At 27.7% G+C, this 121896-nt stretch overlaps 12 protein-coding genes and 1 long non-coding RNA gene across 19 annotated transcripts; 7 read left to right on the top strand and 6 right to left on the bottom strand.

The window, feature by feature from the left end:
* Positions 1-1888: 1888 nt before the first annotated feature.
* On the top strand, positions 1889-26671 carry LOC107174049 (matrix metalloproteinase-20-like). Its single transcript, XM_015524850.2, has 11 exons — positions 1889-2123; positions 2191-2337; positions 15969-16084; positions 16660-16821; positions 17289-17416; positions 17513-17668; positions 20245-20507; positions 21962-22115; positions 24499-24640; positions 25194-25315; positions 26476-26671. The coding sequence occupies exons 1-11, from the start codon at positions 1998-2000 to the stop codon at positions 26598-26600; spliced, it is 1641 nt and encodes a 546-aa protein (XP_015380336.2). The 5' UTR covers positions 1889-1997; the 3' UTR covers positions 26601-26671.
* Positions 26672-28253: 1582 nt separating this feature from the next.
* Positions 28254-29228, bottom strand: LOC107174056 (Essential MCU regulator). The gene has a single exon (XM_015524857.2). The coding sequence runs from the start codon at positions 29044-29046 to the stop codon at positions 28795-28797; it is 252 nt and encodes an 83-aa protein (XP_015380343.1). The 5' UTR covers positions 29047-29228; the 3' UTR covers positions 28254-28794.
* Positions 29229-29519: 291 nt separating this feature from the next.
* Positions 29520-41009, top strand: clu (clustered mitochondria protein homolog). Its single transcript, XM_015524890.2, has 23 exons — positions 29520-29806; positions 32698-33056; positions 33120-33281; positions 34464-34605; positions 34676-34806; positions 35207-35343; positions 35402-35631; positions 35749-35885; positions 35953-36147; positions 36213-36425; positions 36495-36669; positions 36735-36840; positions 36915-37020; positions 37079-37235; positions 37296-37504; positions 37874-38080; positions 38136-38443; positions 38539-38668; positions 38726-38998; positions 39058-39183; positions 39272-39487; positions 39547-39755; positions 39970-41009. The coding sequence occupies exons 1-23, from the start codon at positions 29749-29751 to the stop codon at positions 40067-40069; spliced, it is 4086 nt and encodes a 1361-aa protein (XP_015380376.1). The 5' UTR covers positions 29520-29748; the 3' UTR covers positions 40070-41009.
* A 1264-nt stretch (positions 41010-42273) lies between these two features.
* Positions 42274-46785, bottom strand: LOC107174059 (uncharacterized). 3 transcript variants are annotated; one of them, XM_089222497.1, is made up of 5 exons: positions 46438-46785; positions 46200-46379; positions 44694-44910; positions 44163-44624; positions 42274-43188 (listed from the first exon to the last, which is right to left on the bottom strand). In XM_089222497.1, exons 2-5 carry the CDS (start codon positions 46344-46346, stop codon positions 43088-43090), a joined length of 927 nt encoding a protein of 308 aa, XP_089078623.1. In that variant the 5' UTR covers positions 46347-46379; positions 46438-46785; the 3' UTR covers positions 42274-43087. The 3 variants fall into 3 exon arrangements, with proteins under 3 accessions (XP_089078623.1, XP_015380350.1, XP_089078624.1); XM_015524864.2 differs by having other exon boundaries at positions 46200-46355; XM_089222498.1 differs by lacking the exons at positions 46200-46379; positions 46438-46785 and adding an exon at positions 45036-46174.
* LOC149057568 (uncharacterized) lies at positions 43120-43685 on the top strand. The gene is made up of 2 exons (XR_016190796.1): positions 43120-43217; positions 43409-43685. It is a non-coding gene; the product is annotated as an uncharacterized LOC149057568 (long non-coding RNA).
* Positions 46786-46947: 162 nt separating the features above from the next.
* On the top strand, positions 46948-67080 carry spin (lysolipid transporter protein spinster). Of its 2 annotated transcripts, none has more exons than XM_015524861.2 (9): positions 46948-47345; positions 59632-59828; positions 59896-60047; positions 60120-60323; positions 60395-60529; positions 60639-60900; positions 62499-62597; positions 63384-63630; positions 66260-67080. In XM_015524861.2, the coding sequence occupies exons 1-9, from the start codon at positions 47126-47128 to the stop codon at positions 66346-66348; spliced, it is 1605 nt and encodes a 534-aa protein (XP_015380347.1). In that variant the 5' UTR covers positions 46948-47125; the 3' UTR covers positions 66349-67080. The 2 variants fall into 2 exon arrangements, with proteins under 2 accessions (XP_015380347.1, XP_015380348.1); XM_015524862.2 differs by having other exon boundaries at positions 46949-47345; positions 66263-67080.
* LOC149057567 (uncharacterized) lies at positions 47206-57441 on the top strand. The gene is made up of 2 exons (XM_089222511.1): positions 47206-47345; positions 51468-57441. Exon 2 carries the CDS (start codon positions 52421-52423, stop codon positions 53027-53029), a length of 609 nt encoding a protein of 202 aa, XP_089078637.1. The 5' UTR covers positions 47206-47345; positions 51468-52420; the 3' UTR covers positions 53030-57441.
* A 1329-nt stretch (positions 67081-68409) lies between the features above and the next one.
* LOC149057566 (52 kDa repressor of the inhibitor of the protein kinase-like) lies at positions 68410-69990 on the top strand. Of its 2 annotated transcripts, none has more exons than XM_089222512.1 (2): positions 68410-68934; positions 69053-69990. In XM_089222512.1, exon 2 carries the CDS (start codon positions 69299-69301, stop codon positions 69797-69799), a length of 501 nt encoding a protein of 166 aa, XP_089078638.1. In that variant the 5' UTR covers positions 68410-68934; positions 69053-69298; the 3' UTR covers positions 69800-69990. The 2 variants fall into 2 exon arrangements, with proteins under 2 accessions (XP_089078638.1, XP_089078639.1); XM_089222513.1 differs by having other exon boundaries at positions 69004-69990.
* Positions 69991-74383: 4393 nt separating this feature from the next.
* On the bottom strand, positions 74384-76222 carry LOC107174040 (putative nuclear transport factor 2). The gene is made up of 4 exons (XM_015524838.2): positions 75985-76222; positions 75755-75826; positions 74653-74751; positions 74384-74594 (listed from the first exon to the last, which is right to left on the bottom strand). Exons 1-4 carry the CDS (start codon positions 76090-76092, stop codon positions 74481-74483), a joined length of 393 nt encoding a protein of 130 aa, XP_015380324.2. The 5' UTR covers positions 76093-76222; the 3' UTR covers positions 74384-74480.
* A 1666-nt stretch (positions 76223-77888) lies between these two features.
* On the top strand, positions 77889-83492 carry LOC107174036 (uroporphyrinogen-III synthase-like). Its single transcript, XM_015524834.2, has 4 exons — positions 77889-78330; positions 78613-78813; positions 81024-81271; positions 83264-83492. Exons 1-4 carry the CDS (start codon positions 78138-78140, stop codon positions 83384-83386), a joined length of 765 nt encoding a protein of 254 aa, XP_015380320.1. The 5' UTR covers positions 77889-78137; the 3' UTR covers positions 83387-83492.
* Positions 83219-95511, bottom strand: LOC107174029 (zinc finger MYND-type containing 10). 2 transcript variants are annotated; one of them, XM_089222495.1, is made up of 11 exons: positions 94255-95511; positions 94081-94189; positions 93894-94007; positions 91995-92128; positions 91789-91932; positions 91523-91644; positions 91295-91443; positions 84928-85065; positions 84235-84338; positions 83602-83709; positions 83219-83527 (listed from the first exon to the last, which is right to left on the bottom strand). In XM_089222495.1, the coding sequence occupies exons 1-11, from the start codon at positions 94338-94340 to the stop codon at positions 83479-83481; spliced, it is 1257 nt and encodes a 418-aa protein (XP_089078621.1). In that variant the 5' UTR covers positions 94341-95511; the 3' UTR covers positions 83219-83478. The 2 variants fall into 2 exon arrangements, with proteins under 2 accessions (XP_089078621.1, XP_015380313.1); XM_015524827.2 differs by having other exon boundaries at positions 83590-83709; positions 94255-95209.
* A 2915-nt stretch (positions 95512-98426) lies between these two features.
* On the bottom strand, positions 98427-117377 carry LOC107174071 (AH receptor-interacting protein). The gene is made up of 6 exons (XM_015524882.2): positions 117104-117377; positions 116848-117024; positions 101402-101567; positions 99975-100161; positions 99696-99838; positions 98427-99600 (listed from the first exon to the last, which is right to left on the bottom strand). The coding sequence occupies exons 1-6, from the start codon at positions 117188-117190 to the stop codon at positions 99398-99400; spliced, it is 963 nt and encodes a 320-aa protein (XP_015380368.1). The 5' UTR covers positions 117191-117377; the 3' UTR covers positions 98427-99397.
* LOC107174068 (hydroxymethylglutaryl-CoA synthase 2-like) lies at positions 105144-116986 on the bottom strand. 2 transcript variants are annotated; one of them, XM_089222492.1, is made up of 2 exons: positions 116848-116986; positions 105144-106912 (listed from the first exon to the last, which is right to left on the bottom strand). In XM_089222492.1, exon 2 carries the CDS (start codon positions 106876-106878, stop codon positions 105532-105534), a length of 1347 nt encoding a protein of 448 aa, XP_089078618.1. In that variant the 5' UTR covers positions 106879-106912; positions 116848-116986; the 3' UTR covers positions 105144-105531. The 2 variants fall into 2 exon arrangements, with proteins under 2 accessions (XP_089078618.1, XP_015380367.2); XM_015524881.2 differs by lacking the exon at positions 116848-116986 and adding an exon at positions 108939-109078.
* Positions 117378-121896: the final 4519 nt, after the last annotated feature.

The following is a 121896-nucleotide window of genomic DNA, read 5'->3' as shown; positions in this document are numbered from 1 at the left end:
TTGTAATGGATGGTATAAATTTGAATTCAATGATATTATAATAATTTGATATCATTTGTATATACGAAATAAGATTCTGAGTGGAGACTATTTATCAATCTAGGATATGTTATAGGTACTATATGTATTTATTAAATTGTTACTATTTATATAAAAAAAATGTAGATACATCTAAAATAAATCAAATCAAATTCATTATGCACACAACTCAGTGCATCTGTAGTTGTTTTTAGTAGGTATACACCCAATTTAAAGTACCCACGAATAATATTTTAAAACTGCAATAATAATATAATTAAAATTGTAATTAAGTATTAATATAAGTCATTATAATGAAATTAAATATTAATATTAGAATATAAATTAGTATACTCTAGAAATTTAAGAACCGTCTACTAATATTTTTAAATTATAACAATATGTCTAAAATTGTTATTCTTGTTTATTAATATGTAATTTCATCAAAATTTGAACTTAAACTATAAAAAAACTGTGTTTGTATAGTTTTTAGATTTTTTTTTACACCAGAATTAACTACTTACGTTAACTTCTTACATTGTTTTAAATTTTCAATCCTCGGCTATACAATTTAAAAATTTAATACATTTTTTAGAATTAAATCATTTGTAAATTTTTAATTAAATAAATTTTATCAACATTTTAATTTTAAATGGTTATTAAAAAAAATGTGCCTTTGTATTTTTAATATTTTCCATGTGCTATTATATCAAATTACGTGGAACCTTGTATATTACATTTTCACATTTTTCAACCAGACGGATAAAATTTTATTGACAGTTATAGAATAAAAACTAAAAAAAATGTAAATTTTCAAAAGTCTTTAAATAACATAAAAATTGTTGAAATTTTTTGAAAATTTCATGTGTCCAAGGAAATTTGTTTTAGAGTTTAGAGTTATAACAATATCTAAAATTCTTGGTCAAAAACATTAAAAATTTAATACAAGGTTCAGTATAATGTATAATTTATAAGTAGTTTATACTGGAATAAAATAAAATTTAAAAAATATGTCAGCACTCATCATTCACTATTTTTTTGCACGTGCTGTTTCTGAAATTAATAAGGTCAATATTATAGTTAATATGCGTATACTTACTGTAATAGCCAAAATTATGATTTTTTCTTTTTAATTTTCCAACCTTCAAAATCTGGGTTTATCCAAATTACTTTTAGAATATTATCTTAAATGTAAAAATATACATTAAGTTTTATATTTTGCAAAAGTATCTCACTTATCGAGGCGTTGCATTTTGTTTTGCATTTGTATTTTTTAGAGACATTTGCGGGCGTGACTTTCTTTTTTATTTTTTTTACATCCTTTATTCAATGACAAACCACAAATGAAAATTTTTTTAATCATGGATTCAAAATATTTTGTTTTCTTTATGATTCAACATTCAACACATTGCAGTGGTATACAAACTCAGTGGAGGAATATATTATAGTGAACTGCATTTTGTCGTAGATTAACAATGAAAAATCTAAGAGCTACAAGAGCCTACACTTATCTCCTTTCAAAATATAAAAAAATTGGTCTTATGCAGTTATGCCTACGAGTTAAATACCAGGTAAATATGTGTAAATAAAATATTAAACTTTATTTATAAGTCTGTAAAATAAAAAAAATTTCTCGAATTTTATAGTTATATAATTATATTGTCTTTATATATAATATAGTTACCAATATTTTCATTTAATTAGTTGGTTATGTGTTATATTATCAAACCCAAACTTATCGGTTTGACCCAAATATATTCTATTATTTATTATATAGATTTGTATATTGATTGTAATATGGATATAGTGAACTAACCTATAATCTATAGGTATTTACGTTTTAATATTATTTCTTATTATTACTTGCAATCAAATTATAATAATTCAACTAGTTTATTTTGTAATTTTATTTGTTTAAGTACCAAAATATTATTTATAAGAGGTTACTTGATAGTAAGTATAACTATTTTTAATTAATAATGAATTATAAACTATTATGTACGTGTATTTGGTGGTTTACCGTAACAATTACTTGTTCACCTTTATCACAAAATCGAACAATTAGAGAGAACAATAGTGAAAAAATATATCAAAATCAAGATATGGTAAATTACTTTGTTGTAAAAATAAAAAGATTTATATTTATAATTTATTCCTTATACCAATTAATAGATTAAATTTATGCAAAAATTTGGATATTTGGATCAAGATGGTCCCCAAGCATTAACTGCCAAAGATGAATTGGTAACTGCTTTGAAATTAGTACAAAAGTTCGGTGGATTAGAACAGACAGGAGTAATTGATAATGATACATTAAAGGTTTGTACATTAATTGTATTATATAAATTGAGTTGGATATTTTTAAATGTTAGATATTTTTTCTCGCTTTTCTGAAGTAGTAATATTATATAATTTAATTATACCCATCTACGCATCTACCCTTACTAATCTTTATTATTGTTAAATTACTTATGAAAAATGGTATATAAAATTAAAAATTAAGGTACGTTAATATTACTGCAAATACTCGTAATAACTCGAGTATAACCTTTATGGCTTTATATAATAATACAACTACACAAGATCTGAATGATGTTTGATAGTACTAAGCCAATATTAATTTTAAGCACCCGTATAGACATACGATTTATTTATTTATTTATTTATCGTATTTCCAGAGAGAGAGTCGCATAATTATTGAATGGCGGTGGGAAGGATAATATAACCTTTTACAATTGGGTGGTTCCATTTTCCTCCAAAAACGAAATACCGTTTCCTTCACATTAAATTGTCTATTATCCTCCAATATTTTAACCAGTGATGAAGTATTAGTACTTAGTAGTACCTATATTACGTTCCGCACGTATTTTAAAGATGGAATAAAGCTAAATAGGAATAATATAGCCATATAGGTAATCGGTCAAAAAGTCCGAGGACAAAAAGTCCGGTATGGAAATAGTTGGACAAAAAGTCCGAACACATTTTTAATGTCGGACAAAAAGTCCGAAAATACAAAATTGTCCAATTTGTCATAATTGTTTAATTATAATATTTTATACATATATATTTTATTTTTATTTTTTATTCTTATTATTTCTTATACTTAATATAAATACAACAGAAATCCACTGGATTATGATTTTTAAGAAACATATTGCAAATATATTAACATATTATAAAACATCGATAATAATTATAATGAAAATAATAATTTAAAATGAGTTATATGTTTTAAAAAATTGTCAATACAAAAATTGATCCAAATATAATAATAATAATATTTAAAAAAAAAGTTATAGGTATGTCTAAAAAAAATCTAGTCTACAGTAATAATAATATAATAATAATATTTTTAAAAAAAGGTACCTATACGATAGGCTGCAACTTGTTTGCGCACATATTCTACAATTTTTACCTGAAAAATCGGAACTCGTTTGCGCACGCAGTTATATTAAATGTACAACAGGTTTGCGCACACGAAAATAAGGAGTAAGGAGTCAATAGAATCAGTCGAACATCGCATAAACTTATGGACAAGATATAGATCTGGCGAAATATACCAAATGATGAAATACCTACATAAAAATAATGGAAAACTGTTTATAAGGAAAATAATAGACACGTTTACCAATCATATTATATTAAAATTAAAATTTACACAAACAAGTATTGCATTTTTAACATAATATTATAAATTAACAATTATTATTAAAAAGCTAGTATTAACATGCATTTTTAACCATATCTATGAATATATTCATAAACAGTCCTAAGTCTGTTAAGTGAGAAGGAAAATGTATGTAAGTACTTTAATAATTTACTTATAAATAAACAAATATTAATATGCTAGGTATTAAACTATTAAGGTCTAAAAGGTTAGGCTAAAAGGTAACTGTGCCTGTGCGCAAACCATGTGCTTGGTTACGGTTCAACTGTTCCCAAACGAGTGATAGTTTTGTGCCCAAACAAGTTGTCTTTTCGGTATTTGTGCGCAAACCAGTACCGCCCATACGATATATTTACAGATATCTTCGCATTATGTTTGCCAATACAATAATAATTTAATATACTTTACGTTTTCTTAAGAAATGACCTATCTTATTTAAAAATTCTGCTATTGTTAACTCGTTATTAACAATCATTGTACATAAATATATTTTAATTTAAATAAAAATAATAATTATATATGAACTGACTATATATATAATATTACATGTGTATACTATATATATACCTTCATAATAATATTATATAATATAAGGTACATTATAATTATAAATGAAAATTGAATAGACAATTTTGAATTTTTGGACTTTTTATCCGACACTAAAAATGTGTTCCGACTTTTTGTCCGGCAATCAAAAAATTAATCCGGACTTTTTGTCAAATAACACACGTAAAATTAAATAAATAATTAACCAATGAGTCAAGTTAAGTGTTATACCATATCAAATGTTGCAAAAAATTATAAATTATAATGTATTGTATAAAACGCGTCAAATGTGCCAATCTTGTTCAAACTTCACCACGTTTCAATGAGATACCTGTAATAGTTATTACTATTATTATATTTATTTATATAATTTATTATATTATTATATTATACCTTGGAAGTAATTCTGGAGTTGTACCACACATATTTTTTACAAATTCTTTGCCTCAATGGGTGCCACAAACTTTCTATTCTTTGGGTATGTGCTTTTGATATTGGATCTACAAAATTTTCGCTATGATTTACAACATTGTGACTTTACCCGAGATCCGAAAGTCCATTATAACCTGACCAGCCATCGGAATGTATTGTAGACCCAGAAATGACCTCTCTTTGTATAATATTGTGTAATGTAACCATAGGCGTAATCTGGGGGGGGCAAGAGGGGGCAACTGCCACTCCAGATATTTTATTGAGGGGGCAATAGTATCGTTTTGCCCCCCTTTAAAAGTTATAACTTATAATTCAATTTATATTTTATCATATCAAAATTAAACAGCATAATGGTTTGTTTAGTAATTAATAATAATAGATTTATCTTTTCGACTTTTTGAGTGCCTTTTGAGATTATTATTTATTAATAGTATCATTATAAACCGAGGGTCTTCATATCGTAATACAAGGAATTGCAGATAGATGACAGTGATGGCATGGCGGGTTATTAGTTATTACCACAATAGCACAATGCGAACTAAGATTAGTTATATATATGCATTTTTAGTTTAACTACTGCTTGCCCCCCCCCCCTAGAATTGACTCCAAGTTACGCCACTGAATGTAACCTTGTCTCTTTTTTAGATTACAAAAAATCTTCCTTCGTTATTGTCGCACAAACCAAATACCCATGGTCCATCGGCTTGTCTTCCATAATTTCTTGCTCCATTTTCTAGAGAATCAACATTTTCCGAGTCATCATCGACGTTAAGATTTTCAGATGGGAAATCTCCAAGTCGAAATCGTCCTTTATTATTTTTCCTTGATCCTCGTAACAAACATTCGTCTATACTAGGATAACTATTCCGGGTACTCCTAATTTATTGCAGTTTTCAAATATTCTGACGGGTACATCACGGCACAAGTTCATCCAGTCACACAGTGTATGAGCTGATCTACCGGTTAAAGTTATAATTGTGGACTGTTTTAAATCTTGACACCAATAATAAACTAATTCTATTTGTGCTCCAATGCTAAATCCACTATTATTACGCCCATTTTTATCCAAGTATGTCCAACAACTATTGTTCTTTCTAAATATATAGGTAATTAATATTATATATATATGAAATATTAAATAATACCTTACCTTATACTTTAAGTGGTTTGACACTCTTTCCTTTTACATGTACACCTCAAAAATTTCCATTCTTTTCCGCGTTCTTTTTTTATGTAATACTTCATTTTACTATACTGCATTTATCGCACAATATATTTTCTACATTAACTAAAAGATTTTTAGAAATTAAAAAATTAGTAGCTGATTCTTTGTTTTGAATTAAGGTGTAAAATTCTTTTGCAAGCATATTTAAAAGTGAAAATAAAAACCGTGTCAACCCAAGAACTGTCGGTCAATGACTAAATGCACGATCAAAAATGATATGCAGTAAAAGATAGTAATAATCTTTATTAGCATTTATTGCCATTTAAGTCACGATAGTAAAGATAAATTAGGTAATAGAGCGCATATACGACAAGCGTGCCGTAATTTCAGGTAGACCGCAATCTATGATGGTAGCAGAGTGTATACGACAAGATAGCCTCTGATATCGTCTATCCAAAAAACGATAGTTCAAGTAATAATTACAAAAAGTAAAATAATTATTCATATTTTGTCTAATTATTTTTTCATTAAACAGGTATTCATTAGTTGCTAAAATGTCCTATAATCTTTAAAAAAATATATAATTTTATAATCAATTTATTATTTATTTTTTGATATGCATAAATAATTATTTATATTAACTATTTTATTATTTTATTTATTATTTACTAGAGAAAAATGGAAAGTGGAGGAAAACAATTAAGAATTATTTATTTTTTTTTTTTTGAGGAAAATGGCTACGGCTTTAAAATTTACCGAAATTAATAGAAAACCATAGTTATCAACAAAATTATTTTGATTTATTAGTGTAACTATAGAGAAAAAAAACAGATTGCTTTAAATTTTAACCAGTTGTTTATACATATATATTGCCATTTTATATTCATCATATACAATTTTTGTTCAGTCTATAAACTTGAAAATTGAATAGATACATAAAGTACCTCATAAGTAATTCAAGTAATTGTTATTAATGATTTTAAAAAATAAGTTAAATGTAAATGAACAATAATTTTCCATTAGCGTTTAAAGTTAGAACTTTAACAGATTTACCTTATGGAAAAAATAAAATCTTTAAAGTTCAAATTTTGGAAGAAATTAGAAATTTAAATGAAGGATAATAATTTTGAGTTATTGCAGTAATTTAAATTATTATTCCTGCTTATTTGATAATTTTAAAGTATACCTATTATTACAATATGGTATTTATATATATATATAATACAATAATAATAAAAAGTAATGTTTTCGGCAAAAATTAATTCAGCTTACTGTATTATTAGATACATTAGTGAAATAAATTACTTTACAGTTCTCACTATTTAATAGCAATAATATCATAAAATATAATTAGTACTTATTTAGTATTAAGACTGTAGGTATTATACTTACATCTGCACTAATACTATAAAGATGAAAGATTTGATTGTTTATTTGTATTGAATAGGCTCCGAAACTACTGGAGCAATTTGAACAATTGTTTTACCAATGATTGAATATATAGGCTTTTTTACCGCGGGAAAATGCTTCATTCCTACAGGAAAATGGGTAATAGGACAGCGGGTAGTATGAATTATCGTTACATAATTATATCTTTTTGACAGCGGATAGTATGAATTATCGTTACATACTTATATCTTTTTCACATAACTTCTGAACTGATTGAGTTGAAATTTCGTATGTATATACTATATATCCATGGTTTCACAGACACGAATATATCAAGCCTACTTAATCTATCTTGCTATGCATTATTTAAGCAATATATTTTAATTTTTCTATCTTTGTAATTCAGTAACTATAAGTATAGCAATTATCCGTCGTCGTCGTATCTCTCTTTACGCTCACGTTCCCACCACCATCACTTTCATATAAAGGCTAATTCCTGTTCAACTTGTTTGCAAGTAATTTAGTATTATAGTTGAAGTAGTATTTAGTTTTTTCATTTTTTAGAATGCCCAAAAGATCAATATCTCAAATTTCTAGAGATATAGTTAACAGGCTAGAGCAATAAAAATATTTCGTGATGGAGAATCTCCATCAGAAATCTAATATATAAAAATGTCGTGGCACAGTGTTTGTTATTGAACTCCTTCAAAACGGCTTTACCAATTTTCATAAAATTTTCTGTGTGTTGTTGGTAGGTCTGAGAATACGTTTTAGACTAATTTAAAAAGGGAATTGATCACCCGCGGGAGGTGCTCAAATATGAATTTTGAGATTTACGATAGAAATTTTTGTTTATAAATTATGGTTGCCATGAGTTTTAATAAGCTATTATAATAATAATTATTGATTGCCGTTGGTTGAACATGGTGGCTATTGATTATAGGAGAAATAATTAGTAGAAAATAGTATTTTAAACTACTTTGAGTTGTACTAATGTAATAGATATACTATATTAATATACTAGCTACTTGATATACTATCGCACATTTCCGCAATCCGATGTAGGTAGTCGAATTGCCTACCAGGGTGGCTGAATTGCACTTACTGTTGCAAGTTACATCCAAAAATGATTTGAACAATCACAATTTTTAAAGAGTTGTCATTTTTTAAGGGCAACGTAGTACACGGGGTCAGCTAGTATTATAATATAGACTGACAAATCGTCGTAATCGGAATCATTTTTCGTATGTAATGATAATTGAATTAAAATTTAACACATCTCCATTATATAGTTACATACACATTACCTATTTTGTATAGTAGAGCGGGACGAATGGCGGACAATTTCCCCGGACGACATTTTCCCCCCGACTGTTTTTGGCGTAGTAGGACATTTTCCCCCTAATATATTTTCGATGCCGACATTTTCCTCCCAATTTTTTTTTTAAGTTTATTATTTAATTAAAAATTATTTTTTTCATAAATATAATCATTTATACTATAATTAATTTTATAAATTTATACTATAAATCTTTTTTTTTTTTTAACGTAATACACAATCTGTATCGACTAGACACAATCGATGGCACTTTCTATAGATTTTTCTTTATTTTTCTTTTAATTTTTAATTATATTTAATTTTTTATTTTTTAAGCTTATCTTGAGAGGTCACGATACTACTTACGCTTCAGGCGTCTAGGGGGATTACCAGGTATGGAAGGAGTAGATAAGTTTTTTATGAGTTCGTTAGGGTGGTTAATTAGTTTGGAGTAGAATCTTTTATAATATATTTTGGCTTCATCGTTAATTGTTTTGAGTTTGGTGTCAGTATGAAGGGTATGATTAGATACGTAGGGTGATGTGTTCATTATTTTTCGGAGAGCGATATTTTGAAATGTTTGAATTTTCAGTATGTTAGACTTTTTAGCGTTTTCCCAAAGTTGGAGTCCGTATGTCCAAATGGGTTTGAGAAGTGTTTTGTAAGTAGTATGTATTTGTATGTTCTGAGCACCTTTTTTACAGGGAGATTTCATTAGTTCAAGGGGGCATTTCTACATGCTTCACCGTGTAACACAAATTCTCAAAAACCCTAATGTATGTTCTGAGCACCTTTTTTACAAAGAGATTTCTACACACGTTCACTGTGTAACACAAAATCTCAACAAGTATAACACATTATAAAACTGTGTACCTATATCGTCTGTTACACAAAAATAAAGAAAATTTTTTTTAGATTTTTCAAAATCTAAATTTAAATTATCATACGGATATGCAATAGAGTTTAAAAATACTTCAACGTTCGTTAGATATTATTTATTTATAATAATAAAAAAAGTTTATTAAATAATTTATATTCTTTACTTGAAATAATTATTTCAGTTTACAATTAATTTTGGTAAAAAAAAAAATTTGGTTTGTACACAGTAAATACTTTAATGTGAGGGGTTACCATAGGTGAACAATATATGTGTTAACACCGTATTGTGTTACACGGAAAATCATGTGAAGACATTGTGAAGACATTTTAAAAATTTCATGGGATTTCGGTGTTGGTTCGAGATCAACGAAAAATAAGGGGAGGGGTTTTTTATTGACTTTACATAGGTAACTTGTCTTACCTCGTAGAGATGCACTTCCAACTCTTCTTTTATTAGACTTAGAGGCGTGGATGGGTGGAGCCTCATCCACCCATCACCGTGGAGGTTACGTATAACTATCCGAAGTGGTTTATCTTCTTTGAGCTGATAAGTATGATACTCGGCTTTTTCAGATTTAAGGTAATGTACTAATACTCTGTAAGCATTAGGGTCCGTAGTTTGAATTTTCAGAGAATTTGTTGAAGATTTACATATAAAATTGTCAACGCCTATAAGCTCTATTAAGTCTGTACACAGTGCGGGAAAATCTTCGACACCTTTAACAAATATAGGTAGAGGAGGTTTAATTGGTGTGTTTTCATTTTCCGTTATATCGTTTTCGGCATCATTTTGCTGAGAGTTTGTAGAAATAGTAGTGGTCGGGTCAAATGGATCTTCTTGGGCAAGTAGTTCGAACTTGTTGCGTGAAGCAAAGATTTTTTTTGTTTGTTTTTTTTTAGCATTTATATCCATATTTGCATTCGGAGATGAGGATTCGGATAGTGAGTTTGAGGAGTTGGAGTGTAGACGTTTATTTGATTGTGTTGACCATCCGGTATCTAAAGTGTTAGCTTTTGTATTAGCTTTTGAATTCGTTGTTGTAATTGTTTTTAAGATAGTAATCGGCGGAGTGGTTTTTTTCGTTTTGTTTATAATTATATTATTCGGATTGTTTGGTTGATTATTATTCATGGTGGTGATCTCGATAGAGAGTTAATGATGTTATTATACTTTGGATGTACGATAAGTTAAACATTACCGTCAGCTTGATAACGCAATGAGTGCAGGGCGCGATGGCCACCACTAACGATTATGCTATCGGAACAGATAAGCGGTGTGCGAGACAATATACGTGCGGACTGTACGGTGTCTGATGAGCACTAACTGATAAATCTTTTAAATATATAGTATTAGTATTATTTTATTGTTTCAAGTAGTTGAATTGATCAAAAATATACATCTACTATAATAGGTAATTATAGTATAATTGATTATATTTATGTAAAAAAATAATTTCTTATTAAATAATAAATAATATTATATTATTCAATAATAAACTTTTTTTTAAAAATGGGGGGGGGGAAATTCCCGCATCGAAAATACATTGGGGGGGAAAATGTCCTACTACGCCAAAAACAGTCGGGAGGGGGAAATGTCCGGGGGGGAAATTGTCCGGATACCGAGCGTGACCCAGCGGTCAGCGGTAGAACGAGAGGCTTTTTTCAATATGTTTCTGGTGTTTCTACCGCCTCGCCTATGAAAACAAACCTATTGGTTGTATATTCTAACCTAACCTTGCCCTTATGGTTATATTTAGTAAATTAATGTTGTTCTTGGTACTATTAGAATCGTCAAACTATTTCATATAGAACAACACGAGAGTAAATCATCTTTTAGTAATTATTTGGTACATTAGACTATATTAGACGAAATTCATCATCAATATGACAATACGATATTTATGTGTACCTATCAGTATGATTTGGACAGTTAAATATTTTTGACTGCTGTAGAATAGGCACTAGGTATTCAACAGTTTTGTGTTACTAAAACTATTAATGCGTATGATACTCCTTTTTCACCGAGCTGGGTAACAATGGTAAAAACCTATAATCATTAATAAAACAATATTGTTCTCGCTTCATTGGAAATTATTATTTTCCTTCAGTTCTTATATAGGCCTGTGCCCTGTATGTATTTTGTACATTTTCATAATCAATAGCTACAGCCCTAATTGAGATACACGTCATGTCAAATTCTGAAACTATTGATAAATTGTGGCAGTCTTCTGGGTGGTACATGATAATTATCTACAGAGATTTTAGTTTATCAAATGTTAGTAGGCTCAATAGCAGTTCGGGATTGTCATTATTGGGTATTCAAAACTATAAAACCAAGTCAATGGGTTATGAATATTGTTTCTTAAACTTTTGTTAAAACAATACAATTATAGGAACCATGAAGTTCCAGTTTGGACTAGGCCCTACACTCCGTAAGAAAGGTATATGAGCGTAAGCTCGTCCCCTTTCAGACGGAGGCACCTATCTTTCCTTGCGGTCCGATAGGCATCGCTAAGTGAGACAGACCAGGAAGAACCTGTCGCTGCCACCGTCCGTGGAGTTCTTACGCCCCTCGAGCGGGAGAAGTTTTTCACTCGCTACCAGTTTAACTTCGAGATTTTGTCATTTCTCATCGTCGACCACTGGTGAGGCCGCGACACTATCCAACCCGCTGCTTAATATGGTTTAAGCAACCGCCAGGTGATATACTCCCATCGGCAGAGTGGCTAGATTCCCGGGAGAATACTCACCGTTAATTTTTGCCTGATCAGCATGCGATCAACAACCACTTTCGTCATATAAATGACTGCCACTATGGACCGATCCAAGACGTCGGCACCGATTTTACTCGGCCCTTGGGCCCAGACGTCGTTCCCGTAGTACTCATCCCCGGTTTTTAATAACCAAGCGTCCAGAGTGCGAAGTTTCGGCCAGAGGGCCATCATTGCTACCATGTAGCTTGGTCTTTGCCTCCCGACTATTTACTTTTTACAGACATCAGAGGGCTAGTGGTTGGCCCATGACGCCGCGCTCGCAGGTCAAGCGGCAGTCGCGGCCTCTCATTTAATGTTTATAATGGAGTGAGTACTCCATTCTCCTCGCTCCGACTAGCGCCTACAGACCTTTCGGTCGTATCAACAACGCGCCCCAGGCGCACCTAGTGTAAACACGTAGGCCACTGGTTGAGTAGCCGCAGTGCTTATCCCGTAGAACAGTTCACCACGACTCTCTCACCATCACTCCCACTTACGCTGCACCCCGCATCCCAGATGCTTACTCGTACCTCAGGTACGAGTGACGTCCGCCAGTCCCCGTGTACACGACCACTCGGGTCGCTACTTTCGGTTTCCCGTTATACCGTCCTATCGCTACCACTCCGCGTCCCAGACGCTACCATCCTATTGACCCACAACATGACAGCTAGAAACCACAGCCACCCGCATGAACGACCTGAACTCTTTCCAAAGTTCAGGCGAACTCACAAGCGACCGCAGCTCACACGGCCACTGTAGGCCAATTCTCTCCACTAGGTCTCTTAGTGCCCTTCTAGCGCCCGCCAGTGCTTCACAGTGGAATACGACATGTTCCGTATCCAAAGATCCACATGACTGACATTCGTCGGTCTCTGATTTAGAGAAGCGGTGGAGATAAGCCATTAAACCCACGTGTCCCGTGAGGAACTGGGAGGATTTGTGATCCACCACCAACCATTTACACTTCAACCTTTCTTTCACTGATGAGAAATAGCTATATGTGAGTCTACCCTTCTCACTAGCCTCCCACCGTGCTTGCAATACCCCCGCTAGCACAGGCAGGGCCTCCGTACTTGTGGTACGGTAGGCCCCGGTTACTGACAGGAGAGCACCTCTCTCAGCCCCGAGAAGTAGGCGTTTCATCATCCGATCGTTAGCGATTTCACCCCACACTGCTGCACCGTAAACCATTCTCGGCACAAATACACCTAAGTATAATTTGCGCGTCTGGCCACTAAGACCCCAGGTAGAGGCTACAATCCGCCTGATCCTCTGAAACATTGGAGCCGCCTTTCCCGCTACTTTCTTCACCTGATTTCTAAAACTCCACCTATCGTCCAATGTAACTCCGAGATATTCCATCTCTGTTACCTCCGTTAACCGCCGCCCGTCCATCCTAACTGTGTAAGGTGGTGTCAGCTTTCCTTTCAGACACACGACTTTCGTCTTTGTGCCCGAGAAGGTCAGCTTCATACCGCTCGCCCAGGACCCTGCACTTTTCAGTTTCTCCTCTGTCCTTCGAATCACCTCGGCTCGAGTCCGGCCGGCTATCATTAGCAACGCGTCATCCGCGTAACCAATGGATAGTTCTTCTTCCGACCCATCAAGACTCAATAAAGAGTCCCTTAAGATCTTCCAAAGTTCCGGACCAAACTGCGAACCCTGAGGACAACCCTTGGACAGCCTCCGCTCACTCCTCCCCGCCGGCACAGTGATGCTGGCGTATCGACCCCCTAGATAATTTCGGGTCAGCTCACACATCCTCCTCGTCACGCCCAATCTGGTCATGTGATGCAATATAGCTGGCCACCAGGCGTTGTCGAACGCTCCCGAGATGACTAAGAACATCCCGAGAACGTACTTCTCAACCCGGCTTTCAGCCCATTCTCTCATTCTCAATATTGCATCATTGGTACTCTTATTCCTCGTAATTCCAAATTGTTTATCGGTTATCCTCGGTTCGATCATCTCCCGAAGCCTCACGCAGACAAGGTACTCCAGTGCCTTTGACAGCACCGGGAGCAGACTTGTCGGCCTATAAGACTTGGGGTCCGACTTATCCTTGTCACGATTTTTCAATAGTCGTACCTCCACAGCTTTCTTCCATGACCTCGGAAATTTTTTTTGTTTTGATTATGATTCCGAATATAATCCTCTTCTACATTCTTGAGCTTTAAGTAAAAACATTTGTGGTAGCCATGGTTTTAATCTTAGTTTGTTGGGTCTTTTGCCAATTTTATAGTGGAGTGCTCCTCCGACTTTTTGGAGTTTTTTGAAGAAACGTTTTTAGGTTTTTGACATTGATAGGCCCGCAGTCATGAACTGAATATCCATTTTTCATTATGATAAGTCTTGTGAAGACGAGATATTACAGTGAATAAATAACGTTAAAGATTTAGGTTTTATTTTTACTTTAACACTATCCTTTATACTACATATGTTGTATGTATAATATAGGTAAATCGTTGCGAGAGTTGGGTTTTGTTAGGCTGTACAGGGTTAATTATGAATTGAACATATCAGTGGATATTATACAATTCCTTATATAGATGTCAATTGACATTATACAATTCCATATTAGATCAATTGTAGAGTGTGTGTCTGTAATATAGGCGATTACATTTTTAAACGGTAAAATAGCCTGGCTTCCTAATTGTAGTCTAGAATAGGTTTACACTTGACAAATAAGATCGTTTTTGTCATGGGGCTTTGCATCTCGAGGATAACCCGATCCCGATACCCTACTACTTAGGTTTAATCAGAACTAATTATTTAAAAGATATAGTCCAAAGAAAGCTATCCGTATGTGTTGTCTCCGTCTTACAAGTGCGTAACATAGCAAAAACTGTTTCTTGCGGGAAAGAACCAAGAAAGCTACAGTTATAACTAAGAAACGACATTTTTACCATTTCAAAACGAGAATTTTGTCTGTGCATTATCGTTTTTATTTTTTTGATATCGCTTACACAAACAAAGTTCTTATTGATTCATATAATAGGTACATTATTTTTGTGTTTTTTAAACATGAATAACTTTTTTTGTAGTTCTGATATCAAAAAAAAAAAAAAAATCAAAAATGAAAAAAAGTGAAAACGATATTGCACAGACAAAATTCTCCTTTTATATGGTGAGAAATTCGTTTCTTAGTAAATTATAACTGTAGATTTCACGGTTCTTTCCCGCGCGGAACAGTTTTTGCTATGTTACGCACTTTTAAGACGGAGACAACACGTCATACGGGTGTGTCGTACTGTTAACAGTCAATCAAGTTATCATGACTCTTTATACATTTTTTTGTTTTGTTATATTTATTATTTTCTCCTAATTGTCATGACTAATATTATAATAGACATGGGAAAACTTGTTATCTATTATGAATTATTATAAGATTTAATGTATTCATATTTTACTTTTATTATAATATATATATATATTATATATTATATATTAATTATTTATATATATATATATAATATGCTGCCTATGGTGAAATTATAATAAGGGATCGTGACTTCCAAAAGTTGAGAACTGCTGCCATATGTCCATCTTGTTTTATGAATAATAATTCTCACAGGTATTTGGACTTCGAAGGTTTAATATCTTCTCCTAAAATATTTTCAAAAAATATTTTTTATCAATGAACTCACCATGACATTTTTTTCTAATACGCGCAGTTATACATACGTGCCTGCAGTGTTAATATAAATAAACATTGGGAGGGAAGGTCTTTTTCTTTATACTGATTAACAAAATTTTATTGGGAAGCTACCTATAATACATAAAGATATTAAAATGTTTTAGTTAGTGAAGTCAAAACGTTGCGGTGTACCTGACATATCGCTAAAACAAAAGAATACCAAGAATAAAAGATTTGTTACACCTTCGAATGGTTGGAACAAACGAACTATTACTTATTTGTAAGTACCTATATTTTAAAAGAAACATAATTAGGAGGAGCGATTGCGCTATATTGCGGACTGTGGTAATATTACCTACAATTTTTATGTCATAACTTATTATTATTATAGTAGATGAGTTTAATTCTCAGTTTATTATACATCTATAGTGTTATGTGTTATGAATTAGTATATATAATATCAATATGTTTACGTAATTTGAACTTTAAGAAGAATAAACACTATTAATTGATATTTCTCTCTAAGTCACTATAAAATTTGCATTTAGCATTACCAATCTTGAGATATTAACTTAAGAATTAATCAATCATCAAACTGAATACTGAAAGATAAGAACATTTGCTCTTGTTTGTATGTTGACTTATTTTACTATTTCAATTAATTAATATTATGAATTTAAAACTCAATATAGATATGTATATCAAAACAAAAGTATATCAACAAAAAGATTAATACTATATTATTATTTATTATACATATTATTAGAATTAATTCTGCTATAATCTTGTTGTGACAAGTTTTAGCAAGATTTAATTTTTATTGCATTGTATTCATGTATATTATTTTTAATCTAGTATATCTAATTTTACCCCAAAATTATCACGTGCTGGTATAACGAATGAAATTCAAAGAGCATTTACAAAGTGGAGTCGGTATAGTCGAATCACTTTTTCAGAAGTATATAATGCTAATGCTGACATTTTCATTTCATTTGGCATTTCCAATCATGGAGATCAGTAAGTGCGAAGTACTAAAAGTAAGGTACCTACTATCAGTGGCGTATTTTTTTTTTTTTTTGGGTGGGGGGGGTGTCCTCCATGTCTTGACACCCCCCGACATTTAAAAAAAAGTCCTAATATATTGGACATTAGTGTTGTCACTTATTTTATAGTATACTATTTTTATCAAATGTAAAACTTCTTGTCAATTCCTTACATATTAATTTGTTAAAAAATTAATTCAATGTCTTTTTACATTAGTAAATAATACTAAAAATTTTGTTTGTGAGGTTCAATAAATGTTGACACCCCCCGAGAAATCACCCAAAATACGCCACTGCCTACTATAATATAGTATCTGTATATAGTAAATATATAGTTAACAAACAATTTTGTATATTATTTAAAAGAAATATAAATTAATTAACAATTATTATAAGAAGGGAAAGATTTTTTTTAAATTTTAAAACTAAAAAATATATTAGATTTCCGTTTGATGGGCCTGGTAATGTCCTTGCACATGCGTTTTATCCAACAGAACTTGGATCTTTAGGCGGAGATATACATTTTGACGATAGCGAAGACTGGACATTGGATAAATCTTATAAAAATGGTAGGTACCTACATACTATATAAGTAAATTATTGTATCTTATTGACTTTTTTAAAGTAAACTAACCACTTGAACAGGTGTGTATATTAAATTATAGGTGTCGATTTCTATTCTGTGGCTATTCATGAAATAGGCCACAGTTTAGGATTGGGACATTCGTCAGAACCCAATTCTATTATGAATCCCTATTATACGGGTCCACAACCTCAAGATATTGGATATGATGATATATTAGGAATGCATTCTTTATATAGTAAGTATATTACAAAAAAATATATACCTATCTGCAATAAAGTGAAATGATAAGTGATCATCATAGTGAGAGTACCGGTGCTTTTATATAAAATTTTCATTTTCATTTTCAGTATATTTTCCGTTAGGAAATTGAATCTATTTGGTACATACAATCAGGTCAAATTTAAAAATCTCAGTTATTTTTAAAGAACCGGGGAAAAAATATAGGAATAATTACTAGAAACTATACTCAAAATCGATTTTTGATTTTTGATGTAACCCTATAAATATTTACCGTGGATGGATGCAATAATTTTTAATGAACGTTTATATTAACAATTTTCAATTCTAATCGAATTTTTTTAATTGAGTATTAAAAATTGAAGCTTTTTACCAAATAAAATTTAACTGTCATTTATAAAAAAAAACTTGAAACTTCGAAAATTTCAAATGTCTATAAATAACTTCAAAGATTTGAAATATTATGAAAGTTTTATCATGTATAGATATTAATATTCACTGAAAAATGCATGAGCATGCGGTAATTTGTTTTAGAGTTACACCAATATAAAAATTCAATTTTCTCAAAAATTGATTTTCTGTAAAAATGTCCGTGTTTCCTTAACTTTAGATATTGTGGAGAGCAATGAATGTATTCATTTTACAATTTTTATTTTTTTGTGTGTGTACACATGATAAGTTGTTGAAATAATTCATTGATTTTTAATTTCAGTAGCTTTTTTGGTTGGAAAGTGAATCTAGTTGGTGCGTTGGGAAGATCAATTTTTGGGGTAGAGCACGATTGCGTATGTTTGTAGATGGGTTAAAAGTAACTTTGAGAAAAAATAAAAATAAACAGGATTGCGTATGAAATTGTATGCAACGTTGTCATTTCATCGGAGTTCACTAAAAAATAGGGCCTGAATAAAAAGTAATCAATAAATAAATAAAATCGTCAATTATTATTTTATAAAATGATCATACATTTTTTGAAAATGCTTAAAATAGATTCCTTGACATCTATAACCTATTACTTTTAAATATTGAATTACATTTTTATGGATTTTTTACTCATCATAATTCTTTATTATATTTTGAATTCTGTTTAAGTCTTTTTTTGCGAATCTCTTTATTTTCCCACTATTAACCGATTGTATAATCCATCTGGTTTGCATTTGAGTTTCATTCAATATTTGAATATAATAATATGTGTTGGAGGATGAGCAATTTGAAATTGTCCATTATTAGTCCTATGAAAGTTTTTATGTCCATTTGTGGTATTAAAAATACTTAACAATTCGATTGACAAAAAAATATAAGTCATGAAATAAGACCGATTTTGATTCAAAAACAGTAAAATTGCCAAAAAGTCCAAAATAAGCACTAAAAATTAAAAATTACAAAATATGCAATAAGCAAATAAACATTTTTAATTTGAGTTCTCTGTATCATGAAATACATTTTTAACTTACTTTATTATTTTTTAAGAATCTCGTAAGAAATATGCGAACACTATAAAATCTCAACCCTGGTCATATATGTGTGGTATATATATATCGGTATGAAAATTGGCAATAACTTCAGGTAAAATCGTATGGAATCGTGTAGCTTAAAAATGTATCGTCGATAACGAACGTATCCAATCGTGTTTTACCCAATTTTTGAATTTGTTTTCAAAAGCACTGGGGAAAAAAAAAAAATAAGGAATACCCAGAATTTTTACGCAAAATCAATTGTTGAGAAAATTGAAATTTGAAATTGGTGTAACTCTCAAACAAATTACGGTAGGTAGATACATGAAAGTTTCACAGAATGAATTTACAGGCATTTTCTTTAATTGATAAAATTTTTAATACATTTCAACAATTTTTAAGTTTTTTATAGACATTTGAAATTTGAAATTTTATAACCTTTTAATTAAAGTTCAAATATTGTGTTTGTACTAGTGTCAAGATTTATGTAATAGAAAATGTACAGATTTTTTATTAGTTGTTAAAAATTGATGTCATTGAATTCAAATGTGACTATAATTTTTTTTCTTCAAAGTGTAAATTTTAATAAGAAAACTATAATTTCGCGTGGAATAATAATTTTCTAATTAAAAAAAACATTAATAAAAAATGACAACAGAAAAACGCAGATAATATATTAAACATAATAGACTTCTAAAAATCTATAGATGACTATAGGTTTTAGTGTTTTACAGTATATAATATAAAATATGTAGGATTTCTACAGTAGGAATACTGATAAATGTATAGGTACCTGGTACAGTATGATTCAATGATTGTGATGTGATCAATAAATACCTACCACAAGTCGACGTCTTATACTTAACCGCTTTTTTTTGTTTTGTTTTTCCCGGTGCTTTTGAAAACTACTGGGAATTTCAAAATTTGACCTCCCCAATATGCACCAACTAGATATATTTTCCTACCGGAAAAGCTACTGAAGTTAAAAATCAAAGCATTATTTCGACAACTTATCGTGTACACAGACACACATTAAAAAAAAAAAAAAAAATACAACATTGTAAAATCAATATACATTTATGGCTCCGCTCAGAATCTACAATAAATAATAATTTAATTTAAGTTTCTAGAACTTTGCCCGAAGATCATGTGACTTTTGTACCAAGTACTATTCAACCACAGCCGAATGTACCTCACAAACCACATGTACATTGGTCTTTATTTAGCCATGAAACATGTACAGATGATAACATAATAACACTAGAATCAGTGACTACTTATAAGCCCGAAGTCTCTACTCGTAAAAATGATAATATTGATGAATGCAAAGGTAATTTTGATGCTATATCATGTTTCCGTGGAGAAATTTTCGTGTTTAAAAACAGCGTAAGTTTACATTGTCATTAATTTAATAACAGCTAGATAATATAATACAAATTAATATTTTATACGTTGTGATTTAATATAATATCAAGTTTCAAGTAGTATAATTAACTCATCATTATCTCTTATTTATGGTACACAAATTGATACAGTACCTATTACAGTTGTTAATTGTAATAATAATTGCAGTTACTATGTGGGGAGGACCTACGAATAAAATAGGATAGGAATAGGACCTATATATTATTGAAAAATATATCCATATAATAATAAATAATAATCATTTAAATAAATATTCATAGTTTTAAAAAGTGATTGACCATAAACATCGTATTAGGTAATAAAAAGTTAATAAAATAAAATAAGGACCTATACTTAAATTAGAAATAAAAGCCGTATTTAGGGGAGGACAAACAGCGGGCCATTGCCACAGTTTGCAATTTTTTTTTAAGTTGCCATTGTTTTAATTATCTTATATAACTTAATTGACTTATATTTAATTTGCCTTTATAGTATATTATTATATTTTATATTTTTTCCTTGTAAACCTTTGTATACAAATACTATAAATTCATCAGGATATCAGAATTTTTAGCATAAATGCCATACCTATATTGAATATCAAAGTGATTTAATCCTCTATAAATTCTGATACAGTAATTAAAGAGATATATGTATTACATAATAATACATAAAGAAAATTTAAATATTTTACTCGTCAATTTATTTAACATTTTAAGTTAATTTTTAATTCATAGAATTACTAACGAGTAAAATAATATAATTTATACTACCTGCTATGTTATGTTTTTATATAACTCTTTTACAAACTTATTATAAGGCAAGAGATCTTTATTGTTACCATAAAGTTGAACCGTCATTGAATTCAAATTTAACACAGCCATGCTACTGCCAATAGCGGTAGTCTACTATGCCCAACTCTATTTTTTGTCAAAATTGAGATTTTGCAGTTGTCTACCGATAGATATTTTAATTCTCTATCGATTTTCGTATCTAAAAATAAATTACGAATTTTCTCATTAAAAATTATTAATATTATGGTCGTTGTCGACAATACTTTTAATGATCAAATGTCATTCTCTGTCGACCACCGGTAATTTGCTTGTTAGATTAACTTTCTTAGATACATAATAGTTACATATATATCAGTGTTAATTAATATAATATTATGTGTAATTTATATAAATTTATAAGTAAATGCAATACATACATACATATTCACTAAGAATAATTTGATGATACAATTAAATTATTGTGTAAGATTAGGTTCATTATAATTAAAATAAACATCTATATATTTATACACATGGTAAAATCAATACTAAAAATATAGTAAATATACAATTATATAAATCTATGATCTAATTTCTACGAATTTTACAAATAAGTAATTAATAATTAAAATTGTTTACATTGAATTTATTTATAAAATTAAGCTATTATGGAGATTAAACAACCCAGGATCCATACTACCGCGTTATCCGGTACAATTATTAAGGTTTTTTCAAGTACTGGCAGATTCCAACCAGACTATTGTCAAAATTGATGCAGCATACGAAAGACCGGACTCTAATATTGTTTTGTTTCATGGTAGGTAAGGATTAAGTAATATTATTAAAATCTTGAAGAAGTTTTCAATCAGTTATATCACATATTATAGTGGGACTATGTACATTATTCACATTAATGTCAGTAACACAATAGCGTATTTTTTATGGGTGATAGATTTGGGTGTCGCATCCTCTCCTCCGACATTTTATTTTTAAACTGGCAAACCATATTTATGTATTTGGATGCTTATAGATTTATAAGTAACCATTATTTATTTAAAAGCCCCTAAGCTAGTTGTACGCCTGTACATAATATTTTATAAGAGGTAATAATTAATAATATTATTTTGTAATAAACACCGTTCACCCAACAAAAACACTCAGTCAACTCCGTGTAAAAAAACGCGAAGTGAAAAAAATTTTAAGATGCCTAAATGTTATAAAATATGAGATACAAGATGTAATCTAAGTTTAATCCAAATTTATTTTACTTGGCTGGAAGATTCAGTCTTACAATGTATAGTCTACATGTGCACTTGCAAGTACTAAGTATTACATAATATATGTAAATACTGCACAGTACACAGACCCCATTAAAATAAATTAATTTGTTTCCAGGCAAGTAAATTAAATTTGGATTAATTTTATAGATAAATTAATTCATATAATAAATAAATGTAAATTGCCAATTTTTATTAAATTGTAATTAATTATTTATGCATACCTGACCATTTACTTAGATTCCCCTTTTTATCATACATTTTATAACATTTATTCTTAAGTTTTTTTTCACTTACATAGCGTTTTTTTTTACACGGAGTTGACGGAGTGTTTTTGTATTCAGATATTATTTTACGTATAAACGTTAGCATATTTATTTTGAACTGGGTAACAGAGTAGGTACCTATATTACTTAGTAAAATAGTAACCACTAACTACTGCTTAGAATTTTACTCAATTTTCTTAACAATCGCTCTCCTCCCAACTTCTATGTTTGTGATTCAATGATTTAAGCTTTATCCTAAATACGATACTGTAGATACTGTATATCAATGTATTCGAATTTCTTTACCATTTTAAACTAATTGGTAGATTCTGATCTATTTTTAGATCTCGTCACCTCAAAACCATATATTATGTTTACTACATTTTTTCTCACTTATATTATCTTTTAAATATTAATCCTGCTTTTATACCTGATTTATAAAGTCTACTGACTGTTTAAATAATATCTGCAATCTGTCTTGTAATACTTCCATCAATACTATTGTAGTGTATCATCAGCATGAGCTATAGTGAACTATTATAGGTTTGTTTCCTAATCAAATAGATATCTATTGGCTGTTATTGAATTCCAACTTTCATCTTTTTATAATGACATCTCCCATAGACCATAACAACATTGAGTATAATAAACGACAGTGAATCATCTTGATTTAACCCTAAGTTCAATGTGACTGGACGAGTTCTTATGTTTTTCACTTAAACCCTCACCTAAGCTCCATAACAATTGATGATATAGGTAAAATTTACTAGTTTTGTGGAAAATAAAATTCTTTTAAAATATTCAACAGACTCTTTTTATGAGTATTATATTATGTATTTATGTTGTATGCTTTTCTTAAATCCATGAAAAGTGTAAGAATTTCTTTATAAAACTTCCAATTTTTTTGAATCAATTGTCTAATTTAAAAAATTTAATATAGGTATTTTATCTAAAACATACTTTAAAAACCCTTTATATGCTTAAAAAAATTACTAACCTTCAGAAGGATATTCCATGGTAAATAGTTTTTTTTTTTTTAAATTTGCTTTTTATTAGAAAATTAAATAGTTGTTACAATCTATATAGTTCATCGCCTTTCTTGTGTATAAGGCATATTAGGTACAGCCTTTTTTTAATGTAGGTATATTCGTATATTATTATTAATCTATGATAATCCTAAATAGGTAATATGTACCTACCTAGTAAAATATTACTATTCTTAAATTGTAAAATTTAAATTCCTAAGCCTTTATTTCAATAAGGTAACAGTTAAACAAGAAATATGTTCATAGTTGACAACTTAACACATACACTTTGTTGTATTGCATCTATGTTAATACTTTAATAGTATTATGTAGTTGACATAGTTCATTTAATCATGTTAATATTTTATAACTTTTAATGTAATATAAGTTCCCTCAAGAATTTAAAATAACTACCCTTTGGGGAAGAATTTTATCTTATTATATTATCATTTATTTTTTGAAGATTAAAATTTATAATAATGACCTATACAATAAGTATCAAAGAGCATAATGCTGTATGACAATATTACGTACTCATACTTACCTTTTTATAGCCTTTTCTTGTTTAAAATTAAATTAATACAATTGTATATGTTGATTATTATATTTTAATAACTTTTATAATATTTTAGGCAATAGTTATTATGTATTCAATGGAAATCATTTGATAGAAAATAGTCCAAGATCTATCATGGATTATGGATTTCCACATTTTGTTAATAGAGTTGATGCAGTTATGATACATGGATTACCACCAACAACTTATCTTTTCAGGTATATGATCAAGTATAAATATATGTTTAGTAAAAAATGTGTCACAGTAAAATGTACTGTTTTGTATGATATTACTGAGCAACCATACAAAAAAATATGTGTGACAAATAATAGCAATTTTTTTTGTTTTAAAAAAAAGGTTAAATTTTCAAGATAACATTTGTTTTGTACTCATTATTAAAATCATATGTATTTAATATAAAATGTAATGGATATAAAGTTATTGATGAAAGTAAATTTTATATAATTTTCTCAAAATATTTTCATTGTAAATAAAATATGTATTCAGTAAAAACATATCAACAGAATTCCTAAATAGTACTTAAAAATATTTTGTTAGACATATTACATAAAAATGTAATTCCTTACAAATTCCTAAAAAAATTTAAGCTAAATTTTAGCTAATTTAATAAAAATTACTTATTAAAGTTTGCAAACCAATGTTAACGTAGAAAAACAATTTAAGGTATATTAATTTAGTTAACAACATTTTTCATATTATGACTCATGAAAAATTAATCATAAATTATTATTATATTCAATTTTTTTTAAGCGGGGAATATTTTTGGTCATATGATGATCAACATAAATTGTTATTACAAAGGCATAGATCAATTAAAGAACATTTCAAAGGCGTAAGAACTCCAATAGATGACATTCTCACATGGAAATCTGGTAAATATTTTAATATTATTAATATATAGACAAGTAGATCCTTGAAATATATCATTTTTATAGTCAACTGGTAGATGTCATTAGCAATTTTTACACCATGAAATACAATATGTAGTTAGTGCTAACATTTATAGGGCAGGAAATTATGTTCATGACTGACCAAACAACAATCACAACCCTGTTGGAAATTTGGAAAGAAATAAACTGTAATAAGAGAACTATAGTCTTATAAAAATGTAATGAACAACAATGTTCAAAAGTTGAATATCAAACAAGTGGTTTACTCTTAACTGTTGGCTGTTGCTACTGTTGCTCTACTAGAATGAATAGTAAAACAAATAAAAACTTAAATCTAGCTTGATAATTTTACTAAAATATTTTTAATTTTTTTACAAAAAAATTCATAATCCTCTTTAATTATGCTGTACAATTTAGAAAATTTGACTAATTATTTTTCATAATAATTTATAATTTTAATCTGTGAAAATTCTACTTATTTTTTTTAATGAAACTGAAGTGATTAGTGAAGACAATGTCTAATATAGTATAGTTTACAATACTAGCATAGGAAAAACTAGTCAGGCCACTAACTTTGGCGTACCCAGGATTTTCTAATTGGAGGTGGGGGTGGGGGCTAAATCTATATCAGAATTCAGTACAATAATAAACGTAATGTTTATGCTTTGCTTATACTAGGTCATTGTTAAGAAGATATTACGTTGTATTCAATACCGTTTTTTAGAAATATCATGGCTTGTACTTTGTCTTTTATAATATAAAATGTATTCCAAAATACTGCCAATGGGGGGGGGGGGGGCTGAAGCCTCTTAAGCCCCCCCCCGGGTACGCTACTGAGTACTAACATCTAACACTGTTTAGATAACATACTGAATTAATAGAATTTCAAAATAAAATTAAAAACTTATTATATAGGTAATTAGAATCTTTTTCATGTTTATCATTATTGGCCTGTCCTAATAAAATTTTCTAGTTTTGATTACTATAATATAGTATAACTATAATGCATATTATCATAATGGTCACTTAAAATTATCTTATTTCCACACTTCATCATATATGTATCCAATAATTATTTTTAAAAACAACATAACTTTTAAATGAATATGTATAAAATAACATAATACAAATAATTTTTTTAGGAGATACATATTTCTTTTCCGGAAATCAGTTTTGGAAGTATAATCATAGTCACAATAAGACGGAAGAAGGATACCCAAAAAATGCTGCAGAATTTTTGCTCGGATGTAATATTCTTAATTTATAGTTTTACTATTATTATTAACATTATAACTATTTATTTAACAAATATAAATAAATTGTACAGATTATATTAAAGAGCAATTTATTGTTTAAAAAATAAGTTAACTACCAATGTAAATTTTAATTTAATAACTTAGATACAGTAGAATTTTGATTATCCTTCCCCCGATTAACCATCAGGCGCTTCAATTGCACATACTACTTTCACATTGCAGTAAAATCTTATCGCCTTGTGTATGAATTGGTTTATCAGAAACATAAACAATAAAAAATGTTTAATAAATTTAAAAAAAATAATAATAATGTACCAATAATTAATAGTACCTAATTATATCAAATGCATTTCATAATTATTAAAAAAAAATAATAAATAATAAGTATGTATGTTTAACACGTTGACTGCCATGCGGCCTCGAGAATATTTATCATGGGTATGTCAAAGACATTTTTCAGTGTCATTATAAATTTGTATTTGTATATATACTATTGAATTTGAAAAAAAATTGTTAAAATTATGTTTATTACATAAAAAAAATTGAAATTATTCCAACTATGCCACAGCGTATTTTCAAGATCATTATTGTAGCACCACGGAAAAGTCAATAATATACATCCAAATTAATTTATGGCAGCCAGCAGTCTAAAAATTATCAATACATAATTATTTTTATAATTGCCGATAGCCGCATGGCAGTCAACATGTTAAAAAACTTTGTTCGCTCACTTAACCATCTCTTCGATTATCCATAAAATCTGGTCCAGATACTGATGGTTAACCTAGGTTCTACTGTATTTATAATTATTAGGTTGATACTTATACATAAATAATTTAACTAGTTCAACCTAGACATCTATGGTACTAAATATTAATGAAATTATGAAATTAATTGTATCAAATTTCATTATTCTCAAATAAAACTTAATAAGAATATTCTTAAACCACTACAGAAAAATTCGCAATTGCAAAAAAATTTGAACCCTAATAATGTATATAAATATATAACATATTTTTGTTACTACTCTGTGCTCTCAACCATATAGGGTCAGTTACTTAGTTCTAAGTAGAGCTTTGTCTCCGACATCTCAATTACTTACTCGTGCCACCTATTTTCATTTCATTCTCTATTCTATTGATTGATATCTTCTTCAGTATCACTTTCCTTCTCTTTCTTTCAACATTTATCTCCATAACTGTTCTTACTGTATCTAAGTGGCCTCCCCTCATAACATGACTAAATCATCTCAAACTTTTCTCTATGGTTTTTGTCGCACTGAAAATATTCTTAATGGATTGATTACTTATTCTATTCTCCCTAATCATTACATACATCTCATCTTTGAGTTACTCACTTACTGTCTATTATTACATAATTTACGCCCCATCTTCATTTATAAACTCTCCTTGAAAAGCAAGAAGATCATTACGAATCTTGATTTAATCAGAAAAATATAATAATACTTGTAAATTATAATATATTTTTATATATATACATTGTATCTCTTAAAGTTAAACCTATTCTGAATAGCTTAATTATAGGTTAAATATAACAACTTATCCAACCTTAAATATTATTTAGAGTAAGAATATGTAAACTATATTCAAGGACATTAAAATGTAATTGACATTATTCATTGGTGTTTAAATAATCAAATGCAATTGCATATTAATAGAAGCATGTATTTTATATCGCCATCATACAAGAAAATTGAGAATTTTATGAAGTTAGGTATAACAAAAGATTTATAACCATATAATTAAAACTCTAAAAATATTTTACACAAAGAAATGTATGCATATTTAAAAATACCTAATTTTGATTAGTGATAGATTATAATCTATATAAACTGATTAAAAATTATCTTAAATAGTATATTTTTTCTTTCATTTATTTTCATTAAGTAATGATAAGTATACTTAAGTGTAGGCACGCTAAAATAATAAAACACAAACATTTTTTTAATGTATAATTAATAATACAAATATTTAAATGACTAGAGATTTATAATAAAAAGTTATGGCTTATACTATTATACTATTATGTATACCTTTGATAAAAACAATAAATAATTAATTGGGGGTAGTTTTTAACACAATTAAATGGTTTAATAATATTAAGGTAGGGGAATATAAGAGCTAAGTAAAAATATGAATAACAATCATTTGGAGAAAAAATCCAGAGTAACAATATCAAATAGTTTTAATCGTCATCGTCGTCGTCATCTGATGGAACGAACAATTCATTTTCCTCTAGAAAATTAGCCATATACTTACTTATGGTAGCTCCAATTAATAACCCTGGAACAACTGTAAAAATTATACCCACTAGTCCAAATGGAATTTTTTGTGGTTCAGGCAATAAAGCACCAGTAGATGATGTAGTGGCTGTTCGAACATAACATGGTCGCATAATTCTTGCCATTTTCAAGAAACTTGATATCTTAGTTTTCATTTTTATTTTTGGTGTAACAATAAATACAATTTATAGGTGTAGTAATTTGGAAGTTTTTCGAGCAATATCAAAAAAAGTACATCCAAAGTTTAAAGTTTAAATTAAGAAATTGTCAAATTTAATATCAAATAATAAAAGTCATTTAACCCACAACTGTTATTACTTATCATTTATCAGTTAAATGTAGATTGTAGAAGAGCACTAAGAGCGGCAGGTTCAGAAGGTCCATACTCCAAAGTCAATATTATGGTGTTCTGTGGACTGTGTTATCACAGTAATAATATGGGAAATTTGAATACATGATAAAGCTTAGATAATGAAGAATAAAGCTAAATATATATATATAATTGTAATGGTATATAGGTATTGATAAGGATGACTTAACATCGGGGATAAAAAATATTTGTATTTGCCTACACTGATCCGGTTAAAAGTTACCATTTCTCTGACCACTTCTACAAATTAATTGCTCTTCATTTTCTTGATTCTTCTTGTAAAATATCATCACGATGTTTTTAATTTTTGTAGTCACGTTTTACAAAGTATTTATATTTTGAACCAAAATTATTAAAATTTTTGATTTATTTTAATTTATGTTATTGCCTATTATATTTTTTTGGTGTAAAAACCTATAGAGCTGGGTAAACTTTCCCGGCCGTGTAATTTTTTTTAATTTTTAAAGAAGATCAGAAGCCATTTGCAATGACACTGGAAGTCAAGGAGGGAAACTTGACTAATTCAAACAAACAGCAATTAAATGGTATGTATAATAATAAGTAGCTAATACATTATTACAATAATAATAAATACATCTACATTACAAAAGAGTATTATATCTGTGATGTAGTATTTTTAGCTTAAAATTTTGGGTAGATACCTTTATTATGGTTACTATTTAAATTTAAAAAAATATATATATTTTTTAATTGAACTGTAAGTACTTAATTGCCTTATCAATTAAGAATATTGTATTTTTAGTGTCTAACAAACAGTGGTGGAATTAAAATATTGTACCTAATCATGCTCATATATATATATATATATATATATATATATTACTGGAACTTAACTTTTTATATTTGATTTTACTTCAATATTTTATTAAATTGTTATTATTTAAGGTTACTAGTGGTACCCTTAAGTAATAAGATGTTTGATTTTTAAATTAATTAATCATTGAAATCCACACTTTTAATTACTATCAATCAATTTTATTCCAATGAATAGTAGGTAAGTACTAGTTAAATATTTTTAAATTTGTTTGTTAAACTGATAAAAAAAAAAGTACAGTTATGTATTTAGGGAGTGTGCCCAGTTCTCTAGTTTTTTTCTTTAGGCTATCCTCTAAATATACTATGATATGAGGATAAATATATATATATGTATAACTATTAAAATGTTCAGTGGCAAAAACAAAATATTCTGTTATTATTTGTAATCTTTATTTCTCAAAATAGTATTCAATAGATATTTAGGTAAAGGTGATCAAAAATACTTTTGAGTACCAATGATATTTTATCTATAATTTACTGTCAATGAATATATTACTAGGTAGCTAGGTACTTTGCTATTTTTTTATAATTTTTCTGAATTTAAGTTTCCAAAATTATAAAATGTCATCATAGTATGCTTCTTTCCTTTAATGTTTCACATGACTTTTGTTTGAATAATTTCTTCAAAATATGTCTATAAAAGACATTTTTTTTTTTAAATTATTAATCATTTGCATCTGTTTCTGATATTAAGGGATACAAGAAAATTATTATTTTATGTGAAGTGAAAACATTTTTCAAAATTTAATGATAAGGTTTCTACAGGAGTTTTTATCATTTTGAGAGTTATGGGAAAAATGTGTATATTTTTAGCAATACATTACTGCCTTGAAATATTTATTAAGGTCTAAGTTCCATAATAGTTATAAATTAATAACTGGGTTATATTTATGACAATTGATTCTATTTAATATTTTTAATTCTACCATAAAATTATAATGTGTGTTTTGACATTAAATTATAAAACAGTAATACATTTAATTAACCTTATTTTTATTATGTGCAGGTACCTGTGTCTATTCCAATTAACCTAATTGTGTATTATTTGTTACAATACTGACAGAATATAATTTGTTAACGATACTTATTTTATTTATTTTTAACATACTTTAACCATCCACGAAATATGATTAGTAAATACTAGACTCTATATATTTGAGTTTTCAAATATTTAGTATCAAAATAATAGTGGGTTAAATATATATTTTATTTTAATTATCTAAAAAAAGAAAACACATTAACTCTTTTCTTAACCTAACCAATATGAAATTGTTGAATTCATAACTACTTATTTTTTATTTTATAATTGATCAATTAATATTATTTGAATTACAGATACTAGTTACATAAAAAGAATTTAAACACAACTTATTAACTAAAATTTAATTTTATAATAATAACATTTGAAAACATATAATTAATACTGTTCTTCTGGTAGATAAAAAAAATCAGAAAATGTTCAAATCATCGCCTTAAAATAAAAGTTTCATTATTAAAAAAACATAGAAAAATATTAAGATTGCACTATGAATATATTATGTTTATACATAGAATTGTGTATTTGAGGTTGCAACATTGTGCAATATCTTCAGCAAATGGTACATTTGAATATTTTCAAAGGGTTAATTTGTTAATTCCTAATCTATTAAGAAACTGAATATAGCTGTAATATGAAATGTAATGCCACAAAAAGTGTCTTAAGACAATAAATAAGAAAATAAATAAAAACATCATTGTGTGAAAAGTGTTATAAATTATTATATTTGTTCAGTGATGATATACTTTTCTGTTCCTGGTATAATATTAATGGACTGATTTTATCAATCATCAATTTGAAATTGCCATATTGATTTTTTTAAATATAATGCTATACAATTACATTTGACTATAAGCAAAACTACTAGCAAAAAAGAAGCAGTAGGTATGCACTGAGATGGAAAACTTCTTCCTATATGTTACCCTTAGTACAGAAAATGTTGTAAGTCAAAAGTTATTAACTTAAATTTTGATTAATTGAATATTCATCAATATTTTAAATATCTGTTGAATAAAGGTAGACTAAGACGGTTTTCATTTGAACAACAGGAGGATCAACCTTAGTAGTATAAAAATTCTTTTTGTTGAATATATGCAGAGTTACAGTGACATGATAAAAATTAGTTCGTTAGGTTAGCAGTTTATGATCACCGCTTTAAAGTCTTTTAATTAGGCTACCTGGGATAGTAACCGGTGGCAGATCAGAGACTAAAGAATTTTTGACTAACCTAATATAAGAATAAATAAATACATTCAAAAAATATTAGTAGTCTTTAAATTTGAACTCTTTTTAGTATCTAATTAATGTCATTTTTATTTATTATGTATAACTGTATAGTAATGTCAATGGATATTTTCTCTCATCATGTGAACTCCATGTCAAAAACTTTTATAAATATCCAATTTAATTATTGTATTCATATTATAGATTTCTTATAAAAATATATATCAAAAAATGATTAAGTACAGTCTTGCACAGTATCTAAAATATGAAAATAAATAATAGTAATAAAATATTAACTTCATAGTATTTATTAACTTAATCATGTATTTTATATTGCAGGAAATATAGAAATGGCTTGTAGTGATCATAAAACACCAACTGTAGATCATGTTATTAATGGAATCAGTAGTCAAGAAATTAATTCTGAAAGTACTGCAACTGTTAATCATGTAGATGTTGTCAATAATAATGAATCCCTTAAAATTGAGAAAAAGCAATTAAAGAAAAATACCAAAAAAGAAAAAGATATGGACATAAAGGTTAAGGATGGAAACATTAATGATATTTCTCATAGTGATGATAGTTCTGAGGAAAGTACAGATAATAACAAAAAAACCGGTACTGAGATCATTTTCATTCAAGATCTTGGTTTTAACGTGAAAATAGTTTGTCCTGGAACTGAAGCTTTTGAAATTCAAGTAGGTTAAATAAAATTAAAACTATTCAATTTAATGTTGTATGACATGCTTAATGTAATTTAGGTATCTAGCATGGAATTGGTTCAAGAGATTCACCAGTTACTGATGGATAGAGAGGATACATGTCACCGTACTTGTTTTTCATTACAATTAAATGGAGTAACATTAGATAATTTTTCGGAATTAAAAACTATCGATGGCCTTAAGGAAGGTTCTATTATTAAGGTATGTTTCAGTGTTATATAGTTGTTGAAAATAGTGGTAGTTACAATAAATATGTTTATTTTATTTTCGAATGATATTTTTGTTCTGTGAATATCTTGCCCATTAATCTTTCAATCTTTCATATCACTCTTTGTAGTCGTATATGATTTATCAATATAATATATAAAATAAATTTTTCTAGTCTGACTTAAAGATCTCAAACTTTTTTTATTACCTACTTGTACTACTTTTATTAGTTAAAAAAAAATAAGTTGTTGCATTATTAAAATTATATATTAAGATATAATATATATTTAAATATATAAAAGCAAGTTTATTAAATAATATATTTTTTTAAGGTTAATAATTAAACACTGTCTACTTCAGTTTAAATGACCCATCATTCTCTGGCTCGTTCTTATTGCCTATGATAATTTTTTGAAAGGTTAAAAACAAATATGTATTAATAATTGTATTCGAAGAACATAGATATTATTGTAATAGTATTGGTACTCACTATTTACTTGTAGCAATCTTAATGTCTCATTTATAATTTTTGTCTTGTGTATTGTTATTATATAAATTGATGGGTACAGTAGAAATGTGTTATTTTATGAAAACAGCTTTATAAGTAAAATTATTTGGCCACTAATCAACTTGGGTTGAATGTTAGGAACATTATTATATCATTTTTTTTTTTTTAAGCTTTGGTAAATGAGGCTGTAGGTTGGTACTGTTGGGTTTTGGGACTGTACTTTTGGAACACTTGTATGTTTGGCAGAATTTCTAGTGGGCACTCATATGTTTCTGTTATGCTGAGGTGCGAGATGGTGACCTCTCTAGACACCATGACTGCCTGCTTGTAAAGAGGTATCGCTCTCATGACCAAGGTTTGAATCAGTGATGGTGTGATTCACAGCCGACTGCATAGAATGCTTGGCCACTCCGCCCCCTTATAATTAAAAATTGGTAGCAATACCATGTCTCAAAAATCTCTTAGGTACACGGAATATAACTTTTTGAACCAATAATTATCCAACAAATCTGAGACAATTGGTCACCACAAATTACCTTCAATTCAGTCTTAACTAATTATTTGCCAATAATAAATTGTTAACTAAAAGAACTTAAAATATTTTTGTTTCAAAATATATTTTCTAATGTTATAAAAACGCCTTGGTTTTTTTTTCTATATTATTTTAGGTTGTTGAAGAACCATACACAATGCGTGAAGCTAGAATTCATGTTCGTCATGTTAGAGACATATTAAAATCATTGGAAATGGCTGATGCTTATAATGGTGTTGATTGTAATTCATTATCATTTTTAAATGTTGTTACTCAAGGTAATAAGTTTGATATAATTTTTATTTCTCCAAATATTATTCTTATAAACTGGTGTATTTTCAAAAATAGAAAAGAAAAAAACCCGATCTGAAAGTGTTGACTGTACTCCTCCAGATTATATAATGCCCAACAATAAAGATCGACCTTTACTACCTCTGCATCCGACATCAAAAGACTTAAAGGGGCCTCTATGTATTAAGGTAACTATTATATTTCATATCTTAATTCCAGTATTTATGCTGTACTTTGAAGACATGTTTTGTTTTTGTTTATTGTAATGATATATTTTATTTTAGATTTTGTTTGAAGCAAAAACATTTTTAAGGTTTTTCAATGTTTGATTATTTCTGAATGGCTCCGATTGTTGTTAAGAATATATTTCTTTTTTTAGTAATTTCCCTATTTCTTTTCAATTTTAAAGTAAAATGTTTTATTAATATTAAATGTGGCTTTATTCAAGTTTTTATCAGAATTATTATTCATATTATTAATCCTTCCTTTCAACTTTAATATAATTACATAATGTACTGCCAATATATTTATACATATACATGTGTATTATTAACTTGTAAAAATATATGATACTATTTATGATCTTAGGTGCTTACTACTTCTGCGTGGAATCCTCCTCCCGGTTTTCGAAAAATGCATGGAGATTTGATGTATATGTACGTTATTACATTGGAGGATAAACATTTTCACATTACTGCTTGTACTAAAGGATTTTTCATTAACCAGTAATTATAACTTGTATTTATTATTTTTATTTTTTATTAAAATTGTTATTATGATCAGGTCTACAAATGAAGAATTTAATCCTAAACCTGCTGCTCCAAATCATTTATGTCATTCTTTAATTGAATTGCTAAGTCAAGTAAGTCCAGCTTTCAAACGAAATTTTGCAACATTGCAAAAAAAGAGAACTGCTCGTCATCCCTTTGAACGCGTTGCAACACCTTATCAAGTATATAGTTGGGCATCTCCCTTACTTGAACATACTTTAGATGCCATCAGAGCTGAAGACAGTTTGTATTATTTTTGTTGATCTTTTTTTTTTCTTGGTATTTCACTTCAAGCAAAAAAATTATATGTATACCATAAAAAAAAAATATGCATGTTTATAATTATTTTGTGTATTTTAGCTTTTTCATCAAAACTTGGATATGAAGAACATATCCCAGGTCAAACCAGAGATTGGAATGAAGAATTACAAACAACTAGAGAACTTCCTCGTAAGAATCTTCCAGAACGTTTATTAAGAGAAAGAGCCATTTTCAAAGTTTGTTATACAACATTTTAAATCATTTAAAAATTGTTAAGTTACTTAAAATACTTATTTTTTACAGGTACATGGTGATTTTGTAGCTGCTGCTACACGAGGTGCTATGGCAGTAATTGATGGTAATGTGATGGCTATTAATCCTGGCGAAGAAGCAAAAATGCAAATGTTTATATGGAATAATATTTTTTTCTCACTGGGTTTTGATGTTAGAGATCATTATAAAGAATTAGGTGGAGATGCTGCTGCTTTTGTTGCTCCTGTATGTAAAAATTTTATTTTTGTTCAAATTAAAGTTTCTAATTTTTAAATGGCATACTATTTTAGCGAAATGATTTGCAAGGAGTGCGAGTATACAGTGCAGTAGACTTACCTGGATTATACACATTGGGAACCGTAGTTGTTGATTATAGAGGGTACAGAGTCACAGCTCAATCTATCATTCCTGGTATTTTGGAAAGAGAACAAGAACAATCTGTTGTGTATGGATCTGTGGACTTTGGTAAAACTGTGACTACCAATCCAAAATATATTGAATTAGTATGTGTCTGTGCATTTTATTAAATATATTATAAATATATATTGAAGCCAACCATACACTTATTATAGCTTAGTCAAGCTGCGCAGCAGTTAAAAATAATGCCACATAAAGTAATAAGTGAAAAAAGTGAAGAAATTGAATTATGTTCCTCTGTCGAGTGTAAAGGTATCATCGGTAATGATAGCCGTTATTATATCTTGGATCTACTAAGAACTTTTCCTCCAGATGTCAATTTTTTGTTACGTAAGTTTTATACAAACATGATTTGAATTCAATTAATCAAATGATAATTAAATTGTTGGCTTTAGTTGATGAAGATATACTTAGCAAAGAAGTAAAATCTTTGGGATTTCCTATTCAGCACAGACATAAATTATGTTGTCTCAGACAAGAGTTGATTGATTCATTTATTGAGTAAGAATATTAAATAAAATTATATCTATTTTAAATCGATCTAATTAAATATTATAATTATAATTTTTTTAAAGAACACGTTATATGATGTTTATTAAGTATGCAGCATTCCATTTACAACATTTAAACTTATGGAAAAACCAAAAAAATTTAGGCAGCATAACTGACAATATTGCGCTGGTATGTTAGATTTTCTCTTAAATTGATTTAATCTTGTATTAATTTATTTTTTTAATAGAATAAGGAAAAAAAAGTCCAAAACATAGATGATAATAGTAAAAATGAAATGGCTGATGTTAAAATAAATGATAAAGTGAATGAAAATACATTAGAAGAATCATTAGAAACTAAAAAAAAAATTGTGGAAACAATTACTGAAAGCGCTGTAAAAGATAGTAAGCTATTATTTTTAAGTCTTAATTCCTAGTTTCTTTATTGTGTATGTTTTGTAATAGGTGATGATAATAGCACTAAAGAAGTTGTTAAAAAAGCTGCTCAAAAAGTTGGGTCACTGAAAGAGACTGAATTTGATATAAGATTCAACCCAGATGTGTTTTCACCAGGTGTAAAGCATTTTAACTCTGAATCTGATCAATTTAAATTAGAAAAACAATTGGTTGTAGATGCAGCTGAATATCTACTGTTATCACAAATTCCATTGTTTGTATGTTTATATGATTTCTTTATCTGATACTAATTAGTTTAAGATCTTCAATCATATTGTGAATAATTTTTGAAAGTTAAATTGATCTTAGTTAATAATGAAGTTTTTTTTATATAAAATATAATGAAAACTTATATTCTATATAAGATATTATATTATATTATAATGAAGCTAACATTTTAGTATTTAAACTCTCCATGTTTTTAGTTTTAATATTATGATTAGATATTATACATTTAACAAATTTGAAAAATTATTTTTGGGAGCAATTTCTATTTAGTATTTAATATTGTATTTAGAACAGTATTTGTAAATGAAAGGCATACTGTGCTGTTATATTTTGAAAAAGTATAAAATATATTCTTATAGATAAGAGATTGTATGGATCATTCTTCTGCACCAATGGATGGACAAATATTATCTGAAAATTTACATACCCGAGGTATCAATATTCGCTATTTGGGGAAAATAGCTGAAAAACTTTCAAAAATCAAACAACTTGAATATTTGTACAGTATAACTGTTGCAGAATTAATTACTAGAGCAGCAAAACACATTTTCAATACTTACATACAAGTAAGAAGAATTATAAATAGATTATTTTATATACTTAACATTTTTTTATTTTTAGTCTGCAGAGTTAATGAGTCTAGCAAATGCTGTTAGTCATTTTTTGAATTGTTTTTTGTCATCATGTTCAACACCACATCCTCAGAATACATTAGATGATGTAAAACCAATCAAAAAACGCAACAAACGTAAAGGTCGATTAAATAGATTACTTACTGTAGATAATAAAGATTGGGCTAATCTTACTCGGCATGGTCTATGGTCTCAAATTCGAGCAGAAGTAAAATCATATTATGCTTGGGAGTTGGTTTCTGAAACTATTGAATCTATTTGTGAACATTATGGTACTCAAAAAATATCATTATTGAGGTACACAATACTTACATAAAGCTTTTTATAGGAGGATATTATATTTGTATTTGTTATTTATAATATGATCAGCACATTTGCTTTCCTCTTGATAGGTCATTTTGCTTAAAAACTGGAATTCAGATACTGTTGAGGGAATATTCATTTGATTCTAAAAATCGGTTTACATTTTTTGAAGAAGATATTGTGAATATGTTTCCAGTTGTTAAACACATCAACCCTAGGGTAAAATAAAATAGAATTGTTTCTTTCACTTTTTAAAATGTATGTTGATAATTACAGGCAACTGATGCATTTAATTTTTATACCACTGGCCAAACAAAAATCCAACAAGGGCTTTTAAAAGAAGGATATGATTTAATTATGGAAGCTTTAACTCTATTAAATAATGTATATGGTGCAATGCATCCTGAAATCGCTCAATGTTTACGAATGCTTGCTAGGTTAAGTTATATAATGGGTGATTATGGTGAAGCCATGGCATATCAACAAAAAGCTGTGTTTATGTCAGAACGAGTTAATGGAATTGATCACCCTTATACCATAACAGAATATGTAATAGAAGAAAAATGTGTTTTTCTGGATATCATAAATATTATTTTATTTTATTTCAGATTCATTTAGCTTTGTATTGTTATGCAAATAATCAAATAACTACAGCTTTAAAGTTATTGTACCGAGCTCGTTATTTGGCCGTTTTGATTTGCGGAGAAAACCACCCTGAAATCGCTCTATTAGATGTATGTATATCTAAGATTATTTTAGTTAAAATTGTTTATTTGATTTTTATACCTATTGTCTCTATTATTGTTATATATGTATTTATAGAGTAATATTAGTCTGATATTACATGCAGTTCAAGAATATGATCTTTCATTAAGATTTTTAGAGAAAGCGTTAGCTTTAAATATTAAATTTTATGGTCCTAAATCATTAAAAGTAGCAGTGAGTTATCATTTAGTTGCCCGCACTCAAAGTTGTATGGGAGATTTCCGTTCAGCATTGAGCAATGAAAGAGAAACTTATGCAATTTATAAACAACAGGTATTTTATAGTAATGAAAAATTAACAATTAGTTTAAATTAATGTATTTTATTTTAAAGTTTGGAGAAAAACATGAAAAAACTCAGGAATCGTCGGATTGTTTGAAACATTTAACACACCAGGCTGTAGTATTACAAAAAAAAATGAATGAAATCTATACAGGAAAAACTGGTGCTACATTACCTCCTATACAAATTCACCCACCATCTATGGGCAGTGTATTAGATATGCTCAATGTCATCAATGGCATTCTGTATGTACAAATTAGGTACGTTGATAGATTTAAATTTATATACATATTTAAAAGTGCATTTCATTAATTTTTCTTACGTTATTTAGTAGATTTGATCAACTGAAACCTATATAAAACATAAACTTACTAAACTGATTAGATTTGAAAATTAAAATAATTGCTTTGTATAAATATTGTTTTCCCCAATAACTATATGAAAATTTAATACATTTTTATATTAACTGTTTAGTCAACAAGACTTAGAAAATTTCAAAGCAGAGGTTGAAAAACGTTCGGAAACATTAGACTTGGTGAAACCATCAACAGAGCAACAAGATTGCACCAGTTGAGAATTTTCGAATCGTGTAGTAAGTTTGTCTAATGCTTTCAGTGATTTAACGATTGCTGAGACAACTTAAGTAGTCATTTTGATGCTCATTTTTATTTTGTATTGTTTATTTAGTTAATAAGTTCTTCTGTTTTGTTACTGGATATGTACATCATTATACATTTTTAATTTATATATATACATACAAACATACACACACACACACACACACACACACACACACACACTGTAGTGCCATTTATCTAGTCTCTGTTAGTTCATATTTAGTTATTGTAATAATCATAAAAGTTTTTAAAGTTATAATTTACTTTATGTGTATTTACGAAATAATAGTTACTAATTAAGTATACACTCATTAATATACATAAAGAACTGAGAACGTGAGGTATTGGAATAAAATAAACTACTTATTTTTATTTCTTAATTAATGTAATAAAAGTTGAATTTTTAAACTACTTTATAATATTATTTGAAGTACCCAAAAGATAACAACAAAGCTCATGAAGCTCAAATTCCTTTTTCCTAGTAGTAGTTAAGTATAAAATGTAATATAATATTTGTGTTATTTGAACAATCCATACACACATTTTAGTTTAAAGGAATAAAATAGCAATAATTTTTATTTAATTGTTTCTTAATATGTTAAAACTAAATAGTTAAAAAATCAACATTTAATCTATATTTTTTGTTATATTTATATATATATATGTGTGTGTATGTGTGTGTGTGTGTGTGTGTGTGTATATATATATTCTGTTGTTGTTGTTATTATTATTACTCTATCATGTGCTTAGAATTTTAAAATCACTAAAAAACTTTTAGACTGCGATAATATTAGACTGGTAACAAGACAGTAGATTTATTTTAGAAAGTTTGTTGATTTTTTATACAAACCATTATTGTAGTTCAAAATTATACAAATAAAGTTTTTTACAAAACAATTGTTATTTATTGTTTAATTTTTAAAAATTTGTCTCTTAGAGAACGTAACTATTCTGACAATTATATTTATAAATCTAAGAATTCATTCTTCTAAAAGATTGAAAGATAATGTTATTTATAAATAATTGAATATTTTTTGTAAATAGCAACATCCTTTTTATCGCTAAGGGGACTGCTGTGCTGGTTTTACTACCAATACCAATTTCCTTCTCTTTTTCCCACCTATGGAATCTAGTCAAAGGCAATACTCAGCCTATGATAGCAAAGTGGGCCAAGCCAATTAGTCTGAAAATTAAATTTATTCTAGTGATAATATATGTATACTTTTATTCACTGTTCATTCTCTTCCTCACTATTTTAAGGCTAAACATCCACATGTGATGTCTAAGTCTTTAAAGCATATAACTTGTTAAATTTTAGATTTTTCGTAATGATAATGAATAATGATGTTAATCATTTCTACAAATAGAGTGAAGTGAGCTATTCAAAAATTTAAATGTAATATTACTATCAAGAGGGTCTTTTAGGTTTTTATTTTATTTATATTTTAAAACGAGTTATGAGTATTTTTAGATATAAAAACAATGAACATTTTTAAAATTCACATTACTCGTTTCAAAATTGAAATATAATAAAAAGTCTATGAGATGCCTAGATAACAATCTTACCTTTAAATTTAAAAAGTGGTAACTTAAGATTTACTTCAGAAATCAAAAAATAAAATGTATGTAATTTTGAACATACAATTTGCCATGTATGTTTTTAATCCACAACACATGCGGGTATGGTGTCATCTTAAGGCACAAATGTAATATAATAATTATTATTTACATAAAAAAAAAGATTTTAGCTGTGAGGTTAAAGAATAATAACAGTGAACATCATAAAATAACATAAAAGTATTAAACCAATTTTATCTAGACAATGGTTTTGACAGAAATTGCCATTCTTATTTTGTCATTCCCATATCATCACCCCGTTTAATTATGTTGATTCTGAGGCGGTAGAGTAATATTCTATTGTTCAGTTATGGTTTTTGCGATTAGTAACACACAATAATATAAATTATTTACATTTAGTTGTTAGGTGAATGCTAAATAATAATTTATTATACAATGACTCAACATATCATGTAATATAAATTTAAATAATATATGGCACATTATAATCAGTTATTTATTGTATAATAAATAACTTTTAATCACCCAACATAACGTAAATAGAAAAATAATTTTTTAAATATATACCAATAAATAGCCAAAATATTTTATGAAAAAAATGTATTTTATTAAAAACCGGTTTTACATAGAAGATAGTTTTTAAATACTGGACGATTTTGAATATTGACCAACTACTTCCCTAGTTACCTATTGATTATATTTGTTACAAGCATCCACTATCATATAAGGTCAACATTTTTTATACAATTAAGTGTCAGACAAATAATAATTTGATTTTATAGCTAATAGAAATAATTTTAAATATCATGTAATTCTGTTAAATATTAGTATGTATTTTGCATGCTAATATTATGCATTGGTGGATCGTTGAAACACATTATTTTGAGAATAGCTACCAAAAATTTTTGGTATTTTTCTAATTTGTCATATACTTGCACAGCTTCATTTATACACTAACCTGGATACTGGTATTTAAAATATATCGACTATTACTAGTTTTCAAAATGATGAGTATATTTTGATGGAAATATTGATGTTACTTATAGCTGTTCTATGATGTTATTTTAACTATATGGATGATAAGTAAATAACTTTATTTTCAGTTTGAAAATTACATAAAAATATAATTATTTCGTATACTTATAACAGTATTTAATAATAATAGTACAATTCAATATTAGTATTACATATAACTATATATCTTTGTAGTTTATGTGTATTAGAAAAAAATATTTTACTGAGAAGTATAAATTATACAGTGTTATTAATTTAATGATCTAATTGGAAAAATAATAATACAAATTACAATTTTAGTAACAAAAAAATAAAATTTAAAAACCTTTCAATATGCTAAAATATAAGTTATATAAAAAGAAAATTAAAATAGGTGTGTAGATTTATTTCAATTTTGTTTTTTGTTTTTTAGCATTGAGCATCATTACTTGAAAAGCATTGAGCTTCTTTTCTTCATGAGGTACTATTACATTACTGTCAGCATCTAAATATACACAAAAAAATTATTCAAATGTTAGTACATTTTGATTTTTATGTTAAACTAACTTAAAAATAAAAATTCCAGAAGGTTTATTATCTATTTAATTTAACTTGTATGTATTTATGTTTGATGTTACTATGTGTTAAAGTTAATTTCAGAAAAATAAGTATTTACATTTCTATATGTTAAAATTATTTTTCTATGTATACTCTATTCCATTTAGCCAACCAAAACTATACTAATTGTTCGTGCAACTCCAACAGAGTGAATATTGGCATCAGCCACCACAAAACTGAACGATGAAAACACCAGACTCATCGATCAACATCGGTTGTCAATGGCTATTAACCAATCACAGAATATAAAACGACCATCTGGGGTTCAAGCAGTGATCAGTAGCTTAGACTTTGTGTGCAAACGCAGTTGATTCATAACGTGAATAGAATATAGAGCATAGTACGAGATACAATAATAAATAAATATTATATTAAACACTCAAATTTATTATTTTCTAAACAACTTTTTATAAAGGTTGATATTTTTTTTATTACTTTATAGAATAACATAGAAATTGATTCAATATTAACTTAGATCACATTTAATCATCCAGGATGGAGATAGATTTATGAACAAATCATTATGTTTTTATAAAATATGTGAAGTATGTTTCTGATCAGATATATCATATTTTATCATAAATATAGCACTAATGTATTCAGGAGGGAGATTGAAGTATGTGCGCCCCGAGGAACACTTATCAGTTATCATAAATGTTTTGAAAGTTTATTAATGGGTAAGAAAAAATGGACATTATAATATAAGCCGGTAGGGAGATGAGGGCATTAAAAAAATGTGTAGCAAAATCCTAAGTAAACCACTGGAATATTGTTGTAAATTGTTATTTTTAAATAAGTTTGGCTAACTATAATACTGTCCAATTATAATTCAAATATCTGTATATAATATAAACAATATACCTGATGTGGTACTCCTATTTAGCACATCACTTGACATTAATTTTGGTTTCTTTGAAAAATGATGATCAACCAAAGTTTGAGAATTATGCTTTTGAAGATCTATACTTTTTTTTTGTGTTAGACTATTCAAAGTCATACATTCTATACTTTTATTCATGTGTTCTCTTTTTTGTTGATTTTGCTGGACATGATTTTTGATAGAATAATTCACTTCTGATTTAACTGATGTATTTGGAACTATGTTTTCAATGCCTATAACTTTATTCTTGTTACAGCTAAGTTGTTGCATACATGTATCAGTCTGTTGATCTAAAATATTTTGTTCATACTCTCTAATGCAATATTTAATTTTATCTATGACTATATTGCATTTAATTTTGATGTGATCGTCTGGCACTAAAATTGACATTTTAACAAAAATCCGTTCCAAGCCAGCCATCAAATTTTTAATAAAATCAATATCTAAAATTAATACATAAATATTATTTACAATACATAATGAATATAAAAATAGTTGTTCAAAACACATACTTGAAATTTTATAATTTTTGAATAAGCTATCCCAGAATCTTATTAAATCATTCAAAAGTTTTATCTTAGATGCTTCCGTGAAAAGGTTTTTGTGAAATATAGTATGAAATTCTGGAGAAGCTAATCCACAGCCTATGTAATCTGTTACTAAATAACATAGAAGCATTTTTTCCATAGATGATTCCTTAGGATCAGACCACTTATCCATTTCATATTTCTGAAAAAATACATAATTAAATATCAGGTTAAATATAAATATTCTAGGTAAGCATTTTACCTCACTTTAAACATATTTAAACATTTATAAATAAAAAGCCCTAAATAATAATCTTATTTAATTACCTTTAAATTTAATAAAGGGCCAATTCCCTCTTATATGAAAACTTATAAAACATTATTTGGTTTGACATTTTAATTAATTATATAATTTTAGTGGGGGTCATATTTAAAAATAATATTTTATGAATTACATACAAAGTGCCTATAATGCAATTAGTTATTTTAATCACTGCATTTTATAATATAATAACACAATTTATATCTAATACATCAATAACTGACTACAGCAGAGCCTTGATAGTCCGGACGAATTCAGACCGAACATCGTCCGGATTATAAATTTTTCCGGATTACTGGAGGTTTTTCAAAATTACCTACTCAAATTACTAAGATTTTATTTTGAATTTCACTATCTTTATATTTATTGCATTTTAAATTACAAGAATAATAATTAAATTAAATTAAAACTAAACTAATGAATTACAAAAAAAAATGTTTATAATAATATGTAGACCTTAAGTACCTACTGTAGTCGGTAATTTTTTTGTGAATAATACTTTTAATTTTAATTTCAAAAGTGAGTTCCCTTAATCAACGTACCAACAAAATATCAGTACTATACATGTTCTCATCTTCCGCCCATTGCAATACAGTATTCAGTGCATTCACAGCTTTTGAAGGAGAAACTTTGAAAGAAGCATTGATTTATTATGTACCTACATACATGTATTAGTCTTTACTAGGAACAGTAGGTAATAAAAATGACGAAATTGTATTTGTCGATAACAATATTTTATAGATTAATTGGGTTGCAAGAATTCTCGTGAAATTTATTTACGAACAAATGGAATTTTGCAGTCCGGATTACCGCGTTCACAGGATTATCGGGGGTCCAGACTATCAAGGCTCTACTGTAGTACTTTCAAACAATTATAACATATTAAGTATACTTATACTTTAAAGCAGATATGTTAATATTATATGAAAGTTGTAGAATAAAGAAAATGAAAGAAGTTTTTACAAATGAGTTTAACCATAGTAAATTATGTTCCCTACAGAAATCAATTGTTTAATCTACAAATGATTTTGATGGTGCATGTCATAGCACATGTAATTTAATTTAATCATAAGGCACTAGTACGAAATAAATAGTTGGAGAGTGTAAATGTATAAAAAATAGACTTCATCAGCGCTACCATTGTATAATGATTTAATTTAAATACTTGCCATTAACTTGAGACAATCTTTAGAGGTTAGTTGAGTGAGAGAATTGCAGACTGGTATTTGAATTTCACGCACACTTTTCAAAGCTAATACTTCGGCAAATCCGTAGATAGTGTCGAAATGTGTTATCAACTCAGATTCGTTAGACATTTTAAAAAACTGTATCAAATTACAACGTAAAAACTAAAAATCAATGACGACCTTTGAATATCAGCTTAGAAACCAAATCACAACGGCTTACATTTATTAATTTGTATATTATTATGTAGGCGGCTGAAATGTGTAATATTTATAAGTCGTACGAAAACGTAATTTCTCATCCGTTATAGTAGTGTATTTGTGTATTATGTAAATGCTTCAATGTCCGGTGCAGAGAAGAAAAAAATTGTACAAAAGCATACGGAAAGTGGTTACTGGTGAGAGAAAACAAAATTAACCCTTAATAACATTCATTAATGTACGTACTTCTAGTAATATATATTGATATTTGTGATTTATGGAGAAGCAAAGAATGAAGATATTAAAAAAGGCGCCAACAACCGATATCATATGCTTAGATTGATTATAAATGGACCAGAACTACCCAACATAACGATAACGATTAACAGTCATTGGTTCTAGGGTGGCTAGCCTGTTAGAATCGCAATCGGGTCACAGGTGACGTTGCACGTTTCACAACAAACAGGCATGGGTTATATTGGGTTGTCAAATCTAGTATCGTCACAATTATTTCCAGAGTCCGACTTATCGCCATTCGCCACCAGGCACCAGTTCGACGTCAGTCGTCATCCGCTATAGGTCTGTCGTCTGTGGACATTGGAAATTGGAAGCTGTTACTCCCTAGCGATGACTTTCCAACGGTATTGTGGATCTGTTGCCCGGCGACGACCATAGTTGCTCTGTAGGATTGGAGTAGTTCTGTCGATGTGATGCCGACTCAAGTGCTCCACAGCAAAAGCAACGTCAAAAACGTATTGCAGATAATGAATGCCGAACCGTCGTCGGCGCCTAACAACAATTCTCAACAGCATCTAATGAATGACGAGACGGCAGGTGGTGGTTTGCCGATCACCGGCAGACAGAAGATCACAGTCGTTATCCTGTGCTTCGTCAACTTGATAAATTACATGGACCGGTATACAATCGCAGGTAACGAAAATTATTTCTTATCAACTCGCTTTATCTACTTTCCTCTCGAGCTCATGTGGGTGACGAGTTTTCTAAGACTGAATCCGTGATAACTTGTCCCTTTTTATCTTTTGATAATATATTTGCGGGGAATCTGAAATCAATAGGACGTTTTAGTACCTAGTATATATTAGAATTTAACAACTGTCTAAAACCGTTTTTGTAGGGATACCGATAACTGATCACTCGGAGCTAACACCAATAGCTGTAGGTCATTATTTATCACATTCGTCTCTTACTTTATTAAAAGTATAAGAATTATTTCAAGCTATCGAAATTACAAGAAAAGAAAATTATTTTTATTACAGATTGACTAAATTGTAATGTTGTATATTGTATATACATTCTACATGAATACAAAATATAACTTTATAATAATTACAAAAATAGTTTTAAACAGCTATAAGAACTATTTATATTTTTACAACTGTGTGTGTGGCAGCACTAAAATTTGGTGTTAAATTCATAATAACTTAACAATCTAAAAACATTTTAACTTGTTTTATTGCTGTCATCTTTACTACCGCTCACTTTTTTCATAAATATTTAATGCATTTTATATCCATGTTTAAACATTTTATGTTTTAATAATTTAAACACAAAAACCGGTTTATAACAATACCATAAAACTACTTACTAAAAACTTTCCGACATTTAACATAATGTATTATAGGTAAGACACTAAGACGTAAGTAAAGAATTCTAAAAGTATAGAACTATTTAGTTTAACTAATGATAATGAAATAAGTATTAGGTATCTTGTTTACAATAAAAAAAATTAATCATAATTATAACCAATACTTGTATACATTTTACATTTTACTTGTAACCGAAATTTAAAAATATTTGCTTAACATTTACTGATTACTATTAGAAATTTAAATCATACAAAAAATGTATGAGTTTGTTACATCTATGTTTATTAATAAGGTACAGTGGCACTGAAGTGCTTAAAAAATACAATGATATTGTACACCGAGAGGCCCCCTCATCCCCCTATTTTTATAATTTAACCATTAAATGCAAATCAAAACATCTACAAATAAGTAATGCAATGTTTAATCATATAAGTTTAAACGCATATATTCTGAATGCAGTACACGGCAGTATCTTATGGTGGGCCTCCCATTTTAAATATTGACTATGGCATATTTTTTACATGAACTGGGTGATCGTGATCACTGCTACTCCAGTTGTATACACATTGAAAGGAGATATCCCCCTTTTATTAGTCCTTCTTATTTTACTACAGGTACCTAAAGTTAACTGGTAAATTGTAGTGCATTTCTCAATAACTCACATAGTATGAAATTATAAAAGTAATACCAATTTAAGAAAATATTATTACATCACCCGTCAGCTTTAATAAAGTCTAATTAAAACAGGTAACATATCTAGCCTGATATTATGCTGGGTACTTTAGTTTTAAATACCATGTTTTATAACTCCTGTGGATTTGATCAATAATACAGTTTAGAGAGTTAATAAAATTACTTGTTTCAATTACAATTAACTAGGTAAGTGAAAATTAAGTACACATAGAACCAATTATGAAGTTAGAATTTATGAAATAAATTAAGAATGTTTTGAACACCAAATAAATAAATCTTTTTTAGTCAACGCCTGATACCTATGTAATTTACATTAGGTTCGTGTTTATAAATATTAAAAAATTAATTTGTAATAAATGATGAAAGTTCAAATGTTCTGTATATAATGTAATTCATTAAATATGTTGATCACATTTTTTCTTCAATAATATAGTTATCCAAAATCTAATCGAATTTTGTAGTTAAAATGCATTCAGTTTCCAATTTTTACAGTACTGACCACTGAGTGTTGACTTAAAAATGGAATACAAGATTTATCATACTAGATTTAAGTTTAGTGAAAGCCACTTTCATATTTCGTGAACGTTTAAAAATGTAATTGAAATAAAAAATAATATTGTACTTTGAAACTTTATGCTATTAGACTTGTCTTACATTATATTCAACGTTCTTGGTACCTATAAAGTAAACTGTTTTACGGTGGGAAGATTCTTATCATAGACATGCCAGACATTTGTCGGGGAGTTGCCTTGGTATAACTTCTATATGGCCTTTCGTTTACAGCCAATGTAATATCGCATTGAAGTTTGACGCAATGATATGCTATTTGAGGTTTGTTTACATCTGTATTATTACATAATATTATAGCCATCAACACGATTTAAGATATGTCCGCTGCACTCTCAGCGTTAGAGTTCTAAATATTAAAATTAAAGTTTTTAACAGCCCACAACGGCCACTACTCCGTTTCTCCCATTAAAAATAATTTAAACATTATCTTATAATGACAATAATAACGGAAAAAGTTATTAATAAAAGTTAATTGGTCATCCAGTATATTTATATATCTATTTCGGGCACCTCCTGATATTTTATATTTGGGGTCTACTCTTACTTGATGTTACAAGATAAAAAAGTATTTTTTCTTAAATAAGTCATGTTTCGTGATAAAACATAATAATAAAACGTAAAATATTTTAAATGTGAGCAGAATAATTTGTTATGATTATAAAAGCTTGATGTTACAGATTACAAAAGTATAAATAATTAATAATAGAAATTATTATAACTATATTAGTATCTTATTAGTTATTATATTAGATACAATGAATAAATATATAATTTGGAAGTTGGTACTATACTAGTTTCTAGTTACCTATATCATTGATTAATGATATGTACAAGTCATGTAAAGAGAAGTCCCAAATTAAGAAAAAGTCCTAAAATATTGACACCCTAACCCAGAAATTCAGTGTTTTGCACGCCCATGTTCTTCTAGTACAACTTTTAAGAATTCTAGTCTTAAATGGTAAACTGGTAAAGTTTTTGAAATATATCTATCAATATTTGTTCTGATGTTTGTTGAATTAAAACTAAAATAATTCGAACATTTCTATAAATAGTGTGAAAATTCCAAAATAATTTATTATATTTAACAAGTTTAGACAATTCTAATTAAAAATATATTTGTGGAAAATTTGTTCTACAGTGTATACTAGTTCACTTTAAGTCGATTATTCCCAGAAATGTATATACTGAGCCGCTGAATTGTTCTGACAACTATTGGTGGGGTACTATTGATGCAATTTCTTAATGCAAGTCGGTGTTGAATGGAATAAAGTAACTTGTGTAAAACTGTACATTATTTAGTAATTATAGTATGGTGTACTCGTTATTGTTTAATCATATCTATAACAATAATTATAACTGCAACGAAAATCATGTTTAACATGTATTATAATTTTACCATACAAAAATAAAAAAATAGTTTATATGCCATAAGCCCATAAGTATAAGTACCTTAGATATCTAGATAAAATAATTTGAGTCAGCCAATTTTCCCGAAATCGATAATCAATGTTTGCATTTTCTTTATAGAAAAACACATTTTTCTGATAAATTCTAAATAAATTAAGAGGTACCTGACTGAATGACAAATAAATGTTAAAATTATTCTCCGAACTTGGTGACGAAAATATTATTGACAAATACGTTAGTTGTGTTCTAGTCCACCGCGAAATATTTGTTATTACTTAATGATTTAATTGTTTTTAATGTAATTTAATGATTTATTACCTTATGATTTAAAAATATAGAAATTCGCTAAACTAATTTGATTTAAAATTATCCCACTAATTCCCACAAGTACAAGGTTCAGAGTTCAAACATTCCAATGCAATTTTTTCACACCGATTTAGCCTAGCACATTTCTACAAAAAGTCGGGAGTGGTATTTGGGTATTGTATACTTCGACATTTTGAGCAATATAAATAATATCCTTCACCAATAAAAAGTTCTTTCTTAAATTTTATTATATACAATGTTGTTCCGAGAAAAAATGTTCCACCCTACCTATGAGGTATACTTGCCCTCTCTTATATTCGTGCTGGCTGACTATTATATATATTGTGTGATACCTGGGTCAGTCAAATATTTCTCGAGGGAACTGGAAAACAATTAATATATTTGTTAATTATATTGTCGTCACCAAGTTGGGAATGAAGTTTTAAAATTTAGTTCGTTATTTATTTAGGTACTATCCAACAAGAGAACTCACTATGCTGTGCTTCTCAGACAACACCCTGCCATTGGAGTTGTTCTTTTATGGAAGAGTGTCGAGTAGAACTGTTCAGAAGAATGATTTTACTATAAGAAGTAGAATGTTGCTTAAACATTTTGGAATTAATGCATAAATTTACTTCTCCCAAAGTGACGTCAAACACAAAATAATAAAAATGTTATGTATAAGTAGAATATATATATAGACATAAATACATTTTTTTTTTAAACCAATATTTTTTTATTCTTAAGTTGGTGGTAGCTTAAAACAGGTTTCATCTACAACTCTACTACATAGTATGTTATATTATGTATATTGGTATAAGCAGGATAATTTAATTAATATTTCATAGTCCTGACTCCTGAAGATAATACCTTATAGTTATAATATAATAAAAATGATAAGATTGATTTACAATTCGAATAAATAATAACAAACCTATTAAAAATTATTATGGGAAATAGTTTAGTTACCTAATATTTATTGTAGATCTTCATGTGTAATTACTTATTTATTAGTTATTAGGTTAATATAGTAGGTGAATCTTTAAAAAATTATTTTAATTATAATGTATTAATTTTTATAAAGTTCTTTATTTACTTATAAACAAATTGCTTGAAGTTTTTCAAGAAGTTTTACAATACGATGATAATTAAATACTTTTTATACTATTGAATTAAAACTGTATTTAATAATATATCGATTTCCAAATATGCAGTATCTTGAAACATAAACTTGTGCAAAACCAAATGTCCCTATAATTCATAAGTGTGTTTAATGGTACCCGCCGTTTTTCCCGAATGAATTTTTTTCCGAATAGTATTTTGCCCGAAAGTCCGAAAATCCGAAACCCGTTTTCCCGAACACCTTTTTCCCGAAATAAAAAATTTAGTTATACTAGTGTATTTTCTATGTAATATAAGATAATGATAGTGTTTACGAAAAAGTACGGGTATTTTACCTTTATCGCAATTTGTCTTCAAGCCGCATATAATGACCCAGACGATCGTTCATTGAAATATTTTACACACATGATGTTAGCGTTGGCATTCGTGCCGTTGACTCAAGTTTCTCGCATTTTTTCTCTATTGAACAATGATGCGCCTGAAGCTGTATCACCTATAATGGAATATTTCGAAAAAAATTATGTTCTTGGGGTAATAGCAGCTCGAGGAAGAAGACGAGGGATTCATCCACGTTATCCGCCAGTAATTTGGAATCAGCACCATGCAGCTCCGACTGGTTCGCATAACACCAACTACGTAAGCGAGGGGTGGCACAATCGCTTCAAGCTCGTCATTAGAAAACATCTTCCTGACCTTTACTCTACTCTCGGTGAATTCCAAAAAGAACAAGGTGATGTAGAGATAATGATCTCGGAGCTGAGTTTAGGGCGAAAAGTGAGAGCTCAGCCAAAAATAAAATGGCGAGACTTTCAGATGCGAATTATGGCCATAACTGCGGACTTTAATACATACCATAGGCGTGCGCAGACATTGCTTGCAGGTGGTGCATTTCATTTTTACTATTTATAGGTACCTCTATTATTTTTTCTATCATCTAAAATGTTTTAATAAACCTAAAATGTTAGAAATGTTTGGTGTGATTTCACTAGAAATAATTTTTTACTTTATTTTGTATATTTTTATAACAATAAGAACCTTAAAACATATACAAGATTATAATCATCATTATTCATCATAAAAAAAGAATAAAATAACCAATATAATTTTTTAATTATTTATTTATAGTTATAATAAAGGTCATTGGATAATACAATATAATAGGAACTAAAGTTCAAGACGACGTATGGCAGGAGTTAAGGTTTTAAATTCTTCGATGATTTCTTCATAATCTAAATTTGTATCCATTTCTTGTTCCACAAATATCATAAATAAACACTCAAGACGTTCTTGTAACATCTGATACCTCAATTTATTCTTGACTAATCTTAATTTTGAAAACGCTCTTTCACAGCTACAACTAGTAACCGGATTGTAACAAAAATTGATAGTTTTAAAAATGTTTGAGACACTTTTAGATAAGTCATTTTTATTTAACATGTCTAACCAATTATGAATTACCATAGTAGAAGACCCCTGGTTAAAATCTGGTAGCGATTTCAAAATATTATACTCTCCTTCAATATCTAAGTCACTCGTATCAAATGTAGTTGAGAGTATTGTTATATCTGATTTACTCAGTTCAAAATTTATAAGATGACCAACTGCGTTGATAAGAGTCAATGTTTCCTGACTGAAACGTTCTTGAATTCCATTAAACAAATTATCCAAAACTACAAAATAAACAAAGTGTTTCATTTCACTTTTTTGTCAGTGCTGATGCACTGTGTATTGCTGTCGTTAATTTTTTTGTTGATATTTTTCGTTTTTTTACACTTCGAATTTCTATATTGTGTTCATTACAGACTTCTAAAACTTTGTTATACAAACTCGTGAAATAATTGTCATCTGATCTAAACTTACAGAACAACATGTTCTATGAAATTACCACGGTCCGCAGTTATATAATCTGTGATACAACCGTGGTTACTATAAATAATGCAGATGTACGATAATTGATGAGAAAAAAATTCAAATGACATTTATACTTTTTCATTATTGGTTTATTCCAAAATCCAAAAGTATGAAAAATGTATAATTAGTTACATAATTGATTAAACAATTTGTTTCTGTAACAAACACCAGGCTATAAAGCCGCAGGTGCAATTTGCATACCCTGCACCACCCACGCGCACGCCAATGATACATACCAAGAATTACATTTTCTGAAGGCAATCGCGCATAATATTGTTTTGTGATATTATTTATCGATTTTAAAATATTAAACATTAGGTACATTACATGATTTATTATGTTATTATTAATTTTACTAATTCATTATTATATTTTATACGTATTATAAGATATTCGGGAAAAAGGTTTCGGGTTTTCGAATTTTCGAGTATAATACTATTCGGGGATTTTGATTCGGGCAAAATACCGGTAACCGTGTTTAATATTTCGTTGTCATGCCAACACATAATTTATTGGTACAACATAGCGGTTTTTCCTTGTGATATTATCTCATGGGGTGAACTGATTACATAATACTTACGTACCTATTTAGTAATATAATATGTACAGTAAAATCTGCTTATAACGATCTTCAAGGGACTTAGAGAATCAGATTATTATATCCAAACATCATTACATCCTGATGACAAATACATACCTACTGAATGTGTGAGGTATAAGACCAATCAAGTAGATGAGTGAGAATCGTTTTATCCAGAATATCGTTGTTTTACGGCATCGTAATGAGCAGATTAAACTGTACATTATAATATATTATAACAGTCGATGTGGAATATTTCACGATGAAAACTTTATAACCAAAACTTTGTACTATAAAATATATTATTGTACATGCGTATATTTTTCATAATTTGTTTTTGTAATTCGAAAATATTACACCCTTATTAATTTTGGTTACCTGAAAGTTAGAGTGAACCAAAGTAAACATATTACAGGCAAAAAAAAATTATAATTTATGTTACATGTATTTTGCTATACCTATTTATAAATTAAATGGCTCTTCGCTCTAATTAATGAACTTTTTTTTTCAAATTAATAATAATCGTCTGGGCAAAAATCACGGTAAATATACATTAGAGAGAGAAGGTTACAATCCAAAGGCATATTTTGTTTGAGTATCAGTGAAGGACTCGTTTGCCAGACGTATCAACTCAACTGGATGATTACAACTATAAATAATTATAGACTTATTGTCTATATAATTACATTGTTATATTATTAATAAATAATATTTATCTTATAATAATATAAATAAGCATACTAATAATTGTAATGAAAAATTAAATTAATAAACAAACAATCACAATGTAAATACAAAGAAGTAATAAAGACAATATAAGAAAATTATCATGAAACTTTAAAATTTAAATCAATTTTTGAACTAATACAATTCTAATTTTCCAAATTTGTATAGGTATTTAATGAGTAAAATGACGATTAAGGTTTTTTTTTATCATTAAAAAAAAAATTTATACATTCACAACCTGTATTTATATGTTACACAATTAGTAAATTTGATGATATTTGATTGATACGAGGGAAAAGTCGCTCAGTGGCAGCACCCCGTTATTACGGTTTTAAAATATATTTTGTAATTTTCTTCAACAGCTGTTAGAACATTTGAAACCATAAAAGAATACACCTCGAATGTATTTTTATATACGTGTATAAATGCCAAAGTTCATTAGTATTGTTGGAACGAGTACAATGTTCTTTTTAAAATAATCGTAACATTGAACACCTATTCAAGTCGACATGTCTGAATTGGTGCATGTTATATTATAAATTATAATATTTATATCTATTGTATAAGTACTCGCGTCGAAGTGACATTTAGTTTACAAAAATTGTTTTTTATTTATTCAACTATTAGCTAAAATTAATAGTTTATTTATTAATTGTTATGAAAAATATATATTTAATTTCTGTGGTCTTTAGTTTTATATTATACGTCCATGTGAATGTAACTTGCGCAAAATACACATTAAAATCATAATTTATAATTATTTATACTTTTGTATTACAAAATACACATTAAATCATTATTTTTATAAAAAGGTTTAGCACAATTTTATATAGTATAAAAAGGGTATCTACTCTGCTGTACAATGGAATACTAGTGCACATTTTAATTAAGTAGCTCAATTTATTAAATTTGCTTTCAATGATAAATAATTGGATATGTAAAACTTATCTGAGCAATGATGATCTGTCAGTCTATTATCATAAGAAATATATATTCTTATCAATTTATTATAGTAATTACTAATTACTAATTAATTTTACTATTAGTAGGTAGAATACTAGCGGTAGCGGTATAAAAAATGAATATTCAATGATATAAAATTAATCTAAATATTTTGAAAATGTAATCCTTTATACTAAACATAATATAATAATAATATATCGTTATAAGTCGTAAATCCTCACGAAAAAAAATGTTAAACTAAAACATAAATCGATTTTCTTCGTTTAAATATCAAATTCCGTCCAAATAATTACTTCAAATATCTCAATTAAGGAATTTAAGTTAATGTATTTTTTCAGCTTTTCTCGTTCCAATGTGAAAACTTGTCAGGAATCTTATATGAAATTTTTAAATTCTTCGACCCTATATTTGTAGAAAAATCGATAAGATGTCAACTGTCTAATAAAAGTAAACATAATTTAAAATTTTTATTATGTACCTATAGATAATGCTTATATAAACATTGTGCGAAAATTTCAAGCATCTGATTACCTACGGTTAGCTTAGGTTAGGTTACCTACGGTCATTCGTTTTTAAAGTAAACCAAAATATACATTTTATCGAAAACTGGTTTTGCATATTATTTGCTTTTTATTTTATGTTTTCCTTATTATTTTGAAAAATTCTGTGAATTTTTAATTTCAACTTTTCAATTGTTCTAACTAGATCCAATTTGTTATAAAAAACTATCTTCAAAGTTGAAAATGCTTCACTTTATACTTATCTACTATATATAACACATTTTAAAATCTACATATTCATTCTCTAATCAAAACCTAAAATATTTACTATTATACTTATATTGTAACTCTTAGGTTTTAAAAAAAAATATTTCTATGGTTAGGTAAAATATTTGGTTACCCAACAAGGGATACAATTTACACAACGTAGTTAACGTTTTAGTCGTTCCGCCACTATTTTTTTTATATCGTTATTCTAATTATAGAATTATGATAATTTTTTTGTTATTTCAATTATTAGCTATTAATATTTACATATGCAGTATGAAAAATAATATTATGTATAAGTTTTAATTTTAATTGAATTTTAAGTCTTGTTATTATTATTATAATTTATAATTCAGCCGTAATATATTGTTATTCATTTAAAACATGATAGAATAATACTAATAAGAACAAATATTGTAATTTCAAGTTCTTAAAAATGTCTATAAAATATGTTTCGCCTGGTATAGTAATTAATAATTAGTAATAATTTTACAATTAATAACGGCTTGTTGGTTCATTTGACGGGATTTGGGTCTAAGATAGATACCATTTTATGTTTTGTATGAAGAAATGCTAAAAATTTATATTTTACTTAAAGTTCGTAACTATAACAAACGTCGATACATAAAAAAAGTGCACTTTTCCTTCTCGGTTTTAATGGTGTATAGAATACTGTCATAATAATGACGTTTCGTCTTTGACGAATGATAAATACATATCTACCACCACTCGTCAAATATAAATATGTTGCATTCTTACAATATGTATATTTATAACTTGTAACTATTTACGCACTAGTCTACCGAATGGAATTATTTCTAAGGTCATACTATGGTTTTCATATTTGTATTTTGTATGTGATTCGTTTAACTTATTTCATCATTTATCCGTACTTAAATACCTATTTTTTCTTCTTTCCCGACAAAATATCCATGCTCCTTGTTTTATTTTATCATATTTATTTATCGTTTTGTATTACAAGTAAGTCAAGTTAAGTATACCTTTTAAGAACTGTAATTCAAGTAGGAATGTGGAAAAAAATTTCATAATATAATTTATCATAATATCATGTTTATGTAAACGTAACGGTAAAGGGAGGCGAGTAAGCTCTTAGCACCTTTGAGCGATAAATCATGAGAATGTTTATTGTAATAATGTAGGTATTTTGAAAGCCTTCTCAACCAACCACGACTAAATCTCGGAAAAGACGAATATATATATATATATTTAATATTTCACGACATAGAAATGTTGAATCATCACCATTATAGGATTATAATATTATTTGGTATTAGTTATTACTTATTAGTGACTTATTACATCACGCCAGAAGATAAATACCCCGTCGTCTATACACATACGGCATATCATATAAATTATAATTATAATATATAATGCTATAATAACAGTCGCCCTTATTGTATAGGCATTATCACGATGAGAATGGTTGGGCTTCATGCGTTCAAAAAAAAAAGTACATTACGCTTACTATACAAGTTTTCTCATTGTTAAATGTTAATGTAATAAACTAATAACGTATATAATAATATATCATAAATCACTATGCCTGCCGGGGCCATCTGTTCTTCTTCGCGACGTGCAACGCGAGGAAAATGTAATTGTATGTGCTGCGTCTATTGCTATTTGCTGGAGAATCCCCGGAAGTGTCCGACGGTTACTCAGCGTGTACCTATGTATATTATAAATTTACAGAAGACGTTAATAAATAAGATAACGCCACAGCCATATGCCACCAGTGTACAATATGTACAGGATGATAATATTGAGAGATCCCAAAATTCGAACATGCGAAGAAAACAGTAGCAGCGCTACTTTGTCCGTATTATTTATCTCTCTCTTTCTGATCGCCCTTTTAAAACAGTATAATTTATTTTATTAACCATGACTGCAGCCGTACAATATTATGTCTACAAACTGTGCTTAAGAGTTCGGGTCATGGAACTGCATTATTTCGTGGGTCCTGGTGTCTTGGTCGTATTGTTTAATTGTTCATCGCCGCATCCTTTTAGAAGTGTCCACCCATAGTATATTTATACAATGAAATACCATCTCGAAATAATATATATTTATATATTACGATCGTGTCTCGCGATTGTAGACGTATAGCATACGCATACGACATACCAATAGCAGTTGCAATTTTATAATTTATAGGTAATGATTAATTAATTGTGATATCCTAAATTGATATCCACATAATTGATTACTAATTACATCTACATGGGATAGTGTGTCATCTATATAAAACCATCCATACATCACGATTTCTCGAATCATAATGTATCGAATATTTTAAATATTTTGTATTTAAAACTCGATATGACTGTATAAAACATGTATAAGTCTACATTTTTTTTTAATAATAATAATATATTGTAAAATAATATTATATCGTGTATGAATGTATGATATTATAACTCATGTAGTCGTGTATTACACATAAGTAGAGTTTATAAAATTGTAGATCAAACCACAATGTACTGTTTACATTTAATCGCATAATTTCGAATGAATGATATATAACATCTTAATTATATTTTTAGGTATTCTAGTCGATATTCAACATCAATTTAAAATCGGAGATGACAAAGGTGGCCTATTGCAAACCGCATTCGTCATAAGTTACATGATATGTGCTCCAGTCTTTGGCTATCTAGGGGATAGATACAACAGAAAATACATAATGGCTTTTGGCGTATTTTTGTGGTCATTAACTACATTTGTCGGTTCTTATATGAACGTAAGTTTTATTAGATTAAAGTTTGTTTTTATTTTCAAATATTTTTTATAGCAAAATTTGTTCACAGGAATATTATTTATTTTTGTTTTTTCGGAGTTTGGTGGGTGTCGGTGAAGCTAGTTATTCAACTATTGCTCCTACTATTATAAGTGATATGTTCGTTAAGGACGTGAGGTCGAAAATGTTGGCTTTATTTTATTTTGCCATACCCGTGGGAAGGTAAAATATCTGACCTCACGGTGTTTTGATTCTGATCGCATAAAATTTGTTATTTCATGATTTTTATTTTAGTGGTTTGGGCTATATTGTCGGCTCTGAAACTGCTAGAATTCTCGGTTCTTGGCACTGGGGATTGCGTGTCACGCCGCTACTCGGTATGTTGGCTGTCCTCTTAATCATGTTTGTTATGGAGGAACCCGAACGAGGTCAGAGCGAAGGGTATTCTCACTTGACCACAACGTCTTGGTCGGAGGACATACAATTATTGTGTCGGAAGTAGGTGTTTCCATTTACGCTCGATTATTTATTTTTGTGTACCTATATACATTACTAAATCGTTTTCATAGTCGAAGTTTTATGTTATCCACTGCTGGATTCACTTGCGTGGCTTTTGTCACGGGATCTTTGGCCTGGTGGGGACCCCAAATTATGTGGTCTGGACTTAAAATGCAAGAAGGTTACGAAGACGTGACAATAAACAGGTAGAATTATTGTTGATTTGAGTAATGTTAATCATTTTACTGACGTATAAACTATAAATGTATAAAACCAGTGTGCTTTATCTAAATTATTTTGTCATTATATTTCTAGCGTATCGCTGAACTTTGGAATTATAGCTATGGCGGCAGGTCTTATCGGTGTACCTTTAGGATCATACATGGCCCAACGACTGAAAGTGCACTATCCTAAAGCAGACCCATTGATCTGCGCCGGTGGCCTTCTGATATCGGCTCCACTCCTGTTTCTGGGACTAGCACTTGCAAACAAGTACAATTATCTCGTGCTGGCTCTAATATTCTTTGGTCAAATATCACTGAATCTTAATTGGTCAATCGTAGCCGATATACTATTAGTAAGTGTTTTGAAATCACCAAATAAAATTATGGATAGGTACGAGAGTATCCGGTATATGTACACATAAAGGTCAAATAAGGTGAAGCTAAAAACCAAATAGTTCGCGACTATTAATCAGTGTATATTACTAACATAAATAGTGCGAGTATATGTATATACCTTTATACAGCGAGAGTTCAAGCTAGAACGAATACAATTCACTATACACTATTGTGCTAAAAATGGTATACTGTAGTATAATAACCAATGGGCCACTCTTTGCGTAGATAACGTATACTTAATGCAAAATTACATATATGAATATATGATATATCTCAGGTATTCGTTTCCAGGTTTTTATCGTCAATCGTCATATACGCATTAAAGTAAAAGCTTGTCATTATTTTAAATTTAAATTTAAAATAATAGGTACAGATTATAATATCTAATGATTAGGGATGGGTTCTTGAACACGTTCACCTCGAACTTTAAAAAATTCGAATAGTTCGAAGTCTCGAGAAAAATCCAAGTTCGAATTCGAACTTTATACATAAAGTTCGTCGAGCATAATATGTAAATGGTTTTATTTTATTTTTTATTCAAATTGTTTACTCAAAATGTCCACTTTACTTACTAGCTAGTACTTAGTAGTTATTTTTTTTGAATTTTAAACTTAATTTATTAATAAATTAATAACTAACAAGTTATATAGTAATTAGAAATAAGTTTTAAATAATAAAATTACTTAATAATTTATTTTATTATATCAAATGATCCATTTAAGTGTCTACGATCATTATTTAGTAAAGTTAACTTTAAAAAAAATACTATTTTAAAATTATATTATATTTACCTACTTAATTTATATTTTCTAAAAACATCGTTATATATATATATATATATAAAAGAAGTATGTTTACTATTTTATTTCGTTATAATTTTTTATCTTCTTTCCTTGTTGAAAGACGCATTATATTTTCAATTCCTTATTCCTAATCACAATGGCGTATTTTCAAATTTTTCAACAATTTGTTTAATTTCAACATTTTTTATATATATATATTCATATTGGAAAACATTTATTAATTATATATATATATATATATATATATATATATATATATATATATATATATATAGAAAATCGTTATTAATAGATATTAAAAATTAGTTTTGGTACAAAGTATAGTTATACATTTTTTTGGTCTTAAGGTTTTTTTTTGGAGGGAAGGGGGTCCTGGGGTACTACAGATATGCTACTGCCTTTAAGTGAAATATTATTTGGACTATTTCAGTCTATAATCATCAAATGTGAAACTAATAGTTTTAGTTATAGGCTATAGCTTATAACTTTAAATACTATATAATGGATTTTCTTGTACATGCCTAAATAATATTTATTTATATTGCACTCTTAAACTAACAGTAGAAATTCAATAACTCATAAATTGGAAGCTTAAACAGACAGAAAACAATACAAATGTAGATTATTAAAAACAACAAAAATGTATGAAAAATATATTCAATAAAAGTTATTAATAATTATCTATGCAAACTTAATATTTTAAAGTTCAAAATCATGAATTAATAACAATTTTGTTTTATTTTTAATTTTAGTATGTCGTCAGTCCTACTAGACGATCAACAGCTGAAGCTTTTCAAATTTTGTTTTCACATGCATTTGGTGATGCTGGTAGCCCATATCTCATTGGAGTGGTAAAATTTATATATCATTTTTGCTTACTTAAACTTTATTATTGTGCAATTCAAGTGTTAGTGCAATAATAAGCTACTACTTCATTTTCTAAAAAAATTCAAGAATCTAACTTAATTAGTAGGTGCTATCTTGTTATTGCACTTACACTTTAAATGGAGACTAAAAGGACAGTAATATTAAGTCACTTAAGAAATCATTGACAAACTTACTGATGAACATTTATAATTATATATGCTTTTTACTTTAGAGGACACTACACAGCTTTTTGTTTGTCTCTGTCTACAATTGCATTTAACGTAGCAAATTTATGCTCTACAGTAGATCACTTTTATCTCAGTTAGTTTAAAACTTAAAGTGAATCAACCTATTATGAAACTTGATTGTAAGAACATATGTGTTTGTTGTGGGTTTTTTTTATGATAATTCAGTTTAAAAGTGGGTTATGACGTTATGATCATTTTATTTACGCTTTATTATACACGCAACATTTGCTGGAAAATTTAAATATTGTGAAAACCCTCCTACAAACACAGGAAATATTCTTAGTGTCAAGTTCATGCTAGGTTGATTAACTCTAATTTTTAAGCTAATGGAGCTAAACAAATTCTACTAACTGTATATTTGCGAATTTGCGAATTTTCGATGTTATACGTACTTGTAAGACGGAGACAACAAATATCCATGTAGCGTCCTCTCAAAGAATCCGCCAAGTGCCGTTAAATAAAATTGTCTAACTCGTTGCTAATAATTCATCTAATGTTTAATAAATTACGTTTGATTATCAGATTTCAGAAATTTTAAAAAAATTCTTTGCAAAAGGGACCATACCAGTACTTATGGCTTCTATGACATTAGCCAGTAATAGTTTACAAGCCTCCAGTGGTGACAGGCAAGATAACATTAACAACTTCCATAGTCTTCAATATGCATTGTTCATAACAAGTTTTATTGAAGTATTAGGAGCAATGTTTTTCTTCTTTACTGCTTCCTATATTGTCAAGGACAAGGAATTAGCAGAAACAGAGACTCCAGGTTGGCCAAGCTACACTCCTATTGTAAATTAGTATATATACATGTATTTTAAGTCTCAAATATTTATAAGCAAAAATGGCCATTCAGCCTAATCACTAGTCTAAAAACATTCATGACACAATAATTTTTTAACATTTTTACAATGGCTACAATTATTGTGTTCTTTTAATTTATATATTTTTAATTGATTTTTTATGGATTTTGGCTAATTGTATGCATTATTATAATTTTTATTTATTTTTGGTTTGCATTAATGCTTGCTCACACATTTTTCCTATCCTTCTTGTGTTTTCTTTCTCTACAATTCAACATCATGAGCTTGATAATTTTATATTTGTATGTATGTACCTACTCTCATCTAATACAATACAAAATTATGTGGCTTTGGCATTTATGTTTTTGTGATATAATGTGTTATTGTGATATATTTTGATGCTGTGTTCTAATAATTATAATTATTAATACATTTTTTTTACCATCCAATAAAAACTAGGTAATATCAAACAGAATTGAACTATAATTTTAAGTGGCATAATGAAATAGCAAATAGGAAAATAATGAACTTTTTGTTAATTTGACTGAGTATTATATTAGATAATAGTAACTCAGTTTTCTAATAATAAAATAAAAATAAATTCAATACAATACAATACAAATAAAATTGTCTTATATTATTGATCTGATATATCAGAATAATCTGTTTTTGTTGTATGAAATAAGACTTGAAAATATAATTAATGAATATTATGTTTAATATTTTCATTTGTTTTTTTTTTTTATAATCCCGGCATTACATACATACTATTAATAATGTGATTCATGTAGTTGTGTTGCCTTAATATATTGATTTTTTTATTGGAAATTTGTCTCTTGAAATGAATCTTTGTCACATATTAATATTTTTCGAAAAAAACACTAATTTTCCATATGTTCTACAACATAAGCATACAAGAACAAATCAATATTTTGACTTGTAATTCTAGCTCTTAGCCTCGAGGCTCAGATTCCCATGTTCTCTAATGACGTGCTTAGAACAACGATAGAACCTTCAGTATCTTGGACTATATTTCAATTACTGAACATACTTGTGTATTGTCGTCTAGAAGTTCGTCGTGAATTGCCAAACAAAAGTCCAATAGAATAAAAGTTCCAAATTTAATAATTATTTTTGTTAGTACGTGACTTTATTTATTAAGTTAAGTCACTTAATCTCAACTTATTATCTTTCAGTATTAGAGATCCAGCCATTTTATACATTATAATATGTTAAAGATTATCACTTAAAATTGGAAAGTCGTAAACTTCAATTTAATTATATATTTTTATTTCTTTAATTTTTAAAAATAAATTCCCATCGGTCATATTTCGGTTACTCAGTCAAAAGCTCTGTCTGTGTCAATTATAAATGTCGTGATATCTTTAAATTAAAAACTATAAATAAAATAGTGTGTGGTGAAATCTAGTACTATAATATTGTGCAATCTAACATAAATACTAAGTAATAGTTGACGATGGAAATGTAGCATGAGGAATAAATGCAAGTGTGGTACAGTGTAGTAGTTATGTACTTCGATATTTTTATTGTATTTTTTGCTGTGTAGTATTTGGTGGGTAATATAATTAATATAAATTTTTACTGGACTTTTAATGCCCGGCGGTACTTACTACGACTTTTTAGGCCATGTGTGTCGCCACAATTAATACGTACGTATGTACACCCCGAGTCTTGCGGTTCTATTGTTTTTGCCATATATTTATGTGCCCAGTGGTGTATGGTGATGAGGATAATCGAGGATTAGTTTTTTTAAGGACAGCGGTTGGATAATTATTTAGTATTTATTACGAAGAATTGAGTGAAAATTATGACTAGTGCCTAAATGCCCTTGTTAGATAGGTGGATACCGAAATATTGTAATACTTGAAAATTACGAGTTAGGTTCACCACTGCCCTGTAGTTCCTCATTCTTCTACTACCAAATGCACTATGTAAATTAACTACTGTTAAACTGCATTGTGGACATCATCATAAACATAAACATTTATTTTTTTTTATGTCTATAATAGTTGATGTCGCATAATTTTTATTCTTATCTACCTACCAATCTATTGCACCATACGAACGCAGAAGCGTAGTTTTTTAACCATATATATCTATGCATGAAACACGTATACCTGTCTTAAATAATTAAATCTAATTGAAGAATTAAAATTAATATTGTTACTAATCACTACGAATAGTTTTAATATGTAAAACCGTAAATTCTTAACATAATTGTTTTTGTACCTATAGAATAATATTAAAATTGTCTTTGTTATCATAAACACGTCATCACGTGTATATATCATCTATTTTATCTTGTAAATACAAGTGAACACTAAAGAAGTAGTTAACTATTATACTAAAATCCAACACTAACGATATTGGTGATAGCTAATTTGTGGCGGTATGGATGACTTTTGTGGTTTTACATTTATTTTATATATTATTATCTAATATTATCTTCGCTTAACTACTGCAGGTTGTTTACAATACGCTTTGTTGGGTTTTCACTGTTTTCGGCACACATTTTTTTTTTCTCACGACATCATTGTCATTTTGTTTCTTTTAAACAACATGAATTAATTTCAGCAGATAATGGACCAGATACTGTTCAAAACAGGTATCCCGTGGACGAAACACGTTTGCACGGTCATTCCAATCCCCGTTTTGTAGCCTAAAATCAATGAAAAAATAAATACAATGACAATAAATTTCATTTTGTGTAAATTTAATTTGCGGAATGCTTGAGTTGTTACGTTAATATATTGCAATTTTACGTCTCACTGTATTACACTGTCGTTTGCTATCTGAAAAACGCATTCGTCTTTCATACATACCTAGTAATAATAATGTTCAAATTATATCCATCTGTGATACTTTAAATATCGTAAACTAACGCAAAATCATAATAATTATTTAATATACAACTGTTATTATGTACAGAAACTATAATATATGAATATAATATGATTATACCCACTATTATAAAATGTTTTTCTGAAAATAAAACTGCCCTTGTTAATAATATGTCATAATGGTAATGAATAGGTAATGATGTTGATGATTTTTTGTATTTATTGCCATAATTTTGTAATCGCGCATTGGCAAATTTGTATGAGTATTAATATTTATTATGTATCTAATTTATTTTGTGAAATAGTTGTAAGAAATTTTTCTTTGTAAGTTTGTACAGAAATTATGTTTTTTTTTTTTATACATAAATATTGAATAAATAACATGTCTGTGGAACATATAGACTTAATAGAGTAGTAGGTATTTATAATGTTTTGTACTATAATCATTCTTGCATTTTGTATCACAAAAATACTAAATTGGATTGTATAATGAACAGCATTTCTTCGTGTACATGTCAACATATTGGGATGATTAAATTTTAATAGTAAATTAAATATATAAATGTGTTTTATATGGGAGGCCTTCAAAACATTGAACAAAAAACAATTGAACGTCAATATATTGAGCGATAAAATCTTGAATATAATATTATATCAATATCTTAAACATTTAAAACCTTGAATATCAAAATGTTGAACATAAAAATTGTTTCCGTCAACATTTTGATATAAATCTAGTTTAGCACCCCCTCGAATTTCCGATTTTTTTTTTTTGAAACTTATGAAGTTCGACGATTTTAGAACGATGGTGTAAAAATAAATTTTCGGAAATGATTAGTTTTGAAGTTATAGACTTGCGAAGTTCACGATTTTCTATGTTTTAGTGTTTTACTCATGCGCGCAACGCTCTATTTTAACGCTCTTATAACAAATTATTTTTTTCGGAAACAGGTATTTCAACGAATTTAGAACGATAGTGCAAAAATAAATACAACATAACTTACCCTGTGTCCTGTGACCTACTTGAGGTGGTGTTGCATAGCAAGTCGAGGGATATTTTCGATTTGCGGAGCGCAGCGACGAGTGCCGCTAGCAAGGCATCACTGCCCACATTATAAGAGCGTTAAAATAGTGATTTAATAAAATATATTCTTAATCTAACAATATTATAAAATAATTTGTAACCATAATTTTAAATTATGCCCACGGTCAAATGTGAGTTGGTTGTCAGGTGCTATTAAATTCCACTGTTGTTTTCACGTTCAAAGTTTTGACGGAAACAATTTTTTTTTTTTTTTTCAAAGTTTATTGAGGCTTCAACAACACAGGTTTTTAGACTACTTTAGTTAAAATTTATACAAGAAAAAGAAAGGAAAGTATATATATGTATACATTAAATTTTGGAATACATTTTACTACATTATTATAGTTATTATTTACAATGGGTATTTAGTGTTTATATAATGGAAAAATGTACTGATTGCAACTGTGTTTTCATCTTTGAAGGCTGAAACAATTTTTATGTTTAAGGTTTTGAATGTTCTATGTTTTGACGTTCAAGGTTTTGAATGTTCAAAATACTGATATAATTTTAAATTCATGATTTTATCGTTCAACCATTTGAAATTCAACCGTAGGGCGTCCTTTTATATAACATAAATAAAGGTCACAAAAGTGATTCTTTGTTTTTAATAGTTCATTAGTTCAATCGAGTCATTATAGGTACCATTTCAGTTTTTTTTTTAATCATATTAAATAATTATCTTTTTCTGCAAAACTGAAAACTACATATATTATTAATAGTTCATTGTAGTTCAGGGGCGTATTTATGGGGGGGGGGCTGAATGGGCTGCAGCCCCCCCCCCCCCCCCCCCCCCCGAAATTTTAAGAAAATCTAAAAAATATTTTCATGGTCTATTAAAGTCAATGCAAAATTATTAAATTCTATTTTATAGATTTTAAATTCGTATTATTTTGTTAGCATATCTTATCACTCATGGACAAAAATACCACGGGTGATAATACTGGAAATCATAGATACTAATAAGTAATTATAAACCTTTCGATAATGATCGCCGATCACTATAATACTACTATAATAGAGCTGCACAATATAATATAAGTACACATTGTTTTTATAATTTTCATGGGCATAGTCACGCAGATTTAGATAATATTATACCTGTGTGTCGTGTGATATAAATACTGTTATCCTCTTATCAGTTTTGTTTGCGAGTTTTAAATTTCCAATCAATAAACCGGTAACCGTACAAATAATTTTGTCAATAATTAATATATTATTATTTAGCGTACTTGTAGTTTACTTGTACTTTGACTACTGACTACTGAGTTTGTAATTTGTATTATTATAATTTAAAAATGGACAAATTTATCATTCGAAAAGCGAAGGTAAGTCAATAAAATACACTCTATACCTAATATTAATATATATATTAATATTATATATTACATTTACAGAATTAGTTAGTATATTCACCAACTTAAACCAACTTATTTTAAAATATAGGATAAAATGCAACTCAGAGCCACTTCCAATTCTGATGATCCGGCTATCCGAATCTGATCCGGATGATCCAATTCTGAGTCCTTGCCTCCTGCTAAAAAAGTAAAATTGGTATGTTATAAATAAAGGTCTTAATTTTAATTTTACTCTGTATAATATTATTAATTCCATATTTTATAGTTATACTATTTATTCCTCCACTATATACTCATATAAATTATTATAATTTTATATTTTAAATAGCAGGTGATGACCAGTGGGTTAGATGATTTAATTTCATCTTTAAATGATCGTTTTATGACTCAAAAAGAAACTATTATTTCGTTACAGTATATTTTACCTTCTCTTTGTATTGATAAATCATTTTTATTTATTCGTGAAGCAGTTGATTTTTATATGGATGATTTGCCAGGATTTAAAGATACAGTTGAGGCTGAGTATGATTTATGGATATCTAAATGGACCTCGGTAGAACCATCATCAAGACCTTCCACCTCCACAGACGCTTTAATTTCTTGTGATAAATCTCTATATCCCAATTTCTACCAACTGCTGAAAATACTTGCTATACTTCCCGTGTCAACTCCATCAGCTGAACGCAGTTTTTCAACACTGCGAAGATTAAAAACATATTTGAGAAACTCAACTTCAGAGAATCGTCTTGTTGGTTTAGCATTACTAAATATTCATAGAAATATTTGTACAACGGACGATATGGTTTTAGACAAGTTTGCCAATAGTGTTATATAGTACCTACCTAATACCTACATTGTATTATTTGTATTTGTATACATTATGTTTTAAATCATTAAATATTATTTTTTTGTTTTACTGTATTACTATGTTTATAAATGTTCATCAGCCCCTCCCGAAATAAAATTCTGGATACGCGCCTGTTGTAGTTTATATAGATATAAAATAAAAACCCATTGTTAAAGATAGACATTAATTCACATTATTATATCTTACTGGACTACAATAAGGGTTTACTACTGGGTTTTAAAGTTTTAAGATCAATCAAAAATTTAAAAGTTAAATATATGGTACGATGAATTTTTTCCAGCAGAATTAAAAAATGTATAGTTTTGTGGAAAGCAAAATGGTAGTATAAAATATTAATACCAATAATGACAATTGACAATAGAATATAAATAATAATTGAAGTATCTATTGTTGTTGCATACTCGCATCATTAATTATAAATTATTTTAAAATAATATGAAAATGTAGGAGGAGGAGTTGTATTACGTAATCCAATAATCAATGAAAAATAAAAATGTTAACACGTAAATTCATTATAAAAATGGTTTTATTAATTCGTGATATTTTTATTATATTTTACCATTTGAAAATCAAAAGTTGATAGTGGTTTCACCAATAAATATTAAGGAGAAAATAATTAAAATAAACATATATCATACGGGTTTTAGAAAAACATAAACCTAGAAGATTAAAAAAAAAAAATCCAAAAAAAGTTAATACTTTTTAAGATAATTAATGCACACACCTAAATGGATCAACCTGTATAAGGTAGGTGCTACTGATTATATTACTACACTTAGCACTTATATCAACGTAGTACGTATAAAACCGCCGGAAAATGCTCTAAATAAAAATCATTATTTATAAATATCGAAATAACCACAAGAATGTTTTTAAGACTATATTTTAAAACACCAAAAACTAATTGATATTGCATCAAAATCCCAGTCCCAGACATTATAATACATTAAATAATTTTTTTTAAATAAAAATTTCTGGAAGGTCACTCTCACTAATTAATAATTGTACAATATTTCAACTTTCGGAAAATATATTGTCATTGAATAGCCAATAGGACAACAGCTGTAATGGATATGTAAATTTTAATTCATAAATAATCGTAAAAAATAAGAATTACGATTCTGAGAGTAGACGGTGTGTAATGTACTAATGTGTATAGAAGATAGAACCCGACTTATGTCCACCAAAAATTGAGCATAACATATCGTATACTCTTCCCCTTAGTGCGACACCAACTTTTATCGGCGTGTCCAGTGGTTAAACTGGGGGGAATACGGGGGCGGAATGTCATCTCACCACTTTTTATAATTTTCATATTGTACACTCCACTGACCACTTACTTAATCGAAAATAATACATCTCTGTTATAATTTATTATACACAAATAATATTTTTATTTTTACGATTGTTTTTTTAAAACTAGTTCACAATACAATAAGTACACTGTGAACACCGATGGTAATCAGGTAGAGTATGTACTGCGTCTAAATTAAATTTATTAGAATTAATAAACCCAAACGTGATTTCTTACAATTTTATGATTATATAAGAAGTTAATATATTACCTTTTGTCCTTTTCGGTGTGTAGAGGTTAAGATACAACCTTTTTTGATTAATTTTATACAAGTTAATAAATAGGTATACAATTTGTACCCCAAAAAAAGTTTAACTTTTAATTTTTTTTATACTTTCTTTATTATGCATACTATTAGAATCTATAAGTTATATGCGCATCAATATTTCAAGCGTAATGTATCATGTACATTTAATTTTAATAGTTTAACATTTATACAACGTAAAATATGTAATATTTGTTATGATTTAATTTTAGCATTGGGGGTACTTTAGTAGGTAGAAGTACAACTGTAGAAAACACCAAGCTAGAATACTAAAATATGCTATATGTATTTATATAAAATTGTATTATAAAAAGAAATGTGCATTACACTAATCCTCTGCTCTAGTCCTCAAAGGTGTGTAAGTAAAATGTATGACGTATAAGACATTTATAATATGAGAATTATAGCCTAAAGGTAATAACATACCAAGGTCATCACTCTAATTATTTTTAGCCACTTCAACCACACCGTGTCTTGATTTTTGTGGACGATAAGGTATGTCTATAGCTCAATCGAATCAGTTCATAGATAAATCAGCATCGGTATAGCAGGTACCTAGTAATTAGGAATCACTATTAAATAATTATATTAGTTTTTTGAATCACTATAGGTAATTGAAAAAAAATAGTTATTATTTTATTGATATTTTTAATGTAATTTAATTTCTGCAGTGTTAAGGAGGGCCTCCGTCACTTATAATCCCAGCCAGCTACTTGGTTGGTCTTATAGCTCACGTGCAGTATGTATTTATCAGGATACTGTAAAAATGTTTGGATATAACGATCTGATTCTCTAGGACCCCTGAAGATCGTTATAAGCAAATTTTACTGTAATTGTAATTATCCCTGATTTAGGGTCCTAATTCATTTTTTTTTTAGCCTTAATGAGGACCGGACATAACAATTTCAACTTCCTTACGCACTCTCCAATTATCTGATGATTGAAGAAATCTATTGAAAAATATTACTTTCCTAGCTCGATGACGAAAATTTAATTATTAACGAATATGTTATTTATTTGCCTGTTCTAATTTAGCAATTAGTTTTGGTATTACTTAGATATTGTCGATTGATAATTTTGTAGGTTAAAAATTGTGATCCAAGTTCTAGATGTTTGCTTATACAACACGTGTCGCATAGTGTCCTTGTGAGAGATATACGAAATAATATTGTGTTAAGCTTATTTGACCGTAAAAGTGTGATATGATCATTATTAGGGTTAGGATGTTTATGACCTTAAAAACACTAAAAAATGCATGCAAATATGCACAATAAATATCAAAATATGACCTTAAAAATAATCCGATTTCTAATCCGAAATGTATTTTAAAATAATTTACAACTTTTTTTATAACTTTAAACTTAAATACAAATATATAAAAATATGATACTTTGAAATTAAAAACTTTGGTACTTACAGTAAATTAATATTTTATTAAGAAAGTTATAAAGATAAGTTAATTATATACTACGGGTTTCATATTTTCTAATTTTCGTTAAATGTGAAACTGACTATGCCTACTTATGGGTTTTTATTGAGGTTTATATTGTATTTAAGTTATTTATTGGCGAAATATGCATTTATTTACAATTTTTTTCAAAATATGCATTTATTCATAAAAATCCCTAAATATGCAAAATAAAATGAATGTATCTGATTCTATGTCGCACAAAACAAATTTATAACTTGGTCTGCAAAGTGCACGACTAAAAGAAAAATATGCAAAAGTCATAAACATCCTAACTCTAATCATTATCATATAAATTATTTAAAACTGTGATATATTATTATACAGTCACAATACCTATTGTAGAAGTTCCCTAACACTGTTCACATTAATTGGTGAAAAAACGTTCATGCGGGCATTACACCTAACCTAACCTTGGTCACCAGATCTGAACGGATGACATTTCACATTTGCCACTTTAGTTACAGTAGCAGTGTGCTAACTACACAATTGATGAGAGAACTCAGGCTTTAGGAACGTGTCATTGCCCCCTTTTTCAAAAATGAAAACTCAACATTTTACGTACCCAGAACTAGAAAAATGTTAATCATAAAAAGATACAGAGATTCTCTACAACATTTATGTAAAAACCTAAGCAATAGAATGGTATCAGAAAAATGAAGTTAATAAGTCATGAAGAAAAACTCACCGAGATAGTTCATGTAAACAAAAACTCATAAAGGCAAAAGCAGAAAGAACTTACTCTTAATTCCTTAGTAACTACTAAATAAAATTATCACTTTTACACCTCTATAGTTTAGAATTAAGTGCATCAACTTTGTTTAATAATACTGCCGCAAAGAATAGTCAAATCCTCAATAGTACGAGGATACTAACATTTTTAGATTTAAATTTCTTCTCACATAATTAAATTTATAATCTACTTAGCAACAAATCCAAACAATGGAAAAAAGTTGCAAATGCAACAACACCTTAGCCCAAGTAATATGTATCATCCAACTTGTAAGTAATTGTAAATTTGTTTCAAGATTTAAAAATTTTAAAAAAAGTATGATATGAAAGAACTTGATAAGGATTAAATAAAAAATAAAAAATTAGTAATAATTGTATTTATAGGTTATATAAAAATACATCACATTATTTTATAATGTATTTCATTATTTTACTTAAATGTATTTCAAAATGATTCTAAATTTTGTTTTCAATTTAGTCGTTTCATTAACACACATAATAAATAAATCTTAACAATTTTAATTCTATGTATTCGTGTAAGTAGAGACAGACAATTAATATAAACCAAAAATATAAAATCTGTTCAGTATTAATCTACATTAAAATTATAATTAGTTAACATGATACCAAAAAACTTTCAAGTAAAATTTATTAGAGTAAATCAAACTTTTTATGAGATAAAATTAATTAAATTGAGGGTAAAATTGTTTTTTGAAGAACTATACACATTCATGCTTAAAAAATTGTTTCTTTTATAATCATTGGTTACCGAAACTGATTTATTGACAACACATAAGTGACATAAAACATAATATAATGATACAATGTTTTACATAGTATCATGAATTCCTAAACGAAAGATGTCATGGGCACAATAGAAAGTACTACCTACTGATTTTAATACAAATACTTGATTGAATGGATGAGGCGGATCTTCATCACACTAGAAATAAATTGTCAATTAATTATAAGTTTTACTAAAATAAATAAATATTTTTTACCTGTAAACGACCTAAGACATTGATTAATATACCACCATCAAACATTGGCTGCGAGTCCACAGATGTTACAACTCTATTGATTTTTTGGAAAGTTAAACTCTAAAAAAGTATATAAATATATATATTCCTACAGTAAAATTAAATACATATTTAAAAATATTATTTTTAAAAGATAGCTACTTCATAAAAACAAACTAATAAAAATGTATGATAAACTTTAATGATAATTTAATTTAATTTAAAATATACTCTATAGCCCAAAGTGCCCTAGGTCAACATTGGTATCTAAGTGTAATAAAATGTAAAAAAAAAAAACTATAAAACAGCTGAAGATTATTGAATGAATATTTAAATAAGCAAAAATGTACCAATGCTCATATTAACATCCTTATATTATCTGAATATCTATATGTTTCAAAATTGAAGTAAATTAGGTACATATGTTTATTCATTAAAAGTAAATTCACTAATCATGTCACTCTGATGCAAGTATGACAGGAATAGATAAGAAATGTCTGAATAATATTATCTTAAGAAAAGAGTTTCAAAACATGCATAATACCATTAAGTTTCCTATAAATCCAATATTTTTTTATGCACAATTGCAATTTATTTTATCATTTATTTTATTGAATGTCAATTAATAAATAACAATCAAGAATAAAATACTGAATTACATTACCCTAAAATGGGTTAAAATACATACATGTTTTGGGTTGGGTACAAATATTCTGATTTACTGACTTGAACCGCCAATTTTACGAAGCGTTTTTGTTGTCATGGTTACTTATTAACGAAAACATATTTATGATTTATGAATCATAAATAGGTATGATGATAATCATAAATTTCCCGTTAAGGAAAAATATCCAGTAGCATACTACATTTCATCATAAGTTACCTAAATTAGTTTTTTTTTTTTAAATAATTTTAATGTATTTTATATATTTTCAATAGACAGTAAATTATGCTTACAAGTTTACTATAGTTAGTAGATATTTTGTACAAAAATTGGGTTGAATAATTGTTAGACAATAATTAATTCATGTTATCAATAGTTTCACACAACCTTAAGACATAGAAATTTGTTGATTTCACTCACATTTAATTTTTCCATTATTTTAACTGTACCCTGTAGTTGAACCCCTTCAAAAGTCATAAAAGATGTTTCCGGCTGTAACAAAAACAAACATAATCGCGGTGTGAATAATTAAACTTCGAACGCCGTGAGAATTGAGAATCGAAAGTTATATACTATAATGGTAATTAATGATAAGTTACTGAGTAACAAGTAGTAAGTAGACATAACACCACGTTTAAAACAACACTCACGTTATACATGGCAGCCAGTGAAGGCCTCTGGGATGGGTCATCAAATAGCACGTAATATTGTTGTACGAACCCCTTTCCAATAGCCTCATAAGCTGGATTCAAAGACATATTGTAAGCGTAATTGAACGGCAGTTATTATTTTCAATTTTGAGCCCGACAAGTAAAAACGTGAAAAATTCATCCGCAAGTTGTGAGACGTGAGTACAAGCAAAGCCGCACAGGCCACAGAATACGGATAGACGTTAATTTTTTTTTCTCATACCAAGGTTGTGGTTAACAGATAACGTGTGATGATTAAGAACAGTATACGCAAAAAGCGGGAAGATTTGATTTGCCTTTTTTTGCATCTTATAAAAGTCATTAGTTACTACAAAAATTATTTCCATTCGCATTGACGATCAAATACACAACTAATAACTATGAATTATAGATAAATTATAGAGGAACATAGCTGAGATAAGGATAATTTAGGAATTAAAAAGTGGAATTTTCCCAAATGTAATGTGAAAAATGTAAACTAGGCCTCTGATTTTTAAATTAAAGTAATAATGCATAACGAGTCCCAAGATGCTTTTGTTTTTCAATTTCCATTACCTTCCAAACATTTTTTTTATTTTTTTCGTTATTATAAAAATCTTAACATTAATTAGGTATACATTATATAAACAATTTTTTTTATACTTATAATATTTATTTTTTTATAAAACTATTAAGTTTTAATTATAAAGCCATGATTATTTTGCATGGATATTTTAAGTACATTTTTAGTGCCACAAGTCCACATTCATACTTCACAATTTATGTGTATATATGTATAACAATAGTCAATAGTCAATATCTATTATGCAGGTTCTTATAATGTCCAATTAAGTGTCTGTTAACATTAATCGGACTTTATAAGAACTGCCTTAGCTGTATTGCTGTATAAGCTTAGATATTTCACAACATTCATTTAATAATGAATTAATTCAAATTCTGATGTTTGGAGTATTTAAAGTATATAGGTGTATATAGAATTAAACACCAATGTCCAATACACAATATATTTTAAATTTTAAAGTAGGTATTTGCGATTTTTTGTGACTCCTACTTTTAAGGAATGTCCGTGGCAATAAAACTTGTGTTTTGTTTTTCAAATTAAAACGCTGCCTTTTTCATTAAAAATTATTTATTGGATAATTTTTTCAAAATTTTGATGTGCTGTTTTTTAAAAAATATCGACAGTGCTTCCTTATTTAAAATCTGATTAAATTCCTTAAAAATGGATTCTAAAAATATATAATATTGATTCTATGATAGTGTTTATGCGTTTATGGACTGTGTTTACTACAATTGTTGAGGGATAAATAAAATTTTAAAAATTTAAAAATAAAATATTAATTCTTAAGTCAATAGCACCCATATTTTTTTAATTCATTAATTATTATTTATTACCTAATTATCATGGACTTATTATCTCTAGATCTTAGTATAAGAAGTTGAATAATTAAAAAACTACTCGTTTGAATTTTTATTTCGATTAGTTATTTTTTTTTAGAATAGTTATCCATTAATAATTTACAGTAAAAAGGAGTGATCTCATTTTGAGAATCAGAAGTCATTTATCATAACTATCTTAACTCAATAACTTTGTTATGCTAAATTTAAGAGTGAATTGACCGATCACCTTTAGAAGTTAGAATATTATCAAGTCAATAATATAGGTTTAATTTCAAAATAAATTATATAAATTTTATATCAAGTTACAAGAAATTTTTAATTATTAAATTGTTTGATAAATTGTGAATTGGATATTTGGATGATAATTGATAATTAATGTGATATGATATAGGGTTATAAATTACTATCAGATACTTGATTTGACTTAAATCTCGGTTGATAACATGTTTTTCAGTTATTTATTATTTTTTTTCCTACATTTCTACTAAGATGACTATTGACTACGTAGTAAATAGAGTTAATAAAATATGTCAATTTCAATGATATAAGTAAACTTTATAGGCTATAGTGCTATATTACCATACATCACTTATATTTTTTTTGTGTTTAAAAAATGTTCATATTTTCAATTTCGTTTAAGTGATTTATGTATTTTATTGTAAAATATTCCTCTACAACTAAAACTGAGTTTTATGTTACTACAAATTTAAGTTATGTCTCATTCTAAATCTAATACAACTTTCATAATTTTTAAAGCTTATTCGGAAGAAAAAGAGCCAGTAGATCCATACTTAAATATTTTAAAAGATCAAGGATATGAAACTCAGTTAGTTCCCACTTTGGAATTTGAGTATCATAACTTTGATACGCTTAATCACAAACTACAAAAACCACAAGATTATTCTGGTTAGTATGATTTTTTATTATTATTTATATTACCTCTGTTTTTTCTGATGATTTTAAAATAATTTTAAGTTATCATGATTGTAAATTTTTTTAGTCTACTTACCAATCTAAACTAATTTCTAATTTCTATATTTTATCAGGTAAATCAAGATTAATTTGTTTAAAAGTTCTGAATTATTTTTACAAATATTTAAATGTACATTTGTTTTGAAAAAGTACCCATACAATTATTTACCACAATAATTCACTATTAATATTTTTTAATTATTATGTTTGATTTAGGTATGGTTATAACTAGTCCAAGATGTGCAAGAGGAGTCATTAAGAGTTTGGCCAGTAGTAAGCTAGATGAAAATTGGCAGAAAAAACCTATATTTGTTGTTGGAGAAGCAACAGCTCGACTTATAAACAAAGAACTCGGCCTTGAGCCAATTGGGGCTGATAGTGGCAATGCTACGGCTTTAATACCTACTATTTTAAAATGTACAGTATTATAAAAAAATAACAGTACTGGTCTAGTTGATCCCAACCAAGAAAGTATTACCTCGTCATTTAATTTTAGTTGACATCTACCATTTATATCTCTTGTGTTTTTGATATTTTAATAATTTCTTAAAAATGTATATACTGTAAATAAAAAAGGTATGAAAAAAATATATGTTTGGTATTTATGTAAAATTATGTAAAATTCTCTAATTAGATATTTTAAGAATAATGTCTGTTGAAATGTTTGTAGTAAAATGAATGATATGTTGTAAGTATAACAGTGGTAACTGTACATAAAATATAATGGTATAATATCTACCTCAGTTATTCAGTCGTCATCATCATTAAAATATATGTATTATACTGAAAATACTGTATTACTAATGTAAAACCTTTTTTTGCTGCAATATATACATTTTATAACAAATAATTAAAACATTATAAACACAAGAGATGTAAGGGTAGGGCCACACATGGCGGCTGAGCCGTAGCGGTTGAACTGCCTAACAAATTTAAATTATTTGATTTTAAATGCAACCGCCTGATAGGCGATCACACTTTCGCGGAAACAGTCCCAGTTGAAATATAGATCACTCATGATTCCACCGCCCAAATGATCAAAACGCATTGTTTTGAATTAGTCTGTTCACACATATTTGACGTAGTTCATTTTTTCAAAGTTTAAATGTAAAAAATAATTCCAATTGTGAGGCCTAAAGTTGTTGGTAACTTTTATCTCATTTTGAAACTTTGAATAATATAATCATAATATTATGTAGTTGTCATCAAGAAAAAAACTAGATAAATATTTTATTACTACATAAATTAATAAAATATATACGTGTGTAGAAATAAAATGGATGATAAATTGAAGATTAAAAATTATGTATTGGATGAAGTGTTCTTTAGAAGGTATATACTTTCAAATTATGTTTATAAGCAAATGTGATCTAGGGCCACGAATAGTATCCTGTATTTGAACCCAATTATAATTATAATCAACTCCGGAGACTAGAAATAGGTAAGGTAGGTAGGAAATTTTATAAAATTTAAAATTGCCTCACTTAGTAATACAGTTGAAGATATTCTTTAAATATATTTTTCATTACAATCATTTCAACTATAATTTATGATACTATAGTTATTAGTTAGTTTCAAGTTGTTAAAAAACCAATGCTTTTATTAAAAAATTATATTTTTAAATATTTTTTATCCTTATCATTTTTTAAGTTTTTTACTTTTTTGAATGGCAACATAGTTTTTTAATTTCATATTCTAAAACAGAATATTTTTCTAAATATTTTGATTCATAAAAATCGAATTTAGGACGAGTAGTTTATGAGTTATAAGTATTTTAAGTTTAGACAAGCAGAGTAGTTGACAAACATTTTGCGGGGTAACCCCGTACCACTCTACATTGCCAATCTAAACTTTAAATACCTATAACTCATAAACTACTAGCGCTAAATTCGAAATTTTAACGTAATAATTAATAAAAAAATAGCTTTATTAATTTATGAAATTTTAAGTATAGATTACCATTTGAAAATCAAAAGTTGATACCTAGTGGTTTATCTAATAAATATAAGGGTGAAAAATATAAAAAAAAATCAACAATTCAAGAAAAGTGTAAATCTACAATTTTGGAAAAAAAAAAGTCAATACTTTTTGAAAAAATTAGTGTTGTTAGATAAATTAATCACCCTGTATATTAATATACAATAATACATTATTTATATGGCTATATGTTTAATTTTGTTAGTTCATTGAATTTAACGATTTTTTTGACATCAAAAATATATACCTACCTACTATTGACTATTTTATTTGACTGTTATTATTACTATGAAATATTAATTATTTCTATATTGACCTATTGACAATTTTATTTTTATGTTTAAGTCGTTTTTAGTAAATTTACTTGGTTATTTTGTGTTGAAGACACTCAGACGACTAAGTTTTATAGTATTCTTATAGCTTTTCATTCATCCAATAAATATTCTTGATAAAACCGCAAGTGGTTTGACCGCGTATATGTGTACGGTATCCGGGCGGCTGAACCATTCACGGTCCAATCACTGCGGTTCAGATGCCATGTGTGGCCCTACCCTAAATGGCGGGTTCCATCTAAATCTGATGGCGAGGATGATCTAGACCAGTATACATAAGTATTTTTGTTATTATTAATTCGTATTTTTCATTTTTAGATGAATTAAGTAAGCCATTATTAGCTCCATGTGGAAATTTAAACTTAAATATACTATCAGATAATATAAAAACTGTTAAATTTGAGAATGTAGAAGTTTACCGAACTATACCGCATAATAATTTAAAGACAAATTTAAATATGGTGTTGAATCAAATTAAAGGCCAAATAGGAGTTATTTTTTTTAGTCCTTCTGGTTTTCGCGCAATAGTAGATCTGATGCCAAAAGAATTATTTAGTCAATTACATGTGAGTATAAGAGTAAAGCCTTTATAAAGAATTTGAATACAAGATAAAATTATTTATTTATCTCATTATAAACATTTAGTTATTAATATTGTTTGATATTTATCAGTTTTTAATAATTTTAAACATTTAGATTATTAAAAATATGACGTGGAAACTTATGATAACCAAAATAATATTTGAACAAGAATAAATACTTTTGTAAAACTCCTCCAAGCATAAAATATAATATAATATGCTGAGATGGTTTAAACGCATTACTTACATTATTATTCATTTATGAAATTTAAAAATACATTAGTGTTGAATGTTTTGTCGAAATTAGTGGTGTTTATGGTGTTACTTAGAGAGGAGATTTTTGACCAGCCGATATAATTGAACAAAAAAAAAAAACGGCTTTGCTGGCTTCCAATTATATTTTTACCCTAATTTTATTGCCATGTCATGCATTTCAGAGGCAAATATATCCTCATTTTAAAGTGGAAGCACTAAATAATCATGGTGTTTATCTCAATAGTGTTTTGCCCATATAAGTTGTTTCCGTCAAGCAAATTTGTGTTTAACAGTTTTCATTTAGCTTTGTCAGTTTTAATATTAAAGTGAATTCACCTGTTACTTGAGGATAACAATATTTTCTATGGTTCATTGAAATTCAGTTTTTGATATTTTTATTTGAAATTTGTCTAAAGTTTTAAGAGCTTAAAATATTAAAATTTAAAAAATGCTGATAATACACCTTAAAATAAGAAAATCACAAAAAATATTTATTTAAAAAAAAAAGTAGTTAACCCAGAGGTATTCAATCTGTGCATCACGGCTCCCAGGGGTATTATGAGAGTTAGCGTATAGAGCATCAAAACACTAGAGACCAATATTAATTTAGGTGTTATATAATTATTTTAAGTATTATTTGTAATCATCAGGACTCATAAGTTCACGCATTTGCATATCAATCTTGCCAAGTTTTATTTAATGCTAGATGACATAGAAATCCATTTCAAGGTACCCAGTTAAATATGTGAAGTCTGATTTTTCATGTTTTTGCCTATTTAGCATATTTATGTAGATTTTTATTTTATCAGGCATATTATACATGATTTTGATATTCCTATTTATATTATTATATCAATATGCTTTTTTTAAATGAAAATACTATGAAAAAATTAAAATTTGTTGAATTAAAAACTCAATCATTTATTATTTTTCATTTTAATTGTGATGTATAAAATAAAATATAATTTTAAAAAGTGAATGAATTATTCATGTTATTTAAAAATTGTTTATGATTTTTTTTAAGCTAGCATTTTCTAAATGCATATTTTTAAAACTTTTTAAGGCATATTTTAATGCATATTTTGCTAATTTCGATTGCATAAATGCATGCTTATTTGAGCATTTTTTAGGGCATGAACTTACGAGCCCTGGTAATCATTATGGAAACAATTACGAAACCCATCAACTGACTATTTGAAGTTTTATTTCTAGTACTAAAATTACTGTTATTATCATTCATATTGGCCATATTGTATTTGTCTGGCCTGTTGTTAAACATTTTTCATAATTGAGAGCCATCAAAATATTATGAACACAAAAAGGAGCCCCTAAGTGAAAAATTTGAATACCTCTAAGTTAGCATAAGTACAATTAATAGAGCTAAATGAGAATTGACAACTAAGAAACTAATCATTCTGTGTTATGCATTGGAAAGCCAGAAACAACGCATATGTACATCATAATTCATAATATATGTCTTGTAAAAATTATTAAATTGGTTAAGATTATAATAGCAAGAATTGTTTGACTTAGTGACCAAATATTATTCTTATTATAGATAGACAACACTAATTACATTTATTAATTCATAATAGTAAGCAAAACACTAACACTGTTTTAATTTATTTTTGTGATCTCTGTGTGATAACAATGTAGTTCAGTAATTATAAATCATAATATAATAAAATTGTTTTTAATCAATATTAATTTTAATTTTTACAGATTTTTGCTATTGGTCCCACCACAGGTGCTGCTATTGAGGAAGCTGGTTATATTTTAACTGGTTCATGTGAAAAACCAAAACCAGAGTCTATGTTAGAGATGATACAGTCATTTATTAAATAATACTATACTAATAACTGATTTATCAAAATTAATATATAACAAAAATTTACAAAATAAATAATATATCCTATATAACAGAAAATATAATTTAGTTACTGACAAACAATTTTATGTTCATCCCAATTGGTTACTTGGCATTTCCTGAAAACATAATGGTTATTTATTTAAAAAAAAAAGTTATTTAAATTTTTTTTTATCATTACCGGCTACAATACCATTGATTTTTGCACTTAGAACACCTTTTTTTTGCTGGTTTTCTACAATAAGCACAAATATTTTCTTTAGCCTCAAAATGATCAATATTTTCATATGTTTCACTCAATCTGAAAAAAATAACGGGGAAGTAGCTATGCTATATTAATATATATTAGTATTGAGTATTGAGTCACTATAATAGATGTGTTACATTTAACCTAAATAATAAATCATTGTATAAAAACTTAGTACGAATAAAAATTCTAAGTAGTGTTATATATATTATCAATATAGACCATTTAGGTATTTATGAAATAACTCTACAAATTTTGTCTACATTTGAAGTATATGTAAGGATAATTTGTTTTTTTTTCCAGATTATGAGTACATGTAATATTTAGTTGACTCCCCAAATTCAAACAAGACCTAATTTTCAATCAGAAACAGAAGAAAGCCAAATCTCCACTAAAATTAGTGTCTTCAGAAAAAAAAAAAAAAAATAACATTCTAAAACCAAAACAATTATTTGTTCTACTCAGAATCTAAAAGTGAAAAGAAATGTAGGTTCAAACAATAATCCTCTATATTCATACTTAAAAAAGGGTTATTAGTTATTACATTTCATAAATTAAAATAAATTGTATGATACTTACGATTTAGCTACATCATATGAATCATTTCCAAACAAATAAGCTACTTGAGTTCTAGCAATTTTTTTCCATTGTTTTGCATAAGTATTTAGAATAGTAGTCCTTATCTAGTTAAATGAAATATAATTCTAATATTAACTTTTTTATGGTATACTTTAAATAGTTTTAAAAGTATTATGTTTTATTTAAATTCAACAGGTCTGGTAAGGTCATGCACTTGTATATCAATCCTCCTATGTTATTTTGAATGCTAGATGTAGACATTTGTATCTTGAGAATTCACATATCCAATTTTTCATACAATATTATATAATTAAATATATTGAGGTTTTCAGTGTATTTTTTTTATTTAAAAAGCATTTAAAATTTAAGATTATTTTTTTTTAAAGTTATTAATAATAATCTATTTTATACTTTTGAAAATTATCCAAATGTTTAATGACCATTAGTCAGTACCTGATATACCTGACCTATATTAATAATTCATAATCATAAACAAACTCAGTTGAATCGAGTTTCAAAATCTTAGGATTAACTTCGCACTAAAATAATATAATGTTTTTTTCAAATTATGAGGTTTTATTTCATAATTAAACGTTTTTTCTCTGCATATTCAACGATTTTAATATCACTATAAGTCTTTTCAAACATTTTTAGTGCATGAACTTATAAGCCCTGCTATTTAAAATGTCTTACTTCAGCATTTAATTCTATAATTAGAGGTCGTTTGAGCAGTGTTGAAACTTCTGTTAAACTCAATTGATATAAACATTGTCTTAAGTGTATCAATGGAGGAATTTGATCCAGAAGGCAATCATTGAGTAAATGTTGTAACTAATAAAATATCAAAGAATATCATTAAATGGATAAGATATATAATATTATAAATATTAATTAATTAAATTCACAAAATTTTATTGGGTATTACTCGTTTTCGTCAAAACAATATTGGCCATTTCCACCACATCCCTTTTTCACCCCAAAAAAAAAAATTGGAAACCATAATGATTTTAATATAATATAATATTATGTATTTGTGTAGGTAGTATTACCATTACTAGTATGCATTACATATTAACATGATTTTGTAACTATTGTAAGTATATAATTTTTAATAGATAATTGCGAAGACCATGGGTGTACATGTACAAGGTACAACAATATCAATAGCGTCCGCATAAATATAAAGTGTTGGAGGAGGGCAAAGAAAAAAAGCTGGTTAATTAGTGGATATCGATCTGCTGTAGGGACATTAGGTTAAAAGTGGGTTGCTGTAATGGATGGTATTAAATTAGAATTCAATGATATAATATCGCATTATGTACGAAAAACGATTCGTCAGTCTAGGATATGTTATACTAAAGATATTAATATTGTCAAATCAGATTCATTATGTACCTGATTCAGTCATTCATAGTGGGTTTATAAAATTAATTATAAAGTATTAAAATAAGTTATTAACAAATAACGACATTAACTATTAATATTAGAATATAAATTATACTCTAGAAATGTAAGTACCCACGACTAATATTTTTAAATTATAACAATATATCTAAAATTGTTATTCTTGATTATTTAATATGTAATTTCATCCAAATTTGAACTTGAAATAACTATAAAAAGAACTGTGTTTGTACAGTTTTTAGTTTTTTTTTGTACCAGAATTAACTACTTACGTGGAACTTTGTTTTAAATTTTCAATCCTTAGCTAGAAAATTCAAACGTTTTATAAAGTTACAACAATAAAGTCAATAATAACGACTAAAGAATTTGTAAATTTTCAATTACATACATTTTCTCAAAATTTGAACTTTAAATGGTTATAAAATAAACGTGCTGATGTATTTTTAATATTTTCTGTTTATCAACTTATGGGGAAACTTGTATTCAATTTTCAAATTTTTAACCCAATAACAGATAAAATTTTATTAACATTTATAGAATAAAAAACTAAAAAAAACGTAAAATTTCAAAAGTCTATAAATAATTAAATTATTGTATCAAGCATAGGAATTAATAAAATAAACATATGATGTAAATATCAAGTATCTACAGTTATTCTTTTTTTAATAACAACAAAATAAGAATATCGGTATAATAGAGAAATTGAGTGAATGTTGTAATTCAAATGCTCATACAAATTTAATTTGGTTTTTTGGTAGACATATTTTGGTAGGTACTAGTTGACCCCCGCACAGAAGCCAATTCCCCCGCAACTCAGGTTTGGTTGACCGCTACTTACATCTCTCGTATTTTCGATGTTATAAAATGTTAGACTTATATAGACTGCAGAAAAAAAAGGTACGAGATCATATACCACTATATCAGTGGTTCTTAACCGGTGTTCCGTGGACTTGGTATAAGTGTTCCACCAAAATTTTAAAATCAGTGAAAAAAAATTCTTTCAAAATAGAACCAAATTAGGTTTTGTTGGTTTATTTTTGTACACAAAAACGTTATCGTTAACTTTTCGAATTATATAATGTGTCAGTATACTATATATAATTTATTAATTTATTAATATACATTATTATTATTATTATATTATACGATAACCGTCACCACTACTAAATTTCTGAAAAAGCAATTTCAATTTTCAACCTCATACTTGTGTGAGCTTGGATTTTCAACATTGACGAATATCAAAACAAAGATACGAGAAAGGCTGACAAATATTGAAGAGGAAATGAGAGTAGCAATATCGTACATACGGCCAGATATTGAAAATATCTGTAAAAATCATCAGCACAAATATCTCATACAAAGTATTCAATTTAAAATTTTTTTTTAACTCTTTATTATTTTACTATTTTTTAGCAAACAGTTTTATGCTATACATTCATTGTTTAATATATTAAAAAATTAAAAATGTATGTACTACTATTTTATTTTACAGTTGTGTTCCGCGAAAATCTTATAAAATGTAAAGTGTTCCGTCATTAGAAAAAGGTTAAGAACCACTGCCGTTAGGTATTCGTGTGAAATTCTCTAGACTCTAATTAGATATTTTAAGAATAATGTTTGGTAAAATACGTGCAGTAAAATTAATGATATAAGATAGGTATAATAGAGGGTGCTCTATAAACATAATGGAGCACCTACCTCCGATATTCAATTGTCGTCATCTGAACAAAAAAAAAAAAAATGAAGTTCTTACAAATTTATAGTGACGTGCATGATGATTCATTGGCAATAAGATTTTTGCAAAACGAAAATATTATCCATAATAAGACTCGGACTTGTGACAGATTTTTTAATATATTTTTATTTTTATCGCTTGAATTGTTCTGTATAATCATAAACAGTGGCGCCGAAGTCCTAAAAATCTAGTAGGGCGAAAAATATTTCAAGAGGCTCAACATCTTAATATCGGAAAAAATGGCATACCGTGGAGAGGAAAATGGTCAATATGAAGCGGCCCTATCTTAAATTTTCAAAATATGTCGGGCCATGCCCCGACCTTAACTTAGGGTTCGGCGCCACTGATCATAAATGTATAATGTATTATTCATACATTTTTAAATAAATTATTGATTATTGATTATAATACGAGAGATGTTAGTGGTGGCCGCCCGGGCGTCAACAAAACCTGAATGGCGGGGGAATTGCTTTCTGGGTACAGGTCAACTAGACCAGTCCCTATTTTTTATTTTATAAAAGTAGACAAACTCATGAAGAATTTTGTATTGAATTTCAACTCTTAGATTTAAAAGTATAAATTTAAGAAAAATAAATTTCAAATTTTCGTGATTTTTACGTATTTTGTCAAAATTTAAGTTTTCAATGCTTATTAGAATAAATTGTGACTTTATATTTTTTAAGTATCGTTGTAACAATATAATAGGAGCTATGCGTATTACATTTTGAAACTTATTTACCCAACAAATAAAATTTTCTTGTAATTTATAAAAAAAAAACTAAAAAGATTAAAAATGTTATCAAAATGCCAGTTTATTTATATATATATATTTATACTATATATTTTTATATATATTTTTCGGAACACTATGAAATACATTTTCAATTATAATGAAACATTTTAGATTCTGAGCGGAGCGATGAATATGGGCGTAACCGTTTTCCGCCAAATTGACCCTAGCTCGTTATCACCATGGCCGTTTTCCGCCAAAGGTTATATTTCCAATTTCCACCAAAAAAAATAATAAATAATTATTGAGAACCCCTGAACTGAATCCATCAACCAGTAATGATTACGATGTACTCAGTACATCTACTGAGTTTGTCAAAAAATCTCTTTTTCGTATAGTAAATAATTTGTATAATAATGTATTATTTGGAAAACAAACATGTGATATTTAATGTGTACTTTTATATAATTTTAATTTTTATAATAATGAGTGATGCTTATCATCATACAAATGTATAGGTACTTAAACTGTTTAGTGTTTTTACGTAAAATGCTTTAAATTTGTATAATAATGTATTATTTGTACACATAGGCGCCGACTACATGGGGGCTCGGGGGCCGCAGCCCCCATTGAAAAGATGGAGTCAGGGCTCAGCCCCCATTGAAAAGATTAAGATTTGAATTTCCCAAATCATGTTTACAGAATAATATATCCGAGATTCGAGAACATTGTAAATGTTAAATAAATTAAAGTAAATAAATATTTTTAATTTATTTTGTGTTATACTACAGGTAGTATTTATTTTATCATATTTTACATATTTGAATTAGTTTAAACTAGGACTTTAAGTGACTAAAAATTTGAGGGGAACCGTTATTAATGAAAAATTTTGAGTGTTCCCCTGATTTAAAATTTAAGAGGATACAATTAAAAATATAGATATAAATAGTCCACTTCCCGCGTCTCTACTCTTTAACCACATATTTAAATTATTTTGAAGAGCAAAAGTTAAGGCTAATATGTAGCAAATTCGGCCCCCATTGGCATTTACAAAACCTGGCGCCTATGTTTGTACAACAGACATGTGATAATTATAAAAATTATCGTTTTCGTATGGTTAATATTGAATGAGTACTTTTATATAATTTTAATTTTTATAATAGTGAGTGATGTTTATAATCATAACAATTCGTATATAGTATAGTAGTAGACTATGCTTTAGAAAATACGCTGGGTATACCTAAATAGTCGAATAATAATACTTTATAATAGTCGTAAGATAAGAATTAGATAATATAGTTTATGATCAATATCTGTGTGAGGTGAGCTGGCGCATGTATGATACAAGGTGAGGAGCTTACATGGTATCTGGTTTCAGTTCAGGGGTTCTCAATAATAATTTATTAATTTTTTTGGCGGAAATCGGAAATACAACCTTTGGCGGAAAACGGAAACCCCCATGAATATATTGATTTTACCATGATGTGTTTTTTTTTTTTTTTTTGTGTCTGTCATCACGTTTTGGGGCAGTAAAAATGCTTCGATTTTTGACTTCAGTACCTCGTTCGATCAGAAAGTGAATCTAGTTGGTACTTTGGGGAGTCAAAAGTAAAAATTCTTAATACTTTTCTAAATAATCGATAAAAACAAACTAAAAATAAAGGGAAAAACGGGAAATTTTACGCACACTAATTTTTCGACAAAATCGATTTTGGTTTTTATGTAACATTAAAACGAAGGACCATAGATACATGAAATTTTCACCGAATGTTTATATAAGTATATTCTATCCACCATGCAATTTTCAAAAAAATTTGACTTCATAGTTATTCATTAGTTATTCATAGGCATTTGAAATTTTCGATCATTATTAATTTTTTTTAAATTAATATCGATAAAAATTTATTTGTTAGGCAGAAAAGCTTGAAAATATAAACATGTTGTTACAATAGCAGTTGAAAAATAAAAGAAATTCATAGTCACATTTTTTTTAATAAGCATTCAAAGTTTGAATTTTGACAAAATTTTCTTTTTAAATCTAAGATTTAAAAATTTAATACAAGATTCCTTGCAAGTTTTTCAATCTTTATCACAAATAAAAATTCCACCGAAGATTCAAATTAAATTTTTATGAGCATTTGAAATTTAAATTTTTACAACATTGGATGTTGAGAATTGAGTGATTTCCTTATTTTGGTGTAACTCTAAAACAAATGACCGCAGATACTTGAAATTTTCACTGAATGTTTATATAGGCATTTTATATATTTTATTAAATTTTCAAAATATTTTGATTTGTTTTGAGCTGTTTACTGACATTTTAATTTTTCAACTTTTTTAGTTTTTTTTAAATATAAATATCGATAAAAATTTTTTTGTTGGGTAGAAAAGCTTGAAAATTTAAAACAAGGCTTCTAACACATTGTAACAATAGCAGTTAAAAAATATTAAAAATACATAGGCACGATTTTTTTTTTATAAGCATTTAAAGTTCAAATTTTTACTAAATACGTAAAAATTACAGCAATGTTCAAATTATCTTAGATAGAAATACATAAAAGTTTTTCTTCTTAGATCTAAGATTTGAAAATTTAATGCAAGGCTCCTAACATATTTTTACAATATCAGTTGAAAAATAAAAGAAATACATAGTCACAATTTTTTTTTATTAGCATTCAAAGTTTGAATTTTGACAATCTACGTAAAAATCACGGAATTCACAAATTATTTTGAGCTAGAAATTCATAATATTTTTTCTTTTTAAATCTAAGATTTGAAAATTTTTAATAATCTATAATAATATATCCTAGACAGATAAATCGTTTCGCTCAGAATCGTTTTTCGTATACAATGATATAATATCATTGGATTAAAATTTAATTATGATCCATTACAGTAACCCACTGTACAGCAGAGCGACATCCACTTTCCCGGTTTTTAGTTTATAAATTTGAAAATTGCATATAATTTTAACAACAAATAATTAGAATTCTCCCTTATTTTTTTTTTAATTTCCACAACTTATTAGGAACCTATTGGCTATCATTTGAATCAAATTTTTAAGTTTTTGACCGATCGAAAAATATATTGCATAAAAAATAGTCTGCATTATACTTTGTTGTTTATACATAGAGATTTTTTTTTATATTTTTTGTGTGAACTACAATCCAAGTTTCTTATTATACATATACCTGCATAAGATTTTTTTTTCGAAATTGAGTAATTTCATAACTGTTACGTAGTTGTTCTGACGTGAAAAATTCGTGTAGACTTAACCATAAATGAGCTTCTTGTTTCGGTACAATATTTTCTTTTTCATCCATTATTTTCCATGAATTATCTGTTGAAAATGCACTTCAAGTAAATATAAATTAAAATAATTTTTAAAAAGTTGGTTACTCATAGTGATTTTGAGCTACCTTGAAAAATATATTTTTTATCGTTTTCCAACTTTATCCAAGGTTTTACATTTAATAATTGACATATTAACATTGGTACATCATTATTAGTTGTCATTCTTGTAGTAACAGATAACGATAGGCTATGATATACATTCATAAATATTAAATATTTATATAAATAAGTTAATTACTACATTTTTTTTAAATATAAATTTGATTGGTCACATTGTATTAAAATATTTTAATTTGGCTGTGTATATATAAATAATATATTATCATTTTACTTTTTTATGTGTAGTAACATATTAAACAATATGCCAATACAACCAATTCCCACTTCAAATTGTATTTTATGTTTATGTTCAACTATTTCATCCACTACTGACGTATCAGATATTTTTGAGGAGATTTGAAAATTATTTGTTTTCCTAAACCCACAAAAAAATAATTATATACATAAAAAATAATTAAGTATTTTAATTTACAGTACCCAATGGCTATATGGGTAATTGAAAATATAATATGGTCAAACAGATCCAAAGCATAATTTCCTAGTGACTGAACACCTTCCTCGTGAAATAGTATCTTTTGTAACAATCCAATCGCCACAGTTTCATGAAACAACTAAAATAATAATTTCTAATTAAAAATGAAATGTTTGATAGTACAATCTTTCAAAAAATAAATAGTATTATTTAAGAACAATTTTGAATAAAAACAAATTTATTTAAACTAAACTAGATCCAAGGGGCTACACGAAACTAAATGTTTCAAGATTCAATACTTTTATAGGTATGTATTATTGTTAAAATGCTTTCATTCTAGAAATATTTTATAATGTACAAATTAATAATATTTTTTATGAAACATAAAATTTATTATGTTTATGTATATAAAAATATGGGCAAGTAGGTAACGCTCAGCTTACCTTCTGTAATTGTCGGACATGTCATTGTAGGGCCGTAGGGGCGATACCCGTTGCCACCAAAAGTGTACCTTTCCCTTTTCCACCTGAAGTGTATCTTTCCCTTTTCCACCAATATCTGTTTCCATCAAATAATATTATTTACCACGTTTTTACAAAAGCAATTGTATACTACTATATTCTACGATTGAAAAAATAAATATTAACCAATTATATATATAAGTAGATACAATATAATATTATACATAACTAAATACACTAAACTTATTACTGTATTAAACATTTTAATTTAAGCGTAGTATACAAATTATTTTGGTAAATTAACCGTGGTTAAATTATAGGCAGATCTCATTTGGTGGTAACGGATATTGGTGGAAAAGGGAAAGATACACCTTTGGTGGAAATGGGTAGATACCGGCAGAAAAGGGAAAGGTCTACTTTTGGTGGAAACGTGTTACGCCCCATTGTAGGTATATCATGTTAAATTTAAATTAAATGATAAATAGATAATTCATTGCATATTAAGAAAAAATAATTCTGAACGGAGAAGTTATCTTATCCTATAGCAGCATATACATTTTTATAAATATTAAATAATCAAATATAATAATTTTAAAAAAATATGATAAAAATCTAAAATATCTCATAGCTATAAACTGCACTTTCCAGCGAACTTTTTTTGGATTAAGGTTGAAAAACGTGTGGAGAATTTTCTACTAAAATTTCTAATGTCAGCTACAAAAAAAAACTTTTATACATTTCGAACTGAAAATATTATGGACATTTTTAGGATTTTAATGAATTTTGCTGGAATTTGAACTTTAAATGCATAGGTATAATCACGCGTGCTTGTGTGTATCTAAAATAAGTACTGCTATATTAAATCACTTTATGAGGACCTTTGCATTAAATTTTCAAGCCTTTTAACTAAGTAAATATGTTTTTATCGACAATAATTTTAAAACAATAACAAAATTTGAAAAAATGTTCAAGGCTTTAAATAGCCCACCAAGTCATAATATTTCGAAAATGTTTCCATAATACATGGGAAATGTTTACATAAATATTTGGTGACAATTGCAATAATTGTTTATAGTTATGAGTATTTGAAAACTATTTTTTTGGGCATTATGAAAAATAAAATGTAGGTATATTTTTTTAAAACATATTTAAGCAAACTAAAGTTTCTATATTTAATGAAGTATGGTATAAAACGAAAAATCCATATTTCCTCCAAATATGCAATAAGAACATTTTTCAAAAAGCTTGGATTTTTAACTGAATGCTGATTAGAAAGATTAAACTTTTGTTTTATTTTATTAAACTTTATAATTTCTATATAATATGATATAGACATAAAGTGGCTATAATATGATATTCAAGAAAATAATTGGAAGGATCCAGTTTAGCCGATAGAATTTATAGTAGATCTGAATAATATAAAAAAATATAGTAAAAACTTACGACAAAATATAATGTGAATGATTGTGTAGGATTTGATATAATACCTAGTACTTCTGGAAGTACTTTTTCCCTCCATATTGCTACACAAATTGCTTCATGTACAATAACAGGAACCTTAAAAGTACAAAATTATTGCGAGATAACATTTTTATCCGATATTCAGGCACTATTGTTAAGGTTTAACTACTTTTCCGTAACTGATGAGTTGGTCCTTAATATATTCTTCTCGACCTTCAGTAGCATCAAATGTAGCTTGTTGGTTAAGTTTTTGCAAACGATCATGACTATCGTACCATCTACAATAAACATTTTTTTTTTTTGTAAATCAATATTGCTAATATTTAAAAATGAATTGAATTACATTTTTGATCCAAGCTCATTGAGTTTTGATTCCTTAATATGATCAATGAAAAAATCAACTTCATTTTGTGATATGATATCCATCATATATACCTACTGATTGGCTACTATATAACTTTAAGGATCGATTAATTATAATAAAATTAAGTAATTTTATCAAATTATACTTGTTTTTATAGATGTTTAGTCGATATTTTCAACAATTCCATTTCCTTAGTAACCATCGTATGTAGGTATAACCTACATTATTATAACACAAATTGTATTTTTTTAACGCATTTATTCGTACTATATAGCAGTGGTAAATATTTACAATGTGTCTCCAAGACAACCGAAATAAAGAATTAGGTACCTACCTATATAGGTTTAGTATTATATTTTAATATATTTATATTATAGGTAATTACAATAATTTATATTAACTATATTATATATGTCAATTGTCAATACATCTAATATCTTTTAAGTTTTCGACCATAGTACATGTTATCTATTAATATAAATTCAAAACTTATCATTCTATTTCTGCATTTCTACGGTTTTCGGTTTCTATGGGAATAAATAAATTCAGTTGCTCCGAGTATGTACTTAAGGAAGTAGCGGATCCGAAGATCATTATTTAAGGATGGAGCGAATTGGTATCATAGATTGTCTTACGAATTTCATATTCATTGACATTATATCATCATACAGCGCTATAATAATTCAAGTAAAAAAAAAGGCCTTGGGGTGGTAATCATCACGCAACCCCCTTCCCCTCAAATATGCCACTGACTTAAGGTGTTTGCATTTGAACCACCTACAATTGTGTGTGGGTGCCAGGTGGGTAGATAAAGAATTATCCTGAATAACTGAAACTCTTACTAGAGTATAAGTTATAGTATATGGTCTAAGTATAGATAATTATTACGCAGTAGCCAACTACGAATTACTTAGCTAATGCGTTAATATAACATTATTTACACTTTTACCATATTTCACTGAATTCCAAAAAAAATTTCTATAACATTATTGCAATTAGTGCCGGGTTTAGCGGGGTTTCAGGGGGTGCATTACACCGAGGCCTCAAGACCAAAGTTGTACTAGGGACCTTAGATTGAAGTCCTAAATTGTTCAACTTTGTACAATTAAGATTATAAAATTGATTATTTTAAGATGTTACCGACAAGTGGACACCATTTATTTTGGACATTTTGACAGTTTGAATTTTAGATAATACATTAAAACTATTTATCATTCAACACTAAAACGTCTAAAACGTATATTCCAATATTCGTTTACTATTTTCGTATTATCGTACTAATATTTATTAATCTTCATCTGCAGGACGCTCGCGCAGTAGAACCGAAATCGCGCTAGTGCAGTATCTCGTACGGTCGGACAAACCAAATAAACAGATTACGATTCACATTTTACGGACACGTCTTGGTGCAGTGTTACTGGTTACGACTTTTAGTTATGTTATTTTGTACTTTTGATAGTTTTATTTTTTGAGTACTCTATTACCTATATCAATTTGTCATTCAAAAAAAAAAAAAAAAACCCCATCTATCCTATCTTTTATTGACTTTTAAAAAAACAAGTCTAACCAGCAGTTTAAAAATGAACATTTAAAAGACTACTTGAGAAATTCAATGAGTCAAACTAGACTAAGCAACATTACCTATAATTTCTGTGAAGTGTGAATATCCTCTGTATTGAAAACAAAATTTATCTAATTATATATAACTGGAGATACATTGCTATATTATATGGAAGAGGAATTTTTTTCTTTGTATGGCTAAGATTAAGGAGATGAATTCTGTAATGATACCCGAAGATAAATATATCTGTAATCTCCAAATTATAGTAAACTAATAATGTTCATAATAACTAGATTGTAAAAGAATAAATATTAAGAGAGTAGGTACCAGATTAGCAGTTTAAAATTAAAAAATTTAAAATAAAAAAATAAACTACGTTAAAATTATTTAAAACAGATGTAAGGATGCACAGCTGGTGACTCCAGGCAAATGCGTTTCAAGAAGCAAAAAAACATGACTGATATTTGTATTTTAAATTGCAACTCGTTTTGGAGAATGACATGACCCAAAACAATGTATACACAAATAAAGAGGTTTTGCAATATGAAATTGTTTAAAAAAATTTTTATTTAAAGCCTTTTGGTAACTTATTTTTAGGGTTCTTATTGAATGAGGTAAATGACAATGTGTTGATGGCGGCGTCGTGGCAGTAATGCGAAAGCAATTCCCGCGGCGTCGTCGGTTCAATCAGAAAAAAAAATGACAATGTTTTATAAAATTGTAAAAACAAAGATTATGTTCAAACAATTAAAATTAAATAAATTTAAAAAAATTATGTTTTATGGTTGAATTGCATGGATGTTGCCGCTAGAACTGTTGAACAACCTGACATTCGATGTTTGAAACTTAGTTTTAGAGAGGATTTATGATATATTTAGACACATTATTTTGCCTGTCAATTAAAAAAGAACAGGAATAAATTTTCACATACCATAAATGACTACACAAAAAATTAACAAATTCGGAGCAACATCCAGTTCCCATGAAATTTCAAAAATAAAGTCAAATCCACGAGAAATTTCTCAAACATATGTTTGTATAAAAAAATCCAACTCTATAGGTAACGGTTAGCATTGAAAAAATGAAAAGTGAATACGATACGGCGTATTATCAATAAAGATAGAAATAAAAATACCTAAAGTATTCACCATATATTTCTAACATTCTGACATACTTTATTTATCATACGAGCTGTGAGCGTTCTAGTTATTATATATAGTTTGAAAAGTATATCAAATATAAACGTGGATTTCAGAGTGAGAAAAATATATTTGTTACATAAATATGTCTATATATATTGTTATATAACATTATAACACATATTATGTTTAGAGCGAGAGATGGACTGTAGATAAAGCAGAAAAAAAAGACTCCAAATATTCGAGACATGGTGTAACAGAAAGCTATTTATAAAATAAGCTAGGTAGAGCATGTAACAAATAAAGAAGTTTATCGAAGAACTGGAGAAGCAAGAAGCCTGTTAAAGACGTTAAAAACAAAAAGAACCAAGTTAAGTGGACACGTATACTGTGCCATATATGTAACAGTGTACTTAGGAAGATTATGAAGGGGCATTTGAGGGGAGTAACAAAAGGGGACGGTCGCCACTGGACTAGGTACATATATTAGTCAAATAGAAAGAGATGTGGACTGCAGATCTTATTGCGAATTAAAAAGAAAATCGGAGAAGCGTTAGAAGTGGAAAATTTCTGTCAACTAGTCTGCGGGCTGTTAACAAAAGGAGTAGAATTAAATAGATTTAGAATATTAGAATTATGTAATTAAATATCAAAAAAAAATTTATAAAAATAAAACATAACTCATTTTTACATATTAACATATTATACTATTTATAAGTGCAGCCGAAAAAGTAATAAAACAAATAATAATGCAGATAAACAGTTAACTATTATCAATTCATTTTTAATCACTGAACAGTCGGTCCAGTGTTATAACAAAACGATGAGCTTTCCAAGGACTTTTACCGTCTCATCCCAGTAGTCCAAACCTCCGCTATAATAAAATAAAATATAATATACCTACAAAATAGGTAGGTAGAGTTGTTTTACGATTCGAAAATCGCCACACCGAAACCCTGCCGTGGATGATAACAGAGACTAATAAAAAAAAACAAATTTTCTTGTAACAAAATAAACTTCAATGTATTTATTCATATATTTCAATACAAATTCAAGTAATTATACAACATTTTAGTATACGTATAAGATTTTATTAACAAGAAAATCGTACAAAATATTTAAAATAATATAACTGTATAATGTCGACATGTCGTAATTTAATATTTCTACTAATAAATAGAATTTCTTATAAGTTAGTAATAAACTTTTGTAACAATTTATGAAAATAACATATTGCAATGGAATTTGGTAATATTATCCACTCTAAACTTAAATTGATGATAAGTATAGATAAGTAGGTAATTATAAATATCGTAATTCTTAATAATGGTTTAATTATCACTTTTCCGTTATTGTAAAATTTATAAATATAAATTATGTAGAAATAATTAAACTATAAATTGTTAACATAAGAAATTGACAAGTTTAAGTATAGTGTTTCACGGTTAGAGTTAACATCGAGTACATCAGTGTTATAAGAGCTTTCCGTGTAATATACTAATATATCAGACGAAATTAAAATATAAGTGTACCTATACCTACGATACCATACTATTCAGTCTGAAAGATCGTATTTTTGGCCCACTCGAATCTGCGTAACCGGCTCCTCCGGGTAATTTTAAATTTAATACTTACATCATAACATTTAATGATTTATTTGAAAATCAATGTTATGAGTTAAAATCCTAAATATTTATATTATATATTATAAGAAAATAAAATCTATAAGAAAATATAAATTTATTTACCTATTCTTAACTAAATTTAAAGATTATATATCCTACATGGATATTATAATATAAGTATAGAATTATACAAGAGAAACTTCTTTGAGATAATTTATATGGATTTTATGAAATGTGTCATAGAAATTGCAGCAAAAAAGTTCTTCACATTTTCTATTTTATAGTCTAACTTCTCAAAGGAGGTAAGCACAAGAACTATTAAACCTTTTTTTGTCAAAAGGTGTAAATTCAGTTGCTATACATAGAGCTAGGTCTTCTGTTACAGTTGAAATATTAAGGACATTTTAAGGATCAACTATTATTAACTTAATTTGATTATAACTATGCTTGAAAAATAAAATATTGAAAAAACTTTCTTACGGCACCGTGTTAGATTCACTTTCTTCGTAAATTTAAGATTATGCGTGGATCCTATATTTTAATATTTTAGCTAATAAATATTAAAATTAAAATATAATTTTTCCTACAACTAAGACAACAAAGTTGTCTCCTTAGACAACAAATATTAAACTGACATTGTTTTAAACAATGCAAAGATTGTTTATATTTTGTTTATGAATACCTAAAACACGAATAATAAATGTGTCACGTGTCCAGTAAAAAGCAACCCGAAATTATAATATATACTATTAAAACATTAATGTCATATTTTAATTAAAAAAAAAAACCCCCCGTTTTCAGAATAGTTTTCCCCTTAATTTTTGTCTATCTTCGTCGTCTTTTATCTTCAATGCTTCGTTAATTTGACAAAGCAATCGGTTGACTGAAGCTTGCATACTAGGATCGAGAGTCGAAAGATGTTTCAAGTCTTCTCTGGCTTCGTCCATTTTCCACACTGATATATTTGCTTTCCCACGCCTGAATAATGCTTTGACGTTATCTGGACGAGAATAAACAACCATTACAATACTTTAATTATGTTTCGAAATTCCGAACTGATGCAGTAGATTATAACAGACAATAAAATGTATGTACCAGGATCGTCCTCCAAAATTGATGTACAGTGTTCGATGACCTGGTAATAATCCTTGGAAATAAGCTTGCATTGTGCCAAATTAAGTAACAGTGGAGTTTTTATTTTGTTCAATTCATCCCAATCCTTTTCATGCGGTTTGAGTCTTCGAGATAATAATAATATAAATTAGTATTTTGTATAGATATTTACATCGGGCTTACTATATGAAAATATAAACTATTAATGTAGTAAAAAAATGTACAGGCGATTTCCTATATTATTAGTAATCAGGTAATTACTTCATCATGATTTGTTCCAAGAATCCGAGAGCCAACATGTATTTTTCTTCGGCTTCTTTGTATTTACCTTTGTGGTAAAACTCGTTACCGGCCTCTTTGAGTTCAGGAATCGTACTTCGTTTTTCATTTTCGTCCAGAAGCCAAGTCTCCTTTTCGAATGAACCAGGATCCTCGATCTTCAACAAATCTATTTGTGCATTAAATCAAACGTTAATGCTCATTAGTATACTCAAGAAGTTTATTACTCGTGTGTGTGTGTGTGTGGAGGGGGAAGGGTTCAAAACAGTGGCGCAAATACCGGGTAAGCAGACAAAGTGAAACTTTGGGTCCCCCGACTTAATAGGGACCCTTGATAAAGTCCACTCAAAAACAAATATTAAACACTGATTTGGGTTTGGATTTTTTTTTCACATTTTATATTGTTTTTATATACATCTATTATACATGTAACTTAAGAGGACGTCATACCCGCATATGTGTTGTCTCCGTCTTACAAGCGCGTAGCATACCAAATTATACGCTCAGCAGATCACGTTCAACTCCGTTATAGTTTAAAAATTAATGTGAATTGACTTCTAATAAAATTTAAAGGTAAGATTACTATTTAAACGGGATTTTTACTTTATTTCGATTTTGAAGTGAGTTATAAGTATTTTAAGATGTAAACAAATTAAAATTCTTATAACTAGCTCCAAAATTAAAATATAATAAAAAGCCGATGACGTCGTATATGTATAATGCTCTAAATTTTATAAGAGGTCTAGTTCACTCTAGTTTTTAAACTAACGGAGCTAAACGAGATCCGATAAACGTGAAATTTGCCGCGTTAAGGTATATAACGTCCTTTTAAAATGAGATAGTCAGATATGTAAGTAGTAATATCCTGTAAAGTTTATTACTCTATGAATAATAGATAATAAATGGATGCCAAGAACAATGTAAAGAAAAACTATTCAATTTTCTTCGTAGAAATTCATTATCGTTACTCATTACTATTGTTATATATACAATATAACTATAATAAGTAGAAATACTTAGGTATGGTATAAACATATACATATCTACCTATAAAAAAAACAAATATCTCCCACGAGCAACACCTAATTAATAATACAATTAATTTTTACAGATGATAAGTAAATATAATTTGGTTTTGTTTCCCGTGGCCTTTTTTCCCTGACTCGTTTTTATGGTATGACATCATGAAACATTAAAATTTCTCATTTCCATACAATACTTACGCCTATCTCACTACTACCCCCTCCTTCTTCATGAAAATGATCAAACATCGACATTTCACTTGGGAAATTTAAAAAAATCCTTAGAATAAGAGAACAACCGATACATAATAAAACAGGTGACAAACACTAGCATGTAACTGGTGTTGGTGTGCTATCAATGTTATTGTATCAATAATTTTTTAAAACCTATAGTGAACTCCAAATCCGCCGGTTCCGCCAGTAAATCGTTGAGGTCATCGTAACCGGTGCCGTTTTTTTGAAGTTGAGCCGTGCAACAGTGACTCGTACTCGGGACAGACGTGCGACCAGCGTCTCGCAATGTCTTGGAAATGAACGGATAAGACGCTACCAACTGTTAACAAATATTTAATTTCTGTTTGTTATTTATATTTAACGTGTAGTAAGTGCTAATATGTTGCATAAATGCATAAAATTATGACTGGCAACGTTATAACCCAAAACTTGATTCAGTTTATACTTTTTATATTTTAATTTTAGATGGATAATTTCGATAGCCAACTTCGAAATTATGTGTTTTTTATATGAATCGATATTCTGTTCTAAATAATTTTTTTTTTAACCTTTTAGACTGATTCTTAAATAAGATAGAAGTAAGTCAATAACGTTGTATCAAACACCTACTTGCATAATTTTTCAAATAGGCAAGTTAATATGTTTGTATTTTAGATTCTGAGCGGAGCGATGAATGTATTGATTTTACCATGATGTGTGTGTGTTTTTTTTTTTGTGTGTGTCTGTCATCACGTTTTGAGGCAGTAAAAATGCTTCGATTTTTGACTTCAGTACCTCGTTCGATCAGAAAGTGAATCTAGTTGGTACTTTGGGGAGTCAAAAGTAAAAAATTCTCAATACTTTTCTAAATATTCGAGAAAAACAAACTAAAAAAGAAGGGAAAAACGGGAAATTTTATGCACACTCATTTTTCGACAAAATCGATTTTGGTTTTTGAAGTAACTTTAAAATGTATGACCATAGATACATGAAAATTTCACCGAATGTTTATATAAGTATATTCTATCCACCATGCAATTTTGAAAAAATTTCGACTTTAGTTGAACTATTCATAGGCATTTGAAATTTTCAATCATTATTAGTTTTTTTAAAATTGATATTAATACAAATTTATTTGTTAGGCAGAAAAGCTTGAAAATTTAATACAAGCCTCTTAACATATTGTTACAATAGCAGTTGAAAAATAAAAGAAATTCATAGTCACAATTTTTTTTTATAAGCATTTAAAATTCATATTTTGACTAAATACGTAAAAATTACCGCAATGTTCAAATTATCTTAGATAGAAATTCATAAAAAATGTTCCTTTTATATCTAAGAAATTTAAATTTTATATAAGGCTCCTAACATATTTTTACAATAGCAGGTGAAATATAAAAGAAATATATAAATATATTGGCACAATTTTTTTTTATTGATCTTTATAGCTTCGGCGACATCGGCCATTAGCCGATTTTTTTTTTTACAAGCATTCAAAGTTTGAATTTTGACTACATATGTAAAAATCACGAAAATTCGCAAATTATTTTAAACTAGAAATTATTAAAAAATTTTCTTTTTAAATCTAAGATTAGAAAATTTTTAATAATCTATAATATATCCTAGACAGATAAACCGTTTTAGCTCCGAATCGTTTTTCGTATACAATTATATAATATCATTGGATTCAAATTTAATTCCATCCATTACAGTAACCCACTTGTAACCTACTGTACAGCAGAGCGACATACACGACTTACCCGCCTTTTTTTTTTAATCATGTATATTGTTTAGTATTTCTCATTTTATTTTTCCTGATTTATTTTGTCACATTAACCTTTTTTTTAAAGAATTCTACTATTGCGCTTCATATAAACCAAGTAGGTGACTAACTAGACTAACTATTTCAATAATAAAATAAAATATTATACATATAACATATTAACTTAATATAATTTATAGGTATAAGCGGGTACTATTGGTACTAATAACAGTTTTGTGATCAATAATTAAGTATAATAAATTTATATTTTATATATAATAACTAATAACGCATGTTTGATGTTACATCATTGTAGTGGTAAATCCAGCTTAGCTTAAGTCTAAATATTAATAAAAATGGAAGTCAATAACAAAAATGATTTAGGTATTATTACAATTCCTCGACAATCAAAGATATGTATTAAAAAATTACCGTTTCTAGTTAGTATAGTGGTACCTATAATGGCAGGCAGAGTGACTGCGTGACCAGCAAAGTGACCAGCAAAGTCATCGGTTCAAAAATGAAAAAATAAAATAAAAGGTACTTTAATACCTAATAATATCGTGATTTTTGTAGGAACAAAACAAGCCGTGCCTCATGTGATGACTGATGATCTTATTGTACACTCTGACACTCATGAGATTTACTATAGCTAGTGATTTTCATCAGTAAAATGATTATAAAATCAATATCAATCTCATTCTAATAGAAAAAGTAGGGAATAATTGGCATACGTACGTATTCAAAAAATTGTTTAACATACAAACCTCAATTTTATTTCTCATATTTTTATATTCAATCTAGATGATATTAGAAAAAGTATAAAATAATTCTTAGAAATTAGTTAGATTAAACGTACACTTCGCATTATATTGTCTTGATTTGTGTACAGGGGATTTTTTCCAACTACCACTCATTCAAGTCAATCACCAGATATATAATGCTGAATCGAGATATATGAGTTATGTATTAGGTGATGGTTTATTTATTATTAATCTACTCAATGATGCATACAGAATTCAAAAACAAATACAACGGATTCTTTCTAAGAACTTTTTAATAAGAATAAGAATAGTGACAAACTACTATCTTCGTTGAAATTAAACATTACAATTATTATTTTACAAGATAATTACGATTTAATTTAATTCTGTATAATAGTATAATATTTTACCTACATTTTACCAATTATTCATACACCTACTAAGCTATACATATTCTGTTCAAATTTTAAATTATATGTTACATCATATATTTGGTTGGTACCTATGCTAGTAAATATTGTTATTCTCATAGTTATAACATGAGATAACATAAATTTTATGAAATCATTAAGTTAACAAAAATCTTAAGTACTATAAAAAACACGTGTGCACTAAGCAAAGTATAGCTCTGAAGTTTTGTGTTGCATTGATACGAAGTATTATGGAATACTTTTTTGTCCCTAATGTTCCCGATAAAAAGAGCAATAAGTACATGCTCCACCGTTAAACAATACATGGCCAGGAATACTTACAATCAAAGAAAGTAAATATTTGGTACACAATTTAAAATTATAGTTTATACGTCTACTAATTATGAATTATGACCAATAAGTAGTTTAAATGTTAAGATTTAGAAGTCACCCCATTATTTGTAAGGTTTTACATTTATTAAACATTGAAATGAATTGTATTTTCTATCAATAATAAATTATAACATACAATTATAATACCATACAAACTGCAATTAAGCTTTAGATTTCAATTAAACAATTTATTCAACAAACATTTTAATCAAACCAAGTTTTGCCTATTATTTGAACATACAATGCAGACTTCTATTTTTTAATTTATCATCATTTGTTAGGTACCTATGGTAAACGTTTATTTTTAGGAATATACTTTCATAATTAAAAGGTTTCATTTAATGTTCAAATTTATTTGTTTTTTCATGAAATTATAATTGATATAAAAGACCGTGATTAATACAACTTTAAAACCTAAATTTTTGTTCGATAGAATATATTTATTTGACATGTTGATGAAAATATATAAACTCATTTAATTTTTAAACCTGTGAATAAACTTTTAAATAAGTCATGGTTCATGATTTACAATATTAAATTTGTCATATCTATAATTTTAAACAAAAATGAATAATTTGCAGCACCACTTCAATAAGGACATAATATTATTATAATTATTGTCAATAAAACCCACACACCAAAAACATAATATTAATATAAAATACCATATAAATATAAAATAAATACATAACTTCTTTATATATAATATATACATGCATATTATGTAAAAAAAATATAAGCAAATACTATATCTAAATGAGTACAAAGATTTTCACTTAAAAATTAAAATTAACTATATGCATTTTAAAAACTACCAACACTAATCATTATTCGCTTGATGTACAAGGAATGCCACGATTTAAATATTTATCGGCCACCGATAAATAATTCATTTTCACCGAGGGAATATAAATACGTATTATATTATATATACGTAATGTAGACGTATTACTACGACAACGCAGAGATGACGCTCTATTCTTTCCTTTCGTAATATCGTCTGTGCATTTCGTCGATACGGGCCAAGTACCACGTGCCAGGGAACAGCTGGTCCTTGTTGCTGACCGGCGTGTAGGGTGCTTGGTGCAAAGACTTTTGACGGACTTCCAGCACTTCCGTGAACTGTTCGGGCGTGAGGCGTATCCGTTCCTCCAGGCGGTCGATGCCCTTCTTCAGGTTGCCGATCAGACTCGACAAATCGTTGTCGACGACCCTGATCGAGTACATGGACGACGCCAAACCAGAACCGTAAGAGAACACGCCAATTTTCTTACCGGGTAGGTTTTCTGGTGGCAACGAAATCAGATACGAGACCAACCCGCTGTATACAGACGCAGTATACATGTTGCCGACACGAGACGCCAGCAACAGCGACGGTTTGGTCTTGTCCTCGTACACGGTCTTGCTGCGCTCCATGAACGTCTTCTCGATGTCCCGGTCGAAAAACGTGGCCGGCAGGTGCACGTCCTTGTACTCCCCCAAGCCCGGGTAATGCTCGTCCTTCGCGCCGCTGTTCAAGAAATCATTCAGGTACAATCGGGCCAGAGACTTCTGCACCAGTTTGCAATACGGCGAGTGGAACACGAACGAATCAAATCCATTTAGATCGACGTTAGCGCCGCCGCCATCGCACTTGCTCAGATAGGACTTGTAGCACTGGTCCAGAGCGTTCAGGTAACATTCGATGGACAGTTTACCGTCGACCACCGGGTACTCGGACGTCAGGTCGGGCTTGAAGAAATCGTAAGCGTGGTTCATGTACGTTCCTCGGAGGCCTCTCTCGATCACCAACGAAGCGTTCGGTCCAATTAACATCGCGACAGCACCGGCGCCGCCCGTCGGTCGAGCGTTGCCTTTGGCGTAGATAGCGATGTCGGCCGCGATCACCACGGCTAGCCTGCCGTCCCACGCGCTCGACTCCATCCACGAAAGGGCGTTGAACAAGGCCGCCGTTCCCCCGTAGCAGGCGTTCGTCGTGTCGATACCCTCGACCTGGAAATTTCCACTGGGCTCGAACAGCTTCATTAAAACCGTTTTCACGCTTTTAGACTTGTCGATTATGGTCTCGGTGCCCACCTCTAGGCGACCTATGTCTGAATAGCTAATGCCGTTGTGTTCTACAAGCTGACTGACTGCCGTCAGGCACAGCGAGTTCACGTCTTCGAGGTCTGTGCAAAATCCCATCTGCTTTTGGCCCAAACCAACGGTGTATTTTCCTTCAGACACTTGGTCGTATTTTTCCAAATCGGTTTGATCGACATACAAAGACGGTATGACGAAATGAATAGCGCGAATTCCGACATCTTTTGGCCAATGGTCCATGATAAAAAAAAAATCGATTGGAATCTTAATTTACCTGTTCATTAAAACAAAACAAAAATAAACTTTAATAAGAACAATCACTACAAACACTGATCTGCACTTATTTGGAAAAAGAAAAAGATAACCACTTAGAAGACATTTTAATAAACATATTTCACAGCCATTGCAGTTATAAATTTATATTTGTAAGTCTAAAGCAAACATCTTGGTAGTTGCCACTCTTAATGTTTAAAATATTCAAAATGTATATGATGTACACAATACTATGTTAATGTGTTTCAATTCTCATGTAAAATATAATTTAATACCTGTATTTTTAGATAGATACCTGATACATGTATATTGTGTATTTCATAGAGCCAGAATGGATAATAAATGTCAATAGTTAGAGAATACAATCACAATGCATTAAACGTATGTTAATATTATTCAGTATTCATTGATGAACTAACTTCGATTTTATACTTAAAAAAGAATATATTTAAAAACTAACAAGAAATTATTTATAATGTGTTTGATCATTATTAAATAAAAAGAAAAATGTATAGTTATTTTTAAATTAGTATTTAGACAGTTATAATAAATATAAAATAAAATAATAGTACCATAAAATATCAAACAATTCCCGAAAAGTATAACTTCGATTCATACATGAGATGTTAATTTAATGAATGGTCTTCTCAATCTAAAAAATACCTATTTTTTAATATAATATAATATTTTAAATTTTTTTTAATAATCTTCATAGGTACTAAAATCATAGTAAAACTGTTTTAGAGAGTGAAAAAAGCTAAGAAAATACCAAAACTATCATCCATTAACTTGACATTAAAATATGTAAGATTATTTTGTGAATAGCTAATCATTTGATATAATTACAATATACGTTTTTATTTAAAAAGTCAAGTTAGTCATTTAAAAGACGCTACAAAACCATTTGTTGTCTCTGTCTTACAAATGCATAACTTGGCAAATTTACTAGCTCCGTTAGTTAAAAAATTAGAGTGAATCGAACATCGATCTATTATGAAATTTTATGTTAAGAACATTATCTGTGTTTGCATGTGGGTTATTTAGGATAGTTCAATATTGTATGGCATTTATGCGTACCTATATAAAAAGCGTAAATTGAAAATGCTCATTATTCATTTAAAGACTAAGCTATCGCAATAAAACCCACCAACAAACACAGATAATGTTCTTACCATCAAGTTTCATAATAGGTCGATTTACTATAATTTTTGAACTAACAGAATTAAATGTGATCTGCTAAGCGTAAATTTGCTATGTTACTCTGTAAGATGGATGAGACAGCAAATATGTGTTTATAACGTCCTCTTAACGACTAAACTGAATAAATTAATTATAGATTTCAAATAAAATACTCCGAATTATATATATGTAGAAATTTTAAATTAATATATTATAAAATAGAAATATGCATTTAATAATGCACATGTTTGTAGTATTAAAACTAGATCTTAAAAACTGTGTATTTATGAAAAAAAATTAAAAGTATTATATTTGTAGTATATGTTTTGGACGGCTTGGATAATTTCTGAGGAAATGACCTCGAACTATTAACTCTTTCTCTGTTTTATCAATAGATGTATATAATTAAAACTATTATGATAAAAACAATTATTTAAAAATTTAAAAACAGCATATATTACCATAAATCAATTAATATTTTCAATACTTTTTAAAACGAAGTTATGTATACTGTACTATAATTTAAACAATATACATTACCTACTTATATTATTTAAAGAGTCTATAAACAAAATTACTAACTTAAGATCGATGTATATTTTAATTTTTTAACGAAGTACTTATTGAACTTGAGTAGGAGTAAAAAATATTTAATGACTTTGTCTTGTTTATTTTAAGCAATTAACATCAAACTGAAAAGTATTGAATGAAGCGTTATTTTGTATACATAGAATTATTAATATGTTACACTTTTTTACTAACCAATATATTAACAGTTTTTAAAAATATATTCTTATTCTTATTAATATTAATTTTAAATATGTATTAAATTTAAAATGCGAACATACTTGATTATTTAGTAAATAGCTCTTTATTCAGAGAATAAACTGTTGAGGTATTGAAAACTCGCTAAAGAAAATTATATATGTTCACGGTTTGAACTTTAGATGTAAAGTGCACGAAAAAATGAGGCGCGAGTAGAAGAAGACAGTATACAATAATAAATTCTATGATCATGTACATATTTTAGTAGATACACTACAATTAAGCTGCGGCTACACTGAAGTAAATGTATTATATATATCAAACTTGTATAATTCAAAAGTATAAAATATTATTACGCTAAAATATAATGTACCGGATGATTCATTTATCAAACCACATTATTTTTTTTACGAGTAGTTTATTTAGAATATAGTCTTTTTGAAATTTAAATAAATTAAAACTATTATGACATGACATAATTGTTTACATATTCAAAATGTGTACATCTTTTTTAGTGACATATTAAAAAGAAATTATATTTTGACCAACAAGCCAATCATTCTTCTTAATATACCTTTATTATTGTCATGTTCTAACTTCTAAGTAAATCTATATCAACGTTTTGTACAAATTGTATAGAACTGTGAACATAATTAATAATAGAAGAGAATATACATGGAATAATAAACTGCAGAATCTACCATATTTTTTACAATATAAAATGTAAGTGTATTAACAAAGATATATATATATCATAGTATTTTCAATTTTGTGCATAAACAAGGAGATTATGAACAGAAAGTTAGTCAATCTATATTCCTGCGAATATTGTATTTCATATTATACCGTAAGTTGATCGATTTTGTCCCAAAAAAAATAAGAATATATATTATAAAAATAATTATGAAATTACTATCGCTGTTATCTTACAAGTCAATAATAACGTACTGTAGATCGGAATCAATAAGTTCTAAAGTAAAAATGGCTTAAAATTAATCTAAATTTATTGAACATTGTATTATATATTGTAAATAATAATATACATAATGATGTAAGTTAAGGTGTAAGTTTTTTTTTTTTTTTTGAAGTAGAACAAAATATACTAAAACCATTATGATTTGATTAAACATCTAATATCTTCAACATTTAAATTTGAAACGGCTATAAAAAAATTGAGCATATCATATATTTTTGTTAAGCTAAGATTAGAAAAATATACAAGGAATCTTGTACTAATTAGATTTTTAAGACTATAACATTGAAATTGAAAATAGTATAAAATTATAACCACAAAATTATTTTTCAATTGCAGCAATAAGATCAACTCATGAAGCCTCTCTTGTTTGTATTCAATTTTCAAATATTTTGATAGCCAATTAAAAAACTCAACTATTTCTAATAAACAGAAATGTTATCATTAGTTGAAAAAATTATAATTATGTAAACATTATTACCGAAATAAAAAATATAAAATATCTATACAGATACCTAAGTAGAACAATTTTTTTCTTTTTGAAAAGTACACCTACAATGTTTAGAAAATAATTGTATAAGTGATAATTTTCTTTTTTTCAGTAAAAATTTCAAATTTCTACGATTTTTCATTTTGCATTAACTTCAACAAATAATAAAACCAAAAAATAATTTTTCGTAATTTTTTTTTAAGCTTACAATAAAAAGTAATTTTTATATTTGACTTCTAAAAGTACTAACTAGATCCAACATGCTTCCTTTAACCAACTTAAACTCAAATTTGAAAAAATCCAAGCAATTTAATTTAATTGCTCATAAAGGTGACGTCAGACGTCTGACACAATTATATAACAACATTAAAACCGCCTTTGATGTTCAACCAACACAACTCTTTAAGTATATTATAGCTATCTTCTGATATACAACCGATATAATGTTAATCATTTAATATTTTATTGATTGATAGAAGATTCAAATGGATAAATATTAACAAAATTGAATGGAAAATCAAAAAAATCATTATATTAAGCTATTCGCAAAGTTGGCCTGCTCGTTAGGGTTCATAAAATAAATGTTCAAGTTTACGATTATTTTCTATAAAATTACACTATTTAATATTTACTATATTTTTAGTAGTTGGTACTTATACCATAATTACATTAAATACGCTTACCACTTACTCATCAATGAATATTAATCAATTTCATCGATGAATAACCTTTGAGACTTTGAGTAATGGTTCTGACACCCATAAGATAAACTTTAAGGTTAACATTTTTCCAAATTAATTAATTTAAGATCTTTTTGGTATGTTTGACTTTTTTGTTAAATTTCTTTCTATCAGCGTTTCAAATGCTTTTTATGTGGAACCCTTTTTACGTCTATTTTCATCGTGGAACCATTAAGTTTTTTTCATAGCATTTTTTATTTAGCTTTCAACAATTAGAACCACAATTTGATTCAATTATTTTAATGCATCATGTTATGTACAGATTATTTGCAATAAAATAAGTTTCACAGAACCCTGGGTTTTTCCGAAATACAGTTTTAGAAACTTCTGGTTAAATACATAAGTCAATAATTCACATTTGAGTTGTAGTTTAAAAGATAATGGTTATAACTACTTATAAGTAATAATTACTCACATAAGCCATGTTCATAAATTCAAGCCTTTTATATTTTTTATTCAGTCTATACGTAAATTTAAAAAAAAATTAACAGGAACGGGTCCAGGGAGCCTTGTCTCCCCCCCCCCCCACCCCAATACATGATAACTACTATATAATACCAGTGATATAAAAACTGTATTTCAAATCAATGCACATTGCACACTGTATTGATGTTTTTGACCTGAATCCTTGCCTGTATGTTAGACTGACTATCGGAAACTTTTGCAAATATTTTAATTACACATAAGGATATTACATAACCACAATACCAACATAGTTACATCGGTGCATAATCGATAAAAGTCTACTTTTAAGAGGCTTGCCGACCTTTTGGATGTGTTGCATGAACTTTTAACAGTCATAAATTGTAAATATTATGTTAAATCTAGTGACTTTTCAGACTACCTACAGAATATAAGTAGATTTTTAAAAACCTCCAAAATCTTAACGAACTACTTTTATTATTAAAATTTGGAACTCAAATAGGCACATTTAGTTACCTCAGATTTGACAGTACTATTTTTGATATAATACATAATATGTTATATATATCCAATAATTTAAATAAATTATCAAAAGTATTTTATATACTACACAAAAAACTATTGAAAATTATGTTATTTTATGACGATTGATCTACATAATATATTTATGTAAAATTAATTTAAACTTAAGAGGGCAACACATTTATAAATATTTTATTCTGATTAAAACAAATAGAGATATTATTAATACCCTCTTCTAGTATTCAACTCAATGAATTTTTTACTAATACATTATTAAAATTAAAGTATCATTATCTATTATTATAAATCATAAAACATCATTTAAAATAATTATAAGGAGTAATATTTGATCAGAAGCTTATTTTAATATAATATATTGATTTTTGTGAAGTCTCCAATCTGTTAAGTTCTAATTCCTACTTTAAGTTCACAAAACCGTGATTTTGAAAATGTCCCAATGAGTTGAATACAAAGAAATTGTTCAATTATATTCTACGCATGTAAGACGACGTTGAAAAAATTCTACTGGTGGCGATCTTAAGAATAATTTATAATTATGAATCATGTAAAAACATAACCAAACTTAAAACATTTCCTTATATAGGAATAGGATTGATTTTTGATTCAAACAACGATTAAAATTGTTACGAAATAAATCAAAAAAAAACAAATGTTCTAATTCATATTATTATTAGTAAACATTTATAATGTAATAAATGGTCAAAACTTTTTTCAAAATATTCATTAATGTTTTCGACACGTGAACAACAACATTACATTATCTAGGCATTGATTTCGCATAGTAGTAGGTTATTGTTTTAAATACACATATATTTCAATACCAATAGTTCGGCTAGATGAAAAATTATACGGAAATAAAAATATTTAACTAGTTTTTAAAAAATTAGGAAAAACTGACAATTTTTTCAAGGAGTATTTAACTAGTTTTTGATATCCACCAAAAGTAAATGAAAGGGGAGTGAATGTTTGCCATCAAACATCAGTCTAGTACCTATTCTTCTTTGTTTCAACATGGCATTTACAACAATTAAAAATAAATATTAATTTTTTTATACTCAGATAACCTATTGATAAATTATATTGTTTTAGTACTAGTTCGATTAAATTAAGTACCTTCTCCCCAAACACTTAAGGTGATAAAATGAGATAATTATAGTTATTATAGTTGGGTAGTTAATTTATCTTTGTATTCAAGAAATACTGATAGGCATCATCATTGCTTCCAAAATTAAATGAAAATTATTCCAAAACCCCAAACAACAGATTTATTTTTAATTTTTCCCTTATAAAACAATTCTTAATTTAAAGTACTATATTATTATTAAAACATCAAATTGATAACAGGACATCACACACAAATGGAAAATATAGCAAACTTTTTTTCATACATATATTATGTCTAATGTGTTGGTTTTAGCTTTAATATTTAAGTAAATTAATCCATCATCAAAATTTATGATAAGAACATTATCTGTGTTCAATCGTAAGTTTTTTACAATACTTTATATATTATTTTACATGCTGATGATTTTTAGCATAAAAACAAATGAAAGTATCTACACGCTACGCGGATAATATTTTAGATTCTGAGCGGAGCACGACAAGAAGTCGATATAATGTTTAGATTTTCAACTTCATCACCTGATTTGAATATTTGACGAGAAAGTGAATCTAGAATTTCAAATTGCTAGTATTTTTCTAAAGAATAGGGAGAAATTAAAAATTAATTAATGAAAAAAAGGGACTTTTACATAAAATCGAAATGGTATTCGGTGTAACTCTAAAAAAATTAGCATTAATACATGACCTTTTTTATATAAGAATTTTCTATAATTACATCATAGTCATCATACAATTTTCAAAATATTTTGACTATTTAAAAGCATAAGAAATTTTTGATTTTTATTAATTTTGTTATTCACATCAATATCAAAAAAAAAAAATTTGTTTGATTAAAAAACTAAAAAATTTAAAATAAGGTTCCTAATAAATTATTGCAAGTGGAAAAAAAAAAATAATCGTGAATCCACAGTAATTTTTTACGAGTGTCTGAAGTAAAACTTTTAACTAAGTACAAAAAAACCACAAAAATGTGCAAATCATTTTGCATATATTTTCATATCGAAGATTTAAAAATTGAATACAAGTTTTCTCATACGTGAACATACTTTTTTTTTTGAATGTCTACCGGAAAGTCTAATTTAATTTTTATGAGCGTCTGAAGTACAAATTTTAGAACAATGAATATTTATACTCAATTTCTAATACTTTACTTGAAATTTACATAAAGTATTAATTTTATTACTTTTTATACTTGATATAATTTTTAAAATATTTTAAAGTTTATCTGTTTACAATGTTTACAGGCATTTGAAATTTTCAATAAAGGTGAATAAAATTTTATTCGTTGGGTCAACAAGCTTGAACATTTTAAATAATGCTTCTCACACATTACAACAACAGGTAGCTCGGTTGCTTTAATCAGTCTCGCGACGTGATGAGAATGAGCACCGCCCGCTGCCCCTAGTTCCCGGATGGGTGACCACCCAGGTGCTTAGTGGAAAAACCTTGCTACACATATACATGTGTTATCAATCTATCGTACGAACGTACCGACCACCCACAGTTAAAAATCTACTATAAGAATAACCACACAATGGCCTGTTTCCACGAGTAATTAACAAACTAATAAAAAATAGTTTAAAAATACAGGCAAGATTTGTTTTTAGAAGCATTTCGAGTTCAAATTTATCAAATTGAAAATTTGCAATTGATTTTTACGTTAAACATTAGTACAATTTTCAATTTATATAGCTATATATATTAGAAATTTCAAACAAGGTTTCTTGTATTATACTGCAACTAAAATATTATCTAAAAAAATTAAACGAAATTATGAATTAATTCTCATGAAGAATAACGATTTTAGTTGTTTTATTGTAATTTAAAAATATTTTTTTGGGGTAGGTACTTGAAATTTTAAACGCATATTATTATATTTTATAAACACATTGACAATTTCAAATGCAATGTTTTTAGACGAAAATTAATTTAATCTACGTTAACTCTAATATCTAACAGTAAAATTAATTACTCTAATCACAACGATATCATACAATTTATTTAGTAATATAATAGGCTGACAGACCGTCTTCGCTCAGAATCGTTTTTCGTTTTCAATGATTTTATATCATTGGATTTAAATTTAACAGATCCATTATATAATTTTCTAGTCACCTAATTTCCGACAACATAATACCTAATACTTAATAGATTGATTGTAAAAATTTTGAAGAAAAATTATAAGGTTTACTTTTAATGTTATTTAAAACCAGTCAATCCTTGTTTTCAAGGATTAAAGGATGATTAGTAAAAATAGTAAAACAGTTCTATCGACCCTAGAGAAACACAAACTGATTAATTCTTGGTCTGTTAGTTTTACCACTGGAAAGTCCATACATTATCTGTTAATAAGACAAAGACAACACATGCTATGATATCCTCTTAAACATATAAATTATGAAAATGAATTATAGATGTAATTTATATTTTACACAGAATATTATGTTGTAATAAACAAAACTAATATTAATTTATAATATGATTATATATTTAAGTATTTCAATACAATATTAAAATTAAACATTTTAAAAGCCTACCGACTATTATAATGTAATTTCTAGAAATGTATATTACATAATAATTAAATTAGTAATATTGGTAATAGTATCATTACTTTAACATTAATTATTTTGATTGATTACATAACATGAAATATGTTTATTTGTTTATAACATAATTAAATACTACAAGTTAATTTATGAACTATGGCCATAATAACCATTTAATTATAAATTATGATATATGATATTATATTACATAACATTTCATATTACATAAAAATATGAACCTATATGTACATAAATGACTCATTAATAAAAACTGAATAATGCATTATTAAAGTAAAAATAAAAGGTAATAGGTAACAGTTCTAATAACAATAAATACAAATAATCAGTTAATTTAAGACATAATCATACCAAATTTAGTTATTTGGTATCATGCATGCAATATAGCAATATACTTGATATTAATCACACATTTCTACTAAAATATCATTTTTTTTAGTGAATTTGATCCAAATATTTTTAAATTTATTAAACTTTTTTTTCTTCTTAAGTATATCTAATTATTATTAAAACTATTTAAGTAATTTAAACATTAAAGCTAAAATAGGTATATTAAATATTAAGTAGTAGATATCTTTAAAGATAGAATAATAAAAATTAAATAGGTAAGTACTATTAAAATCATAGATATCTTTAAACCTATAGAAACCTATTGAAACCTATATGTATAGAATAGCAGAAAATGTTTCATAGTTTATTATGATATAAGTAAAGAGGTCTTAATGGCTTATATTATGTTATAAATTATTAAATGATAATTTATTTTAAGAAAACTCATATTTAATTCAATAGTCCAAAGTATAATTGAATGGCAAATGTCAGTTTTCTTAATAATTCAGTTTTTAATTTACTATAGCTAGTACCAAACATCAATAATATTCAGTAAGTATAGGTAGTAGAAATAAATCACTAGGTATAAGTATTAGTATTTATGTTAATCAAAATGGAATTTAGTAGTAGGTACTTAAAAAATAAATTGAATAATATTATTTATTATTTATATGTTATTTTTATTGTATGTCAATATTGTTCTAAAATAGCATAAGTAACATGCAGCCAAATTAATCGCATAAGTAATTTAAAAAAAAAAAATAGCCAATAATAATTTATCTTTTAAATAATTGGTATACTCACACTTTTGTGAACAATAAATTTCGAAATTTCTCCTTCACGCATTGACTTTAAAATAATTTCCCAGACTTCTAATTTGAATTTTTTTCCCAATACGATTTCCATGTGCTTTGGCCATTTGTAACTATCGTCTATCACAGTATTAGAGCTAACAACTCGCGTCACAAAATGAAACGATACCTACGAAAAAAAAAGTAAGAACTGAATGCACATCAAAGAACACGAAACAGGAAAAGGATTTCTTTTTATTTCGACTTACTTTTGTTCCGTTGGAGAAAGTAGGCTGACCACCAATACCCGGTGTCACGAGTGTCTTCTGTATTTTATCGCCGCTAATACTTTCCATACTACTTTTACCACGTACGAAAATTAGTCAATCATGAGGTCATAAGAAGAAAAACCTTGACCTTAGAATACAATAACCTTTCACGACTCACGATAGACGTTCCGGCAATTGAATTTTTGGGCCAAAACCAAATCATTATCATTTAATCTATTCCACGGTAAACACGTCACAATCGTCCGGTCATAGAGAAGGACAATGTGGTTAGTGGTCAGTGATAAACGTTCATTGAGATAACATATTTAATCAGATATGTGATCACGAATAACTCTGATAACATAATATATATTATCACAAATAAGCAACAACTTTACTTCACTACTTCAGTGTTCAGACTCTTCAAGGCCTGTTTTCGAAAACCTTGATACTCGAATACTCGATAGTCGGTCTCGGTATGTTATTCCATGGTCATGACTCATGGTAGGTATAAGCTACACGGTAAGACTACAAAAGTTGAAAAGTCAAAAGTCCAAATTTAATTTTAGTACACGCAATAAGTCTCTTGCTCACCCTTATTATCACATTGTCGTTAATTTTATTATTAGTAACGTGCATACCGAAGGATCTAGTCGTAAAAAAAAATACGGTTACATTCTTTTTATGATGGATTTTAATTGTTGGAGTTAGTAAAAATAACTATAAATACATATAATTTTCACTATCTGATTATTTTATAAACTTATATACTTGATAAAATATTTTGACTATTTTTGATCAATTGATAGGCAAATAAATTTTTTTTTAATTATAGTTGATAAAGAATCAGTTAAAAAACTTAGAAATATAATACTAGGTTCTTCTTAAATTTTTATTTGTAGAATTTAAAATAAAATTTAAAATACATTTCTACAAATTTATGAACCTAACATTTTGTAAATTTATATTGAGTGAGAAATTAATAAAAAATTATCTATTTAAATCTAAGAGTTGAAAATTCAATTCAATTCTTCAAGAGTTTGTCTACTTTTATCAAATAAAATATGTCTACCAGACGGCAGACAATCAATTTAAATTTTTATGGGCATTTGAATTACATTGGATATTCGCTCAATTTCTCTCGTACTGATATTCTTATTTTGTTGTTATTCAAAAACGAATAACTGTAGATAATTTATATTAACATCATATGGTTATTTTATCAATTCCTATACTTGATACAATTTTTCAGTTATTTATAGACATTTGAAATTTACCGTGTTTTTTTATTCTATAATGGCAATAAAATTTTATCCGTTGGGTCAAAAACCTTGAAAATTGAATACAAAGTTCCTCATATGTTTATATAATAGCAGTAGGAAAATATTAGAAATACATAAGCACGTTTCTTTTTTTAACTATTTAAAATTTTGATAAAATGTATTTAATTGAAAATGTACAAATTCTTCAGTTGTTAAAAATATATATAAGGTTTAATTGTATAGCTAAAGATTGAACATTTAAAACAAGGTTCCATATAAGTAGATAATTCTGCTGGAAAAAAAAATCTTAAACTATTCAAACACAATTTTTTTATACTTATTTTAAGTTCAAATTTAGATGAAATTACGTATCTATTAATTAATAATCAAGAATAATAATTTTAGTTATAGTTATAATTTAAAAATATTATTCGTAGATACTTAAATTTATAGAGCATACTTTATATTCTAATATTATATCAGTTAATGATTTATATTAATACTTTATAATAAATTGTATATTCTATTTATGAATGACTGAAGGAGTTGGGTTGTTTGGTACATAATGAATATGATTTGATTAATTAGGAATTTATAGGTATCTATATTTTTTTTTTTTTTTTTTTTGAAATAATAAAAATATAATAAATTAATATAGTATACCATATCCTAGACTGATAAACCGTCTCTACTCAGAATCGTTTTTCGTAGGTATAGGTAAGAATTGAAAATCAAATACAAGGTTTCTCGTAAGCGCTTCATATATCATACTGTAAACATACTTACATACTGTACTTAACCAAAACACCTAAAAAAATATTTACACAGTTTTAATTCATGGATATTTATTTGAAGTTCAAATTCAGGACATTCGATTTTTAAACAAAAAAAATAATGATTTTAAATATTTTTCGTTATTTATGAATTTAATTCGTAAATTCAAACACTTGAAATCATTTTAAAGTATTTTAGTATATTTTATAAGTATAATGGCTGTTTTATATGTAATGTTTAGGAAAACATTAATTCATGGCTATTAGTAAAAATTACATTTTTACAGAATGTATTTAGATGTTTTGATTATTTTAACTATATCATTGTTATAGGCTGACGGATAGAATCGATTTTCGTATACATTGATTTAAACAGTTGAATTCAAATTTAACACATTCATAACAGCTAGTGACCCACTCGACACCTACTGTAGAGTAGAGCGTTATAATGGTATTTATCCACTTGTTAATTTATTTTATTTTGTGTCTGTCATCACTCATCAGTGATTTTAGTTATTGTCTTTTGGAGAGTTCAAATATTTCGACATTCAACTTCAACATCTAGTAATCGGTATGTTTGATGTAGTCTACTTTTGTGTACATTGAGTGGATCAGATATAAAAATCTCATTGGTTAATTATTTATTTTAAAGAAAACGTTATACGTATGTGTTGACGCCTTTACGGGTTGTCTCCGAGTTACGAGTGCGTAACATACCAAATTTATGTTCAGCACTCAGCAGATCACTTTAGCTCCGTTAGTTTGACTAGAGTGAATTGACCTTTGTAAAATTTAAAGGTGTAGTTATAGTCGGTGGCGGTAGTAGCGTACAGTAGATTTTTCACAATGGTGTCGAAAATATATATCTCGCGGTACCCACCCACCCCACAAGTAAAATCTGAGTTTATACTCTTTATACAATTAATATTAAATTAAAATATTTATCAAAATAACATCCGAATTCACCCAGAACCAGTCACCCACCAATTCTCTGAGAGGTGTCAGTCGACACCCCTGACCCCCCCAGTGTGCGCTAATGGTTAGTTATTATTTTGAGAACCTCTAGAGCTTTTTATAATATTTTAATTTTGAAACGAATACCAATTATAGATGTATATACAGTTTACAATTTTAAAAATTCTTATAACTCGCTTCAAAAATAAAATATATTAAAAAGCCTATGATCTCGTCTGTATAATACCCTAAATTTTTTAAGAATTCTAGTTCGCTATACTTTTTAAACTAATGGAGCTAAACGAGATCTGGTGAGCGTAAAATTTGGTATGTTTAGGCGTGTCCCCACTGGGGAGAGGCTTTCTTTGATGTTTAGGTACTGACAATTGACAACTCACATTGAATTTGTGACTTTGACCGATCGGTCATAAAAGCCGCACGCAAGTGGGGACACGATTTCCGGATGGTTGTCGATAAACATTAATGAAAACCGAGCGGTCTATGCAGCGGAGACGCACCTTTACGTACTTGTAAGACGGTAACAATACATTCGGATATAACATCCTCATACATAAAATTAATAAAGAATATTTAAAACAAATAACCATAGATTTTACCTATTTTATGATTGAATTGAAATAATCATCCAGTGGCGTGGCCACATCTTCGAGTCTTCGACATAGTCTGAAAGCTTGAAAATTTAATAACAATCCCATATTTTAAGTATATTCTTTAAGCAATTTTAATATAATTAAAGTAACAGCTGGGCATAACTTCTTTTGTGTTTGAAATTCAATTTTAGATAAAATTGGATGTTTAAACAAAGTAAAACAATTTTAATATTAGGTATATACTATATATAGTGATTAATAATAAGTCAGTGCAGTAAGGTATATATAGGTGGTACATTATATAAAACTGAAAATCTCCAGGTGTTGATGGATCTCAGAATCTCTCAAAATAATTCAGCTAAATACTTGGGTATGTGCCTTGGTCCTTGATTCTTGCCTTAATTTGAAATACCACGTCTGCCAGAAAAAATTTCGATTTTATTAGTTTTTCTTAATTATGGTCGATAAAAAATGTCCTCTCAGTCAAAAATTTAAAAATGTAGGTAATACAAGTTCATCGTTACCATAAATTGTGATTGGTGAAAATTCAAAAAAAAAAATTGAGCGTAAATCCACAATATTTTCGAAATGTCTTTTGAGGAAATTCTTGAAACAATCACGAAAAATTGCAAATTATTTTGAGTTAGAAATTCATATCAAATGTTCTATGAGTATTTTTAAGAGTATTTGAAGATAAACATTGGATATTCAACCGTTAATCTAAATAATATATTCTTATTATATGGTAATTTAAAAATTATTAACCATACAGATAACTGATAACCTATTTTAAATTTTCACCCAATGTTTAATTTATCATTTTCTATATGTACTTACATAGTTCAATAATTATTGTTTTAAGCTATTTATTGACAAATGATATTTTCGTCTTTTTTTAATTTTGTTTTTCTATAAAAGTCAATGCATTTTTTTCTTTAGGTAAAAATATTTATCTTTATAAATTGTTTTAATATACCAGTTGATAAATATTCAGGATTTATGGTTACAATTTTTCTTTTATAATTGTTTAAAAGTTCAAATTTATATAAAATTCATAAAAATCTGGAAAATGTATTTATGTAGTTAAAAATTTATAAAATGTTTTTTCTTTAAACTGACAAATGAAAATTTAAAACCATAAATATTATTATATTGTAACTGTAACAAAAAAATCTAAAACATAAACAAGCACA

This window comes from Diuraphis noxia, unplaced genomic scaffold (genome assembly GCF_037042655.1).
Source record: "Diuraphis noxia isolate RWA-SAM2 unplaced genomic scaffold, SU_Dnox_SAM2 contig0003, whole genome shotgun sequence".
NCBI classification, from domain to species: Eukaryota; Metazoa; Arthropoda; class Insecta; order Hemiptera; family Aphididae; genus Diuraphis; species Diuraphis noxia.
This window is presented reverse-complemented; position numbering and strand designations above follow the sequence as displayed.

Coding starts and splice junctions, on each gene's coding strand:
- LOC107174049 (XM_015524850.2), top strand. CDS start 1,998: ATGAATTATAAACTATTATGTACGTGTATTTGGTGGTTTACCGTAACA. Junction 17,417..17,512: donor GGATAAATCTTATAAAAATG/GTAGGTACCTAC, acceptor ATTAAATTATAG/GTGTCGATTTCTATTCTGTG. Junction 24,641..25,193: donor CCAACAACTTATCTTTTCAG/GTATATGATCAA, acceptor ATTTTTTTTAAG/CGGGGAATATTTTTGGTCAT.
- LOC107174056 (XM_015524857.2), bottom strand. CDS start 29,046: ATGAAAACTAAGATATCAAGTTTCTTGAAAATGGCAAGAATTATGCGA.
- clu (XM_015524890.2), top strand. CDS start 29,749: ATGACACTGGAAGTCAAGGAGGGAAACTTGACTAATTCAAACAAACAG. Junction 38,669..38,725: donor TTAAACACATCAACCCTAGG/GTAAAATAAAAT, acceptor TGATAATTACAG/GCAACTGATGCATTTAATTT. Junction 39,756..39,969: donor ATTCTGTATGTACAAATTAG/GTACGTTGATAG, acceptor TTAACTGTTTAG/TCAACAAGACTTAGAAAATT.
- LOC107174059 (XM_089222497.1), bottom strand. CDS start 46,346: ATGTCTAACGAATCTGAGTTGATAACACATTTCGACACTATCTACGGA. Junction 44,625..44,693: donor CAAAAATTATAAAATTTCAA/GTATGTGTTTTG, acceptor TATTAATTTTAG/ATATTGATTTTATTAAAAAT. Junction 43,189..44,162: donor AAATAGGAGTACCACATCAG/GTATATTGTTTA, acceptor GTGTATATTTAG/ATGCTGACAGTAATGTAATA.
- spin (XM_015524861.2), top strand. CDS start 47,126: ATGCCGACTCAAGTGCTCCACAGCAAAAGCAACGTCAAAAACGTATTG. Junction 60,901..62,498: donor TCGTAGCCGATATACTATTA/GTAAGTGTTTTG, acceptor TTTTAATTTTAG/TATGTCGTCAGTCCTACTAG. Junction 63,631..66,259: donor AGCAGAAACAGAGACTCCAG/GTTGGCCAAGCT, acceptor AATTAATTTCAG/CAGATAATGGACCAGATACT.
- LOC149057567 (XM_089222511.1), top strand. CDS start 52,421: ATGATAGTGTTTACGAAAAAGTACGGGTATTTTACCTTTATCGCAATT.
- LOC149057566 (XM_089222512.1), top strand. CDS start 69,299: ATGACCAGTGGGTTAGATGATTTAATTTCATCTTTAAATGATCGTTTT.
- LOC107174040 (XM_015524838.2), bottom strand. CDS start 76,092: ATGTCTTTGAATCCAGCTTATGAGGCTATTGGAAAGGGGTTCGTACAA. Junction 75,827..75,984: donor CACTGGCTGCCATGTATAAC/GTGAGTGTTGTT, acceptor TTTTTGTTACAG/CCGGAAACATCTTTTATGAC. Junction 74,752..75,754: donor AAATAATGGAAAAATTAAAT/GTGAGTGAAATC, acceptor ATACTTTTTTAG/AGTTTAACTTTCCAAAAAAT.
- LOC107174036 (XM_015524834.2), top strand. CDS start 78,138: ATGTCTCATTCTAAATCTAATACAACTTTCATAATTTTTAAAGCTTAT. Junction 78,331..78,612: donor AAAACCACAAGATTATTCTG/GTTAGTATGATT, acceptor TGTTTGATTTAG/GTATGGTTATAACTAGTCCA. Junction 81,272..83,263: donor AATTATTTAGTCAATTACAT/GTGAGTATAAGA, acceptor TAATTTTTACAG/ATTTTTGCTATTGGTCCCAC.
- LOC107174029 (XM_015524827.2), bottom strand. CDS start 94,340: ATGATGGATATCATATCACAAAATGAAGTTGATTTTTTCATTGATCAT. Junction 92,129..93,893: donor CATTCACATTATATTTTGTC/GTAAGTTTTTAC, acceptor TTATTATTTTAG/TTGTTTCATGAAACTGTGGC. Junction 83,710..84,234: donor TCATATGATGTAGCTAAATC/GTAAGTATCATA, acceptor TATTTTTTTCAG/ATTGAGTGAAACATATGAAA.
- LOC107174068 (XM_089222492.1), bottom strand. CDS start 106,878: ATGGACCATTGGCCAAAAGATGTCGGAATTCGCGCTATTCATTTCGTC.
- LOC107174071 (XM_015524882.2), bottom strand. CDS start 117,190: ATGGAAAGTATTAGCGGCGATAAAATACAGAAGACACTCGTGACACCG. Junction 100,162..101,401: donor GGATTTGGAGTTCACTATAG/GTTTTAAAAAAT, acceptor ATGCACAAATAG/ATTTGTTGAAGATCGAGGAT. Junction 99,601..99,695: donor AATTTTGGAGGACGATCCTG/GTACATACATTT, acceptor ATTCTCGTCCAG/ATAACGTCAAAGCATTATTC.